General features: G+C 43.2%; 4 protein-coding genes across 12 annotated transcripts; 2 read left to right on the top strand and 2 right to left on the bottom strand.

Moving 5' to 3' along the window:
- Positions 1-1,091: 1,091 nt before the first annotated feature.
- Positions 1,092-12,674, bottom strand: twnk (twinkle mtDNA helicase). Of its 3 annotated transcripts, none has more exons than XM_041850550.1 (5): positions 12,616-12,674; positions 6,970-8,360; positions 6,492-6,732; positions 6,149-6,398; positions 1,092-2,527 (listed from the first exon to the last, which is right to left on the bottom strand). In XM_041850550.1, the coding sequence occupies exons 2-5, from the start codon at positions 8,333-8,335 to the stop codon at positions 2,153-2,155; spliced, it is 2,232 nt and encodes a 743-aa protein (XP_041706484.1). In that variant the 5' UTR covers positions 8,336-8,360; positions 12,616-12,674; the 3' UTR covers positions 1,092-2,152. The 3 variants fall into 3 exon arrangements, with proteins under 3 accessions (XP_041706484.1, XP_041706643.1, XP_041706559.1); XM_041850709.1 differs by having other exon boundaries at positions 12,626-12,646; XM_041850625.2 differs by lacking the exon at positions 12,616-12,674 and adding an exon at positions 12,445-12,586.
- A 214-nt stretch (positions 12,675-12,888) lies between these two features.
- On the top strand, positions 12,889-14,326 carry mrpl43 (mitochondrial ribosomal protein L43). Its single transcript, XM_041850426.1, has 3 exons — positions 12,889-13,132; positions 13,332-13,438; positions 13,805-14,326. The coding sequence occupies exons 1-3, from the start codon at positions 13,002-13,004 to the stop codon at positions 14,041-14,043; spliced, it is 477 nt and encodes a 158-aa protein (XP_041706360.1). The 5' UTR covers positions 12,889-13,001; the 3' UTR covers positions 14,044-14,326.
- Positions 14,327-16,532: 2,206 nt separating this feature from the next.
- sema4gb (sema domain, immunoglobulin domain (Ig), transmembrane domain (TM) and short cytoplasmic domain, (semaphorin) 4Gb) lies at positions 16,533-64,107 on the bottom strand. 4 transcript variants are annotated; one of them, XM_041850184.2, is made up of 17 exons: positions 63,884-64,106; positions 54,163-54,309; positions 52,553-52,829; positions 35,893-36,041; positions 35,324-35,386; positions 34,959-35,057; positions 34,707-34,800; positions 34,453-34,566; positions 30,253-30,407; positions 28,162-28,337; positions 25,988-26,126; positions 25,489-25,711; positions 25,228-25,343; positions 24,963-25,117; positions 24,336-24,397; positions 21,716-23,860; positions 16,533-16,958 (listed from the first exon to the last, which is right to left on the bottom strand). In XM_041850184.2, exons 3-16 carry the CDS (start codon positions 52,683-52,685, stop codon positions 22,836-22,838), a joined length of 2,703 nt encoding a protein of 900 aa, XP_041706118.1. In that variant the 5' UTR covers positions 52,686-52,829; positions 54,163-54,309; positions 63,884-64,106; the 3' UTR covers positions 16,533-16,958; positions 21,716-22,835. The 4 variants fall into 4 exon arrangements, with proteins under 4 accessions (XP_041706118.1, XP_041706253.1, XP_041706007.1 ...); XM_041850319.2 differs by lacking the exon at positions 54,163-54,309 and having other exon boundaries at positions 21,716-23,857; positions 63,884-64,107; XM_041850073.2 differs by lacking the exon at positions 54,163-54,309.
- Positions 64,108-65,563: 1,456 nt separating this feature from the next.
- On the top strand, positions 65,564-78,329 carry LOC121540789 (transmembrane protein 180). Of its 4 annotated transcripts, none has more exons than XM_041849992.2 (11): positions 65,564-65,640; positions 65,764-65,845; positions 66,570-66,665; positions 67,496-67,540; positions 70,247-70,505; positions 70,695-70,774; positions 70,981-71,430; positions 71,821-72,038; positions 72,388-72,559; positions 76,413-76,606; positions 76,799-78,329. In XM_041849992.2, the coding sequence occupies exons 5-11, from the start codon at positions 70,338-70,340 to the stop codon at positions 77,047-77,049; spliced, it is 1,533 nt and encodes a 510-aa protein (XP_041705926.1). In that variant the 5' UTR covers positions 65,564-65,640; positions 65,764-65,845; positions 66,570-66,665; positions 67,496-67,540; positions 70,247-70,337; the 3' UTR covers positions 77,050-78,329. The 4 variants fall into 4 exon arrangements, with proteins under 4 accessions (XP_041705926.1, XP_041705995.1, XP_045065801.1 ...); XM_041850061.2 differs by having other exon boundaries at positions 66,543-66,665; XM_045209866.1 differs by having other exon boundaries at positions 65,585-65,845.
- Positions 78,330-103,012: the final 24,683 nt, after the last annotated feature.

The following is a 103,012-nucleotide window of genomic DNA, read 5'->3' as shown; positions in this document are numbered from 1 at the left end:
ACAAGGGGTACCGGTACAGAGTCATGTTGTCTACGGCAATGACTCAGTGTGTGTGTTTTTGACCATGTGTGCGTAGAAGCATGTGTATGTGACATCATATGAATTCAGTTGTGTTTGTGTACGTTTCCTACCCCTCGGAGCCGATGCTGGCAAGTGATGGAGCTGCCATCCCCATCCAGGAACGCCCAGAGAGCACAAAGGGCCTCTGTCAACCACGCTTTTAACGCCAATGTCCCGCACCCACACTGTCAGCAAGACACCCAGACACAGACCCACAACCACACAGCCTGGAATCATTATGGAATGTTCTGTTACTGTAGCCTACGTCGACAGCAGTAAAGCATTCACATGAACACGGCACATTCAGAAAAACCTCAGAACTGAGGGGGGAAATTATGGAATGAAAAACCTAGCACCAAATCTGTCCAGAAACTGTCTCCCCTGCTGCTGTCTCAGCAAAGCTGTGTTTCACACACTAAAATCACTCCCATCTCCATTGCTTGTGTTTTGCATTGAGTGGATGATATCCTGTTGGTTTTCCCTCCTTCTCAAGCCAAGTACAGCATGCAACTCCCTGGCTAGACTACAAGAACACAATACCATTTTGGGGGGATGATTCGCTGTGCTTAGAACAATATTTTAGTTCCAGCAGCAACCCAGAGAGCCCAGGGGGACTACAGGCCATGTGTTTAAACTGTGTGTCTTGCCAGCCAGGAGCTTCCCAGGACTGCTCTGTGTAGGGAACACCCATAATGGATCTGACAGACTCCACAGTCTTATCAATCAATTGAGTGTTCTTTAGTGAGTATCTAATGTAGAAACAATTGGTCTGTGTAGAGGTCGGTTTAAAAATGTAATGATTTTATGACATTGGGACACAGTACATCAGGGGTTCGGACAATGTTTCAGTAGGGGCCACAAACCTGATGATTTTCATCCTAACACTAGTATTACATAAACGTACTAAGCTGTAGGTTAGCTACATAGGCCTACTGAACATAAATCACTCATGAGTATGTATGGCAACTCACAGCAGAAACTATTTTGATTAATCACAAACACCACCTAGTGATCAGAATTGGAGATGCAGATGTTTTGACAAAAGCGCTTGACGTTTTAATGAGGCAAACAAGCAGCAGCACTATATCTGTGTTCATCAACACTGTAAAATGTCAGTAGAGGGTAAAGTGGTAACATTCACATTCTGCAACAATGCAGGTACAGTGATGGTGCTTATCCTTGTGGAATACTGTACCTCAGAAGTCCTAGCTCCTGTTATGACAGTATACTGTTACCATATAACAATACATATAATAACATGGACAGTCAAGGATATAGATTAACAGAATTTAGCTTAACGGAATTTCACCATCTTGGAATGGGGAAAAGCAGACATAACAGTACTAGTAGAAATGTAAAAACTGTCAGAAAACATTTTGGTGAGTCAACTATCTTTCAACTATTATTTTAAAGTAGCTGCCCAGTGAAAATCTATTTTAAAAGTTAATATTCTGTTAACTCCTATGCAAATAATGTTGTTGACTTGTCCGATACTCATATTTGTGGCCAAAGCATAAATTGAAGAAAATAAACTTGCTTGCCATTTCCTCATAGAACATGATGTCATCTCCCTGAGGCGGATGAGCTGGCCGATCAGCGGTTTAGAGGAGGATGAGCTGGCCAATCAGTGGTCTACTTGCATGAATACTTTAGGACCATTATACACCCACACCATTCTGTTGTTGGGTTACACCCACACCATTCCAACACAAAAAAGCTGCTTTTTTAAACATACTTAATTGAAAAAATTTGGAAGGAAAACTATTTCACTCATATTTCACAGTATTAATAATCATTTCATATAAATTTGGAAACACTGGGTAGTTACTTCAAGTGCCAATACTGTACTCTTCAATGGTCATTCATTGCCAACATCCATATTATACTAACGTTATTTTACATAGCTCTTTTCTCCTTTAGATAACAGCTTTCTGTGACATAAGTAAGCACATTTTCCAATCAGGTGACAAATCATCAATATTAAACAATACATTTTCCTTCATTTTATGATACTGAGACCCAATACCTTTTTCTGTCACATTATACACTGAGACAATGTTCTTTGCTTAGATCAATGAGTGAAGTCTTCTCTCTATGGCTGTTTCTTTCCCTCTCCCTCTGGTGTGCCCTTCCCTGCTGCAGGACTCTTAACAGCTCTGGGCGTTTTGGTAGCTTTGGGTGGCCTCTCCAACTTCACTAGTTTCTCCTTCTTAACCGTTGTCTCCTCCTTCTTTAGAGTTTCTCCTAATGTCTCCTCATTATCTGACCCCTCCCCCTTGACCTTTCTCAGCTTGAGCTTGCCCTTGACCGGGGCAGAGAAAGTGAGCGAGGCCTTGTTGAACTCCAGAGGGAAGATGCCCACGTCTCCGTCGAAACGGTTCTTGGCCACCTGGAGGGACCTCCGGCCGGGGCATGTCACCAGCTTCTTCTCCTGCAGGATGAGCACGTTATCCGCCTCCTGGCTGGCCTGGTAGACAGGAATTTCAAAGGTTACTAGTACCAACACAAATACAGTGCCTTGCAAAAGTATTAATCCCCCTTGGCATTTTTCCTATTTTGTTGCATTACAACCTGTAATTTAAATTGATTTTTATTTGGATTTCATGTAATGGACATACACAAAATTGTCCAAATTGGTGAAGTGAAATGAATAAAATATCTTGTTTAAAAAAATTAATAACGGAAAAGTGGTGCGTGCATATGTATTCACCCCCTTTGCTATGAAGCCCCTAAATAAGATATGGTGCAACCAATTACCTTCAGAAGTCACATAATTAGTTAAATAAAGTTCACCTGTGTGCAATCTCAGTGTCACATGACCCCAGTATATACAGTGGGGAGAACAAGTATTTGATACACTGCCGATTTTGCAGGTTTTCCTACTTACAAAGCATGTAGAGGTCTGTAATTTTTATCATAGGTACACTTCAACTGTGAGAGACAGAATCTATAACAAAAATCCACAAAATCACATTGTATGATTTTTAAGTAATTAATTTGCATTTTATTGCATGACATAAGTATTTGATACATCAGAAAAGCAGAACTTAATATTTGGTACAGAAACCTTTGTTTGCAATTACAGAGATCATACGTTTCCTGTAGGTCTTGACCAGGTTTGCATACACTGCAGCAGGGATTTTGGCCCACTCCTCCATACAGACCTTCTCCAGATCCTTCAGGTTTCGGGGCTGTCGCTGGGAAAAACTGACTTTCAGCTCCCTCCAAAGATTTTCTATTGGGTTCAGGTCTGGAGACTGGCTAGGCCACTCCAGGACCTTGAGATGCTTCTTACGGAGCCACTCCTTAGTTGCCCTGGCTGTGTGTTTAGGGTCGTTGTCATATTGGAAGACCCAGCCACGTCCCATCTTCAATGCTCTTACTGAGGGAATGAGGTTGTTGGCCAAGATCTCGCGATACATGGCCCCATCCATCCTCCCCTCAATATGGTGCAGTCGTCCTGTCCCCTTTGCAGAAAAGCATCCCCAAAGAATTGTTTACACCTCCATGCTTCACGGTTGGGATGGTGTTCTTAGGGTTGTACTCATCCTTCTTCTTCCTCCAAACACGGCGAGTGGAGTTTAGACCAAAAAGCTCAATTTTTGTCTCATCAGAAAACATGACCTTCTCCCATTCTTCCTCTGGATCATCCAGATGGTCATTGGCAAACTTCAGACGGGCCTGGACATGCGCTGGCTTGAGCAGGGGGACCTTGCGTGCGCTGCAGGATTTTAATCCATGACGGCGTAGTGTGTTACTAATGGTTTTCTTTGAGACTGTGGTCCCAGCTCTCTTCAGGTCATTGACCAGGTCCTGCCGTGTAGTTCTGGGCTGATCCCTCACCTTCCTCATGATCATTGATGCCCCACGAGGTGAGATCTTGCATGGAGCCCCAGACCGAGGATGATTGACCGTCATCTTGAACTTCTTCCATTTTCTAATAATTGCGCCAACAGTTGTTGCCTTCTCACCAAGCTGCTTGCCTATTGTCCTGTAGCCCATCCCAGCCTTGTGCAGGTCTACAATTCTATCCCCGATGTCCTTACACAGCGCACATAGATTCCGTCTCTCACAGTTGAAGTGTACCTATGATAAAAATTACAGACCTCTACATGCTTTGTAAGTAGGAAAACCTGCAAAATCGGCAGTGTATCAAATACTTGTTCTCCCCACTGTATATATATATATATATATATATATATATATATATATATATATATATATACACATATACACATATACATACACACACACACACACCTGTTCTGAAAAGCCCCAGAGTCTGCAACACCACTAAGCAAGGGGCACCACCAAGCAAGCGGCACCATGAAGACCAAGGAGCTCTCCAAACAGGTCATGGACAAAGTTGTGGAGAAGTACAGATCAGGGTTGTGCTATAAAAAGATATTCGAAACTTTTAACATCCCACGGAGCACCATTAAATCCATTATTAAAAAATTGAAAGAATATGGCACCACAACAAACCTGCCAAGAGAGGGCCGCCCACCAAAACGCACAGACCAGGCAAGGAAGGCATTAATCAGAGAGGCAACAAAGAGACCAAAGATAACCCTGAAGGAGCTGCAAAGCTCCACAGCGGAGATTGAAGTATCTGTCCATAGGACCACTTTAAGCCGTACACTCCATAGAGCTGGGCTTTACGGAAGAGTGGCCAGAAAAAAGACATTGCTTAAAGAAGAAAATAAGCACTTTGGTGTTCGCCAAAAGGCATGTGGGAGGCTCCCCAAACATATGGAAGAAGGTACTCTGGTCCGATGAGACGAAAATTGAGCTTTTTGGCCATCAAGGAAAACGCTATGTCTGGCGCAAACTCAACACCTCTCATCACCCCGAGAACACATGTTTTTAAATCGTCAGGGACTGGGAAACTGGTCAGAATTGAAGGAATGATGGATGGCGCTAAATACAGGGAAATTCTTGAGGGAAACCAGTTTCAGTCTTCCAGAGATTTGAGACTGGGACGGAGGTTCACCTTCCAGCAGGACAATGACCCTCAGCATACTGCTAAAGCAACACTCGAGTGGTTTAAAGGGAAACATTTAAATGTCTTGGAATGGCCTAGTCAAAGCCCAGACCTCAATCCAATTGAGAATCTGTGGCATGACTTAAAGATTGCTGTACACCAGCGGAACCCATCTAACTTGAAGGCTAGATGTGCCAAGCTAATAGAGACATACCCCAAGAGACTTGCAGCTGTAATTGCTGCAAAAGGTGGCTCTACAAAGTATTGACTTTGGGGCGGGGGTGAATAGTTATGCACGCTCAAGTTGTTTTTTTGTCTTATTTCTTGTTTATTTCACACGAAAAAATATTTTGCATCTTCAAAGTGGTAGGCATGTTGTGTAAATCAAATGATACAAACCCCCCAAAAAATCACTGTAGGTTAAAAATAAATCAGTGACAACGTGTGTTATGGTGAATCTCTGATTGAAAAAGAATTTGGGGGGCCTCCCAAGTGGTGCATCGCAGGGTTCGATCCCAGGCTGTATCACAACCAGCCGTTATTGGGAGTTCCATAGGGCGGCGCACAATTGGCCCAGCGTCGTCCGGGTTAGGGGAGGGTTTGGCCGGGGGGGGCTTTACTTGGCTCATGGTGCTCTAGCAACTCCTTTTGGCGGGCCGGGCGCCTGCAGGCTGACCTCGGTCGTCAGTTGAACAGCGTTTCCTCCGACACATTGGTACGGCTGACTTCCGGGTTAAGCGGTCGGGTGTTAAGAAGCGCGGTTTGGCGGGTCATGTTTTGGAGGACGCATGACTCGACCTTCGCCTCCCGAGCCCATTGGGGAGTTGCAACGATGAAACAAGATCGAAATTGGCTGGTAAATCTAATTTAAAATAAATAAAATGTGGGTCTGTGAAACTTATAGACATACAGTACATGGAACTGTTTTTGATAATGTTGTCACAAGCACCCCCTATCAATCAAACATAGAGATGCACCCAACACCAAGACAGGTGTAATAAAAGCACTCAATGCTTTAAAGAGGCAAACAAGGAAGCAGCGTTATATTTATCTGTCTACATTTATATTGACATGATTCAGTATTAGATGTAACCCTCTACTCACCTTGGCCGTTCCAAAGATGGACGCTGTCTGTAGTTCTCTGTCATCCTCCTCTTTCCTGGGGTGGATGATCAGAGTGACGTGACAGCTGCTGTTGGTGGCAAACTTCCTGAAAGCTCCGATAATGTGGTCCTGGACGGCAAACTTGTCTACAGAGAGGTTCTCCTGGCCCATCATGAACTGCAGGTTGTCAATGATCACGTGACTGATGTCGTAAAGGTAGACAGCATGTTGCATGGTGTCCAGCACAGCTCTGCAGAGGGAGAGAGGAGGGAGTTATTTACAATTCAAGCTTTACAGTACACCTATTGATTGACATATCACTCAACACTTTCAGAGGACTCACTTGATGTTCTGCTGCCCATGGAAGGTCATGAAATAGAGGGGCAGGTCCTCGAACCTGTCGGCCCACGAGTCGTACTGGTCCAGGTTCTCCTCCAGCCTCTGCATGGCGAACTGGGTCAGCATGATCTTGGCTAGGCGCACGTTGTTGATCTCAAAGCTGCCCCACAGCGTGTTGACGCCCTGCATGCAAAGGTCCAGGGCAAACTCACTGATGAAGGTGGTCTTGCCGCTGCCCGTGGGTCCTGGAGGGGAGAACAAAAAGGGAGGAGAGGTACGTTAAAGTTAGAGCCACTATCAACATAGCCAGTTAGATCATTTGCTTTTGATTTGACTTACACAGCCAAGCAATACTCACTCAGTCTAGTCTCAGGTTAAAATCAACCCCCATTTGAAGCATATTCTACCATAGCTAGCTATATACCTCCGTGTAGAACAACATGATCAAATGACAATATATGTCATCCTACTATACGCTATACCTGTGAAGACTGTCAGTTCCCCTTTGCGATGACCCTTCATGATCCTGTTGAGCTCTGGAAACCTGGTCCACTTCACCCCAGCCACCTGTTCAGTGTTGGCCAGCTCCCCGTAGACATCCTCCCTGAGCTGCCTGAAGGACACAATGGACTTGTGGGCGGCGGGTATGGAGGCTTTGACGATACGGGCCAGGTTCCTGCCCTGGAACAGGGCCTCCACAGGACAGGGCTGGAACTCCCCCGGGCGCACTAGGGAGCAGCGCTTAAGACCCAGCTTCCTGGAGAAGATCTTGGAGGCCTCCCAGGAGCGCATGTCCCCTCCCAGCCACAGGGTGACCCGCTTGAACTGCTCCAGGTAGGGCAGGAGGGCTGGGGGCAGAGTATTAACACCCCGGGGCAGAGCCACGCTGGGCAGGCCTGTGGCCTGGCTCACTGCCAGGGTGTCTACCTCCTGGCCTGTCAGCACCACCTCGGAGTCCATGCGTCCCACCAGAGGCAGCCCAAACAGGTTGTGGTAGGAGCCAGCCTTGGGCACCATGGCCTCGGTATAAGCTACCGTCCCGCTCTCCATGCTCTGGGCAGATAGCAGCTTGATGCCCCGCAGGCTGGAGTCCCTTCCACTGAACCAGGGGAACACCAGGCTCTTGGTGGGCTTGAATAACCTCACCGCAAACTTTTTGAGCGTGGCGTTGGAGATCTTGCCGATCTGGAACATGGTTTTGACTAGCTGCGCCTCCTCGTCAGGGAGGTCTGAGAAGGGCACGGCACTGGACCAGATCCTCTGCACCTCCCTGAGCTCCTGCTCCTTCTCCTCCCGCTCCTCCAGGCTCTCGGGGTAGCCCAGCAGCACGTGAGGGCTGAGGGAGGCCTGGCCCTCCTTCTGCATCACCTCCAGGCAGTCCTGCAGGTCCTCCCAGCTCCCCTCCACCAGGGTCTCCTTGCACAGAAATTGGCCTGTGGTTTTGTCAATGAACATTGTAAAGCTCTCCTTCCCTGTATCCGCAGGGACACACACAGCCGAGTCCAGGAAAATGCTGGGGGCGTGCAAGCAGCTGTAGCCATCATGGAATGGGATGTCTTTAGAGCGCAGATATTGTTTGATATCGGTCACTGTAATAGGGTCGACAGGAAAGTCTAGAATAGACTTGGTATCCTTTTTGTAGCTCCTGGTACAACTGATTGGCAATGACATCCCCCATAGTTGTCCCGGAGGATAGTATGGAGGAATAGCAAATCTTGGAGTGCGTGGCTTGGTTAGGATTCTGACTAGGGAGGAAGAGAGGCCTCTTTGGGGAGGCAGCCTTGGGGTGCTGCGGGCTGCCACCTGCAAAAGACAGGTGGTCCCTTTCAGGAACCAGCTCATCCACATTTGTTACCTGTTCAAGACATTGGACCTGAAACATACAAAAGAAGGATTACACAACCAGCAAGGAAAAACATAGCTACGCTAATCAGTTAGCTAGCAAGCTACTAGCTACATACTCTACATCAAGGGTCCCAACTACATTCAGCCGCGGGCCAATTTTTTTCTTGAGCGTATATTCAGGGCCGGAACTAGGGTTTCCGTTAGCCGGCAATTGCCGGGCTTTGCCCCCCCCCCCCAAAAAAAGCAGATAGTTAAAACTGTTGCTGGCCAAAATGACCGGGAGAAAAAAATCCCATGGCAAAATAATGCTTTTTATTCATTGATGGAAATACCAGTTGATGTAAATACATTTGACCTTCATGCTTAAAGGTCTATAGGTTCATTTGCATTATTTAATGGAATTAAATTGGCCTGTGTGTATTTTCATAAGTCATCATTTATCCATCACACACACACAAACACGCCTTTCACAACCATAAGACCACTAAAAATGTAATTATTTTATCAAAATAGTTGAACCTGCTTTTATATATATATATATATATATACAGTGGGGGGAAAAAGTATTTAGTCAGCCACCAATTGTGCAAGTTCTCCCACTTAAAAAGATGAGAGAGGCCTGCAATTTTCATCATAGGTACACGTCAACTATGACAGACAAAATGAGGAAAAAAAATCCAGAAAATCACATTGTAGGATTTTTAATGAATTTATTTGCTAATTATGGTGGAAAATAAGTATTTGGTCAATAACAAAAGTTTCTCAATACTTTGTTATATACCCTTTGTTGGCAATGACACAGGTCAAACGTTTTCTGTAAGTCTTCACAAGGTTTTCACACACTGTTGCTGGTATTTTGGCCCATTCCTCCATGCAGATCTCCTCTAGAGCAGTGATGTTTTGGGGCTGTCGCTTGGCAACACAGACTTTCAACTCTCTCCAAAGATTTTCTATGGGGTTGAGATCTGGAGACTGGCTAGGCCACTCCAGGACCTTGAAATGCTTCTTACGAAGCCAATCCTTCGTTGCCCGGCGGTGTGTTTGGGATCATTGTCATGCTGAAAGACCCAGCCACGTTTAATCTTCAATGCCCTTGCTGATGGAAGGAGGTTTTCACTCAAAATCTCACGATACATGGCCCCATTCATTCTTTCCTTTACACGGATCAGTCGTCCTGGTCCCTTTGCAGAAAAACAGCCCCAAAGCATGCCGTTTCCACTCCCATGCTTCACAGTAGGTATGGTGTTCTTTGGATGCAACTCAGCATTCTTTGTCCTCCAAACACGACGAGTTGAGTTTTTACCAAAAAGTTCTATTTTGGTTTCATCTGACCATATGACATTCTCCCAATCCTCTTCTGGATCATCCAAATGCACTCTAGCAAACTTCAGACGGGCCTGGACATGTACTGGCTTAAGCAGGGGGACACGTCTGCCACTGCAGGATTTGAGTCCCTGGCGGCGTAGTGTGTTACTGATGGTAGGCTTTGTTACTTTGGTCCCAGCTCTCTGCAGGTCATTCACTAGGTCCCCCCGTGTGGTTCTGGGATTTTTGCTCACCGTTCTTGTGATCATTTTGACCCCACGGGGTGAGATCTTGCGTGGAGCCCCAGATCAAGGGAGATTATCAGTGGTCTTGTATGTCTTCCATTTCCTAATAATTGCTCCCACAGTTGATTTCTTCAAACCAAGCTGCTTACCTATTGCAGATTCAGTCTTCCCAGCCTGGTGCAGGTCTACAATTTTGTTTCTTGTGTCCTTTGACAGCTCTTTGGTCTTGGCCATAGTGGAGTTTGGAGTGTGACTGTTTGAGGTTGTGGACAGGTGTCTTTTATACTGATAACAAGTTCAAACAGGTGCCATTAATACAGGTAACGAGTGGAGGACAGAGGAGCCTCTTAAAGAAGAAGTTACAGGTCTGTGAGAGCCAGAAATCTTGCTTGTTAGTAGGTGACCAAATACTTATTTTCCACCATAATTTGCAAATAAATTCATTAAAAATCCTACAATGTGATTTTCTGGAAAAAAAAATCTCAATTTGTCTGTCATAGTTGACATGTACCTATGATGAAAATTACAGGCCTCTCTCATCTTTTTAAGTGGGAGAACTTGCACAATTGGTGGCTGACTAAATACTTTTTTCCCCACTGTATATATATATATATATATATATATATATATATATATATATATATATATAAAAATCACTGATTTGGCTTTCAAGTATGTCTATGAAAATGCCATTTTTTGTTACAAATTTAACTAGAACCATGCATAATGCACATTCACTAATAATGACTAACTTCTTGTAGCAGGCATTAATTAGGCTATAGAAAATTAACACGGGTCTCATCAACCATCTCTCAAGCCCACGTGCTAGTGATTAGCCAGCTAATCTTTATATTTCAAGTTTAGCCAACTTGGATCTATTTGCTAGCTAACAAAGTTGAACAGTTGAATTAATAATAATAATAATAATAATAATAATAATAATAATAATATTGAATTGTTATGAACACACCCCTCTGTTTGTCTCCAACTGTTTGAAAAGCATGTTAGCCTGTCCACTTCAGCAGTCCCGTTCTGTGAGCTTGTGTGGCCTACCATTTTGCGGTTGAGACGTTGTTGCTCCTAGATATTTCCACTTAACTATAACAGCACTTACAGTTGACTGGGGCAGCTCTAGCAGGACAGAAATTTGACAAACTGACTTGTTGGAATGGTGGCATCCTATGACGGTGCCTTGTTGAAAGTCACTGAGCTCTTCAGTAAGGCCATTCTACTGACAATGTTTGTCTATGGAGATTGCATGGCTGTGTGCTCGATTTCATACACCTGTCAGCAACGGGTGTGGCTGAAATAGCCAAATCCACTAATTTGAAGGTGTGTCCACATACTTTTGTATATTTAGTGTATCTCAAATGGCTGGTAAATCTAAATCGTCCAGGTCACGTTGTCCGGCGCCACATTTTCCTAATGGAAACCCTGGCCAGACAATAATTATAAAAAATGTGTACCATGCAAATTGACCACAAGAAGCCCAAACAAATATAGTTAGCTAGTATTTGACAAAAATACAATCATTTCAAACCTTGATTACATTGGTTTTCGATTCCATAGCTATGTCTCTCTATTTATGCTGGAAATACTTGGTAACAGATTTCCTAAATTAAAATCTTTTTGATCTGATTTCCTGGGGATTTTAGTATTTTATGTTGCCTTAGACCGAGTGGCGCAGTGGTCTAAGGCACTGCATCGCAGTGCTAGCTGTGCCATTAGAGATCCTGGTTCGAATCCAGGCTCTGTCGTAGCCGGCCGTGACCGGGAGACCCATGGGCGGCGCACAATTGGCCCAGCGTCGTCCAGGGTAGGGGAGGGAATGGCCGGCAGGGATGTAGCTCAGTTGGTAGAGCATGGCGTTTGCAACGCCAGGGTTGTGGGTTCGATTCCCATGGGGGTATAAAAAATGATGTATGCACTCACTAACTGTAAGTCGCTCTGGATAAGAGCGTCTGCTAAATGACTAAAATGTAAATGTAATGTTATTTATTTTGCCCAGAAAACTTGAGGGGCCAAATAAAATCACTTGCGGGCCGCCAATTGGGGAACCATGCTGTACATTAACCACTAGATCAGGTATAGGCAACTCTGTTCCTGGAGTTCCGTGCAGGATTTTGTTTCAACTAGGCACCACACCTGACCAACTGAGACAATTTATCAGTTCAATGACTGCCTAAATGTAACACACCTGGTCTTCCAGGTCGGTTAAAACAATAACATGTGGCACACCAAGGTTGCCTACCCCTGCACTAGATGCTGGTTGTTGTTAACCAGCTAACTACCGGTTTCCACTGGCTATATCATAAAACATTCATGAAAAAAAAGAGTAGCTTTCTGGTCTTCATTTAAGGTTAGCAGTGTGGTTAAGTTAAAATCACATGTTAATAAGATAAATTGTATAAATAGGCGTGGTTTACGACTTAGTGGCTGTGGTAAAATCATGCTCACTAAATGTTTACAGGGGTGTCAAACTCAAGACAACCAGGTGAGGGGAGTTCGTAACTAATCAGTTACCTTAATTAATCAATCAAGTACAAGGGAGTAGCGACATACCGCAGACACTCGGCTCTCCATGGAACGAGTTTGACACGTGATTTAAGAGGTCAAAAAAAGGGACGCAGAAGTGGACAAAAACGAGGTTTCGGTAGCGTTAACCTTATAGTGATATGCATCCCCGCATTCATGCTTACAAACTAAACTAAAATGTTAACGATAAACACCAACCTTTTCTTACATTTCTTCTCGCATGCACACTTTTGCGGGCTTTTGTTGCGTTATAAAAATACGTCCGTGTGAAACATAGCCATCAATCCTGTACTGTATCGCATACACAAATCATACAAAGAGAACACTTTGATTGTACGTTTGTGATTGATAAATCAATTTATATTAATATTTGATTATTTTTTCATTGAAAATTCAACTCAAATGTATCACAACATGTATAAATGAATTGAACATGTATTGATTCCTGTGTTTGTGTTTCCGTCCGGACTTTTCACTTGACGGACTGCATGTTCTTCATGCCCGTCAAATTGTCCTTTAGATACCCAGTCCATGGAAATTAAACATAAAACATTTACATTTCTATAGATGATCTATATTGCAAAATGACATCTAGAGGCACCCCGAGTCGGTTCCTACAAAGTGTTCTGCAAAACGGGGTGGGTCGATATGTCTGTCAACTGAAGCGCATTTCCCTCATCTTCTCCAAGAATGGACAGAGCTCTCTGGGAGCCAGGTTAGTGTCATAAAGCTATCTAGCCTATGGGCCAATGTGGTTAGCTACCATTTATTATCCAGTGTGCTTTCTATGCCTGTGATATGTGGTTGTCCCACCTAGCTATCTTAAGATGAACGCATTAACTGTAAGTCGCTCTGGATAAGAGCATCTGCTAAATGACTAAAAAATAAATGATTATCAACTAATCCTTTCTTAGGGAATTCATCGAAGAAGGAGTGGTGGATTTTGCCATAAAGAACCCTGGAACCGTTGTCTACGTTTCTCCTCAGTCCTGCAGGATCCCTAAAATTGTTGCAGAATACTGTAAGTGTGAATTGCATTATGTTTTGAATGGATAAATGTGTTGTTCAAGTCGATGTATTAAATATTGTTCCACCATATCATAATTCACTGCTACAGTAATATGAGCTCGTCACATTTTTGTGGATGCATTAAACAAAATTTACGGTAGGTGACGCTAGAGCCAAACCGTTGCTCATGATGTTCTCTGTCAGTGAGTATGATCCAGGATCATCGCGCAGTGAAAACCAATGCCGTAGTGTATAATTTTGTATTCATTTTGACATTACATTGTTTGTGATTATTGCAGTTTGGATATTCACGTTATGCAGATCATGTTTTATCAAAACATCTCGAGGAATCGTTAAATTCCCTTGTGTTTTCCTGCAGTAAACGGCAATGTGAAGGAGGAAGCCATCACAAGCAAGACGTCTCAACAGATCGCAGAGCTAATAACCAAACTGACCAACCAGTCTGGCCTAGATATCATCCGTATCCGCAAGCCCATTCACACAGACAGCCCCAGCATCCAGGGCCAATGGCATCCCTTCACCAACCGACCCCCGTCCATTGGACCAATCGGACCCCAGAAACAGCAGGCCAACGAAAGACTTTGTGAAACCTCATAATATGGACAGTATTTTTGTCTGTTGTTGTCCACTCTCCACAGAACTGTCCAGAGCAACTCCATGGCAGATAAGCTATTGTGTTTCTGAAACACCTGAATCACCAGATATCTGTTATAGCATATCTGCCCATCTCATTTGAATGAATTTTGCACAGTTGTGTCAGAGGCTTGTCAACTGGTATTAGTGGAGCGCATACAGAACAGTTTGTGTGTCCAAACCAGTATTTCAAACTGCTCACTGCAGCTGCGCTTTACGAATAGAATAAAGTGGTCAATGTTTTTGACTCAAGTGACTAATTTGTGCTCATTTGGAAGGGGTAATTTAAGAACCTGTGAGGCTGGATATTTATGTGGATGATCATTTGAACTGTTCAAGCGTTTGAATCAGTCGACTGAATTCTCTGTAAGATAAAGCAAAATAATTACAAATGACTGCGACAGACAATCCAGACACATTGTAGAGATATGTTTATTTTTTATGGTATGTAGCAAATGTACTCATTTACATCAACAGCAGTGTTTTAAGTTGCCATTACTTACACCACAGTTCAGACAGAATCTCAACTCTCACAACAAAATGTCTGCCAATCACCAAAACCATCTGAACAGTGTGGAACGACCCAGAACCATATATGGCTCTTGAACATCTCTATCAGCTGCCCATCATTAAGAGAACAGTGAGCAGTGAATGTCACCAACGACTTTACTGTAAGCATGTCTTGTATGAACTCAGTGTTGACTGTCTGCCGATAACAACATAGCTTCAGAGTGGGTGGTGCTGTAAAAGATGTGGTCAGATAGGATTTCTGGTTGAACTTGATGGATGGGTTACAGGCACGTCACAGGAAAGGAAATAGTATAATCCAAAGGTTGATTGTGTAAAATGCGAAGGGTGCGTGAGTCATGAGTGTGGAGGGGAAGAGGAAGTGCACCTGTGACTGCAGAGCGATTAGTACTACGGTCATGTGGTCATGTGTTAGCAATTTGTTTGGTGACCAATGAGAATGGCATTATGTTTTCCGGCTGTGTAGTCAGCATTATAGATTCATAGTTTCAACAACTCAAATGTAAAATTGTGCCGCCATTCTGTTACGTTTTTTACGGTTACCTGTCAGAATGTAGGGTGGATTTAAAACAGGAGATGCTGTTAACCTTAATAGAATCCACTTAACTTCATACTAGCGAAGTTATTTATGTTGGGGAAAATGATATATAATCAACATAGTCTGTTATTCTAAGAACATCTACTGAACAGACTGCTGGTTTTTATATTGATTGGAGTAGGGTTGCCACTAGTATTAACATAGCTAATTATTTATCACACCGATTACAGGCAGCAGAGACTGACCAAAGTAGAGTTCTCACATCACATTTTGTTTCCCCAATGAGACCTGTCAGGGCTTGACCGACACTACGGGTGTAAAAGCTCTAAATAAAGATTGCTGTTGCTTAGTTACAGCCCAAGTCGCGGCACTCAGACTTGCCTTTTTTCCCCACCAGTCTTTCAGCCTGTGCTGTACCCCCGTACCCTGTCATAATCATATGTGTGAGTTACTCACTATGATATTTTGAGCAGTCTGTGGAGAATACAGGGTCGTGTTCATTAGGTTCCAAAACCAAATAAAACATACTGAAATAGGGAGGGAAAAAAGCACTCAGTTTCAACATGTTTTGCATAATGCTGTACTGTACTGACTTCCCCCTTGGGCGTTGACACACAGGATTATTCCCAGTCGATCTGACTTTGATGCAAAATAGTGTTTTTTATCCTTTACGGGTAGTTGCACAAAACAGTGACAATAACATATGAGAAAAATAAATATGTGACATTACTTTTGTCATAAATATAATCATTTCTCCTCAAGTGCTCTGATGCCCAAATAATTACACATGACATGGCCGACTACAGGGCTGATAAAATACTAAGTAGATTGTGAAGTAGTAGTCATATCTACATCGAACCAGAAAACAACACATAACATGGATGTAACACATTGATGTAACACTTTACAAGGGTATACTGAATCTCCTTATGTACAGAGCCAGAAAAGTCCTCGCAAGAGGTATAATGCAAATGAATCATTTAGTCATTGTTCACTCAAATGTATTCTGTAGGTGATGTGGAGTTAAAGGCCCAGTGCAGTCAAAAATGTGATTTTCCTGTGTTTTATAAATAATGTATTTCCACACTATGAGGTTGGAATAATACTGTGATATTGTGAAATTGAAGATAATTCCGTTTTAGTGTAAGAGCTGTTTGAAAAGCCCGCCTGAGATTTCAGCCTATTTTGGTGGGATGGAGTTTTGGCCTGCCTGGTGACATCATAGTTAATAGACCAATAAGAAAGAGTTCCAAACCTCTCTGCCAATAACAGCTAGTTTTCAATTTTCCCCTCCCAACTTAGACCACTCCCAGACAGTCATAGCAAAATTCTTTCTTGAGAAATTGCCCTTTGCTAAGAAGCAATTTTGTTTATTTTTGACCATTTTGACTGAAAACAATCACAGTAAGGTACTTCATTGTTACCTAGAAATGATTTGATATTGAGATAAAAATGGCTGCACAGGGCCTTTAATGTCTAAACCTCCATTTGGATGTTGTCATGTCTGTACAGTATGACGTGAGCGAGTATGTTTGTTGAAATGAGTGTTCCACAATGTTTATGGTGGCATACAGTATATACTGGAGGTGCGTATTTGAGTGTAGCAGCCAGCATGTTTGCCATTTGACCATAAGTAGTAAGTACACTACAATATCCATAACCGTATCCTAGTTCCCTGCCCTTGGAGATTGCACATGCTGATTGTCCTTCTGAGCAGTCACTGGCTCAGATCATCAGGGTTCCTCACACACTCCTTCTTCCATCCAGCTTCTCCATCTCTTCTGAGATCAACGTGATCTGGCTCCTTGCATATCTAAAGACAGATTCAATATAAAACAGCAGACATAAAGACTTAATACGGCAGTAATACACTCTACATATACAGTATGTCTGTTTTTTTTTTGTTTAAAATGAACTTCTCTCTGTTAAAACTTTAAACATAACGTGACAGCATCAGTGAATCACCTCTAATGAGAAATGACATGCCCTACAGTTTAAATGCCCAGTTTGTCATAAATGTCCAGTTTGTTCTTTCAACTTTAAATGTTCTATTCATAGGCTGAATGAACATGCTCAACTACCCTCATTTGTATGATTGTACTTTCGATACATAATTATTTATTTTACATGAAAAGATAATAAGATAAGCAAAACACATTCATCAGGCTTGCTTAACCCCTGCTGTAGACAAGCTTTAGTACAACATTAATATAATGGTCATGTGACATTGCGTTTCTTACACTTCTACCGAGAAACCTTGTGAAAACTGCATGTGTAATGAAACACGTCATAGTGCATAAATATTCTAATCAACCAGGTTCTGCTCGGCTATTATAATGACCAATGGGGAGATGGCACATCTCTGTTATAGCCCAGCACTAAAACACCTGATTCAACATAAATCATTGCCAAGCCCTTGATTAGTTGAATAGGGTGTTTTCATTAGTGCTGGGCGAGAACAAAAACATGCACACCCTGTGGGTCCTTTCAGGCCTAGGGAACAGGATTGAGGAACACTGCAGTAGCCCCTTTCCAAAGACAAGGTCACGGACACTGTTTAAAGGCCAGGCTTAATTGATTGGGGTGCTATCATGGAGGTTTGTGAACTCAGCAGGGTCCTCTAGGGCAGGGTTTCCCAAACTCGGTCCTGGGCCCCCCCTGGGTGCACGTTTTGGTTTTTGCCCTAGCACTACACAGCTGATTCAAATTATCAGAGCTTGATGATGAGTTGGTTATTTGAATCAGTTGTGTAATGCTAGGTCAAAAACCAAAATGTGCACCCAGGGGGGGAACCCAGGACCAAGTGTGGGAAACCCTGCCCTAGGGGAGAGGGGGAATGAGAGAAGAAGAGGGCAGGACGGGATTATGATACTGTAGCGTGGAGGGGACAGGGAATGGAAAAGGGAGGATATACCGATAGAGAGAAAGAGAGGGAGGGAATAAAGGTATGGGGAGAGAGGGTAAAGAGGAGAAGGAGGAAACCTGCTGGTGGTGCAAAGCAGCTTCTGCCAGCCCCCTTCCCACACACAAATACAGACACACATATCACACTCCCTCCCTCTCCTACTCTATCAGCTCACTTCATCACTGACCAGGACACACAGGTCAAATGTTTCCCTGTGCCGCTCGGCCGCGTTCGATAGATTCCACAAAAAAAGGACAACAAGCCTTCACTTGGTGTCTCTATGGAGTCCAGCCCATGAGCGATGCCAAGCGCCGCTGTTACTGTCAGCAACACAGTGACAGATACACAAATCGGCGAGCTGTGCTGCGAGCCACCAGGGAAGCAGCCGGGCAAGAGCTGATTCAACACTTTACTGTGGTGAGGAGAGGCCTCTATTTAACACGGCAAGCCTTGACAGGTTTAGAGAGTACCGACTGACTGGCTGCCGTGAGATACGTTTCAGTCATCTTGTTCCTATGCTGGATGCATATTCCACCGTACGGCACCATATTCCCTATATAGTGCACTGCTTTTGGCCAGAGCCTTTTTATATCCCTATAGTGCACTAAAAGTAGTGCACTATATAGAGAAGGATGCCATTTCAGACACAGCCACTACTTGCTTTGGTCAGAGTGGACTCTCAAGGAAATGAAGTAGTGGAGTAGGTCCCCGGTCGTCTCTAGCGTCATATGTTGTTTTTGCGTTGACACTGATGTCACGTAAACATTGAGAGAGCGTTGCGGGTTAGGTAACAGTAATGCAGGTCTTTTTTTGTGCGAAGGTCCTATAGCTCGTCTGGCATGTAGCCACCAGCTTGTGACAGCAAAGGACACACAGCACCAACAACAACCTGGGCTGGAATCTGGACTGGACTGTTTATATAATATAATATAATATGCCATTTAGCAGACGCTTTTATCCAAAGCGACTTACAGTCATGCGTGCGTAATTTTTTATTTTTTTTGTGTATGGGTGGTCCCGGGGATCGAACCCACTACCTTGGCGTTACAAGCGCCGTGCTCTACCAGTTGAGCTACAGAGGACCACAAACAACCTGTTTCTTTTATACTGTTTTTTACACTGTGTATCCATATACTGTATTCTTCACATAACTCATTTTAATACATCTACTACTGTATATATCATTCTTAGTATATATTTCTGGTGTACAGAGCCTTCAGAAAGTATTCACACTCCTTGAATTTTTCCACATTTTGATGTGTTACAGCCTGAATTTAAAATGGATTACATTGAGATTTTGTGTCACTGACCTACACACAATAACCCATAATGTCAAAGTGTAATTATGTTTTTAGAAATTTTTAGAAATTCATTAAAAATGAAAAGCTGAAATGTCTTGAGTCAATAAGTATTCAACCCCTTTGTTATGGCAAGACTCACTCTGTGTGCAATAATAGTGTTTAACATCATTTTTTAATGACTACCTCATCTCTGTACCCCACAGTCGAGCAGTGAATTTCAAACACAGATTCAACCACCAAGACCAGAGAGGTTCTCCAATGCCTCTCAAAGAAGTGACCTATTGGTAGATAAATAAAGCAGACATTGAATATCCCTTTGAGCATGGTGAAGTTATTCATTAGACTTTGGATGGTTTATCAATATACCCAGTCACTACAAAGATACAGGCGTCCTTCCTAACTCAGTTGCCGGAGAGGAAGGAAACCACTCAGGGATTTCACCATGAAGCCAATGGTTACTTTAAAACAGTTACAGAGTTTAATGGCTGTGATAGGATAAAATTGAGGATGGATCAACAACATTGTAGTTACTCCACAATACTAACCTAAATGACAGAGTGAAAAGAAGGAAGCCTGAATACAAAGCGTTATGTTTGGGGCAAATCCAACACAACACATCACTAAGTACCACTCTTCATATTTTCAAGCATGGTGGTGGCTGCATCATGTTATGGATATGCTTATCATCGGCAAGGACTACGGAGTTTTTAGGATAAAAATAAACGGAATAGAGCTAAGCACAGGCAAAAGCCTAGAGGATAACCTGGTTCAGTCTGCTTTCCAACAGACACTGGGAGACAAATTCACCTTTCAGCAGGAAAATAACCTAAAACACAAGGCCAAATATACACAGGAGTTGCTTACCAAGACGAGATTGAATGTTCCTGAGTGGCCTAGTTACAGTTTTGACTTAAATGATCTTGAAAAATCTATGGCAAGTCTAATCTATGGCTGTCTAGCAATGATCAACAACCAATTTGACAGAGGTTGAAGAATTGTAAAAAGAATCATGGACAAATATTGTACAATCAATCAATCAATCAATCAATCAATTTTATTTTATATAGCCCTTCTTACATCAGCTAATATCTCGAAGTGCTGTACAGAAACCCAGCCTAAAACCCCAAACAGCTAGTAATGCAGGTGTAGAAGCACGGTGGCTAGGAAAAACTCCCTAGAAAGGCGAAAACCTAGGAAGAAACCTAGAGAGGAACCAGGCTATGAGGGGTGGCCAGTCCTCTTCTGGCTGTGCCGGGTGAAGATTATAACAGAACCATGCCAAGATGTTCAAAAATGTTCATAAGTGACAAGCATGGTCAAATAATAATCAGGAATAAATCTCAGTTGGCTTTTCATAGCCGATCATTAAGAGTTGAAAACAGCAGGTCTGGGACAGGTAGGGGTTCCATAACCGCAGGCAGAACAGTTGAAACTGGAATAGCAGCAAGGCCAGGCGGACTGGGGACAGCAAGGAGTCACCACGGCCGGTAGTCCCGACGTATGGTCCTAGGGCTCAGGTCTCTCAGTTGGCTTTTCATAGCCGATCATTAAGAGTTGAAAACAGCAGGTCTGGGACAGGTAGGGGTTTCGTAACCGCAGGCAGAACAGTTGAAACTGGAATAGCAGCAAGGCCAGGTGTGCAAAGTTCTTAGAGACTTACCCAGAAAGACTCACAGCTGTAATCGCTGCCAAATGTGATTATAACATGTATTGACTCAGGGGTGTGAATACTTATGTAAATAAGATATTTCTGTATTTCATTTTCAATACATTTGCAAAAATTTCAGAAAACATGTTTTCACTTTGTCATTATGAGGTATTGTGTATATTGGTGAGAAAAAAATCGATTTAATCAATTTTGAATTCAGGCTGTAACACAAAATGTGGAATAAGTCAAGGGGTATGAATAGTTTCTGAAGGCACCGTATATACAAATAGATTGCATTTGGATTACTGATACACTGTTATTTCGGTTGTTATCTGGATTTGTTCTGACATTCGTGATTTCTCGTTTCTAGTTTTCGATTATTATGTGTACTTTTTTGACATTTGTACTGCACTGTTAGGAGCTAGTAACACAAGTATTTCGCTGCACCCGCTATAACATCTGCTAAACTGCTAAACTTTGTACATCAATATGTCTACCTCTCTGCCCTTCATCTTTTATGGAGAGGAAAATTAAAGCTGATGTTTTCTTTTTGTTGCACCAAATTTGACAGAAGCTATTTGGTGGTGGTGGTGGTGGTGGTGGTGGACTTTGACTTTGAAAAAAGGTTCAAATGACATAGTGACAATGTACATGTTCATAGTAATTGTGAAGTATTTCAACAACACCTGCAGGACACAGCTTTCTCTCAGTCTTACCTTTGCCTTCTGGTCTCCTGTTGGGCTCACACATCTTTGACAATCAGATCTATCATCATCATCATCACTCAGTTTCTCTGATCAATCTGACCAGAGATTAGTCATTAATGATGACTAGTGTCTTGATGTCTTCATTCTTCGTAATGATGTCGTCATTCTTTAATGATAGTCTTCATCCTGGCCAAGCTTAGATGAAACCTGCCGTCTATCCATGCTGATTTTTTTACCCCTTTGACACAGTCAGACGCTAACAACACAAAGATGCTAAAAAGTTCCATTTCAATTTGGTTTCGCCGCAACCATTTCAACGGGCATTATTTCAACAGGTTGCTACTGATGGCTGCCACAGCGATATTATTGCTATTTACATAAGAACAAAAGAAAACGAAGATAAGTGTGTGGTATTAAATTATGACTGAAATGTATTATTTGTCCAACCATATTTGCTCTCTTATGAGGTTCTGTAGTCCTGGGTCTTTAAGAGCCATCATAGACGTGTATGGCACTAAACTACAGTATCCATTGTTCTCTGAATTCAATAGTTTTGACGATGGTCTATAATGTTCATACAGGCTTTGATAGTTCCTCACACTCTTACATCCATCACCATCTCACTTCATGGTCATTAGTCATATGACCTGGGCTCTCATTGTCCCGTGTCCCACAATGCACCACAGTGCTCGCTGTGTGTCAGCTGACCAGACCAGCACTGACCCTACTTCCCCAAAAGGGTAAGGATCTGAGGTAGGATTGTAACTAACTTGTGTATGTATCATGTATGTGACCTTAAGTCCTTGAAAGTCCATCAAAGGGTCCATGTAATAGTACAATGTGTGTCCAAAATGGTTACCATGACTATATCAATGACTGCTCCAGTTTGGTAAAAGTCAGAAAGTCCTCTTTACTCCAATGTTCAGTAGTGAAATTACGTGGGCCACTTGTCTCGAGTCACAGGAAGCTGCACATTGGGTTTTAGGTATGGATACTCTCACAGGTTGCTTTGACACTGGGTAAACAGCAGCAGTATATTACAAAAGTTAGACCTCCCTGCCTCTTGGGGGCGCACTGGGGTTGTTGGGTTAAACCAATAAACAGATCAATGGGAAAGTGAGGTGGGGGGCTAGACGGAGCTCTCGTCTGGCAGCTGGGGGTCCATTTGTGTGTGCTTCCTCTTCTCTAGGATGCGGTTGAGCTCTTCGGTGAACGAGTGGTAGAGGGGAGACGTGCTCCCCTCGGGGTCTGCCGTCTGCCTCAGCAGCACGTAGTTGTTGCCGTTCATCTTGCGAAGGACACTGGGTAACGTCGCTGACATCCCGTTGGCGTACTCTGACGATGCGTACTCCGCGGAGGGCAGGGGTGGCGGCATTGGGAGAGGCGGGGCAGGAGGGGGCAGCAACTTCCCCGGAGACCCTCCCCCGGGCACAATCTGAAGGAAGCCGTCGCCCATGTCGTCCACGTTGGATACCGACAGGGAGCGGTGTCCGCGCTTGCTGTCCTGCCTGCCATTGCAGTGGATGGACATGGTCTTGAGCTCCAGATGGGAGTGGGAGCTCCTCTTTCTCTCGGCTGCGGCCCCCGACTCGGGCAGCCCCTCCTGGGAGTACTTGCGGCCCTGGTTGGGCCCTCGGGTGCAGAAGCTGACGTAGAGCAGCACTATGGTCAACACCAGGCACAGCCCACCCAGTACAGCCACCAGGGAGATATACATGGCCTCCATGTGCCTGTAGGTCTGGAACTCGGGTCCAGAGGGGAGGGGAGCAGGCGGGGAGGGCAGGGGCTGCTCGGTGGGACCGCTGGGGGGAAGAGAAGGGCTTGGTGGGGCGGTAGTGGCGGTGGTTGATAAAGTGTTCGTCATGACTGTTGGCCCCACAGGGAAGGGCAAGTCAGGGTGCACCCTCACCGTGTACAGCCTCACTGGCACCCACATGTCATTCTCCACGGCGTAGCAGCGGTAGTCTCCACTCTGGTCGGCCCGGGCGCCTATGAGGAGCAGACCGTCGGTGCCCACGCGGTGGCCTGAGTCGAGGTCATAGCCCTGGAGCTCATGGCCATCCAGTGTCCAGTGCGGCGTGGCCAAGTTGGAGTGCAGCTCGCACTGGAGGAGGACGTCGTCCCCAGACATCACCGTACGCCTGCGGTGGACTACTGAGAGAGAGAGAGAGAGAGAGAGAGAGAGAGAGAGAGAGATGAATACAGAAACAGATGTAAAGAAACGGCAGGTCATATTATCAACGCAGAGGTGAGTAACAGGACATCTTAACCTTTCAGCATCACTTCTCATCTTTATTCGTAGTAAGCTTCTGTAAGCAGACAGAACCCTGCAATGCAGACAGCTCGATTATCTGCCCTCTAATTTAATGTAGGAGGACCTGATTAAAGTGAGTGGAGCAGCCTGGGGGAGTAGTAACAGCTCTGCACACCTAATGAAATCCCTTAATGGCCTTTAAATGGTTTGGGTTTGTGGGCAAAAGAGCCACATGTCGGAATATATTAATGCCGTGATATCCCTTAAAATAGAACTTGTGTGTGTGTGAGTGCGTGTTCGTGTGAATGTACGGTGCCTATGTTTGAGAGCGACGGGCACACACGTGGTGTGTGTGTGTGTGTGTTCAGTACATACCAGCTCCTGTGCTGTTGTCACAGCCTCTGTTCCCTTTCTGTATATCCTGGGTGAGATTGGAGCTGAATAGGAGCCAGAAGAATGTCAGTTCTCATTTATGCTTTCAGGGCAGTAGGCACCCACACATACTGTACACACAGACAAACTAGCCATAGAGAAACGGTATAACATTTGAACAAGAGTAATTTCATATTACTCATTGAAGTACACAGAAAATAGGACATTGGGTTGTGTATTTATGTAATCAAACAATCCACCCATTTAGTAGAAGTACCTCATGGTGTGTTCAGCTAAAGTCAATAAAAGAATGTAAACAACAAAATCGAATGTTCAGAGCATAGCCTATTAAAATATGATAGCAGTTGATCTGCAAGGTTTCTTTGAATTGTAATGAAACTCTCTCTTAAACTAATGCGGTGCTCAAAGCACATAAACAAATCCACAGGAAAACCACAGAAGAGTCTGATGCGTCTGCAGCAGTAATGGAGATTAAAATGTCTGACGCTCACTCATGCAGAGTAGATCAGCCCAGACACAAAACAGTCCCCAGGCTCACTCACTAGTATCCCACTAGCGTGTGTGCGTGTGTGTGTGTGTGTGTGTGCGCGTGTTTGTGCCTGCCCTCACCTGTTTGTGCATGAGGAAATTTCCACACACAGCACCCCGTCCCAGCCACAGAAGGGGTCCCGGGCAAACACACAGTCGAAACAGGACGTGTAGCGCTGGCAGGAGGACAAGGGGACCTGGAGCACTGCAGAGTTGGAGCCCACATAGACACTTCCCTGTTGGAGGAGAGCTCATGTTTCATGACTATTTGGTAACAATGTACCTACAACTGGCAGTTACAATGCTTTAAAACGTGTTATTAGCATGTATGAGCAATTTATAGTACCTGTGCCTGGGAGATGACCACGCTGTCTACAGGCTGAGGGTCCTCAAACAGCTGCAGCTCCTCTATGATGTGCATTTGACCTCCGACCTCCACAGCCCTGTGCAGCCAGCCCTCATCTGCAAGGAAAAACACAGACATATAATGTTCATCCAACGTTTATATAATGTTCATATAACATTGATATAACTCTCATATAACATTCATATGAAATTCTTCCAAGAAAACATATGTATTATGCATTATATACCTAGCCAGACTCACCAGTTCCCAAGAAGAGCACGGTGTAGACGTGTCCGTCCAGGGCTGCCACCCGGTGCACGGCCATCTTGACGTAATTGACACTTCTCTTGAAAATTAGGGGGCGCCCTCCTATGGGGTGGACCTGTGTGGACATCAGGGGGTGGCGCCTCGCAAAGGTCAAAACCTTGTCTGGGAGGTCACGGGACGAGTTGATGCCCTGGGACCGGTGTATGTTTGTGATACACTGGAGGGAGGGAGGGCAGTGAGAGAGAGGGAAAGAGAGAGCAGTCAATACAGATCAGAAGCATTAAGGGGCTTCCTCTTCTACACCAGCATATTAAAGAACTAGTCAGGTGACGGCCAAGTCTAAGTACTGCTTTCACCTATTCAGTCTTTAGATGAAGGAAAGAAGACGAGGAAAGGAGGACACTGTGTAGAGAGTATTGAGATTGATCCAAGGTGGTAAGAAACAGGGGAAAGGGGAGGGAGAGGTGATTGAGGGGTATTCCTAGAGGTTTACCGAGCCAGGTCTTGGTACTGGAACCTTCCCTCTATATTCCCTCCATTTGGAATCCTGCACCTCCATGTAAGGCCCCTCGAAGGCCCTCTGAATATCTGTGAAGGAGTACTGGCACACCGCAGACACCTTGATATTTTTCCTGGGAGAGAAAAAATGCCCCAAGACACAGAAGAAAAGTCAGAGATTAATAATTCAACGTTATATAAAACATTGAAGCTTGTTCTTGAAAGTAACTGCCACCGGCCACCCAGAACAAATTTCAGACATATCAGTGATCCGCTCACCGAGAGGGAAAATGTCAATAGACTTGGTTAGGTTTTAGTAGATAATTCACTGAAAGCTGTGGTGGGTGGGAAGCAGTGGTGTAAAGTACTTAAGTAAAAATAAAGGATCTTTACTTTTACTCAAGTATGACAATTTGGTACTTTTTCTACCACTGGTGGGAAGGAGAGTGGGGGTTTGGTTTTGGGTAACAGTTCTATCCTTCCTTTGTCTTCAACAGGGATATGGGGAGTCACTGACAGGGGTAAGCTCTTGTCTTATAGCAGGAGTAAGCTTATGCTTTATTCGTAATCAATGTGCAGTTGAGTTATGTACTCGCAACTGTGTTGGCATAATTCTTACTACCTGTGACTACACGCTTGGGTGAAAGACTGACTGGATGACTGTATTTAAAATGATACCCTATTTCCTATAGTACCCTATTTCCACTAGAGACAAATAGTCTGGTCAAGGTAAGGTGTAATTTGGGACACACTCGCTAAGCCACATGACATGGCTCTGTTGGGGAGTACCTAGGAAAGAAAGAGTAGTTTTGTCCTGTGTATGGCCACAAAGTGTGCTAGTGGATAGGAATCAGGTGAAATAACTGTCAAATGCTCCTAGCCTGCAGGTATGATTAACCTGTGTGAGTCACTATAAAGCCTATTGTGTGTCCTCCTTAGCCCGCACAACCAACCCAGTGAAGAAAATGACATTGGACTTCTTCTGGTATCTGCCCAGAGTAATACATTGTTGCCCAAGGGCTTACTCACGCTTACTCACTCAGGTCACACACATGGTGATGGGTGTAACTCACAAAGGTGCACTTTAGCTTTACATAAATGGGGGAGGGTGAGAGAGAGAGAGAGACAGAGTGAGAGAGAGAGAGAGAGAGAGAGAGAGAGAGAGAGAGAGAGAGAGAGAGAGAGAGAGAGAGAGAGAGAGAGAGAGAGAGAGAGAGAGAGAGAGAGAGAGAGAGAGACAGAGAGACAGAGTAAGGGAGAGAGAGACAGAGTAAGTGAGAGAGAGACAGTAAGTGAGAGAGAGATAGAGATAGAGAGAGAGAGAGAGAGAGAGAGAGAGAGAGAGAGAGAGAGAGAGAGAGAATTCTATATTTTTCTGTTTTTACCCTCCATCGGATTCTCAGAACCGCGGTGACCGCTTGATTTTCCATATGAGCACATAGCACACACATACACACACACACACACACACACACACACACACACACAGTCTTGCGCAGCTAACCTTGTGGGGACATACAATTCAGTCCCATTCAAAATCCTATTTTCCCTAACCCCTAACCCCAAACCTAATCCGTACCCGTACCCTAACCCTAACCTTAACCCAGAAACCTAATCTTAACCCTAACCCTAAACCCAACCCTAGCTCCTAACCCTAACCCTAACACTAACCCTATCTCATAACCCTAACCCTAAACCTAATTCTAACCCTAACACTAATTCTAACCTTAACCCTAAACCCCCTAGAAATAGCATTTGACCTTGTGGGGACCAACAAAATGTCCCCAGTTGGTCAACTTTTTCTTGGACTTCTGGTCCCCACAAGTAGAGTTAAACACGACCACACACACACACACACACACACACACACACACACACACACACCACTGCTGCCTGCTACTCTATCTTCGCCTGACAGGGTCATTGATATGCTCCTACTGCAGCCTGCAGCCCCAATGTCAGCCTCTCTCATTCCCCATCATTAACTATCAGCCTACCATCTACACTCCAATAACCACAACAAACTACTATTTACTTACACTAGTCAACAGACCACAAATCTCTGCATACAAAGTGGTGAGTGCATGACCACACAACAATATAGAGCCAGTTGACAATTAGCCAGTAGTGGTATGGTAGACAACAACTCCCATTGCTCCATTCTCTTACCATTCCAGGCCAAAGATCCCGTAGAAGACGGTGCTGTGTACGTCTGGGCCCTCCAGGACGAAGACGCTACGCAGCACGTTCAGGTGGAGCTCATAGTCAGGAACGGAGCACACCAGTCTAGCCTTCAGGAAGGATGTCCACTTCCTCTGCAAGGTCCTCTGGCCGCCCCAGTCACCCTGGAAGGGAGGGCGGAGAAAGGGAGAGATGGACCGGTCATCAGTCACACACACAGATACACACTCATACAGTACCACACACACACATACACACATACACACACACACACACCCACAGGTTTACTACAAACTCATACACATACTGTATACACACACGGAGACAGACACACAGACCCACACGCACCCCCCTGCACGCACACACACGCACTTACTCACAACCCCTCCACACACACTAGAAGCAGTTCTGAGTACCATTGAATGAGAATGTTCAGTTGAGGCTCACAGTATGCCTACTTGAACACATTTAATCTAATTGCATTTCGGGCAGCAGCAGCAGAGGAGGAGGCGCTCGGAGGTGATGTCACTGAGAAGAAGCCTGAATAGGGTGATTTAGCACACCTCATTTAGAGCAGAGACTTCTCCTCTCTTTGTATGGCAGGGTTTTAATACACTCATCGCTCTTCATTTCTGTCTTTCATAGACCTCTATCATCTCTCTAACCAGCCTCAGTACTGTATCTGCCGCAAAATACTGTAGTCACAGTAAACAAAGTAACCAAAACAAACACAAAACAGCACTCATACATAAAAAGGGCTGTTTCATCGAGAACAATAGCTTTGTTCTCAATACAAAAAGAGAAGATTAAGCAGAGAAATACACCAGCACTGAAGGTTAATCTTCTCCCTAGTGAATTAGACCCCTGGTGAGAGCTGGCAACCAGCTCTGGACAGAGAGGCAAGATGGCCGCCATTCAAAATTAGGTACAAGCAGCCGGTATAGAAGACTAAAGATATTTGGGTTGTGATGATGTTGGTTGTGGTGATGTTGCTGACAGCCTGTCAGGTGAATTGTAATGCACACGCTCTGTGGCTAATCATGTTGTCACTTCATAATATCTGTTAACAGACACAAGGACCCCCGCCCAGCATAGCACCCTAAGGATATGCCTGCTGTGTCTGCGGATCTGTTGCCGCTGCAACTGTCATCATCATGGATGACTGCCACTGTGCCACTGGGGCGAGTCTGTGCCCCCCCGCCCCCCAGATTGACATCTGCATGGGCTGTTGTGGCCCAGTTATGACTGGATCCATCACATTCTACCCCTCCACCACCACCATTACCACAAAGTGGGCACAGGCAGCAGACTTGACCCCATTCCCAGAAAGCTGCATTTTTTAAAGAGCCGGACTGCAAGCATGAAATATGGAGATTACAGTTACACCAGGCACAGCCAAAGAGAGAAGAGGAGGTGGAGGTGGAGGAGTGAAACAACTGTTTTCTGTATCTCCAGGAGTGGTTTCTGGGCACAGTGTCTGACAGAGAGACGCTGATCTCCAGTAAAATTAGGTAGGAGGGAGAGAGTGGGAGGAGGGAGCGAGAGGAGAGAGAGCGAGAGCGAGAGGGAGAGAGAGAGAGAGAGAGAGAAAGTGGGGAGAGAAAGACAGTGTCTACCATTGCAGTGGGGGTTGGGTGGGCTTCTACCCTGCCTGGAAACAGTGGCCCACTGTGAAGCCCCTCAGAAGACGCGAGGAGGACAATAATCAACCTGAAGTTCACTCAGTGGGTGAGAGCACAACGTGAATGAAAAACACAGACAACTACAAGAAAAAGCACGCTACAGAACTGAAAACAAGAAGTACAGTAAATTAATCCAATATAAGGTTGCCAACCCTCCAGGTTTGGCCTGGAGTTTTGATGAGAAGGGAAGCTCTTCTGGGAGAAAGCCTGTGTACAAGAAAAGTCTAGTGGAGGCTGGTGGAGGGCGAAATCGGAGGACGGGCTCATAGTAATGGCTGGTTTCCTTGTGTTTGATACGTTTCATTTATTCCATTCCAGACATTGAGCTCGTCCTCCGATTTCTCCCTGCACTTGGGCAACCCCTAATGACATAACACATGTCCCCCTCCAGGCCTACCTTGCAGACGCGGGCCACCCGTGCCACCCTGGTCTGGCTGGGGTAGGCCATCTGCTCCTGGCTCCTCTCGGTGAAGAAGAAATAGATCTTGTCGTCATCACCCACCAAGCTGTTGACACTCTCCTTCAGCAGCACTGAGCCCACAAAGTCCGCCTCTGCTCATACAATAGCAAAACATCATCATTCTGTGTATATTCTGTACAACTCCTGACAAAGCACATACTATGGAGAGATTAATGTTATTGTCAGATAATGTAGGCTGAAAGCAAGGATGACCACAGTATATAAATTCAAGAATGCTAAGGTGAAGGCAGATCTTGTATTATGAAGGAATGAATATTAAATTGCCTATGTTTTCAACCAGTACTTAGTACCTGACCTGGTTTGAATACTATTTACTGTATTTGAATTACTTTTAAAATACATTTAGAAACAATTACAGTACATGACCAAAAGTATGTGGACACCTGCTCGTCGAACATCTCATTTCATAATTATGGGCATTAATATTATTAATGCCCATATTCAAACCAGGTCAGGTACTAAGTACTGGTTGAAAACATAGGCAATTTGAAAAAGCCAAACCTTGACCCGGAAAATATAAAAAACTATCGGCCTATATCGAATCTTCCATTCCTCTCAAAAATTTTAGAAAAAGCTGTTGCGCAGCAACTCACTGCCTTTCTGAAGACAAACAATGTATACGAAATGCTTCAGTCTGGTTTTAGACCCCATCATAGCACTGAGACTGCACTTGTGAAGGTGGTAAATGACCTTTTAATGGCGTCAGACCGAGGCTCTGCATCTGTCTTTGTGCTACTAGACCTTAGTGCTGCCTTTGACACCATCGATCACCACATTCTTTTGGAGAGACTGGAAACCCAAATTGGTCTACACGGACAAGTTCTGGCCTGGTTTAGATCTTACCTGTCGGAAAGATATCAGTTTGTCTCTGTGAATGGTCTGTCCTCCGACAAATCAACTGTACATTTCGGTGTTCCTCAAGGTTCCGTTTTAGGACCACTATTGTTTTCACTATATATTTTACCTCTTGGGGATGTTATTCGAAAACATAATGTTAACTTTCACTGCTATGCGGATGACACACAGCTGTACATTTCAATGAAACATGGTGAAGCCCCAAAATTGCCCTCGCTAGAAGCCTGTGTTTCAGACATAAGGAAGTGGATGGCTGAAAACTTTCTACTTTTAAACTCGGACAAAACAGAGATGCTTGTTCTAGGTCCCAAGAAACAAAGAGATCTTCTGTTAAATCTGACAATTCATCTTGATGGTTGTAAAGTCGTCTCAAATAAAACTGTGAAGGACCTCGGCGTTACTCTTGACCCTGATCTCTCTTTTTGACGAACATATCAAGACTGTTTCAAGGACAGCTTTTTTCCATCTACGTAACATTGCAAAAATCAGAAATTTTCTGTCCAAAAATGATGCAGAAAAATTAATCCATGCATTTGTTACTTCTAGGTTAGACTACTGCAATGCTCTACTTTCCGGCTACCCGGATAAAGCACTAAATAAACTTCAGTTAGTGCTAAATACGGCTGCTAGAATCCTGACTAGAACCAAGAAATTTGAACATATTACTCCAGTGCTAGCTTCCCTACACTGGCTTCCTGTTAAGGCAAGGGCTGATTTCAAGGTTTTACTGTTAACCTATAAAGCGTTACATGGGCTTGCTCCTACCTATCTTTCCGAGTTGGTCCTGCCGTACATACCAATACGTACGCTACGGTCACAAGACGCAGGCCTCCTAATTGTCCCTAGAATTTCTAAGCAAACAGCGGGAGGCAGGGCTTTCTCCTATAGATCTCCATTTTTATGGAACAGTCTGCCTACCCATGTGAGAGACGCAGACTCCGTCTCAACCTTTAAGTCTTTACTGAAGACTTATCTCTTCAGTAGGTCATATGATTGAGTGTAGTCTGGCCCAGGAGTGTGAAGGTGAACGGAAAGGCTCTGGAGCAACGAACAGCACTTGCTGTCTCTGCCGGGCCGGTTCCCCTCTCTCCACTGGGGTTCTCTGCCTCTAACCCTGTTACAGGGGCTGAGTCACTGGCTTGCTGGTGCTCTTTCATGCCGTCCCTAGGAGGGGTGCGTCACTTGAGTGGGGTTGAGTTACTGACGTGATCTTCCTGTCTGGGTTGGCGCCCCCCCTTGGTTTGTGCTGTGGTGGAGACCTCTGTGGGCTATACTCGGCCTTGTCTCAGGATTGTAAGTTGGTGGTTGAGGATATCCCTCTAGTGGTGCGGGGGCTGTGCTTTGGCAGAGTGGGTGGGGTTATATCCTTCCTGTTTGGCCCTGTCCGGGGTTTCTTCGGATGGGGCCACAGTGTCTCCGGACCGCTCCTGTCTCAGCCTCCAGTATTTATGCTGCAGTAGTTTATGTGTCGGGGGGCTGGGGTTAGTTGGTTATACCTGGAGTACTTCTCCTGTCTTATCCAGTGTCCTGTGTGAATTTAAGTATGCTCTCTCTAATTCTCTCGTTCTCTCTTCTCTCTGAGAACCTGAGCCCTAGGACCATACGTCAGGACTACCGGGCATGCTGACACCTTGCTGTCCCCAGTCCGCCTGGCCTTGCTGCTATTCCAGTTTCAACTGTTCTGCCTGCGGTTACGAAACCCCCTACCTGTCCCAGACCTGCTGTTTTCAACTCTTAATGATCGGCTATGAAAAGCCAACTGAGAGACCTGAGCCCTAGGACCATACGTCGGGACTACCGGCCGTGGTGACTCCTTGCTGTCCCCAGTCCGCCTGGCCTTGCTGCTATTCCAGTTTCAACTGTTCTGCCTGCGGTTATGGAACCCCTACCTGTCCCAGACCTGCTGTTTTCAACTCTTAATGATCGGCTATGAAAAGCCAACTGAGATTTATTCCTGATTATTATTTGACCATGCTTGTCACTTATGAACATTTTTGAACATCTTGGTATGGTTCTGTTATAATCTCCACCCGGCACAGCCAGAAGAGGACTGGCCACCCCTCATAGCCTGGTTCCTCTCTAGGTTTCTTCCTAGGTTTTGGCCTTTCTAGGGAGTTTTTCCTAGCCACCGTGCTTCTACACCTGCATTACTAGCTGTTTGGGGTTTTAGGCTGGGTTTCTGTACAGCACTTCGAGATATTAGCTGATGTACGAAGGGCTATATAAAATAAAATTGATTGATTGATTGATAATATGTAGTTGGTCCCCCTCTTTGCTGATATAACAGCCTCCACTCTTCTGGGAAGGCTTTCCACTAGATGTTGGAACATTGCTGCGGGGACTTGCTTCCATTCAGCCACAAGAGCAATAGTGAGGTCGGGCACTGATGTTGGGCGATTAGGCCTGGCTTGCAGTCAGCGTTCCAATTCATCCCAAAGGTGTTTGATGGGTTTGAGGTCAGGGCTCTGTGCAGGCCAGTCATGGTCTTCCACACAATCTCGACAAACCATTTCTGTATGGACCTTTTTTTGTGCACGGGGGCATTGTGATGCTGAAACAGGAAAGGGCCTTCCCCAAACTGTAGTGAGTGTTGCAACCGAGGACAGATGATTTTTACGCGCTACGCGCTTCAGCACTCGCCGGTTCCATTCTGTGAGCTTGTGTGGCCTACCACTTCGCGGCTGAGCCATTGTTGCTCCTAGACGTTTCCACTTCACAATAACAGCAGTTACAGTTGACCAGGGCAGCTGTAGGAGGGCAGAAATTTAACAAACTGACTTGTTGGAAAGGTGGCATCCTATGACGGTTCCACGTTGAAAGTCACTGAGCTCTTTAGTAAGGCCATTCTACTAATATGTTTCTATGGAGATTGCGTGGCTGTGTGCTCTATTTTATACACCTGTCAGCAACGGGTGTGGCTGAAATAGCTGAATTCACTAATTGGAAGGGGTGTCCACATACCTTTGTATATATAGTGTATTTAGACAAAGTTTCTTGAATTATTTTCACAAGTAGTTGAATATTGCCAGAATGTATTTGGAAATTGGCATCTATTTACAACCATGTCTATTTTAAGTTGTTGTTTTTCGGCTGTGTATTTGAAAATACCCTCAGGTCTGCTTAGTACCGTATAGTTGTAGTATTATGAATCAAAATGACAGTTTTGGTATTGGTATTCCAAAATTGCATAGCCGTAGGGATCAAGCCACAAAATGTGACCAATGTGTATAAGATAAGGCATGGGTCATAATCGGTCCTTACCCAGCAGCCACCTGGTCGGGGCCTCCTCTGTCCTCAGAGTGGGGAAGGGGAAGTTCCGACGAACGTCCGGAGAGCTGCGGAACTCATACTGGGAGGCTGAGAACATCTCACCATCTGACAGACCACAGAGAGAGATATGGAGGGATCAGAGAGCGAGAACACAGAATAAGGAATAGAAGAGTGTCTCTCAATCCATTCTTACTGCTTGGTTAGGGAAAAATAGTGCACCCCAGGGGGTAGATTAAGGTTCTTACCAACAAGGAGGCCGGTGTAGCCCTTGGCTGGGTCGTAGGGACACCGGTCCCTGCCCTCCTCGAAGCCAGAGGAGAAACTGAAGCGCTCCACATCCTGATAGAGGAGAAGAAGAGAGAGGGTCAATAACTACACTATGGGAATATAAATCACACCATCACCATAACAAAGCAGATAACACAGCATGCTAATGGGCAGTGCGTTGGAAGACAGAATGTAAACCGGGAAGTTCCCAGCAACAGAACAGCTCTTACTATGTAAGCACAGAGGGGCCTGAAGGCGTGTGTGCCACAGACGTACAGGTGAGTCTCATTGTACCTCTGTAGGAAGCGGATGTGATTGTAACACTCTGTCTGTAGGAGAGACAAAACAGGACGGTTATACATCGATATAGCATCAACCTAGTCCTGAAGACATAGGTTAACACATTCACTTGACTCCTGCTTGATAAGGACTACATTATTACATTATAATAACAACATCACATCATTGTTATACTAGATTGGGCAATCTAATAAGGAGAGAGAGAGAAAGAGAGAGAGAGATACAGAGATACAGACACAGAGAGAGAGAGATATGTGTGTGTTGAGCAGTGTGAGCTACACGCAATGGGTTGCACCTGATTGTTTTTTCCTTTGTTGAGACACTGCTTCTTCTGCTCGGCCGAAGCTTCCCAGTCAATCTGTAAGGGGGAGTAGAATGACCTCTCATGTCACCCAAAGAGGTAGTGGGAGGATGGGCAGTGTAACATGCCAACATTTAAATACTCCAGTGAATACTCAATTTCAATACTCCAGTGAATACTCCCATTTTAATACTCCAGTGAATTCTCAATTTTAATACTCCAGTGAATACTCCATTTTAATAATTAAGTTACTCCCATCAACTATATTGTGTTTTAATCTATTCTGTTGGCCCGTGAGTAAACTTGCCCCATGCATTTAATCCAATGCCCACACATAAAAAAATTAACGTACAATAGGATTTACTAAATCCCCTTAAGGCTATTATTAGCCTGTCCTCTTTAAAAGTTGTGAAAGAGAAAAAGATTTCTGAAAGAGGGTTAGTTTTGCAAATTGCAACATAACGGTCATGTGATATGATGTGCTGTACCAGCTAACCAGTTACAAATCCAATACAATTTAATTGCCGATCTAAACTTAAGCAAGATAGCATCCTTGCACTCACCGTGAGGTTGCCAGGCGTGGAGATGTTGGTGGTGTCCAGGGCATAGAGAGCCCCCCTGGCCCCCACGTACAGCACCCCATTGTCCTCCTCCAGTAGAAGTGTGCTGTAGTTCTGAGATGGACTGCTGAAACGCTGGCAACCCAACAGGCCTGAAAACAAACACACAAACTTACTGAGTCTTTGGGGTCGATTTAACTGAACCTGCATTGTGGTATTTCTACAGTTTTCCCATGGTCAAATAAAGTCACAGAATGGTGTTGGTACTGAAAAAAACTAGAATTACTATTACTACTGCCAAGTACTAAACCCACAATTTGATGCTTCCACTTTTCAGAATAAGAAAATATAGCGCAATGACAAAACATCCCCCAAATATTACTATGTTGGGTCTGGTGGAATTCCAGTCTTAGGTATGCTGTAAGTCTTGCCTCATAGAATGAAACTGTCTGTACTTAAAGTTGTACTTAAAGTTATATAGTTGGAATGTTCAACTATGCACATACTTCCTCTTTCCAATGGTCTCGGTGCCCCTATAGCAGGTTGTGTTTTCGACCGATTCATAATTTTTTCCGGTAGCTTAACTACAGTGCATTCGGAAAGTATTCAGACCTCTTGACTTTTTCCACATTTTGTTTACGACACAGCCTTATTCTGAAATTGATTAAATAGTTTTTTTTCCCCCCTCATCAATCTACACACAATACCCCATGATGACAAAGCAAAAACAGTAAAATAAAAAAATTAATGAAATAGTACATTTACATAAGTATTCAGACCATTTACTCAGTACTTTGTTGAAGCACCTTTGGTAGCGATTACAGCCTCAAAGCTTCTTGGGTAGGACGCTACCAGCTTGGCACACCTTCACTGCAGATCCTCTCAAGCTCTGTCTGGTTGGATGGGGAGCGTCGCTGCACAGCTATTTTCAGGTCTCTCCAGAGATGTTCGATTGAGTTCAAGTCCGGGCTCGGGCTGGGCCACTCAAGGACATTCAGAAACTTGTCCCGAAGCCACTCCTGCGTTGTCTTGGCTGTGTGCTTAGGGTCGTTGTCCTGTTGGAAGGTGAACCTTCGTCCCAGTCTGAGGTCCTGAGCGCTCTGGAGCAGGTTTTCATCAAGGATCTTTCTTTCTGTACTGCTCTATTAATCTTTCCCTCGATCCTGACTAGTCTCCCAGTCCCTGTCGCTGAAAAACATCCCCACAGCATGACACTGCCACCACCATGCTTCACCGTAGGGATGGTGCCAGGTTTCCTCAAGACGTGACGCTTGGCATTCAGGCCAAAGAGTTCAATATTGGTTTCATCAGACCAGAGAATCTTGTTTCTCATGGTCTGAGAGTCCTTCAGGTGCCTTTTGGCAAACTCCAATCGTTCTGTCATGTGCCTTTTACTAAGGAGTAGCTTCCGTCTGGCCATTCTACCATAAAGATTGGTGGAGTGCTGCAGAGATGGTTGTCCTTCTGGAAGGTTCTCCCATCTCTACAGAGGAACTCTGGAGCTCTGTCAGAGTGACCTTCGGGTTCTTGGTCACCTCCCTTCTCCCCCGATGACTCAGTTTGGCCGGGCGGCCAGCTCTAGGAAAAGTCTTGGTGGTTCCAAACTTTTTCCATTTAAGAATGATGGAGGACACTGCGTTCTTGGGGACCTTCAATGCTGCAGAAATGTTTTGGTACCCTTCCCCAGATCTGTGCCTGGACACAATCCTGTCTCGGAGCTCTACGGACAATTCCTTCAACCTCATGGCTTGGTTTTTGCTTTGACATGCACTGTCAACTGTGGAACCTTATATAGACAGGTGTGTGCCTTTCCAAATCATGTCCAATTAAGTTGTAGAAACATCTCAAGGATGATCAATGGAAACAGGATGCACCTGAGCTCAATTTCGAGTCTCATAGCAAAGCTTCTAAATAATTATGTAAATAAGGTATTTCTGTTTTTTATTTGTAATACATTTGCAAAGATTTCTAAAAACCTGTTTTCACTTTGTCATTATAGGGTATTGTGTGTAGATTGATGAGGAAAATGTTTTATTTAATCAATTTTAGAATAAGGCTGTAACGTAACAAAATGTGGAAAAAGTCAACAGGTCTGAATACTTTCTGAATGCACTGTATCTATCAGAAGTAAATGAGAAGTGCACCAGATTGACTGTGACAAGCGTGCATCCGTCCCCAGTAAATCAATAGGCGGGACATCATGAATATGAGTTATCTTATTACTGCGAGCAGCCTGGGACATACTCCCATCAATTCACCAAAGTAAAGGGGGGAGGAAGAGGAGAGGAGAAGAGGAACAGAGGTGGAGAAGGAGGAGGAAAGGAAAAAGAGGGGGAGGAGGATAGAGGAAGGAGGAAGAGAGAAAAGAGGAGGATGTGTGCTAAATTATTATACCCATCTACGCCATGCTGACTCATATTCCTCAGTGCATTTTCCATTGTTCCTCCCTCCTTCTGTCCACCCCTCCCACTTATTCTCACCATCTCTGTCCGCCTCTATCTCATTCTTAATCTCTATTTTTTCATACTGGCCCCCCGTGGGAATCAAACCCACAACCCTGCCGTTGCAAACGCCATGCTCTACCAACTGAGCTACATCCCTGCCGGCCATTCCCTCCCCTACCCTGGACGACGCTGGGCCAATTGTGCGCTGCCCCATGGGTCTCCCGGTCGCGGCCGGCTACGACAGAGCCTGGATTCGAACCAGGATCTCTAGTGGCCTTAGACCACTGCGCCACTCGGGAGTCTATCCCATATTCCTCACTTTTTTTTACAGCACTAAATAAGATCACATCTTAAATACAGCAGCCTAGATGAAAACAATGACTTATTTTTCACCACTTCATAGAAACAGAGCAGCTTGCCCCCATATCAGAGGTTCCAGACTACTGATAAAATATTTAGTTTGACCCGTTTCCATGAATTAAGGTCAAAACACAAAGGAATGAAAGAAATGTGTAACCTTGTGTTGTTTGTCTGCTGTATTTGTTCAAGGGATATGAAGCTCAGACGCTGTACAATATGCAGTGATTGAGATAACCCTAATGAACCCTTCTTGTGCACCCCCTCCCCCAATAGCACATGCACACACACACACACAAACACACACACACACACTGCCCTAATTGTGGCATTTGTACGCTTATATGATTTGACAGCACTGGGGCACATCTCCTGCTGAATGCCCTTAAAATGCCCTCCCCCAATACCCCATCTCAAACACAAGCATCACTTCTACTACCCCACGATATTAAGACTTACAACTTAGAAACATGCAATGGTTTTGAGCAGGTGCTATAAATTAAATTGTTCAGCAAAAGGAAGACTCATCGATCGATGCTCCCTTGTGGTTAAAAAAGCATTCATGATATTACCCTGAAGAAGGCACTGTGATTCTGAAATATTGGTGGTTTACCCAATGAATTACTGGGAGCTTATATATGATGGCGACGACAGACATGGTCGCCCTGTTTCTAGCTCCTATCCAACGAAAATAACAGGTATATTTGATCATCGATCACTTACCAGCATTTCGACCACAAATTCGATTTCCCTGAATTTGATCATTTGTTTGAACTCCCTGAGGCAGTTCCATTCATCCCAGGGGCTGCTCCAAGACGCCGCCGGAGAAGAGGAAGTGGGCTAGGTAGTAAGGGTGCTAGGAGTGCTGCAGCACCCCCTGATAAATCGAAATAAAAAATACAAAAAAATTGGCGACAGCACCCACAACCCAAAACATCTTCCCGCGGCCATGGCTCCTAGTCAGACTCAGGAGGCGTGCATAACATCCACCGCTTCCAAGTATATTACTCGTTAACATTCAGTCCCTGGACAATAAAGTAGCCGATCTCAGGGCGAGGATCTCTTTCCAGAGAGACATCAGGCACTGTAACATACTCTGTTTTACGGAATCACGGCTCTCTCCGGATATATTGTCCCTGTTCATTCAGCCAGCGTGGTTCTCCGTCCATCGTGCGGACAGGAAGAAAGAACTACTCGTTGTGTGATTGTGGTAACGTACAGGAACTCAAGTCCTTTTGTTCTCCCAATCTGGAATATCTCACCATCAAATGCCGACCGCATTACCTCCCAATATATCCCCGAAGACCCTCATGAACTTCTACAGATGCATCATTGAGAGCATCCTGTTGGGATGTATCACTGCCTGGTACGGCAATTGCACCATCCGCAACCGCAGGGCTCTCCAGAGGGTGGCGCGGTCAGCCCAACGCATGCTGTCAATTAACTTCTGGGCCACATCCTGACTGATGGCAGCCCATTCTTGCATAATCAATGCTTGGAGTTTGTCAGAATTTGTGGGTTTTTGTTTGTCCACCCGCCTCTTGAGGATTGACCACAAGTTCTCAATGGGATTAAGGTCTGGGGAGTTTCCTGGCCATGGACCCAAAATGTTGATGTTTTGTTCCCCAAGCCACTTAGTTATCACTTTTGCCTTATGACAAGGTGCTCCATCATGCTGGAAAAGGCATTGTTCGTCACCAACCTTGGATGGTTGGGAGAAGTTACTCTCGGAGGATGTGTTGGTACCATTCTTTATTCATGGCTGTGTTCTTAGGCAAAATTGTGAGTGAGCCCACTCCCTTGGCTGAGAAGCAACCCCACACATGAAGGGTCTCAGGATGCTTTACTGTTGGCATGACACAGGACTGTTGGTAGCGCTCACCTTGTCTTCTCCGGACAAGGTGTTTTCCGGATGCCCCAAACAATCGGAAAGGGGATTCATCAGAGAAAATGACTTTACCCCAGTCCTCAGCAGTCCAATCCCTGTACCTTTTGGAGAATATCAGTCTGTCCCTAATGTTTTTCCTGGAGAGAAGTGGCTTCCTCGCTGCCCTTCTTGACACCAGGCCATCCTCCAAAAGTCTTCACCTCACTGTGCGTGCAGATGCACTCACACCTGCCTGCTGCCATTCCTGAGCAAGCTCTGCTCTGGTGGTGCCCCGATCCCGCAGCTGAATCAACTTTAGGAGACGGTCCGGGCGCATGCTGGACTTTCTTGGGCGCCCTGAAGCCTTCTTCACAACAATTGAACCTCTCTCCTTGAAATTCTTGATAATCCGATAAATGGTTGATCTTACTAGCAGCAATATCCTTGCCTGTGAAGCCCTTTTTGTGCAAAGCAATGATGACGGCACGTGTTTCCTTGCAGGTAACCATGGTTAACAGAGTAAGAACAATGATTTCAAGCACCACCCTCCTTTTAAAGCTTCCAGTCTGTTATTCTAACTCAATCAGCATGACAGAGTGATCTCCAGCCTTGTCCTCGCCAACACTCTCACCTGTGTTAACGAGAGAATCACTGACATGATGTCAGCTGATCCTTTTGTGGCAGGGCTGAAATGCAGTGGAAATGTTTTTGGGGGATTAAGTTCATTTTCATGGCAAAGAGGGACTTTGCAATTAATTGCAATTAATCTGATCCTTCTTCATAACATTCTGGAGTATATGCAAATTGCCATCATAAAAACTGAGGCAGCAGACTTTGTGAAAATTAATATTTGTGTCATTCTCAAAACTTTTGACCACGACTGTACACACAATATCCCATAATGACAAAGAGAAAGCAGGTTTTTTGAAATCTTTGCAAATGTATAAAACAAAAATAAAAATAAAAACCTTATTTACATAAGTATTCAGACCCTTTGCTATGAGACTCGAAATTGAGCTCAGGTGCATCCTGTTTCCATTGATCATCCTTGACATGTTTCTACAACTTGATTGGACATGATTTGGAAAGGCACACACCTGTCTATATAAGGTCCCACAGTTGACAGTGCATGTCAGAGCAAAAACTAAGCCATGAGGTCGAAGGAATTGTCCGTAGAGCTCCAAGACAGGATTGTGTCATGGCACAGATCTGGGGAAGGGTACCAAAACATTCCTGCAGCATTGAAAGTCCCCAAGAACACAGTGGCCTCCATTATTCTTAAATGGAAGAAGTTTGGAACCACCAAGACTCTTCCTAGAGCTGGCCGCCCAGCCAAACTGAGCAATCGGGGGAGAAGGGCCTTGGTCAGGGAGGTGACCAAGAATCCAATGGTCACTCTGACGGAGCTCCAGAGTTCCTCTGTGGAGCTGGGAGAACTATCCAGAAGGACAACCATCTCTGCAGCACTCCACCAATCAGGCCTTTATGGTAGAGTGGCCAGATGGAAGCCACTCCTCAGTAAAAGGCACATGACAGCCAGCTTGGAGTTTGCCAAAAGGCACCTGAAGGACTCTCAGTCCATGAGAAACAAGATTCTCTGGTCTGATGAAACCAAGATTGAACTCTTTGGCCTGAATGCCAAGCATCACGTCTGGAGGAAACCTGGTACCATCCCTACGGTGAAGCATGGTGGTGGCAGCATCATGCTGTGGGGATGTTTTTCAGCGGCAGGGACTGGGAGACTAGTCAGGATTGAGGGAAAGATGAACGGAGCAAAGTACATAGAGATCCTTGATGAAAACCTGCTCCAGAGTACTCAGGACCTCAGACTGGGGCAAAGGTTCACCTTCCAACAGGAGAACGACCCTAAGCACACAGCCAAGACAACGCAGGAGTGGCTTCGGGACAAGTCTCTGAATGTCCTTGAGTGGCCCATCCAGACCCTGGACTTGAACCCGATCGAACATCTCTGGAGAGACCTGAAAATAGCTGTGCAGCGATGCTCCCCATCCAACCTGACAGAGCTTGAGAGGATCTGCAGAGAAGAATGGGAGAAACTCCCCAAATACAGCTGTGCCAAGCTTGTAGCGTCATACCCAATAAGACTCAAGGCTGTAATCGCTGCCAAAGGTGCTTCAACAAAGTACTGAGTAAAGAGTCTGAATACTTATGTAAATGTGATATTTCAGTATTACATTTTTTTTATAAATTTGCACACAAAAAATAAACATGTTTTTGCTTTGTCATTATGGGGGGTTGTGTGTAGATTGATGAGGGGGGAAAAAACAATTTAATCAAATTCAGAATAAGGCTGTAACGTAACAAAATGTGGAAAAAGTCAAGGGGTCTGAATACTTTCTGAATGCACTGTATATACTGTATTCTAGTCAAGGCTCACATACTGTCTATACATACCATTATAGTGGCTTGCAAAAGTATTCACCCCCTTGGCATTTTTCCTATTTTGTTGCCTTACAACCTGGAATTAAAATGTTTTGTATCATTTGATTTACACAACATGCCTACCACTTTGAAGATGCAAAATATTTTTTATTGTTAAACAAACAAGAAATAAGACAAAAAAACAGAAAACTTGAGCGTGCATAACTATTCACCCCCCCAAAGTCAATACTTTGTAGAGCCACCTTTTGCAGCAATTACAGCTGCAAGTCTCTTGGGGTATGTCTTTATAAGCTTGGCACATCTAGCAACTGGGATTTTTGCCCATTCTTCAAGGCAAAACTGCTCCAGCTCCTTTAAGTGCTTCAAGTGTGGTCCTCTGTAGCTCAATTGGTAGAACATGGCGCTTGTAACGCCAGGGTAGTGGGTTCGATCCCTGGGACCACCCATACGTAAAAATATATGCATGCATGACTGTAATTCACTTTGGATAAAAGCATCTGCTAAATGGCATATTATTATTTATATTATAAGTTGGATGGGTTCCGCTGGTGTACAGCAATCTTTAAGTCATAACACAGATTCTCCATTGGATTGAGGTCTGGGCTTTGACTAGGCCATTCCAATACATTTAAATGTTTCCCCTTAAACCACTCAAGTGTTGCTTTAGCAGTATGCTTAGGGTCATTGTCCTGCTGGAAGGTGAACCTCCGTCCCAGTCTCAAATCTCTGGAAGACTGAAACAGGTTTCCCTAGAGAATTTCCCTATATTTAGCGCCATCCATCATTCCTTCAATTCTGACCAGTTTCCCAGTCCCTGACGATTAAAAACATTCCCACAGCATGATGCTGCCACCAACATGCTTCACTGTGGGGATGGTGGTCTCGGGTGATGAGAGGTGTTGGGTTTGTGCCAGACATAGCGTTTTCCTTGATGGCCAAAAAGCTAAATTTTAGTATCATCTGACCAGAGTACCTTCTTCCATATGTTTGGGGAGTCTCCAACATGCCTTTTGGTAAACAACAAACATATTTGCTTACTTTTTTCTGGCCACTCTTCGGTAAAGCCCAGCTCTGTGGAGTGTACGGCTTAAAGTGGTATTATGGACAGATACTCCAATCTCAGCTGTGGAGCTTTACAGCTCCTTCAGGGTTATCTTTGGTCTCTTTGTTGCCTCTCTGATTAATGCCCTCCTTGCCTGGTCCGTGAGTTTTGGTGGGCGGCCCTCTCTTGGCAGGTTTGTTGTGGTGCCATATTCTTTCAATTTTTTAAATAATGGATTTAATGGTGCTCCGTGGGATGTTCAAAGTTTCGGATATTTGTTTATAACCCAACCCTGATCTGTACTTCTCCACAACTTTGTCCCTGACCTGTTTGGAGAGCTCCTTGGTCTTCATGGTGCCGCTTGCTTGGTGGTGCCCATTGCTTAGTGGTGTTGCAGACTCTGGGGCCTTTCAGAACAGGTGTATATATACTGAGATCATGTGACAGATCATGTGACACTTAGATTGCACACAGGTGGACTTTATTTAACTAATTATGTGACTTCTGAAGGTAATTGGTTGCACCAGATCTTATTTAGGGGCTTCATAGCAAAGGGGGTGAATAAATATGCACGCATCACTTTTCCATTATAAAAAAAAACAGTTATTTTTTTCATTTCACTTCACCAATTTGGACAATTTTGTGTATGTCCATTACATGAAATCCAAATAAAAATCCATTTAAATTACAGCTTGTAATGCAACAAAATAGGAAAAACGCCAAGGGGGATGAATACTTTTGCAAGGCACTGTATATACATATATATACACACATATATATATATATATATATATACAGTGGGGGAAAAAAGTATTTAGTCAGCCACCAATTGTGCAAGTTCTCCCACTTAAAAAGATGAGAGAGGCCTGTAATTTTCATCATAGGTACACGTCAACTATGACAGACAAAATGAGAAAAAAAATCCAGAAAATCACATTGTAGGATTTTTTATGAATTTATTTGCAAATTATGGTGGAAAATAAGTATTTGGTCAATAACAAAAGTTTCTCAATACTTTGTTATATACCCTTTGTTGGCAATGACACAGGTCAAACGTTTTCTGTAAGTCTTCACAAGGTTTTCACACACTGTTGCTGGTATTTTGGCCCATTCCTCCATGCAGATCTCCTCTAGAACAGTGATCTTTTGGGGCTGTCGCTGGGCAACACGGACTTTCAACTCCCTCCAAAGATTTTCTATGGGATTGAGATCTGGAGACTGGCTAGGCCACTCCAGGACCTTGAAATGCTTCTTACGAAGCCACTCCTTCGTTGCCCGGGAGGTGTGTTTGGGATCATTGTCATGCTGAAAGACCCAGCCACGTTTCATCTTCAATGCCCTTGCTGATGGAAGGAGGTTTTCACTCAAAATCTCACGATACATGTCCCCATTCATTCTTTCCTTTACACGGATCAGTCGTCCTGGTCCCTTTGCAGAAAAACACCCCCAAAGCATGATGTTTCCACCCCCATGCTTCACAGTAGGTATGGTGTTCTTTGGATGCAACTCAGCATTCTTTGTCATCCAAACACGACGAGTTGAGTTTTTACCAAAAAGTTATATTTTGGTTTCATCTGACCATATGACATTCTCCCAATCCTCTTCTGGATCATCCAAATGCACTCTAGCAAACTTCAGATGGGCCTGGACATGTACTGGCTTAAGCAGGGGGACACGTCTGGCACTGCAGGATTTGAGTCCCTGGCGGCGTAGTGTGTTTCTGATGGTAGGCTTTGTTACTTTGGTCCCAGCTCTCTGCAGGTCATTCACTAGGTCCCCCTGTGTGGTTCTGGGATTTTTGCTCACTGTTCTTGTGATCATTTTGACCCCACGGGGTGAGGTCTTGCGTGGAGCCCCAGATCGAGGGAGATTATCAAATGGTATGTCTTCCATTTCCTAATAATTGCTCCCACAGTTGATTTCTTCAAACCAAGCTGCTTACCTATTGCAGATTCAGTCTTCCCAGCCTGGTGCAGGTCAACAATTTTGTTTCTGGTGTCCTTTGACAGCTCTTTGGTCTTGGCCATAGTGGAGTTTGGAGTGTGACTGTTTGAGGTTGTGGACAGGTGTCTTTTATACTGATAACAGGTTCAAACAGGTGCCATTAATACAGGTAACGAGTGGAGGACAGAGGAGCCTCTTAAAGAAGAAGTTACAGGTCTGTGAGAGCCAGAAATCTTGCTTGTTTGTAGGTGACCAAATACTTATTTTCCACCATAATTTGCAAATAAATTCATTAAAAATCCTACAATGTGATTTTCTGGAGAAAAAAATTCTCAATTTGTCTGTCATAGTTGACGTGTACCTATGATGAAAATTACAGGCCTCTCTCATCTTTTTAAGTGGGAGAACTTGCACAATTGGTGGCTGACTAAATACTTTTTTCCCCCACTGTATATATATATATATATATATATATATATATATAATTTTATTTTTTTCAAACTTGGACATTGCTCGTTCTGATATTTCTTTATTTCGATTTGTGTGTATTGTTAGGTATTACTGCACTGCTGGAGCTGGAAACATAAGCATTTTGCTGCAACTGTGATAACATCTGCAAAATATGTATATGTGACCAATCAAATTTGATTTGATTTATCTTATCTTTATTTTTATAGCCCATGTGGTTAATTTAAATCATGTTTTGACTCTTTGATATTCTATAAGGATTGAAAAATTGTTTCAATAAAACACACTAAGGTGAGACCACACTGTGACAATCCTTATAATACACACAATCCTGCCAGTCAGATTTATTGGGTTCTTCTAATAAGGTTAATAATGTTATCAAATGCATTACTGTAGTTTCTGACAAAAGAAGTAGAGAATATCCTTCAATACATTTCTGAGGACAGGTGCACAATTCGCATAATTCAACCACCCTCGCAGACCGCAATGGCTAAAATGACAACAAATTGGGATTGCCAGTTACTACAACAAATACTACATGTTGTCACTTGTCACTGGTAAAGTCACTTCATTATGCTGTCAAACCTGTTTGAAAACCTCCTCCCCACACAAACAGTCTCTCAGGGATACAATAGTGATAGTACAAGTAGCACCCATGACTATCTTCCAGTAACCCTCCATACAACCAGACTGAGTCAGGAGGGCACCAGGCAGGCAGAGAGATAGTCAGACAGGCAGGCAGAGAGACAGGCTGAGCCATGAGTGAGCCATGAGCATCTCTTATCCACTGACCAACTCAAAGGTCAGGACATACTGGAGGTTATGCAGGAAGGTGGGGGTGGGGCAGTCACGACACAGCAGGGCACATACAAACAGAACAACACACACAGACAAGCATACGTGCGCACACACACAAAGATACACAGACAGACACAGGCAGACAGACAGACAGACAGACACAAACACACACTCACACTCTCTATCACTCTCCCTTTCTCAAAACCCAACTTTAACCCCACAATAACATTATGTTTTGCCCAAGATTATTTTATTTTGCACAGTTATGCTAACACAATGACAGCCCGTGGCAATGTAAAAACAAATCACATTTTTCATTTCTTCTATGACTAATCCAAGTGTGTGCACAAGAATAGCCTTGGATTCTTCATTTTTAAAATAGGCCGACCATGATGACGATGATCTGGATGACGCAAAATGGCCGCCGCCCAAGGCAGTTGGGGCGAAGTGTCCTTGATGTCTGTCAGAAGCCTGACCTATGAGCTGCTCCGAAGGCAACGTTCTAAGGCCAAACAAGCACATAAGTAGGGATGTGACGATTATTGAATTTTGGGTAAGAATGAATTGTCATGCACATTTTTATTGTAATTTTTTATTTTGGGAGCTTGTAATGTATGATAATGAAAATGAGCTATGACATACCTAATGAATACAACACAGCTTTGGTGACACCCCTGTCTCAAAAACAAATGTTTTTGACTCCATGGAACATTTGGAATTTAAGCTTCTCCTTCTGACCGTGCCTTTTTGATCGTAAAATTATTACCCTCTTCATGTTAAAATGAAAAACTTATATTGGGTAAATCTACTTGAAAATAAAGTTGAATCTTACAATGAATGTATTAAAACGATTATGACGATTTTCTTTTTTTGTTCAGTTATTGCTCATAATTGTTGGTTATACATTTACATTTTAGTCATTTAGCAGACGCTTTTATCCAAAGCGACTTACGGTAAGTGCATTCATCTTAAGATAGCTAGGTGAGACAAACATATATCACAGTCATAGTAGGTACATTTTTCTCAATACAGAAGAATACGATTATATATACATAAGTATTAGGACAGCCCAGCTTCCTCCCAACTACGGAAAAAACAAGAATCTATTAGGCAGACAGAGAGTACAGGATAGACAGAGACCAAGAGAGAGAGACAGGGAGAGAGGGAAAGACGGAGAGAAGGAAAGGAGAGAGAGAGAGAGAGAGAGAGAGAGAGAGAGAGAGAGAGAGAGAGAGAGAGAGAGAGAGAGAGAGAGAGAGAGAGAGAGAGAGAGAGAGAGAGAGAGAGAGAGAGAGATAGAAAGAGAAAAAGAGAAAGAGAGAGACATATACTGGCTTACGGTCCCTGTTCTAAACCCACAGTACAAGCTGCACCCTGTGCTCCATTAACAAATCGATGAGGAGAGTCAACAAAGCGACGGAGCATGCCAGCTGAGTCTGAGCCGATGGGGCGGTTTCTTCTATTTACCATTGTCGTGCAGCGATGATAGGAGGATCTGATGGTGGCTGTCGCTGTGACCTCTAACCCCTGTCCCTAGTGCCGCACGTTGAATGCACCTTGTGTGTACACTGAACACACACACTTTGCACCTATACTATTTCACCTGGCTCACAGAGCAAAAGTAGGGACAGCTTTCTCAGCATCAGAAGAGGTCTGAGGGTGCATTTGTGTTTATGTATGTTTATGTATGTGAAGAGTTTATGTCCCTACAGGTGCTTTCATGGATAGAAGAGCAAAGGATGTGTTTGTGTTTGTGTTGTGTTGTGTGTGTGTGTGTCTGTCTGTTTTCCTCTCCTTGGGGTCCGTCCAAAAGCACAGTAAATCCAGTGTGTGTCTGTGTGGATTGAGGGAGGATAGAGCTGTTCTGTGTGTGATTGCCCTTGTGACTCAATGCGCACGCCTGATCCTCTCTGGCTGACTAAGACAGGCACATGACACACACACACACATGGGTACATGTGCTGGGGGGACAACACATGACTTAACCACTGTTGAAACTGGTGAGAACTGTCAGCTGTTGCTAAGTTGATCAATGTTATTATATAAGCCAATGGTCTACCAATATCAGACAAGGCAAACCGTAGGAGTGCTAGCCTTCTGGTCATAACAGTCATAGATTTCTGAATAGAACATGATTGGACTACATTTCACCCAAATGTACATCTTGAGAAGCAAGACTATAAAGTACTGACTTCTTTTAAAATGAAGTTTGACAAAATTAAATGATCAAGAGTACATTTCCTGTATCCTATTTTCTCTATCTAAAAATATCTAAAAATCGATTATTTCAACCAAGGATCGGCATAGCTGCCTCACCACTAGTGGCTTCATTTCCTTAAATGAATCATCAGGATAGAACAGCCCACACACTGTCAACATAAACAAGTGTGTTCTCTCTATCACGAGTGGTCTGTCATATTTACCATCATACTTGTGATGTTTGGCAGTACTGTGGTTTTGGCCTTATGCAGCTCTCGTGGTTGTCTGTCACAATGTAACCCTTTCTATTTATCTTTATCAGCCTGACTGTGTTTTTCCGAATACATTTTTTTTTACCATGAGTGTTTTGAAAGATGATATTACAATGAAAGCAGTGCTCGCACAGCAATAACAAAAAGCAGATATATTATCTTATGATGGTAGCAAAGACTCTTACAGTTAGTGCATACAGTATACAACTCCTATCCTGGTGCTAGTTCAGGTATCTAGGCAGAGTCTGTCTCTGCTAAGATCCTGTCACAACCACCAAGCCCAGGGAACACCAGAGAAAGAAATCGATCAGAGCATCACTGGATAACTCACCAGGGTTTAGATGTCCAATTCCTCTCTATTGTCACCAGAGGAGTGTCACATTAAAAGAAGCCATTTTCTGCAAACACTGACTGGTGAGAACAAATTGTGAGATGCTGCATCCAACAAGAAGAACGAAAGGCAGAGAGATAGACTCTAGGGGCTGAGAGAGACAAAACACTTGTTTTCAGATTGAGCCCATGTCAACTCATTAGTGATTTACTGAGTAACCTGTCCTTTTTTCTGTTCACCTAGACACAACAACTGACTTGACTAAATATATGTGAATTACAGGTCATTATTGCCAATTATTAACCTTACAATCGCAAGCCCTGAACATAGCTACATGCCTCAGGAGTGGTATGCTAGTCTACATAAAATCTCCCCTTTTCAACTGAAGAAACTGCAATATTCTAAACCAATGACTAAATAATACATAGAAATCCACTACTATCAAGACCTCCGCTGCACTCTCTCCTCATAGCAACAGTAGACAGATCTTACACATGCATCAATATTGCATGCATGGTTCCATTATTTCAGGTCTGGTTGGCACCAGCAGAGAGAGTGGGAGACAATCCCTTAGGTTCCTCCCTTGAGTTCAGACCAGAGTCAAGCATTCATCTAACCACAGAGAGACACACTCACACACACACACACACACACACACACACACACACAAACATGCACGCATACACATTTTTTAAATTACAGTATGTCAGATATGCCATTTCTTAGCGAGCTTATAAATCCTTGCTCCGTTTTATTGCGAGTCAATGTACACCTACTCCTACAGACCAACTGTAAAACAAAGCAAATTAATGATCGCCCTCTCACCCCACCCACAGAGATGAATATAGCTGTGCTCTCAGACTACCAATGGTGGTCATACAGTACCACCACCAGCACCACCCACATAAAATAGTCCCCCTTTTCATACACATTACGGCCATTTTTCTCTATGAGGTGCTACTCTCTACACTCTACACTTCATTCTGCACTGGGGCATGTTTCGCCTAAGGTAAAGTGACTGGGGGTGCATGCATGTGCAGATTTGAGATCATACATGCATGCACACAAGCACGCACACACACACACACACACACACACACACACACACACACACACACGCACACGCACACACACACACACAGCCCATGGGAGTCTGAATGTAGGTCACGGGTTTCCTTCTACAAGGACAAGGAGAAAAATAGAAAAATGTGATAAACCGACTCTGTACCACACACGTCTATAATAAAATAGTGTACCAAATTAGCAATAGAGGCTTTCTGAACAAAATAACATGATTCTTACTAAGACCATAGGAACTTACTAAGACTTACATATCAAATTATCTGGAATCCATTTCCCTGAATGGGTAGAGGGAAGAAATATTCAACCCATTCTTTTGGGTGGTTTTATGTCCCCTTTAACCCCCCTAAAAGTCCTGTCAATCTTATCTCTAACCATCTCTTTCCACTGTAATAGCCTGGTTTTGTGACTGCATCACAGTCCAGGCAGTCGATACACCCGGCTCTCTTCACTCCCCTCCTCTGTTAATAATATTCCTCCTCTCGAGACAGGAGTAGAGAGGAGTGGAGAGGAGAGAGCAGCCAGGTACAGAATAGTCACCTGAAGAGCCTGCCAGGGCTGGGTAATCCCTTTGCTACAGTAGCTTGCTGGGTGATCAGTGGATAGATTCTGCTGGTTGATCAGTGGATAGATTCTGCTGCAGTGGATAGAGAAAGAGAGGCTGAGCTGATATGGGAGGGAAAGAGATGCTGATGCGTGTAAATGATGTACCCTCACCCCTTCTTTGTAAAATCCCCTATTCAGTACTATTTCATTTTCTACACAGGCACTGGTCAGGGCTCCACCATAGAGGGGTCATATTCTATGGGAGCTTCTGTCTATTCTCTAGTGTTTCATTAGAGCTGCACAGTGAACTAAGTGAACTAGGACTTGACTTGAGAGAGATGATTAATAACTCCCTGGAAGTAGGGGCTGGCTGTCTTTAGGGCCAATTCCAAAACTGTGCCACTTGTTTAAAGTCAGTTGTATTGAATCAGGACACCAAGTGTGATACTAGTATACAGTAGATGTCCTATAAGTAGAGCCAGGAGTTTTTCCAGGCCATGTGATCTGACCAGGAAAAATTCCTAGGCCTCAGCCTATAGCTAGGTCCCAGAGTTTTCCCTAGGTCAGGTGCAGTCTCGTTGACAGGACAACCTTCTGGGTCAAACTAGTATAAACTCTTAGAAATAAAGAACCTAAAAGGGATCCTCGGCTGACCCCATATGATAACCCTTTGAAGAACCCTCTTTTGTTCCTGGTAGAACCATTTTGGTTCCAGGTAGAACCCCTTTAGGTTCCATATAGAACCCTTTCTGTAGAGGGTTCTACATTGAACCCAAAAGTGTTTTACCTGGAACCAAAAGGGGTTCAACCTGGAGCCAAAAAAAGGTTTTCCTATGGGGACAGCCGAAGAACCCTTTTAGAACCCTTTTTCTAAGAGTGTACATCAGAGCTGGAGCCTTGGTCTGATCTTACCTTGGGAGAACACTGTGGTCCTGGGGGTGACGTCCATGTCAAGGACGGGGCCGAAGGGGAACCCCCACACCCCTGACAGGCTACAGAGGAGCAGCAGCAGCAGGGGGGGCAGCAGTGTGACGTGGCCCTCCATGTTTGACAGGCTGACCCGGGTGCTGGTGGAGCCCTGTTTTCTGTCACACACCTTGTTGCTTACACACACAAGAATGATATCCTGCTCTGTTGGGCTCAGCAGTGGTGGCTTCTAGGTCATCCTCGGTCTGTAGGAAGGCTCACTCTACACAGAAGAAAAACAGATGTTATCCCTCATAGAGATCCATAAGGATGTAGTGCAACTTGCAACTATAGATGCCATTGTTTAGATGAGTGTGTGTGTACGTGTGTGTGTGTTGATTTCCTGGGCCAGGTTGAATTTGTGCATAATCACACTGCGTCACCCCACATTAGCTTAGGAACAATTAGTACAAGACGTGTTACATAAAATACCAATTAAAAAAGTTGATGATGAAGAAGTATTGTTGTTTTCTCTAATATTCTGGCACATCGCTCCACTTCTCCACTTCTCCACTTCCTAATTAGCAGTGTGCGTCAGGGGGCTAGGCTAGGCGGGGTAGGCTATCTGATGACTAATCTAGTGATTAGGCCCGATGCCATCAGCACAGTCTCCGCCTGGTGTCCCGCACTCACGCGCTCTGTCACTGATCAGAGGCCTCTGCCCTCCCGAGTGGCGCAGTGGTCTAAGGCACTGCATCGCAGTGCTAGCTGTGCCACTAGAGATCCTGGTTCAAGTCCAGGCTCTGTCGCAGCCCGCCGCGACCGGGAGACCCATGGGGCAGCACACAATTGGCCCAGCGTCGTCCAGGTTAGGGGAGGGTTTGGCTGGCAGGGATATTCTTGTCCCATCGTGCACTAGTGACTCCTGTGGCGGGCCGGGCACAGTGCACGCTGACACGGTCGCCAGGTGTACGGCTGGCTTCCGGGTTAAGCGGCCATTGTGTCAAGAAGCAGTGCGGCTTGGTTGGGTTGTGTTTCGGAGGACGCACAGCTCTCGACCTTCGCCTCTCCCGTGTCCGTACGGGAGTTGCAGCGATGGGACAAGACTGTAACTACCAATTGGGGAGAAAAAGGGGTAAAAATAATAATATATATTTTTAAATGCCTCTGCCATGAATCCTGTTCTCCTCTCCTCCGCACAGTGACACAGGATAATTCCCATAGCCTTGATCTCCCCGGCTGCATCTCTGATAATGTTTCACAGTAGAAGACATGATGTGGCTAATGAACTCTGTAGTAGTTGAAAGGGCACTCAAACCTCTCTATAGGATCCCACACGGAGAGAGAAAAGAGAGAGGGAGGCAACTCTTTCTGGAAGGTTGAGTCTGTTGTATGTCTGTGTGTTTCTCAACTCCAGTCCTTTTGTAGGTAGGCTACCTCCAAGGTATACCTAATTCAAACAGGCTTGATGATTAGTTGAGGAGTTGAATGAGGTGTCCTGGTGCTAGGCTGGAACACAAATGAGCAACCTTGGGGATATCTGAGGATCAGAGTTGAGAAGCACTACTGCACACGCACACACACACACACACACACAGCCTACAGTGTAAACACACCAGGGTCTCACCCATCTGCCACTATTGTGTTGATAGTGTTGTTTGTGGAAGGTGGCCCGGCGATGACTGCCTATCTGTTGTCACCGTGACGACAACATGGAAACTGCATATGGAAAGGTAAAGACATCTGCCTGAGCTGTATCACACCTGGATCATAACACACACGAACAAAGGGGTCGAACAAAACAGCACGAGCAGGATGTCCCCTGAAACGCTTTGGAAAACAGTTCAAATCTGGCCAAAACATATTTTCACGTCTATTTTTAGCTCAAATATATTACATGTATTCATTGTTGACATGGAATGAAACTATTTTTAAGGGTTTTATCTGGGACAGAAGAAGTACTGGGTTGAGTGTTACTTTTTCAGCACTACTGCTGTAGGCTACTTCCCCTGAGCGTTTCTGACCAGTTTCTGACAAACTGACCTCAGTTGCCTCCCTGTTCAGAAAGCCCAGTTATATTGATTGATGGCCTACAGAATGTGCAAAGATATAAAATGGAGTTATAGTCTCTCTGGATATGGCCATCTGTCAGGCAAGACATAATAATATGCGAGATTTGATCCAGTCTGACATTTCTACAGATGGCCAAGTGATACGCTCCAATTGTCTCTTCTCTTCCTCGCTTTACTTTAGCTATGAGAAGAAAATCTCACCAAAATTCTAATTGAAAGCAAGTCTAAGAAGCGGTAGATCTGTTCTATGTGCGCTATTTCCATACTTCCCCTTCTTACGTTTCGTTTTTGAATTTACTTTCGGTTTTGTACACCAGCTTCAAACAGTTGAAAATACAATGTTTTTGGTTATGGTCAATATATTTCAGAGCGGTTTAGATGGTACTATGAATCTCTACACAATGACTGCTTGTTTTCTCACATAAACTGAAATTAGGCACAATAATATAATTTTAGCTACCAGGAAATGGTGGAGCAATTTCTGCATATTGCACCTTTAAGTCTTTCAAGTGATTGGTTTAGACCTACTTTTTCTGTCCCACATAGCAGGGGGGAAAGAGTTCTGCCTTTACTGCTGTCGGATACTTGTTTGGCAAGCATGAAATAAATACCTATAATTGAAGAGATTAATCAAATGAATGAGGATGGATGAATGAAATCACCCTGCTCTAAGCAGAGACCATATCCACTCGGAGACAGCAAGGCAAAGTAGCATGAAAATGGGATTGTGTTTCCAATAATCTGTCATTCTATTCTGGATAAGTCTAAAGAACTGTATACAGAATTATTGAGATGTCTATGTCAATCTTATTTGGGTATCAAGCATATCCTTTGAACCGGATGACAATTTAACATGTGACAGCATTGTTAATATGCCTCTATTACTATGTTGTGAGAATGTTGTGCCAATGTCTTTAGCCTTATCTGACACATTGCACCCAATAACAAACTACATTGGCACAACATTGTCACAACATTACCACAACATAGTAATTAGAGGCATATTAACAATGCTGTCACATTGATAGAGATACGAAAAAATAAATAAAAAAATGCCAATCCATATTAGGGCATTCATTTCCTTCTTAGCGATGGAAAAGTAGCTACGCTCTTTCATTTTAACACTGATGGCAAAGTACTGAACAATTGGTTGGTGATACACAAACATGAAGAGGATGGCACTGGATGCCCATGTGTTACAGGAGTGGGTCGCAGTTCCGGAGCGACCCACTAGGTGTCATCCTCCGACAACCTTAGGCACCTCCTCACTCACAGTCGGGACTAATTATCTGCATATTGGTGTCACCTGTGGCTATCTGATTCACCTGTGTATTTATGCCCTCACTTCCCTGTGTTCCCTTGCTCAGTTTTCTCTGCTAGTTCCTTGATGTCAAGCAGTACGTATCAATGTCGGATCACGTGACTGTCACGACTTCTGCCGAGGCTGCCTCCCCTCCTTGTTCGTGCAGGTTTCGGTGTTCGTTGTCACCGGCTTACTAGCTACTGCCGATCCCATTCTCATCACTCCACCTGTCATGTCTTGTCTTGTCAATCACACACACCTGGTGCTCATTCCCCTAATTAGTATGTGTATAAGTGTTCCCTCTGTTCCCCTTGTCTTTGTGAGTGATTGTTTCTTTGTGAGAGCAAGTAGCTCGGTTGAGCTACTCTTCCATTTGTTATTGCCATGGTGGAATATTTCCCTTGTGATAGTTTCGTTTTGACGCTTGGTGCGTTTTATTTATGTAAACGGAATAAACTCTGGACTTTGGTGTTTTACCTCCTGCGCCTGACTCCTTCATTCACACCTCATCACAGTGACAGAGTTACAGGTACTCGAGAAGTGTTCTCCCTGTGTCATTGTGTTTTTCCAGTCAGAGTTAGTATTTCGTATTGTTTGCTGTCAGCCTGTTTTTTGGAGACCTATGTGCTCCTCATTTGTTTTCGTGTATAGTCCGTTGTTTTGTATCCTGGTTTTTGGACCACAAGTAAAGATCCTTGTTTCACCATCCTTGCCTACTGTCTATCCTGCACCGCACCAGGGTCACACCTCACACCAACCCTTACACCCATGATGTTGATGTTATTTAAACCATCCCCCCACCCCCCCAGCAATGTAGCCTATGGCCAGGAAAATGTTCCCTATAAACTTGAATGCTATATGTTCTCACAACCTGGTCTCAGAGCATTTCATATAAATCTGTATGTAGATCCGAGACACTCCATTTAGTATGATACTTAGTATGTTACTTAAGTATGATGTGCATTAATTTGTGGATGTCCATCATCCATTTCGTCTGATATGTTCTGAATTACAATCCGTATGATATTTTACGAATTTGCTAAAATGTACAATATGTTACGAATTTGCTAAACATATGATATATTACGAGTTCCAATTTGTAGCTAATGTTAGCTAGGCTAGGGGTTGGGTTTAGGGTTAGGGTAAAGTGTTAAGGTTAGGGGAAGGGTTAGCTAACATGCTTAGTAATTTCAAAGTAACTAAAAAGTAAGTAGTTGAAAAGTAGCTAATTATCTAAAACACTAAAGTTGTTCGTGATGAGATTCGAACACGCAACCTTTGGGTTGCTAGACGTTCACGTTATACGACCACCAATTCATCCCGACCAACCACCCTCCTTTCGATTTTGCCTTAAGCTGAAACCACACGCCGTCAACAACTTCAAAATTTGAGTGCAAGAGTAGAGAGCGTCAACTCACATACACTGCGTAGCGTATGCCAACTTAATTGTCATGAAAATCGATAATAAACAGTTGTATTTGTTCTGTTCGCGATGTAGCCCTTGTGAATTATTGTTGTGTGTTCCTTTTGACTCCCCTTATATATCCTACGGGAGCCAACGTACCGGCCTCCTGTAATGTTAGCTCATGAAGGTGAGGAGAGTTGTAGCTAATACACACTAGCAGTTTATGAAGAATTTAGCTACTCTTGTTCTTTCTACATAACAGTATTCTCTCTTGAACGGAGTTCCTCGAGTTTCACACTTTTTAACTATACATGTCACAATTCCAGACGTAACAATGCACAGTCTATTTTCTGGCAATTTATCTGCTCACTTTACCAGCATTACTTTGCGTAGATGCAAGAAAAATAGACTTGGTATTGGTATTTATTAGGATCGCCATTAGCCGCTGCAAAAGCATCAGCTACTCTTCCTGGGGTCCACATGAAACATAACATAATACATAGTACAGAACATTATTAGTCAAGGACTGAAACACATCAATTTAAAACGTCACACAGCCTACATACAGTGAGGGAAAAAAGTATTTGATCCCCTGCTGATTTTGTAAGTTTGCCCACTGACAAAGAAATGATCAGTCTATGATTTTAATGGTAGGTTTATTTGAACAGTGAGAGACAGAATAACAACAACAAAATCCAGAAAAACGCATTTCAAAAATATTATAAATTGATTTGCATTTTAATGAGGGAAATAAGTATTTGACCCCCTCTCAATCAGAAAGATTTCTGGCTCCCAGGTGTCTTTTATACAGGTAACGAGCTGAGATTAGGAGCACACTCTTAAAGGGAGTGCTCCTAATCTCAGTTTATTACCTGTATAAAAGACACCTGTCCACAGAAGCAATCAATCAGATTCCAAACTCTCCACCATGGCCAAGACCAAAGAGCTCTCCAAGGATGTCAGGGACAAGATTGTAGACCTACACAAGGCTGGAATGGGCTACAAGACCATCGCCAAGCAGCTTGGTGAGAAGGTGACAACAGTTGCGATTATTCGCAAATGGAAGAAACACAAACTGTCAATCTCCCTCGGCCTGGGGCTCCATGCAAGATCTCACCTCGTGGAGTTGCAATGATCATGAGAACGGTGAGGAATCAGCCCAGAACTACACGGGAGGATCTTGTCAATGATCTCAAGGCAGCTGGGACCATAGTCACCAAGAAAATAATTGGTAACACACTACGCCGTGAAGGACTGAAATCCTGGAGTGCCCGCAAGGTCCCCCTGCTCAAGAAAGCACATATACAGGGCCGTCTGAAGTTTGCCAATGAACATCTGAATGATTCAGAGGAGAACTGGGTGAAAGTGTTGTTGTCAGATGAGACCAAAATTGAGCTCTTTGGCATCAACTCAACTCGCCATGTTTGGAGGAGGAGGAATGCTGCATATGACCCCAAGAACACCATCCCCACCGTCAAACATGGAGGTGGAAACATTATGCTTTGGGGGTGTTTTTCTGCTAAGGGGACAGGACAACTTCACCGCATCAAAGGGACGATGGATGGGGCCATGTACCATCAAAATCAGTAGGGGATCAAATACTTTTTCCCCTCACTGTATCAGTACATCCACGCAATATCTAGGTCTAATACATAGTACAGTGCAAATTACAATACAAGATATACAGTTGAAGTCGGAAGTTTACATACACTTAGGTTGGAGTCATTAAAACTTGTTTTTCAAACACTCCACTAATTTCTTTTTAGCTAACTATAGTTTTGGCAAGTCGGTTAGGACATCTACTTTGTGCATGACACAAGTAATTTTTCCAGCAATTGTTTACAGACAGATTATTTCACTTATAATTCACTGTATCACAATTCCAGTGGGTCAGAAGTTTACATACACTAAGTTGACTGTGCCTTTAAACAGCTTGGAAAATTCCAGAAAATGATGTCATGGCTTTAGAAGCTTCTGATAGGCTAATTAACATAATTTGAGTCAATTGCAGGTGTACCTGTGGATGTATTTCAAGGCCTGCCTTCAAACTCAGTGCCTCTTTGCTTGACATCATGGGGAAATCAAAAGAAATCAGCCAAGACCTCAGAAAATACATTGTAGACCTCCACAAGTCTAGTTCATCCTTGGGAGCAATTTCCAAACGCCTGAAGGTACCACGTTCATCTGTACAAACAATAGTACGCAAGTATAAACACCATGGGACCACGCAGCCGTCATACCGCTCAGGAAGGAGAAGCGTTCTGTCTCCTAGAGATGAATGTACTTTGGTGCGAAAAGTGCAAATCAATCCCTGAACAACAGCAAAGGACCTTGTGAAGATGCTGGAGGAAACAGGTACAAAAGTATCTATATCCACAGTAAAACGAGTCCTATATTGACATAACCTGAAAGGCCTCTCAGCAAGGAAGAAGCCACTGCTCCAAAACCGCCATAAAAAAGCCAGACTACGGTTTGCAACTGCACATGGGGACAAAGATCGTATTTTTGGAGAAATGTCCTCTGGTCTGATGAAACAAAAATAGAACTGTTTGGCCATAATGACCATTGTTATGTTAGGAGGAAAAAGGGGGGCGCTTGCAAGCCGAAGAACACTATCCCAACCGTGATGCACGGGGGTGGCAGCATCATGCTGTGGGGGTGCTTTGCTGGTTTTATTGCTAGCTTGAGTTACCTGGGGTGGCAGAGAGTTCCATGTAGTCATGGCTCTATTTAATACTGTGCATTTCCCAGCCTCTGTTCTGGACCTGGGGAAGAGACCTCTGGTTGCATGTCTTGTTTTGTACCGATGAGTGTCCGAACTGTGTGCCAACTGCTTGAACAGACAGTTCGGTACCTTCAACACATCAATCCCTCGCACAAAGACCAATAGTGATGCAGTCAATCTCTCCTCCACTTTGAGCCAGGAGAGACTGACATGCATGTTACTGACACTTTCCCTCCGTGTACATCAAAGTGTGATACTGTACGTGCTGCTTTGTTCTGGACCAACTGCAATTTACCTATGTCCTTCTTTGCCGCACATGACCATACAGCTGGGCAGTAGTCCAGGTGCGACAAACCTAGTCAACTGACTGGTCAACTGGTCCTATCATGGACAGACCTCTTCCCATTTTAGCAACCATTAAGTCTATATGTTTTGACCATGACAGCTTGCTATCTACGGTTTCAACCAGTAATTTAGTCTCCTGAACTTGCTCAATACCCACATTATTCAATAATAGATCTAAATAAGGTTTAGCATTGAGCGAGTGATTTGTCCCAAAAAGTATGCTTTTCGGGTTTTTTTTATATTTAGCACCAGCCCATTGCTAGTTACCCATTCTAAAACTGACTGGAGCTCTATGTTAAGTGTCTCAGTTATTTATTTTACTGTTACAGCCGACGTGTATACTGTTGAGTCGTCAGCGTGCATAGACACACAGGCTTAATTTAAGGTCAGTGGAAGGTCATTTGTGAAAACAATAATGGCCCTAGCCGGCTGCCCTGCGGTACACCACACTCAACTGAATTTGCATGCGAGAGGCTTCCATTAATGAAAACCCTCTGTTCTATTAGATAGGTAACTCTCAATCCATAATAAAGCAGAGAATGCAAATCCATAACACCTACGTTTTTTTCAGTAATAGGTTATAATCAATTACAGTGGGGGAAAAAAGTATTTAGTCAGCCACCAATTGTGCAAGTTCTCCCACTTAAAAAGATGAGAGAGGCCTGTAATTTTCATCATAGGTACACGTCAACTATGACAGACAAAATGAGAAAAAAATTCCAGAAAATCACATTGTAGGATTTTTAATGAATTTATTTGCAAATTATGGTGGAAAATAAGTATTTGGTCAATAACAAAAGTTTCTCAATACTTTGTTATATACCCTTTGTTGGCAATGACACAGGTCAAACGTTTTCTGTAAGTCTTCACAAGGTTTTCACACACTGTTGCTGGTATTTTGGCCCATTCCTCCATGCAGATCTCCTCTAGAGCAGTGATGTTTTGGGGCTGTCGCTGGGCAACATTCAACTCCCTCCATAGATTTTCTATGGGGTTGAGATCTGGAGACTGGCTAGGCCACTCCAGGACCTTGAAATGCTTCTTACGAAGCCACTCCTTCGTTGCCCGGGCGGTGTGTTTGGGATCATTGTCATGCTGAAAGACCCAGCCACGTTTCATCTTCAATGCCCTTGCTGATGGAAGGAGGTTTTCACTCAAAATCTCACGATACATGGCCCCATTCATTCTTTCCTTTACATGGATCAGTCGTCCTGGTCTCTTTGCAGAAAAACAGCCCCAAAGCATGATGTTTCCACCCCCATGCTTCACAGTAGGTATGGTGTTCTTTGGATGCAACTCAGCATTCTTTGTCATCCAAACACGACGAGTTTAGTTTTTACCAAAAAGTTATATTTTGGTTTCATCTGACCATATGACATTCTCCCAATCCTCTTCTGGATCATCCAAATGCACTCTAGCAAACTTCAGAAGGGCCTGGACATGTACTGGCTTAAGCAGGGGGACATGTCTGGCACTGCAGGATTTGAGTCCCTGGCGGCGTAGTGTGTTACTGATGGTAGGCTTTGTTACTTTGGTCCCAGCTCTCTGCAGGTCATTCACTAGGTCCCCCCTGTGTGGTTCTGGGATTTTTGCTCACCGTTCTTGTGATCATTTTGACCCCCACAGGGTGAGATCTTGCGTGGAGCCCCCAGATCGAGGGAGATTATCAGTGGTCTTGTATGTCTTCCATTTCCTAATAATTGCTCCCACGGTTGATTTCTTCAAACCAAGCTGCTTACCTATTGCAGATTCAGTCTTCCCAGCCTGGTGCAGGTCTACAATTTTGTTTCTGGTGTCCTTTGACAGCTCTTTGGTCTTGGCCATAGTGGAGTTTGGAGTGTGACTGTTTGAGGTTGTGGACAGGTGTATTTTATACTGATAACAAGTTCAAACAGGTACCATTAATACAGGTAACGAGTGGAGGACAGAGGAGCCTCTTAAAGAAGAAGTTACAGGTCTGTGAGAGCCAGAAATCTTGCTTGTTTGTATGTGACCAAATACTTATTTTCCACCATAATTTGCAAATAAATTCATTAAAAATCCTACAATGTGATTTTCTGGATTTTTTTTCTCATTTTGTCTGTCATAGTTAACGTGTACCTATGATGAAAATTACAGGCCTCTCTCATCTTTTTAAGTGGGAGAACTTGCACAATTGGTGGCTGACTAAATATTTTTTTCCCCCACTGTACATCAAAAGCTGCACTGAAGTCTAACAAAACAGCTCCCACAATCTTCTCACTATCAATTTCTTTCAGCCATCATCAGTCATTTGTGTCTGTGCCGAGCATGTTGAGTTCCCTTCCCTCTAAGCATGCTGAAAGTCTGTTGTTAATTAGTTTTCTGTAAAATAACTTTGTATTTGATCAAACACCATTTTTCCCATAAGTTTGCTAAGCACTTGTAACAAGCTGATTGGTCGGCTGTTTGAACCATTAAAAGGTGACCTGCTATTCTTGGGTAGCGGAATGACCTTTGCCTCCCTCCATGTCTGAGGGCACACACCCTCTTCTAGGCTTCAATTGATGATAGAGAGTCTGCTAAATGACTAAAATGTACATGAAAATTATGTGGCAAACAGGAGTCACAATGTATTCTGCTACCAACCTCAGCAATTTACCATCCAGGTTGACGGTACCAGGTGTTTTGTCCTTATTTATAGATAGCAACACTTTTTTCACCTCTTCCACACCCACTTTGTGGAACTCAAAACTACAGTATCTTTCATTATTTGGACCATTATGCATGAATATAAAGGCTCAGCATTTGTTGTTTGCATGCTTTCTAATTTGAAGTTGATGCTCGCAGTCCATCTGTTTTCGCTCATTCACTACCGTGCATTCTAATTCCAGCGTGTACATGCTCGTTCACGAGCATCAAAAATATGCTTTTTGTTTGATTTGGGCATTAACCTTCTGTCTTATGTAACCATATCAAACATAACATATCATACTAATTTGAGTGTCCCGGATTTACATTGACTATGTTAGGTCTAGTCTATGAGACCAGGCTGGTTCTCAATATCATAGCAATTTTGTAGGCTACATTTTTTGTATTATTACCGAGATCAGACAAAACCATATGCTTAATGTGCATTCCAGCGCCCCAATGTACACATTCCAACATAACTTCTGACGATTCTTCCACGCGCGCAGGTGTTGTCCCATGTTATCACACATTTTCAGATATTAATAATAACCGTGCGATGTGCTCCGTCTAAAATAAATTATCCTAGCCGAGTACACCACCGATGCAATACACATTTCCACAATGTAACCTGTCTGACGAACACTGCAGCATTTTAAAGAACACCTCGCAGAGCGCATTCTCAGTCACCTTCACCTGCCTGTAATTTGTCTCATACCTCTCACACCCCATTCAAGGCTGAATAGGTAAACTGAACGAAATACAATATAGAGCAGTAGACTACGGTAGAGTAGTGTACAGTACAGTAAGCCTACTGTAGTTACAATGTTGTTAATCTTACCTTGCAAATGTTCTACGAAACTAGGGAATTCTCTTCTGAATAATAATTATTTGTTGAGTCCCCGCGTGGTAGAGTGGTGCGTAGTCCCGCGCGCAGATGCCAGCCTCTGCTCTGTCAAAACCAGCGTATTCTGCATGCACATGTGTATTCTAGACCGTACACCGGTGTCGCTCGCACTCTCTCTCTCTCTCTCAAAACATGCGCAAATGGTTTCAAATCAGAATTTGAATCCCCTTTTGCCATTGTAAACAATTCTCTCTATGCTCATATCCTTGCTACTTCTGACATGATAACATGCAACTAATTGGTCAAACTTAATGTGTGTGCCTGATTTGGAAAGCCTACAGCATATATAATTCTAATAGCCTCCTTCGATTAAACTATATTCAAATCCATATAATAAATGTTATTATCCCTCATATAAATTCATGTGTGTGTGTGATTGATTTCTGACAGGTTAAATAGATTTTACACAGGTTATGCTGGAAATTGCATCAGGCGCTCTTAGTCATGTTTTCACAGTTTACATGTTTCATTCATTTCTTTATCATGATAAAGATGCACACATATCGACTGAGCGCCACCTATTGGGGGACCATGGGAGTTGAAGTGAGAGGGACTGTATGTATCAGGGACACTCTTTTCACGCCACTTCGATGCAGCTATGACTGGAAGAGATTTTCGTAGCAAGTTTGGAGAGAAAAGTCTACGAAAAAGTCACTTCCGGTTGTAGCTGAATCGAAGTGGTGTGAAAAGAGTGTTTCTCCTATGTATCAAGCTCTCAGAGTAAGAGTGTAGATCAGGTCCCCTGTAGCTCAGTTGGTAGAGCATGGCGCTTGCAACGCCAGGGTTGTGGGTTTGTTTCCCACGGGGGGCCAGTATGAAAAATGTATGCACTCACTAACTGTAAGTCGCTCTGGATAAGAGCATCTGCTAAAATGTAGATCTAGGATCAGGTCCCCATCCATGAAATCTTATTCATTCTGATCAAACCGCAAAATAATAAATCAGCTCTCCTACTCTGATAAGCTTGAGACTTAAGATCCCAGAGGCAATTACCTGTTTTTGGAGGCTATACAATTAAAATAGATAGGTTTTCAGGAAGTAAATGAATGTCACACAAGACCCAGATAGAGACAGAAAAGCCCAAATAGCTCCCTTTTCAGGGATTCACCTCATACTGAGACATACAGTAGCATTTTATAGCCTACAACAATACAATAAAACACTCCTAATAAAAAAAGCCAAACAATGGCATGGGCCCTGGGGTGATCTAGCGGTCTAAGCTGCTGCCTCTAGAATCACATGTACTGTGTACAGCTGCAAGCATGGCTCTCCCCCTTCCTTTCATCTCTACCTCTTTATCTCTATCCAATCTAATAAAACATACAAAAAATAAATTCTTTTTTTAAAAACCCACAAAGGTTACAGGGTGACATGATCTGAAAACATCTCATTGTATCCCAAGTTTTTCTTCCTCCAGTCCATAGTCCATCTTTAGTTCCCATCTCTCTGGACTATGTTACAGTTTAATCTCAACTGGGGGAATTCCTAGTTCCTCCTCCAAGCAATCCCCTTTGTATTTGTATGGGAACCAAGGGCCGGGCAGCCAGTCAGCTGTTTCTCTATTCTCAGAACTGCTTTGTATATTTGTATTGATTCAGAGGCTCCCTCCCACCCCTTCCCTTCATAATTGGAAGTGACTGCTTGGCTCAACATGTAGAAAGACAGACACAGAGACACATATGGCACAGAGGGTATGTAGAGAGCTCGTCCTACACTAATGCTAGTATGTATCAGAAAGCCTTGCAATAATCGAAGTCAAACTGAAGACAGAACATAGTTTTCTTTGGATGAAAGTAGGCTTTTTCATTCAACAGGGATCTGTTGTACAACATGGTAACAGTGACAATGTCAACCGGGGACCAGTGTAACTTCAATGTCAGTGAGAAATGTAAAGGGGTAAGTTAGTGATTCTCTCTATTGTATTATTATGGCAATGCTGTTCAAGATTGTTGTACTAGTCTCCCTAACAGTTGCTTGTGACTGATCTCTATCTAATTTTATTCAGTGAAATAAAACCTTAGTAAAGTGGATCGTTTTGATCATTTATTGTGGTTTATCCCCATACTTGTACTGCTAGAGAGAAAGAGAGAGAGAGAGAGAGAGAGAGAGAGAGAGAGAGAGAGAGAGAGAGAGAGAGAGAGAGAGAGAGAGATTAAACAGTTGTGACTTAAATCAGACTCAATGAAAGACAAAGATCAATTATTCACTTTACACTGGTCCACAACATGCATATCACGACAGGCTATAGCCTACCTACGGTATGTGTTGTACGTGTCTTATTCCATGTAGGGCCTACACACTCAAGTGCCCACCCTGGGCCTCATCTGACTCACACAGACTGTCTGATCACACATGTCTGTATGCCATGACTCAGAGAGTGGCCTAGAGATAACCCTGACTCATTCATTCTCATGTGGGTAGCTCAGTTGGTAGAGCATGGCGCTTGCAACGCCAGGGTTGTGGATATTTTTTTTTAATGTATGCACTCACTAACTGTAAGGCGCTCTGGATAAGAGTGTCTGCTAAATGACTAAAATGTAAAATGTTTTCTCTGCAAATCTATCATGAAATACCGTGGCTACTCTTTTTCCAGTTAATGGACATTTCACTGTCATTCCAGCTGGGGATTTTGGAGGGTTTTGAACCAGCCCTAGCGCTGTACTTTCAATGGACTCTCACAGGGCATAAGCACCAAGATGTGCTGTCAAAGATAGAGGTATGTATGGTTTTAAATGTTGTCAGTGCTATGTCATTTCTTATTAAGATGTCTACCAAATAAAACAACAATTCATTATGAAAACATTTGCTTCTGGCCTTTCTGGTGTACTACTTTCTGGTCTACTAATAAAATGTAATTTTGGAAAACAACAAGCCTACCTGATGCTGCAAATGAGCGTTTGGCCATGAGAACTGAATTCCATAGATGGTAGTTGCTCAGATAGACATCTATGGACTCAGTTCTTCTTGCCTGGCAGCTACAAACAGCAACCCATCACCTATCAAGGACAACAGAGAAAAGGAAAGAATCATTATGTTTATTTGACATTGGTAAGATATTGCAACAATGTTTTTTTGTTTTTTGTTTTTTTTGGGGGGGTCAGCTTTAATATTGCAAATAGATTGTAACTTCCATCAATGTAATTGCATCACTTCCAATCCCCCATATGTTTTTTTTTCTTGCAAATATATACATATACACATACATACATATCCTTTTAAAAAATATATTTCCCTTTATTACTTTCCAACCCCACCACCCCTTCCCTAATTGGAGTAAACTAGTGAACAACAACGCTTAGGTCTCTACTTCCAGCTTATACATACTATATACATTTTATGGACACAGTCAATTTTACAATTTGTACGTCGCTCTTATCCAGAGCGACGTACAAATAGTTTAAACAGTGCAGAAGAGAACCTCCCCCAACAGTTTTTCTCCTCAAGACCAGTATGTAGTTTATTTTATGCATGCTACGTTAGGTTAGCGTGGGTCAAACAAAAAAAACTCAAATGATTGGTTGACAAATAGTGCCTCCCACATTGCAGGTGATGGCTTCAAGTTGCAGCTGGTGAGGAGCAACTGCAGAAAATGTAAGTCGACTGCAGTCGAAACTTCATGACCTTTGATCACATGGTTGTTCTAAAGTTCATGCAGTTGACCTGTAGGCGCAAGTTGGACAATTTTTATACCCATAATGCAATAAACGTTGAAAGGCGGTGGTCACCGACTTGATAAAAGTGATCCACTCCAACGACCCCAATGATAGATGGCACTAGTGGCCAAAATGCCTTATTAGCGTGGGTAGAGCCATTGAGGGCTTCTACCATCCTCATTTTTTAAATTTAATTGTATTTAATTTAAGTTAATCTTAATTTAATCAACTGGGTGGGACTTTCAACTTCATTGGCTGATTCCTCCTGGTGACCCTGTTGGAGTAATGTCCAAATGGGTCATCAGGAGGGATCAGCCAATCGTGAAGAAGAAACTTGACAACTTCAAAATGGCGATTGCCTCAATGGCGCTGCCCATGCTGTCAAATACACTTAATAGCACAAATACAAAGATGAGTCCTCTATCTATCTCTATGGTGGGGAAACCCTTCTGAAATCCGATTCGTGATCAGCCCAGTGGGCGTGGCTGATAAACGGTTGATGTGACGTATACTAATGTAAACTGTGGCTTGCTAGCAGCTGCCTGTTGTAATTGTATTGATTAGCAAGGTTTCCCACTCGTTTCAGAGGCTTCATTCAATGATGATGGTAAGTACATGTTCTTTGTGGTTAGGCGCTTGGTCTAACCACAGGTCTAGCTACTTAACTCGTTGGTTACTGGTTAGCCTAGCTACCAGCTATCAACCCTACACTCGTCAGCGGATGCAGCTAGCTACTGTAACCTGTGGAAGGACTGGACAAATGTCTCTAATACGGGGCAGCAACCGTATTGTTTAGCTAACTAGCTATATGTGTACAGATATCTCACTAACTAGATTTAAATAATTTAGATAGGTACTAACTAGCTACCAACCCAATGTCTTGACTGGCTGATAATCACGACCTACTGTCTCTGCCAAGAAGCCTCTCCAGTCTCTATAGGCAGGTGAGAGCTGCCCTGGCATCCATTAGAACTAGGTTCTACCCTATTTAGAGGTGCACTGAACTATACTGTACACAAACTACTCTGCTACCTGTTCACAGAAGATTAGATAAGTTGAGTCGAGTGGGATGTGAATCACATTTTGAGATGTGATACAGTACAATGCAGCGAAGTCGTTCTGCTCCACCACATGGATCTGATGAGATCAGACACAGCTGGCACTTGCTGTACTTGTATTTGTTGACATTTAGTCTAACCAGAACTCTGTGTGCAGTTTCTCTAGTGAGAACTGAAGAAAATGTAATTGTTTAGAATTTGTTTTTGCAAGTTGACTGATTTCACTGTTTTCTGTCAAATGGCATAGTGGTAGAACAGGGCCATGGCTTGTGTGGTGTAGCAACTAACAGGCAGATGTGGAGCTAGAAGCCAGAGCCTAGGCTATATATTTTTCCCATTGGATGCCACGTGTGAGACTTGTGCCTGAAGGGAGAGTCATGCTGGATAATTGTGGGGAATAACTGCCTCTAGGCTTCACTTTACAGTTGGCAAAACTACAGCAGTAAACCACCAGGCCACAAAAGGAGGATATGGAAAAACATTATTCTTAGGCTGCAAAGCTAAATGCAATGCTCCACCCAGTTAACAAATAGCAGATGAGCTAATTATTTGCTGAAGTGATTCAACATAACATAACAATATTGAAGTAAGGCAACTTTCCTTAATTGACATTTGACAGAGGACAAAGCAAGGCTACACCTTAGTTTGCCTCAGGCAAAAAGAGGGCCTACCTACAAAACCAACCATAGAACAAATAAGGACCAAAAGCTAGAATATGAGCATGAAGAGATTTGGTGCCTTTTAAATTGTGTCTCTCTTCCTGTGTGAAAGAGGCCAGCCAATGGCTTTTATGAGAATGGTGTAGTTAGTATCTTGAGACGGACCCCATAATCACAGTGATCAGAGGATAGGATTACACCCTCCCCTGTCATCCAGCTTTGCCAGGCCAGAGGAGACACAGGATAAACGAATGCTGTCCTAAATGGCACCCTGTTCTCTATATAGCACACTACTTTTGACCAGGGCCCATAGGGCTTTGATCAAAAGTAGTGCACTATGTAGAGAATAGGGTGCCATTTGGGACACAGTCTAAGGCTCAGTTACTGCTCACAATAACTTCACTCTCACCTAATGAATAGAGTATGGGGTCACCATGGAAACAGCCTGCTCCCCCCCCACCTGCTTACACAGCCCTGCGATCCAGACTGTGTTTATAATGCATTGAATGGCCCTCAGTGTGTGAAATTACTCTGATCTCTGTCATGGAAACTTCCCTGTTCAGACATGGCCCATTGTCTGTTTTTTGTGTGTGTAAGTAGGCTATGTGTTACTCTTGTTCCTTCATGTCTATTTTCTCAAGCTGTCTCTTCTCCCACTCTGTAGGGCAACCTAACCCACCTCATACTTTACACCACAGGTGGTTGGTGGCACCTTAATTGGGGAGGACGGACTCGTGGTAATGGCTGGAGCAGAATAGTCGAATGGTATCAAACACATGGTTTCCAGGTGTTAGATGCCATTCCATTCGCTCCGTTCCAGCCATTATTATGGGCCGTCCTCCCCTCAGCAGCCTCCACTGCTTCACACATCCACATTTAGTCTGCCCTCCAAATGGTTATTGACATGTTTGTTGTTTGCTCTGGCAGGAGTGGGTACGGTGGTGCCCCTAGCCCCCGGCTGGTCTGTGGGATGACTGTATGAGCGTGTTGTGGCGGCGGGGAACGGAGCAGCTGAGTGATGAGAATGGGTAGGAGGCTAGCTGTCTCCGCTGGTGTCTCCACTGCAGTCCTCTACGGCTCCCTGGCCCTGTTTGGCTCCATCTTGCACAACGTCTTCCTGCTCTACTACGTGGAGACCTTTGTCTCCGTTTACAAGATCGACAAGCTCTCCTTCTGGGTGGGAGAGGTGAGTGACAGTTCCTGCTTTCCATGGGTTATTATAATAGCTGTAGTTTGGAAGCTTTCTGCTTTAGACGGTGTGACAATGACAACGGTGTTGGCTTAAGCAGAAAGACTGATACCCTGGTTTTTTTCTGGGTTAGGGTGTTTAACCCTAGTCTGTTATACTAACTCCTCCCTCTCTCTGCCCACACAGGCAGTGTTCCTGATATGGAACAGCTTGAACGACCCTCTCTTTGGCTGGCTGAGTGACCGCTCCTTCCTCAGCTCGTCACAGTAACACCTCGTTTTCTTTCCTCTCTTTCGCAAATCAATGGTGCCTCTCTCGCTCCCTCCCTATTTTTAACTCTTTGTCTCTCTCTTTCTCTCACTCTCCCTCTCTCTATCTTGAAAGCACGGTTGAACACCACAGTTAGTGAAAAGTGGGAGAAGTTTATCTTTGCCGTTGCATTAACCTTTTTTCCCTCTCCCCTCGATTGTAGGTTTGGCTCCCAGATCTCCAGCCCAGAGGTTGTACTAAAGCGGTTGGCGGCCCTCTCCCGGAATGGCCCTCTGTTCGCCCTCTCTTTCCTGGCCTTCTGGGTGTCGTGGGCGCGGCCGGGCATCCAGTTCCTGGTGTGTCTGTGCCTGTACGACGGCTTCCTCACCGTGGTGGACCTCAACCACAACGCCCTGCTGGCCGACCTGGCCGTGTCGGCCGACGACCGCACACGCCTCAACTTCCACTGCTCGCTGTTCAGCGCCCTGGGCTCGCTCTCCGTCTTCCTGTCCTACAGCGTCTGGGACAAGGGCGACTTCTACTCGTTCCGGCTCTTCTGCGTGACGCTGGCCGCCGTCTCGGCACTGGGCTTCGCCGCCGTGTCGCGCCTGTTGAAGAGCCGCTTTGAGAAAGAGGCACGTCTGAGGCAGGACGAGGCGCTGGCGCTCAAAGAGTAGGTGACATAATCATTCATCGTGTATGCCCTTGAGAAACACTCGGTTTACATTATGCACTGACAAGCAAGTGGTACCAGAACAACACCCATTGTTTGTGGGTTTGCTTCCAACAACTCACTTTATGGCTTCAATTCAAGCCTTTCATCTTTCTACCCTGTGGTGTCTATGCCAGCCTTGGCCAGGGAGGGATATTGCTTGCTAATGGGATTTTTAAAGAGACTGTAGTGGAATTGTGAGCTAATAACATTGATGCACATTCTGCACACACTCATACAGTCTATCTGGCAGGGAGATGAACGTAACACTTGCTCAGGTTACAGACTCAATCCCCTCGGTAGTGTGTGTTGTTACACTGATTGTCCTTTCACTAATCCCCCCCCTCTCAGGTTGAGTATTGGCCAGAGCCCTCTGACCCAGCAGGAGAAGCCAGTCACTCTAGGAGAGTATCTAAGGCAGCTCTCCAAGCACAGAAACTTTATGTGGTTCGCCTCTATGAACCTGGTCCAGGTGTTTCACTGCCACTTCAACAGCAACTTCTTCCCTCTGTTTCTGGAGCACCTCCTCTCTGACAGCATCTCTGCCTCCACTGGCTCCATTCTGCTGGGTAAGACGCAAGAGTACTACTGCTGGTTTTGCTTCATGACCAGGGAAAGGCGTCATTCATGGAATGGGCTTAGTTTCATAGCCTGGTCCCAGATCGATTTGTGCTGTCTTGCCTATTCCACATTTGGTCTGACAATGACCATAGGAGTTGGCAAAACTGCACAAACAGATCTGGGCCCAGGCTATTAGTTTTGGTCTGTTTTTCTTTTTGGGAAGATTAGTTCTTAGAATGTGAGGAAATTATTATTATAATTACTATTATTATCAATAATTAATATTATTATTATTTGTCTACATACATTAACAAATGTATTTTCAGTCCACTAACACTTGCTCTCAATTCCTGACAGGGATCTCTTACATAGCGCCCCACCTGAACAACCTGTATTTCCTGACCCTGTGTCAGCGCTACGGGGTCTACACGGTCATCCGCTGGCTGTTCCTGGTCAAGTTAGCCCTCAGTGTGGCCATGCTGCTGGCCGGGGCCGACCAGGTCTCCCTGCTGTGCATCTTCATCGCCAGGTACTGACACACACATTTTAGAGATCAAGGTCATGTACTCAAGTAATATAAGTTATTTTCATATCAAGGACCCAGTGTGATGTGTTTTTCCAATACTTGCCAAAGCTGAGCAAAGTTTTGTGTGGCTCTGTTTGCATTGGGTCTCGCTTGGTGTTGTGTGTCAGGCAAAACAACCAATCCCTTTATCAATATGGGGCTGGCCATTGGCTGGGCTCAGCCTACCACTTGTCCTCTTGGCACAGTGCCATTGTTATCATAGAGTACAGAACAGCGCCGGAAGAAGATGGCTGCCGTTTTACAGCCCTCTAACCAATTGTACTATTATGTGTGTTTTTCCGCGTTATTTGTAATTTATTTTGTACATAATGTTTCTGCCATCGTCTCTTATAACCAAAGAGAGCTTCTGGATATCAGGACAGCGATTACTCACCTCGCGTTGGACGAACACTTTTTCTTCAACGAGGCGTTTGCGAAGGATATTCTACAGACTCCCGACAAGGCCCAGATCCCCGTCATTCGCGTGAGGAAGAGACGGAGATATCGTGGACGCAGATCCGGGTGCCTTGTAAGGATCCGACGGCGAACGAGTAAACTGCCTCTCCCATCAATCCTATTAGCCAACGTTCAAGCTTTGGAGAATAAAATGGACGATTTAAGATTACGGTTATCCTACCAACGGGACATTAAAAACTGTAATATCTTATGTTTCACGGAGTCGTGGCTGAACGACGACAATGATAACATTCAGCTAGCAGGCTATACGCTACATCGGCAGGACAGAACGGCAGACTCGGGTAAGACGAGGGGTGGCGGTCTCTGTATATTTGTAAACAACAGCTGGTGCACAAAATCAAATACTAAGGAAGTCTCAAGGTTTTGCTCGCCTGAGGTAGAGTATCTTATGATAAGCTGTAGACCACACTATTTACCAAGAGAGTTTTCATCTATATTTTTCATAGCTGTCTATTTACCACCACAAACCAATGCTGGCATTAAGATTGCACTGAATGAGTTGTACAAGGCCATTAATCAACAGGAAAACGCTCATCCAGATGCAGCGCTCCTAGTAGCAGGGGACTTTAATGCAGGGAAACTTAAATCCGTTCTACCTAATTTCTACCAGCATGTTAAATGTGCAACCAGAGGGGAAAAAACTCTAGACCACCTTTACTCCACACACAGAGACGCATACAAAGCTCTCCCTCGCCCTCCATTTGGCAAATCTGACCATAACTCTATCCTCCTGATTCCTGCTTATAAGCAAAAACTGAAGCAGGAAGCACCAGTGATTCGGCTAATAAAAAGTGGTCAGATGACGCAGATGCTAAGCTACAGGACTGTTTTGCTAGCACAGACTGGAACATGTTCCGGGATTCTTCAGACAGCATTGAGGAGTACACCACATCAGTCACTGGCTTCATCAATAAGTGCATCGATGATGTCGTCCCCACAGTGACCGTACGTACATACCCCAACCAGAAGCCATGGATTACAGGAAACATCCGCACTGAGCTAAAGGGTAGAGCTGCCGCTTTCAAGGAACGGGACTCTAACCCGGACGCTTATAAGAAATCCCGCTATGACCTCCGACGAACCATCAAACAGGCAAAGAGTCAATACAGGTCTAAGATTGAATCATACTACACTGGCTCTGACGCTCGTCGGATGTGGCAGGGCTTGAAAACTATTACAGACTACAAAGGGAAGCACAGCCGCGAGCTGCCCAGTGACACAAGCCTACCAGACGAGCTAAACCACTTCTATGCTCGCTCGAGGCAAGCAACACTGAAGCATGCATGATAGCACCAGCTGTTCCGGACGACTATGTGATCACGCTCTCTGTAGCCGATGTGAGTAAGACTTTTAAGCAGGTCAACATTCACAAGGCCGCAGGGCCAGACGGATTACCAGGACGTGTACTCCGAGCATGTGCTGACCAACTGGCAAGTGTCTTCACTGACATTTTCAACATGTCCCTGACTGAGTCTGTAATACCAACATGTTTCAAGCAGACCACCATAGTCCCCGTGCCCAAGAACTCTAAGATAACCTGCCTAAATGACTACCGACCTGTGGCACTGACGTCTGTAGCCATGAAGTGCTTTGAAAGACTGGTCATGGCTCACATCAACAGCATAATCCCAGAAACCCTAGACCCACTCCAATTTGCATACCGCCCCAACAGATCCACAGATGATGCAATCTCTATCGCACTCCACACTGCCCTTTCCCACCTGGACAAGAGGAACACCTACGTGAGAATGCTATTCATTGACTACAGCTCAGCATTCAACACCATAGTGCCCTCAAAGCTCATCACTAAGCTAAGGATCCTGGGACTAAACACCTCCCTCTGCAACTGGATCCTGGACTTCCTGACGGGCCGCCCCCAGGTGGTAAGGGTAGGTAACAACACATCTGCCACACTGATCCTCAACACGGGGGCCCCTCAGGGGTGCGTGCTCAGTCCCCTCCTGTACTCTCTGTTCACCCATGACTGCATGGCCAGGCACGACTCCAACACCATCATTAAGTTTGCCGACGACACAACAGTGGTAGGCCTGATCACCGACAACGATGAGACAGCCTATAGGGAGGAGGTCAGAGATCTGGCCGTGTGGTGCCAGGACAACAACCTCTCCCTCAACGTGACCAAGACAAAGGAGATGATTGTGGACTACAGGAAAAAAAAAGAGGACTGAGCACGCCCCCATTCTCATCGACGGGGCTGTAGTGGAACAGGTTGAGAGCTTCAAGTTCCTTGGTGTCCACATCACCAACGAACTATCATGGTCCAAACACACCAAGACAGTCGTGAAGAGGGCACGACAAAGCCTATTCCCCCTCAGGAGACTAAAAAGATTTGGCATGGGTCCTCAGATCCTCAAAAAATTCTACAGCTGCACCATCGAGAGCATCCTGACTGGTTGCATCACCGCCTGGTATGGCAACTGCTTGGCCTCTGACCGCAAGGCACTACAGAGGGTAGTGCGTACGGCCCAGTACATCACAGGGGCAAAGCTCCCTGCCATCCAGGACCTCTATACCAGGCGGTGTCAGAGGAAGGCCCTCAAAATTGTCAAAGACTCCAGTCACCCTAGTCATAGACTGTTCTCTCTGCTACCGCACGGCAAGCGGTACCGGAGTGCCAAGTCTAGGTCCAAAAGACTTCTCAACAGCTTCTACCCCCAAGCCATAAGACTCCTGAACAGCTAATCATGGCTACCCGGACTATTTGCACTGCCCCCCCACCCCATACTTTTTACGCTGCTGCTACTCTGTTAAGTATTTATGCATAGTCACTTTAACTCTACCCACATGTACATATTACCTCAACTACCTCAACTAGCCGGTGCCCCCGCACATTGACTATGCAACGGTACCCCCCTGTATATATAGCCTCCCTACTGTCACTTTATTCTATTGTATATATAGCCTCCCTACTGTCACTTTATTTTTACTTCTGCTCTTTTTTTCTCAACACTTTTTTGTTGTTGTTTTATTCTTACTTTTTTGTTTAAAATAAATGCACTGTTGGTTAAGGGCTGTAAGTAAGCATTTCACTGTAATGTCTGCACCTGTTGTATTCGGCGCATGTGACCAATAAAATTTGATTTGATTTGATTTGATCATAGAGCACAATGAGATAAAGTCAGAGTGGGGGAGAGGCTTTGCTCTATTGGTTTTGGACTTCATATAAATGCCTTGACCAGTTTTTTTTTTTTTTCCCCTTACTTTTAAACTCCCGCTCAGGAAAATCTGATGTATAATCCACATCATTGTATATTAGCAGTTGGAAACAGTGTTGACAACTCTTCAGTAACAACTCTGAAATATCCTTCTCCCCCCTCAGTAACCGAGTGTTTACGGAGGGCACCTGCAAGCTGTTGAACCTGGTCATCACGGACCTGGTGGACGAGGACTTTGTGGTGAACCGGCGCCAGCAGGCGGCATCAGCGCTGCTCTTCGGCATGGTGGCCCTGGTAACCAAGCCAGGCCAGACCTTCGCCCCTCTCATCGGCACCTGGCTGCTGTGTGTCTACACAGGTATACTGTATATGGACAGGGGGGCGAAAGCACAAAAGTCTGTTTTGATGAAAGCTCCTTGAAGATGGAAGAGATGCAGAAATCAGTCACTGTGAATGAACTAGAATCAAACCAATTTCACTAACCTTACTCTAGGCGGATTCCCACACATTCATGCCTGTTATTTATTCTAATCTGCCTATCTCTTTCCAGGCTACGATATCTTTGAGAGAAACGCCGTACAGGACTCTGCGGCAGCGCCCCCCGTCTCGGGCCAAGCGGTCTCCACTGTTCCATTGCGCCAGGGCTGTTTCTACCTGCTGGTGTTTGTGCCCATCTCCTGCGCCCTGCTGCAGCTAATGGCCTGGTCCCGCTTCACCCTCCACGGCCGCAGACTGCAGGGCGTCAAGGCCCAGAGGCAGGGAGCCCAGCACAGCCACCTCATGGACGTCAAGGCCATCTGATATGAGGCCAGCTCGTCCGCACCTTCACTCAACTGCATGATCCTATACCACAGTCTGCCATTGGGGTCAGCAGCGAGGAACATAGACTGGAGAACTGATGACTGATGAAATCCCACTGTCTAGTCAGGGACAAAAATATTTTTGGGGTGTGAAACTTGCCTTATTTTGATATTAAGAGGACAAAGACTATATTTATGTATGAACTGATGACCAAATGATACAGCAGAGTCAATCAAAGAATAAGAAGCTCATGCCCCTCTCTGGGGTAGGGAAAAGGTGAAGCCTCCCATTTATCCAGCGAGTAGACGATCATCCTAGGTTGAGGCGCAGCTTGGAATGCATTTCCATCCCCAAAGGAACACAAATTGTCACCAACCTTGCTATTACAGTGTGGTTAACCAAAGCGAGAGGCTGCATAGCTAGGTAATTACTCATCTTTCTGATGTGTGTAGAGAAATATTAAGTACTAAAAACGTGTGTGCACATGAGCATAACATCTAGACGTTGCTCTTAAAATTGCAATAAGGTTTGTGACCATCACCATGCTATTGTGTCTTCATTAAGTACTTCTAGTACTAATCTGCATTTTCAAAAGTGAAAAATATTTTTACATTTTATTTTACTTTGACTAGAGACTACTTCTACTAAAATAACTGCCAACTCCAAAATGTTTTCTCGCGCATTATGTTTTAACCTGATATGTGAAAGCATTTCAGTGGCTATAACAAAACAAGGCCCTTCACATCCTCTGTTTACATTTGTACCCCAGGTCAGGAAATAAATGCATTTTTATAGACCATGAAGAGGATTGAGAAACAGATTTGACTGAACATGAAACTGTTGTGCCATGATGACCCGATATATGATAATCATGGAGAAGAATACATTCCATACTTTTTCAAAGTTAGTTTTAATACTGCTGCTACATGCTGTTCTACATGAATTGTCTTGAGTGTTAAGGAGTCTGAGATTCCATCATATCAATTGATTTATCTAAACAAAACTATTCTTGTAATTTGTCAAATATTGAAGACACCTTCATGGAAGTGTTTTAGAGTGACTCAGGAATTGCCGTTTCAGCACAATATGATTTGAGTTCATTGGCCAGAAGGAAAGCATAGGTTATATCTTACAAGACAGCCTTACAGCAGAGATGCCTGTATTTGCCAGTTTTGTTACAAAATACTGTACAATGTTTGTCTGGTTGTACCACTGCTCAGTGTAGCATCTGCCATTTTCCGACCATCTTTGTGACTTATTAAAGTGATCCCACTACTTGAGAGCTTGTGGAATGTATCTTGTTGCCCACTTTCACAGATCTGTTTTCTGCTCTGTCAGGACAAGTCCAGCTCACAGCCTTGCACCAAACCCAGAAGCTCATGTCTGTCTCCGGTCTACCTTAATTTCCTCAACTGGGACAGGTGAAGTGTCTCACCTCAGGCCTGTTGTGGAACGCTGTTAATTACAAAATAAGGAATGTTACCACATTACATTATACATTTTTTTAACCAGGCAAAACATAGGTGCTCTCACTGCACAGCATACACAATGATAATGTGTGTGACAGATATCCATAAACATGGTTTCTGCTGATATTTGTTGCCTACTTATGTGGATATTAATTGTGTATTTTGCTCAGATTAGCAGAGGGTTCCATGCTAAATTAGTAGACAGTTTAATGTAGCATTCCATGCTGACTGCAGGAATGTCCATCAGAGCTGTTGCCAGAGAATGTAATGTACATTTCTCTACCATTCCGCCTCAACATCATTTTAAAGAATTTGGCAGTACATCCAACCAGCATCACAACAGCAGACCACGTGTAACCACGCCAGCCCAGGACCTCCACATCTAGCTTCTTCACCTGCAGGATCGTCTGAGACCAGCCACCTGGACAGCTAATGAAAGGGGGTTTTCACAACCAAATAATTTCTGCACAAACTGTCAGAAACCGTCTCAGGGAAGCTCATCTGCGTGCTCAACGTCCTCACCAGGGTCTTGACCTGACTGCTGTTAGGCGGCGTAACCGACTTCAGTGGGCAAATGCTTCCCTTCGATGTCCATTGGCACGCTGGAGAAGTGTGCTCTTCTCGGATGAATCAAGGTTTCAACTGTACTGGGCAAATCCATAAATTAGAGCCTAATTTATTTATTTCAATTGACTGATTTCCTTATATGAACTGTAACTCAGTCAAATCTTTGAAATTGTTACATGTTGCGTTTATATTTTTGTTCAGAGTAAATATGTGCTGCACGGAATCATGTTCAGACAGGTAGAGAAATAAATTCCTCCATAATCTCTGTCACTATTAAAAGTTATTATGCTAAACATTCCAAGATCTAATGGGGATAATTCTACTTTGCATGAGATAAAATGACCCAGTTGTTGTTAATTTCATTTTACATTTGTTGATGATCACAAGTTTACTGGAGAACGGAGACCAAGTAGAGACTTTCGGACAAGGTGGATAATTGTATAATATGAGGCAGTTTATTCAGAGGTAAAGATATCTGTAAATAGCGTGCACGGACCCGTTCGTCAACCTCGTAGGGAGATATCTGAGAGCGCGCCTCTAAACATTGTGTGCTGACATTTTATACAATAAAATAAAGTAGGTTGATTCTAGTAGTTCTGATCTTCTGATTGGTCCTGATGAGTTGGTCGAGGTCACTTCCATTGCATTGGCTCTGAGTCGGGTTGTCTGTCTTCAGATGTTCAGCCTAAAAGAAGGGGGTTTTTGTGTGTGTGTGCTTAACAATGATATGTGTGTGTATGTGTGTGTATGTGTGTGTATGTGTGTGTGTGTGTATGTGTGTGTGTGTGTATGTGTGTGTATGTGTGTGTGTGTGTGTATGTGTGTATGTGTGTATGTGTGTATGTTTAACAATGATGATGTGTGTGTGTGTGTGTATGTGTGTGTGTGTGGGGGGGTGTGTGTGTGTATGTCCTCAGAGCAATAACTCGTGAGTTTGGGTGAACTGAGAGACCTATGGCGTGGGTGTTGTCCATAGCCACCTGCTGATAAGGCCGACAAGATAGAAGTCTTTGTGCATTGTATTAAATACGAAGCCCCAACACAAGATGGGTCATGCACATGATTTTAGTCAGACCAAGGTATAACATAATATATTTACTACGACACATTATCCTTTTTTCTCTTTGGAACTGAAGCTGGATTTCAATGACATGGTGGATTTCAGAACCTCTGACAGCCTCTAATGCACGGCGAAATCAGCACAAGAGTGCCACCTGCCGTTTCGCAAGTGAAAATTAAAGTGCGCATGCGTACCCATCATGCACCTCGCGTGAAATAATGTTTGTTTTCTACTGTAATATATTAAAACAGGAATATATTTTTACTATCCTAATGTTATGCAATCCATTGAAATAAATGACATGTGAAATGTCTTTATTCTTTTGGAACTTTTGTGAGTGTAATGTATTGTGTAATGTATGTATTTATTGTTTATTTTACTTTTGTTTATTATCTATTTCACTTGCTTTGGCAAAGTAAACATATGTTTCCCATGCCAATAAAGCCCCTTGAATTGAAATTGTATTGGTGCATTTACCATTTAGTTTTGGGTTTCATGTTGCACGTATTACCTTCTGCAGCATTACTACTCTATTACTACTATAATTATTTTCAGTCGCTATCACATTTATACACGTCATCTAGAGTAGGCCTACTTATTGTATATTACAAGTGATGAACTTGATTTCTTTCATATCACCATGTTTTTATTATCAGTTAATTACAGAAATATATACATTAATGATTGACAGTAGGCTATTTCCTCCTCTTTTGAATAAGTCCTTTTGATAGCTTGTCTTCATAATTCAGTTTAGCGCCGATGATTTTGAATACATATTTTTTTCCCCATGACATATCCTAGTACGAAAAAAAAAAACAGAAGCACAAAAGACAGACAATTATCAGCATCAATCAATTCAACCCATTGCCAAAATTAAGTCTTCCCAAATAGAAGAGACTGTTTGAGGGTGGTGCGGTCAATCTAACGCATCACAAGGGGCACACTGCCTGCCCTCCAGGACATCTTCAGCACCCGGTGTCACAGGAAGTCCAAGAAGATCATCAAATTCCTCAGCCACCCGAGCCACGTCCGGTTCACCCGCTACCATCTATGAAATAACACATATGGAATCATATAGTAACCAAAAAAGTGATACACAAATGAAAATATATTTTATATTTGAGATTCTTCAAAGTAGCCACCCTTTGCCTTGATGACAGCGTTGCACACTCTTGGCATTCTCTCAACCAGCTTCATGAAATCCCCGGGACCACCCATACGTAAAAATGTATGCACACATGGCTGTAAGTCGCTTTGGACTTTAGCTGAACTGGGGTGTTATACTAGGTTCACATTAAATGTACCTTAAATGGAAGCATACAGTTTTTGCTGGAAGAATAAGTGCTTCTCTTTGGGGTAGCCTTAACAGTTTTTTGCCACTAGGATCTGCTATTGAGTGCCAAGAACGACCACATGAACTGCTTTCATGTGTTGTGTTCTTGTTAAGTTGGGGGTCTGGTTCTGCATTGAATTACAGCAACTACTTTTTAATGAGTCCCTACATGTGCCTACATGTCACAACAACAACCCTAACAAAAGCATTGACCGGTTTTGTGTGCAGTAAGTGCTTTTTGTTGGGGTAGCTGTTAATGGCCACTCGACTACAAGCATTTTGTGTTGCTTTTCTGAACAGGGGTTTTATCATAGCCTCACATTAAAGTTACCTTAAATGGAAGCATACATTTTTTGCTGGATGAATAAGTGCTTCTCTTTGGGGTAGCCTTAACTGTGTTTTGCCACGAGGCTCTGCTCTTGAGATCCAAAAACGACCACATGAACTGCTTTCAAGTGTTAGGGTTAGGGTTAGGGTTAGGTTAACAACTGTGGCCTGTTCTCTACCAAACCAGTAAGCAGTCTTTACCAGAGCTCTACGACTGTGGCCTGTTGTCTGCCAAACCAGTAAGTAGTCTTTACCAGAGATCTCCAACTGTGGCCTTTTCCCTACCAAACCTGTCACAATTGGTACCCTAACACTAGCATTGACTTGTCTACATAATTCAGTAAGTGCTACTTGTTGGGGTAGTTTGACGTGACTTATGCAACATCTCCTGATAATACTATCCTTCTTCTTTTGATTGAAACACACTCATTACTTCAAACAGAAGCGTTATTTGAATCCATAGCGCATAAGTGCTTCTCTTTGCGGTAGTCGTAACTGTTTTACTTAGAGGTCATTTCCTTAGCTCTCTGCTTTCCAGAACATGCTGAATTCTACTTCAACTTGAGCACCTTTCTTTTATCAGGCCACAGAAAGTGCTATTAAGTTGGGGTCTGATTCTGCATTGAATTACAGCAACTACTTTTTAATGTGTCCCTACATGTCACAACAGCAACCGTAACAAAAGCATTGACCGGTTTTGTGTGCAGTAAGTGCTTTTTGTTGGGGTAGCTGTTAATAGCCACTCGACTACAAGCATTTTGTGTTGCTTTTCTGAACAAGTGTTTTATACTAGCTTCACATTACAGTTACCTTAAATGGAAGCATACATTTTTTGCTGGATGAATAAGTGCTTCTCTTTGGGGTAGCCTTAACTGTGTTTTGCCACTAAGCTTGCTTTTATGTGTTGTGTGCTTTGTTTGTACCTAATCACACACTTATTTTTCATATCAACAATTAGCTGACCATGTGGAATACGACTCATCAACCTTGAGCACCTCAGTCGTAAGCTGCATACTCACATTAGCATGAAGACCAATACTTATTTCACAATAGGTGTGGAAGGGGCTTGGCCGCAAATGGCACAGCTATCAGTTGGTGTCCAATAATATTTAAAATGAGCACGTCCCAGGATAGAAAATCACTTTAGTTGGACTCCTTGGAGGACTGCCAACTCAATAAAGGGGTTCAGAGTATTCAAGGAGTAAGCAGTAAGCAGTCTTTACCAGATCTCTACGACTGTGGCCTGTTGTCTACCAAACCAGTAAGTAGTCTTTACCAGAGATCTCCAACTGTGGCCTTTTCCCTACCAAACCTGTCACAATTGGTACCCTAACACTAGCATTGACTTGTCTACATAATTCAGTAAGTGCTACTTGTTGGGGTAGTTTGCCGTGACTTATGCAACATCTCCTGATAATACTATCCTTCTTCTTTTGATTGAAACACACTCATTATTTCAAACAGAAGCGTTATTTGAATCCATAGCGCATAAGTGCTTCTCTTTGCAGTAGTCGTAACTGTTTTACTTAGAGGTCATTTCCTTAGCTCTCTGCTTTCCAGAACATGCTGAATTCTACTTCAACTTGAGCACCTTTCTTTTATCAGGCCACAGAAAGTGCTATTAAGTTGGGGTCTGATTCTGCATTGAATTACAGCATCTACTTTTTAATGTGTCCCTACATGTCACAACAGCAACCGTAACAAAAGCATTGACCGGTTTTGTGTGCAGTAAGTGCTTTTTGTTGGAGTAGCTGTTAATAGCCACTCGACTAAAGCATTTTGTGTTGCTTTTCTGAACAAGGGTTTTATACTAGCTTCACATTACAGTTACCTTAAATGGAAGCATACATTTTTTGCTGGAAGAATAAGTGCTTCTCTTTGGGGTAGCCTTAACTGTGTTTTGCCACTAAGCTCGCTTTTTATGTGTTGTGTGCTTTGTTTGTACCTAATCACACACTTCTTTTTCATATCAACAATTAGCTGACAATGTGGAATACGACTCATCAACCTTGAGCACCTCAGTCGTAAGCTGCATACTCACATTAGCATGAAGACCAATACTTATTTCACAATAGGTGTGGAAGGGGCTTGGCCGCAAATGGTACAGCTATCAGTTGGTGTCCAAGAATATTTAAAATGAGCATGTCCCAGGATAGAAAATCACTTTAGTTGGACTCCTTGGAGGACTGCCAACTCAATAAAGGGGAGAAAATTCAAGGAGTAAGCAGTAAGCAGTCTTTACCAGATCTCTACGACTGTGGCCTGTTGTCTACCAAACCAGTAAGTAGTCTTTACCAGAGATCTCCAACTGTGGCCTTTTCCCTACCAAACCTGTCACAATTGGTACCCTAACACTAGCATTGACTTGTCTACATAATTCAGTAAGTGCTACTTGTTGGGGTAGTTTGCCGTGACTTATGCAACATCTCCTGATAATACTATCCTTCTTCTTTTGATTGAAACACACTCATTATTTCAAACAGAAGCGTTATTTGAATCCATAGCGCATAAGTGCTTCTCTTTGCAGTAGTCCTAACAGTTTTACTTAGAGGTCATTTCCTTAGCTCTCTGCTTTCCAGAACATGCTGAATTCTACTTCAACTTGAGCACCTTTCTTTTATCAGGCCACAGAAAGTGCTATTAAGTTGGGGTCTGATTCTGCATTGAATTACAGCAACTACTTTTTAATGTGTCCCTACATGTCACAACAGCAACCTTTTTTTGTGCAATAGGTTTTTGTTGGAGTAGCTGTTAATAGCCACTCGACTACAAGCATTTTGTGTTGCTTTTCTGAACAAGGGTTTTATACTAGCTTCATATTAAAGTTACCTTAAATGGAAGCATACATTTTTTGCTGGATGAATAAGTGCTTCTCTTTGGGGTAGCCTTAACTGTGTTTTGCCACTAGGATCTGCTCTTGAGTGTCAAGAAGGACCACATATGCTGCTTTCATTAGTTGTGTGCATTGTTTTTACCTAATCACACACTTATTTTTCATATCAACAATTAGCTGACAATGTGGAATACAACTCATCAACCTTGAGCACCTCAGTCGTAAGCTGCATACTTACATTAGCATGAAGACCAATACTTATATCACAATATGTGTGGAAGGGGCTTGGCCGCAAATGGCACAGCTATCAGTTGGTGTCCAAGAATATTTAAAATGAGCACGTCCCAGGATAGAACATCACTTTAGTTGGACTCCTTGGAGGACTGCCAACTCAATAAAGGGGATTCAAGGAGTAAGCAGTAAGCAGTCTTTACCAGAGCTCTACGACTGTGGCCTGTTGTCTGCCAAACCATAAGTAGTCTTTACCAGAGATCTCCAACGGTGGCCTTTTACCTACCAAACCTGTCACAATTGGTACCCTAACACTAGCATTGACTTGTCTACATAATGCAGTAAGTGCTACTTGTTGGGGTAGTTTGACGTGACTTATGCAACATCTCCTGATAATACTATCCTTCTTCTTTTGATTGAAACACACTCATTATTTCAAACAGAAGCGTTATTTGAATCCATAGCGCATAAGTGCTTCTCTTTGCGGTAGTCGTAACTGTTTTACTTAGAGGTCATTTCCTTAGCTCTCTGCTTTCCAGAACATGCTGAATTCTACTTCAACTTGAGCACCTTTCTTTTATCAGGCCACAGAAAGTGCTATTAAGTTGGGGTCTGATTCTGCATTGAATTACAGCAACTACTTTTTAATGTGTCCCTACATGTCACAACAGCAACCGTAACAAAAGCATTGACCGGTTTTGTGTGCAGTAAGTGCTTTTTGTTGGAGTAGCTGTTAATGGCCACTCGACTACAAGCATTTTGTGTTGCTTTTCTGAACAAGGGTTTTCTCCTAGCTTCACATTACAGTTACCTTAAATGGAAGCATACATTTTTTGCTGGAAGAATAAGTGCTTCTCTTTGGGGTAGCCTTAACTGTGTTTTGCCACTAGGCTCTGCTCTTGAGTGCCAAGAATGACCACATATGCTGCTTTTATGTGTTGTGTGCATTGTTTCTCCCTAATCACACACTTCTTTTTCATATCAACAATTAGCTGACAATGTGGAATACGACTCATCAACCTTGAGCACCTCAGTCGTAAGCTGCATACTCACATTAGCATGAAGACCAATACTTATTTCACAATAGGTGTGGAAGGGGCTTGGCTGCAAATGGTACAGCTATCAGTTGGTGTCCAATAATATTTAAAATGAGCATGTCCCAGGATAGAAAATCACTTTAGTTGGACTCCTTGGAGGACTGCCAACTCAATAAAGGGGATTCAAGGAGTAAGCAGTAAGCAGTCTTTGCCAGAGCTCTACGACTGTGGCCTGTTGTCTGCCAAACCAGTAAGTAGTCTTTACCAGAGATCTCCATCTGTGGCCTTTTCCCTACCAAACCTGTCACACTTGGTACCCTAACACTAGCATTGACTTGTCTACATAATTCAGTAAGTGCTACTTGTTGGGGTAGTTTGACGTGACTTATGCAACATCTCCTGATAATACTATCCTTCTTCTTTTGATTGAAACACACTCATTATTTCAAACAGAGGCGTTATTTGAATCCATAGAGCATAAGTGCTTCTCTTTGCGGTAGTCGTAACTGTTTTACTTAGAGGTCATTTCCTTAGCTCTCTGCTTTCCAGAACATGCTGAATTCTACTTCAACTTGAGCACCTTTCATTTATCAGGCCACAGAAAGTGCTATTAAGTTGGGGTCCGATTCTGCATTGAATTACAGCAACTACTTTTTAATGTGTCCCTACATGTCACAACAGCAACCTTTTTTGCTGCAAGAGCTTTTTGTTGGGGTAGCTGTTAATAGCCACTCGACTAAAGCATTTTGTGTTGCTTTTCTGAACAAGGGGTTTTATACTAGCTTCACATTACAGTTACCTTAAATGGAAGCATACATTTTTTGCTGGAAGAATAAGTGCTTCTCTTTGGGGTAGCCTTAACTGTGTTTTGCCACTAGGCTCTGCTCTTGAGTGCCAAGAATGACCACATATGCTGCTTTTATGTGTTGTGTGCATTGTTTTCTACCCTAATCACACACTTCTTTTTCATATCAACAATTAGCTGACAATGTGGAATACGACTCATCAACCTTGAGCACCTCAGTCGTAAGCTGCATACTCACATTAGCATGAAGACCAATACTTATTTCACAATAGGTGTGGAAGGGGCTTGGCCGCAAATGGCACAGCTATCAGTTGGTGTCCAATAATATTTAAAATGAGCACGTCCCAGGATAGAAAATCACTTTAGTTGGACTCCTTGGAGGACTGCCAACTCAATAAAGGGGTTCCAGTAAAGATAGGATTCAAGGAGTAAGCAGTAAGCAGTCTTTACCAGATCTCTACGACTGTGGCCTGTTGTCTGCCAAACCAGTAAGTAGTCTTTACCAGAGATCTCCAACTGTGGCCTTTTCCCTACCAAACCTGTCACAATTGGTACCCTAACACTAGCATTGACTTGTCTACATAATTCAGTAAGTGCTACTTGTTGGGGTAGTTTGATGTGACTTATGCAACATCTCCTGATAATACTATCCTTCTTCTTTTGATTGAAACACACTCATTACTTCAAACAGAAGTGTTATTTGAATCCACAGCGCATAAGTGCTTCTCTTTGCAGTAGTCGTAACTGTTTTACTTAGAGGTCATTTCCTTAGCTCTCTGCTTTCCAGAACATGCTGAATTCTACTTCAACTTGAGCACCTTTCTTTTATCAGGCCACAGAAAGTGCTATTAAGTTGGGGTCTGATTCTGCATTGAATTACAGCATCTACTTTTTAATGTGTCCCTACATGTCACAACAGCAACCGTAACAAAAGCATTGACCGGTTTTGTGTGCAGTAAGTGCTTTTTGTTGGAGTAGCTGTTAATGGCCACTCGACTACAAGCATTTTGTGTTGCTTTTCTGAACAAGGGTTTTATACTAGCTTCACATTAAAGTTACCTTAAATGGAAGCATACATTTTTTGCTGGAAGAATAAGTGCTTCTCTTTGGGGTAGCCTTAACTGTGTTTTGCCACTAAGCTGCTTTTATGTGTTGTGTGCTTTGTTTGTACCTAATCACACACTTATTTTTCATATCAACAATTAGCTGACAATGTGGAATACGACTCATCAACCTTGAGCACCTCAGTCGTAAGCTGCATACTCACATTAGCATGAAGACCAATACTTATTTCACAATAGGTGTGGAAGGGGCTTGGCCGCAAATGGTACAGCTATCAGTTGGTGTCCAAGAATATTTAAAATGAGCATGTCCCAGGATAGAAAATCACTTTAGTTGGACTCCTTGGAGGACTGCCAACTCAATAAAGGGGATTCAAGGAGTAAGCAGTAAGCAGTCTTTACCAGATCTCTACGACTGTGGCCTGTTGTCTGCCAAACCAGTAAGTAGTCTTTACCAGAGATCTCCAACGGTGGCCTTTTACATACCAAACCTGTCACAATTGGTACCCTAACACTAGCATTGACTTGTCTACATAATTCAGTAAGTGCTACTTGTTGGGGTAGTTTGCAGTGACTTATGCAACATCTCCTGATAATACTATCCTTCTTCTTTTGATTGAAACACACTCATTATTTCAAACAGAAGCGTTATTTGAATCCATAGCGCATAAGTGCTTCTCTTTGCAGTAGTCCTAACAGTTTTACTTAGAGGTCATTTCCTTAGCTCTCTGCTTTCCAGAACATGCTGAATTCTACTTCAACTTGAGCACCTTTCTTTTATCAGGCCACAGAAAGTGCTATTAAGTTGGGGTCTGATTCTGCATTGAATTACAGCAACTACTTTTTAATGTGTCCCTACATGTCACAACAGCAACCGTAACAAAAGCATTGACCGGTTTTGTGTGCAGTAAGTGCTTTTTGTTGGGGTAGCTGTTAATAGCCACAAGCATTTTGTGTTGCTTTTCTGAACAAGTGTTTTATACTAGCTTCACATTACAGTTACCTTAAATGGAAGCATACATTTTTTGCTAGAAGAATAAGTGCTTCTCTTTGTGGTAGCCTTAACTGTGTTTTGCCACTAGGCTCTGCTCTTGAGTGCCAAGAATGACCACATAAGCTGCTTTTATGTGTTGTGTGCTTTGTTTCTCCCTAATCACACACATATTTTTCATATCAACAATTAGCTGACAATGTGGAATACGACTCATCAACCTTGAGCACCTCAGTCGTAAGCTGCATACTCACATTAGCATGAAGACCAATACTTATTTCACAATAGGTGTGGAAGGGGCTTGGCCGCAAATGGCACAGCTATCAGTTGGTGTCCAATAATATTTAAAATGAGCACGTCCCAGGATAGAAAATCACTTTAGTTGGACTCCTTGGAGGACTGCCAACTCAATAAAGGGGTTCCAGTAAAGATAGGATTCAAGGAGTAAGCAGTAAGCAGTCTTTACCAGATCTCTACGACTGTGGCCTGTTGTCTACCAAACCAGTAAGTAGTCTTTACCAGAGATCTCCAACTGTGGCCTTTTCCCTACCAAACCTGTCACAATTGGTACCCTAACACTAGCATTGACTTGTCTACATAATTCAGTAAGTGCTACTTGTTGGGGTAGTTTGCCGTGACTTATGCAACATCTCCTGATAATACTATCCTTCTTCTTTTGATTGAAACACACTCATTATTTCAAACAGAAGCGTTATTTGAATCCATAGCGCATAAGTGCTTCTCTTTGCAGTAGTCCTAACAGTTTTACTTAGAGGTCATTTCCTTAGCTCTCTGCTTTCCAGAACATGCTGAATTCTACTTCAACTTGAGCACCTTTCTTTTATCAGGCCACAGAAAGTGCTATTAAGTTGGGGTCTGATTCTGCATTGAATTACAGCATCTACTTTTTAATGTGTCCCTACATGTCACAACAGCAACCGTAACAAAAGCATTGACCGGTTTTGTGTGCAGTAAGTGCTTTTTGTTGGGGTAGCTGTTAATAGCCACAAGCATTTTGTGTTGCTGAACAAGGGTTTTATACTAGCTTCACATTACAGTTACCTTAAATTGAAGCATACATTTTTTGCTGGATGAATAAGTGCTTCTGTTTGGGGTAGTTTTTAACTGTGTTTTGCCACTAAGCTGCTTTTATGTGTTGTGTGCTTTGTTTGTACCTAATCACACACTTCTTTTTCATATCAACAATTAGCTGACAATGTGGAATACGACTCATCAACCTTGAGCACCTCAGTCGTAAGCTGCATACTCACATTAGCATGAAGACCAATACTTATTTCACAATAGGTGTGGAAGGGGCTTGGCTGCAAATGGTACAGCTATCAGTTGGTGTCCAAGAATATTTAAAATGAGCATGTCCCAGGATAGAAAATCACTTTAGTTGGACTCCTTGGAGGACTGCCAACTCAATAAAGGGGATTCAAGGAGTAAGCAGTAAGCAGTCTTTACCAGATCTCTACGACTGTGGCCTGTTGTCTACCAAACCAGTAAGTAGTCTTTACCAGAGATCTCCAACTGTGGCCTTTTCCCTACCAAACCTGTCACAATTGGTACCCTAACACTAGCATTGACTTGTCTACATAATTCAGTAAGTGCTACTTGTTGGGGTAGTTTGCCGTGACTTATGCAACATCTCCTGATAATACTATCCTTCTTCTTTTGATTGAAACACACTCATTATTTCAAACAGAAGCGTTATTTGAATCCATAGCGCATAAGTGCTTCTCTTTGCGGTAGTCGTAACTGTTTTACTTAGAGGTCATTTCCTTAGCTCTCTGCTTTCCAGAACATGCTGAATTCTACTTCAACTTGAGCACCTTTCTTTTATCAGGCCACAGAAAGTGCTATTAAGTTGGGGTCTGATTCTGCATTGAATTACAGCATCTACTTTTTAATGTGTCCCTACATGTCACAACAGCAACCTTTTTTGTGAAATTAGTTTTTGTTGGAGTAGCTGTTAATAGCCACTCGACTAAAGCATTTTGTGTTGCTTTTCTGAACAAGTGTTTTCTCCTAGCTTCACATTAAAGTTACCTTAAATGGAAGCATACATTTTTTGCTGGAAGAATAAGTGCTTCTCTTTGGGGTAGCCTTAACTGTGTTTTGCCACTAGGCTCTGCTCTTGAGTGCCAAGAAGGACCACATATGCTGCTTTCATTAGTTGTGTGCATTGTTTTTACCTAATCACACACTTATTTTTCATATCAACAATTAGCTGACAATGTGGAATACGACTCATCAACCTTGAGCACCTCAGTCGTAAGCTGCATACTCACATTAGCATGAAGACCAATACTAAATTCACAATAGGTGTGGAAGGGGCTTGGCCGCAAATGGCACAGCTATCAGTTGGTGTCCAATAATATTTAAAATGAGCACGTCCCAGGATAGAAAATCACTTTAGTTGGACTCCTTGGAGGACTGCCAACTCAATAAAGGGGAAATTCAAGGAGTAAGCAGTAAGCAGTCTTTACCAGATCTCTACGACTGTGGCCTGTTGTCTACCAAACCATAAGTAGTCTTTACCAGAGATCTCCAACGGTGGCCTTTTACCTACCAAACCTGTCACAATTGGTACCCTAACACTAGCATTGACTTGTCTACATAATGCAGTAAGTGCTACTTGTTGGGGTAGTTTGACGTGACTTATGCAACATCTCCTGATAATACTATCCTTCTTCTTTTGATTGAAACACACTCATTATTTCAAACAGAAGCGTTATTTGAATCCATAGCACATAAGTGCTTCTCTTTGCGGTAGTCGTAACTGTTTTACTTAGAGGTCATTTCCTTAGCTCTCTGCTTTCCAGAACATGCTGAATTCTACTTCAACTTGAGCACCTTTCTTTTATCAGGCCACAGAAAGTGCTATTAAGTTGGGGTCTGATTCTGCATTGAATTACAGCAACTACTTTTTAATGTGTCCCTACATGTCACAACAGCAACCGTAACAAATGCATTGACCGGTATTGTGCAGTAAGTGCTTTTTGTTGGGGTAGCTGTTAATAGCCACAAGCATTTTGTGTTGCTGAACTGGGGTTTTATACTAGCTTCACATTAAATGTACCTTAAATTGAAGCATACATTTTTTGCTGGATGAATAAGTGCTTCTGTTTGGGGTAGTTTTTAACTGTGTTTTGCCACTAAGCTGCTTTTATGTGTTGTGTGCTTTGTTTGTACCTAATCACACACTTCTTTTTCATATCAACAATTAGCTGACAATGTGGAATACGACTCATCAACCTTGAGCACCTCAGTCGTAAGCTGCATACTCACATTAGCATGAAGACCAATACTTATTTCACAATAGGTGTGGAAGGGGCTTGGCCGCAAATGGCACAGCTATCAGTTGGTGTCCAATAATATTTAAAATGAGCACGTCCCAGGATAGAAAATCACTTTAGTTGGACTCCTTGGAGGACTGCCAACTCAATAAAGGGGATTCAAGGAGTAAGCAGTAAGCAGTCTTTACCAGATCTCTACGACTGTGGCCTGTTGTCTACCAAACCAGTAAGTAGTCTTTACCAGAGATCTCCAACTGTGGCCTTTTCCCTACCAAACCTGTCACAATTGGTACCCTAACACTAGCATTGACTTGTCTACATAATTCAGTAAGTGCTACTTGTTGGGGTAGTTTGCCGTGACTTATGCAACATCTCCTGATAATACTATCCTTCTTCTTTTGATTGAAACACACTCATTATTTCAAACAGAAGCGTTATTTGAATCCATAGCACAGAAGTGCTTCTCTTTGCAGTAGTCCTAACAGTTTTACTTAGAGGTCATTTCCTTAGCTCTCTGCTTTCCAGAACATGCTGAATTCTACTTCAACTTGAGCACCTTTCTTTTATCAGGCCACAGAAAGTGCTATTAAGTTGGGGTCTGATTCTGCATTGAATTACAGCATCTACTTTTTAATGTGTCCCTACATGTCACAACAGCAACCGTAACAAAAGCATTGACCGGTTTTGTGTGCAGTAAGTGCTTTTTGTTGGGGTAGCTGTTAATAGCCACAAGCATTTTGTGTTGCTTTTCTGAACAAGGGTTTTATACTAGCTTCACATTACAGTTACCTTAAATGGAAGCATACATTTTTTGCTGGAAGAATAAGTGCTTCTCTTTGTGGTAGCCTTAACTGTGTTTTGCCACTAGGCTCTGCTCTTGAGTGCCAAGAATGACCACATATGCTGCTTTTATGTGTTGTGTGCATTGTTTCTCCCTAATCACACACTTCTTTTTCATATCAACAATTAGCTGACAATGTGGAATACGACTCATCAACCTTGAGCACCTCAGTCGTAAGCTGCATACTCACATTAGCATGAAGACCAATACTTATTTCACAATAGGTGTGGAAGGGGCTTGGCTGCAAATGGCACAGCTATCAGTTGGTGTCCAATAATATTTAAAATGAGCACGTCCCATGATAGAAAATCACTTTAGTTGGACTCCTTGGAGGACTGCCAACTCAATAAAGGGGTTCCAGTAAAGATAGGATTCAAGGAGTAAGCAGTAAGCAGTCTTTACCAGATCTCTACGACTGTGGCCTGTTGTCTACCAAACCAGTAAGTAGTCTTTACCAGAGATCTCCAACTGTGGCCTTTTCCCTACCAAACCTGTCACAATTGGTACCCTAACACTAGCATTGACTTGTCTACATAATTCAGTAAGTGCTACTTGTTGGGGTAGTTTGCCGTGACTTATGCAACATCTCCTGATAATACTATCCTTCTTCTTTTGATTGAAACACACTCATTATTTCAAACAGAAGCGTTATTTGAATCCATAGCGCATAAGTGCTTCTCTTTGCAGTAGTCCTAACAGTTTTACTTAGAGGTCATTTCCTTAGCTCTCTGCTTTCCAGAACATGCTGAATTCTACTTCAACTTGAGCACCTTTCTTTTATCAGGCCACAGAAAGTGCTATTAAGTTGGGGTCTGATTCTGCATTGAATTACAGCATCTACTTTTTAATGTGTCCCTACATGTCACAACAGCAACCGTAACAAAAGCATTGACCGGTTTTGTGTGCAGTAAGTGCTTTTTGTTGGGGTAGCTGTTAATAGCCACTCGACTACAAGCATTTTGTGTTGCTTTTCTGAACAAGTGTTTTCTCCTAGCTTCACATTACAGTTACCTTAAATGGAAGCATACATTTTTTGCTGGAAGAATAAGTGCTTCTCTTTGGGGTAGCCTTAACTGTGTTTTGCCACTAGAAACTAGCTGCTTTTATGTGTTGTGTGCATTGTTTCTACCTAATCACACACTTCTTTTTCATATCAACAATTAGCTGACAATGTGGAATACGACTCATCAACCTTGAGCACCTCAGTCGTAAGCTGCATACTCACATTAGCATGAAGACCAATACTTATTTCACAATAGGTGTGGAAGGGGCTTGGCTGCAAATGGTACAGCTATCAGTTGGTGTCCAAGAATATTTAAAATGAGCATGTCCCAGGATAGAAAATCACTTTAGTTGGACTCCTTGGAGGACTGCCAACTCAATAAAGGGGATTCAAGGAGTAAGCAGTAAGCAGTCTTTGCCAGAGCTCTACGACTGTGGCCTGTTGTCTGCCAAACCATAAGTAGTCTTTACCAGAGATCTCCAACGGTGGCCTTTTACCTACCAAACCTGTCACAATTGGTACCCTAACACTAGCATTGACTTGTCTACATAATTCAGTAAGTGCTACTTGTTGGGGTAGTTTGACGTGACTTATGCAACATCTCCTGATAATACTATCCTTCTTCTTTTGATTGAAACACACTCATTATTTCAAACAGAAGCGTTATTTGAATCCATAGCGCATAAGTGCTTCTCTTTGCAGTAGTCCTAACAGTTTTACTTAGAGGTCATTTCCTTAGCTCTCTGCTTTCCAGAACATGCTGAATTCTACTTCAACTTGAGCACCTTTCTTTTATCAGGCCACAGAAAGTGCTATTAAGTTGGGGTCTGATTCTGCATTGAATTACAGCATCTACTTTTTAATGTGTCCCTACATGTCACAACAGCAACCGTAACAAAAGCATTGACCGGTTTTGTGTGCAGTAAGTGCTTTTTGTTGGGGTAGCTGTTAATAGCCACTCGACTACAAGCATTTTGTGTTGCTTTTCTGAACAAGTGTTTTATACTAGCTTCACATTACAGTTACCTTAAATGGAAGCATACATTTTTTGCTGGAAGAATAAGTGCTTCTCTTTGTGGTAGCCTTAACTGTGTTTTGCCACTAGGCTCTGCTCTTGAGTGCCAAGAATGACCACATATGCTGCTTTTATGTGTTGTGTGCTTTGTTTGTACCTAATCACACACTTCTTTTTCATATCAACAATTAGCTGACAATGTGGAATACGACTCATCAACCTTGAGCACCTCAGTCGTAAGCTGCATACTCACATTAGCATGAAGACCAATACTTATTTCACAATAGGTGTGGAAGGGGCTTGGCCGCAAATGGCACAGCTATCAGTTGGTGTCCAATAATATTTAAAATGAGCACGTCCCATGATAGAAAATCACTTTAGTTGGACTCCTTGGAGGACTGCCAACTCAATAAAGGGGTTCCAGTAAAGATAGGATTCAAGGAGTAAGCAGTAAGCAGTATTTACCAGATCTCTACGACTGTGGCCTGTTGTCTACCAAACCAGTAAGTAGTCTTTACCAGAGATCTCCAACTGTGGCCTTTTCCCTACCAAACCTGTCACAATTGGTACCCTAACACTAGCATTGACTTGTCTACATAATTCAGTAAGTGCTACTTGTTGGGGTAGTTTGCCGTGACTTATGCAACATCTCCTGATAATACTATCCTTCTTCTTTTGATTGAAACACACTCATTATTTCAAACAGAAGCGTTATTTGAATCCATAGCGCATAAGTGCTTCTCTTTGCAGTAGTCCTAACAGTTTTACTTAGAGGTCATTTCCTTAGCTCTCTGCTTTCCAGAACATGCTGAATTCTACTTCAACTTGAGCACCTTTCTTTTATCAGGCCACAGAAAGTGCTATTAAGTTGGGGTCTGATTCTGCATTGAATTACAGCATCTACTTTTTAATGTGTCCCTACATGTCACAACAGCAACCGTAACAAAAGCATTGACCGGTTTTGTGTGCAGTAAGTGCTTTTTGTTGGAGTAGCTGTTAATGGCCACTCGACTACAAGCATTTTGTGTTGCTTTTCTGAACAAGTGTTTTATACTAGCTTCACATTACAGTTACCTTAAATGGAAGCATACATTTTTTGCTGGAAGAATAAGTGCTTCTCTTTGGGGTAGCCTTTAACTGTGTTTTGCCACTAAGCTGCTCTTTTATGTGTTGTGTGCTTTGTTTGTACCTAATCACACACTTCTTTTTCATATCAACAATTAGCTGACAATGTGGAATACGACTCATCAACCTTGAGCACCTCAGTCGTAAGCTGCATACTCACATTAGCATGAAGACCAATACTTATTTCACAATAGGTGTGGAAGGGGCTTGGCCGCAAATGGTACAGCTATCAGTTGGTGTCCAAGAATATTTAAAATGAGCATGTCCCAGGATAGAAAATCACTTTAGTTGGACTCCTTGGAGGACTGCCAACTCAATAAAGGGGATTCAAGGAGTAAGCAGTAAGCAGTCTTTGCCAGAGCTCTACGACTGTGGCCTGTTGTCTGCCAAACCAGTAAGTAGTCTTTACCAGAGATTTCCATCTGTGGCCTTTTCCCTACCAAACCTGTCACACTTGGTACCCTAACACTAGCATTGACTTGTCTACATAATTCAGTAAGTGCTACTTGTTGGGGTAGTTTGACGTGACTTATGCAACATCTCCTGATAATACTATCCTTCTTCTTTTGATTGAAACACACTCATTATTTCAAACAGAAGCGTTATTTGAATCCATAGCGCATAAGTGCTTCTCTTTGCGGTAGTCGTAACTGTTTTACTTAGAGGTCATTTCCTTAGCTATCTGCTTTCCAGAACATGCTGAATTCTACTTCAACTTGAGCACCTTTCTTTTATCAGGCCACAGAAAGTGCTATTAAGTTGGGGTCTGATTCTGCATTGAATTACAGCAACTACTTTTTAATGTGTCCCTACATGTCACAACAGCAGACCGTTTTTTTGTGCAGTTGTTTTTGTTGGGGTAGCTGTTAATAGCCACTCGACTACAAGCATTTTGTGTTGCTTTTCTGAACAAGTGTTTTATACTAGCTTCATATTACAGTTACCTTAAATGGAAGCATACATTTTTTGCTGGAAGAATAAGTGCTTCTCTTTGGGGTAGCCTTAACTGTGTTTTGCCACTAGGCTCTGCTCTTGAGTGCCAAGAATGACCACATATGCTGCTTTTATGTGTTGTGTGCATTGTTTCTACCTAATCACACACTTATTTTTCATATCAACAATTAGCTGACAATGTGGAATACGACTCATCAACCTTGAGCACCTCAGTCGTAAGCTGCATACTCACATTAGCATGAAGACCAATACTTATTTCACAATAGGTGTGGAAGGGGCTTGGCCGCAAATGGCACAGCTATCAGTTGGTGTCCAAGAATATTTAAAATGAGCACGTCCCAGGATAGAAAATCACTTTAGTTGGACTCCTTGGAGGACTGCCAACTCAATAAAGGGGATTCAAGGAGTAAGCAGTAAGCAGTATTTACCAGAGCTCTACGACTGTGGCCTGTTGTCTGCCAAACCAGTAAGTAGTCTTTACCAGAGATCTCCAACGGTGGCCTTTTACCTACCAAACCTGTCACAATTGGTACCCTAACACTAGCATTGACTTGTCTACATAATTCAGTAAGTGCTACTTGTTGGGGTAGTTTGCAGTGACTTATGCAACATCTCCTGATAATACTATCCTTCTTCTTTTGATTGAAACACACTCATTATTTCAAACAGAAGCGTTATTTGAATCCATAGCGCATAAGTGCTTCTCTTTGCAGTAGTCCTAACAGTTTTACTTAGAGGTCATTTCCTTAGCTCTCTGCTTTCCAGAACATGCTGAATTCTACTTCAACTTGAGCACCTTTCTTTTATCAGGCCACAGAAAGTGCTATTAAGTTGGGGTCTGATTCTGCATTGAATTACAGCAACTACTTTTTAATGTGTCCCTACATGTCACAACAGCAACCGTAACAAAAGCATTGACCGGTTTTGTGTGCAGTAAGTGCTTTTTGTTGGAGTAGCTGTTAATGGCCACTCGACTACAAGCATTTTGTGTTGCTTTTCTGAACAAGTGTTTTCTCCTAGCTTCACATTACAGTTACCTTAAATGGAAGCATACATTTTTTGCTGGAAGAATAAGTGCTTCTCTTTGGGGTAGCCTTAACTGTGTTTTGCCACTAAGCTGCTCTTTTATGTGTTGTGTGCTTTGTTTGTACCCTAATCACACACTTCTTTTTCATATCAACAATTAGCTGACAATGTGGAATACGACTCATCAACCTTGAGCACCTCAGTCGTAAGCTGCATACTCACATTAGCATGAAGACCAATACTAAATTCACAATAGGTGTGGAAGGGGCTTGGCTGCAAATGGCACAGCTATCAGTTGGTGTCCAAGAATATTTAAAATGAGCACGTCCCAGGATAGAAAATCACTTTAGTTGGACTCCTTGGAGGACTGCCAACTCAATAAAGGGGATTCAAGGAGTAAGCAGTAAGCAGTCTTTACCAGAGCTCTACGACTGTGGCCTGTTGTCTGCCAAACCAGTAAGTAGTCTTTACCAGAGATTTCCATCTGTGGCCTTTTCCCTACCAAACCTGTCACACTTGGTACCCTAACACTAGCATTGACTTGTCTACATAATTCAGTAAGTGCTACTTGTTGGGGTAGTTTGACGTGACTTATGCAACATCTCCTGATAATACTATCCTTCTTCTTTTGATTGAAACACACTCATTATTTCAAACAGAAGCGTTATTTGAATCCATAGCGCATAAGTGCTTCTCTTTGCGGTAGTCGTAACTGTTTTACTTAGAGGTCATTTCCTTAGCTCTCTGCTTTCCAGAACATGCTGAATTCTACTTCAACTTGAGCACCTTTCATTTATCAGGCCACAGAAAGTGCTATTAAGTTGGGGTCCGATTCTGCATTGAATTACAGCAACTACTTTTTAATGTGTCCCTACATGTCACAACAGCAACCTTTTTGTTGGGGTAGTTGTTAATAGCCACAAGCATTTTGTGTTGCTGAACTGAACAAGGGTTTTCTCCTAGCTTCACATTACAGTTACCTTAAATGGAAGCATACATTTTTTGCTGGAAGAATAAGTGCTTCTCTTTGGGGTAGCCTTAACTGTGTTTTGCCACTAGGCTCTGCTCTTGAGTGCCAAGAACGACCACATAAGCTGCTTTTATGTGTTGTGTGCTTTGTTTGTACCTAATCACACACTTCTTTTTCATATCAACAATTAGCTGACCATGTGGAATACGACTCATCAACCTTGAGCACCTCAGTCGTAAGCTGCATACTCACATTAGCATGAAGACCAATACTTATTTCACAATAGGTGTGGAAGGGGCTTGGCCGCAAATGGCACAGCTATCAGTTGGTGTCCAATAATATTTAAAATGAGCACGTCCCAGGATAGAAAATCACTTTAGTTGGACTCCTTGGAGGACTGCCAACTCAATAAAGGGTGAATTCAAGGAGTAAGCAGTAAGCAGTCTTTACCAGATCTCTACGACTGTGGCCTGTTGTCTACCAAACCAGTAAGTAGTCTTTACCAGAGATCTCCAACTGTGGCCTTTTCCCTACCAAACCTGTCACAATTGGTACCCTAACACTAGCATTGACTTGTCTACATAATTCAGTAAGTGCTACTTGTTGGGGTATTTTGCCGTGACTTATGCAACATCTCCTGATAATACTATCCTTCTTCTTTTGATTGAAACACACTCATTATTTCAAACAGAAGCGTTATTTGAATCCATAGCACAGAAGTGCTTCTCTTTGCAGTAGTCCTAACAGTTTTACTTAGAGGTCATTTCCTTAGCTCTCTGCTTTCCAGAACATGCTGAATTCTACTTCAACTTGAGCACCTTTCTTTTATCAGGCCACAGAAAGTGCTATTAAGTTGGGGTCTGATTCTGCATTGAATTACAGCATCTACTTTTTAATGTGTCCCTACATGTCACAACAGCAACCGTAACAAAAGCATTGACCGGTTTTGTGTGCAGTAAGTGCTTTTTGTTGGAGTAGCTGTTAATGGCCACTCGACTACAAGCATTTTGTGTTGCTTTTCTGAACAAGTGTTTTCTCCTAGCTTCACATTACAGTTACCTTAAATGGAAGCATACATTTTTTGCTGGAAGAATAAGTGCTTCTCTTTGGGGTAGCCTTAACTGTGTTTTGCCACTAGGCTCTGCTCTTGAGTGCCAAGAACGACCACATAAGCTGCTTTTATGTGTTGTGTGCTTTGTTTGTACCTAATCACACACTTATTTTTCATATCAACAATTAGCTGACCATGTGGAATACGACTCATCAACCTTGAGCACCTCAGTCGTAAGCTGCATACTCACATTAGCATGAAGACCAATACTTATTTCACAATAGGTGTGGAAGGGGCTTGGCCGCAAATGGCACAGCTATCAGTTGGTGTCCAATAATATTTAAAATGAGCACGTCCCAGGATAGAAAATCACTTTAGTTGGACTCCTTGGAGGACTGCCAACTCAATAAAGGGGTTCCAGTAAAGATAGGATTCAAGGAGTAAGCAGTAAGCAGTCTTTACCAGATCTCTACGACTGTGGCCTGTTGTCTACCAAACCAGTAAGTAGTCTTTACCAGAGATCTCCAACTGTGGCCTTTTCCCTACCAAACCTGTCACAATTGGTACCCTAACACTAGCATTGACTTGTCTACATAATTCAGTAAGTGCTACTTGTTGGGGTAGTTTGCCGTGACTTATGCAACATCTCCTGATAATACTATCCTTCTTCTTTTGATTGAAACACACTCATTATTTCAAACAGAAGCGTTATTTGAATCCATAGCGCATAAGTGCTTCTCTTTGCAGTAGTCCTAACAGTTTTACTTAGAGGTCATTTCCTTAGCTCTCTGCTTTCCAGAACATGCTGAATTCTACTTCAACTTGAGCACCTTTCTTTTATCAGGCCACAGAAAGTGCTATTAAGTTGGGGTCTGATTCTGCATTGAATTACAGCATCTACTTTTTAATGTGTCCCTACATGTCACAACAGCAACCGTAACAAAAGCATTGACCGGTTTTGTGTGCAGTAAGTGCTTTTTGTTGGGGTAGCTGTTAATAGCCACTCGACTACAAGCATTTTGTGTTGCTTTTCTGAACAAGGGTTTTATACTAGCTTCACATTACAGTTACCTTAAATGGAAGCATACATTTTTTGCTGGAAGAATAAGTGCTTCTCTTTGGGGTAGCCTTAACTGTGTTTTGCCACTAAGCTGCTTTTTATGTGTTGTGTGCTTTGTTTGTACCTAATCACACACTTCTTTTTCATATCAACAATTAGCTGACAATGTGGAATACGACTCATCAACCTTGAGCACCTCAGTCGTAAGCTGCATACTCACATTAGCATGAAGACCAATACTTATTTCACAATAGGTGTGGAAGGGGCTTGGCCGCAAATGGTACAGCTATCAGTTGGTGTCCAAGAATATTTAAAATGAGCATGTCCCAGGATAGAAAATCACTTTAGTTGGACTCCTTGGAGGACTGCCAACTCAATAAAGGGTTGTTCAGAAAGTATTCAAGGAGTAAGCAGTAAGCAGTCTTTGCCAGAGCTCTACGACTGTGGCCTGTTGTCTGCCAAACCAGTAAGTAGTCTTTACCAGAGATTTCCATCTGTGGCCTTTTCCCTACCAAACCTGTCACACTTGGTACCCTAACACTAGCATTGACTTGTCTACATAATTCAGTAAGTGCTACTTGTTGGGGTAGTTTGACGTGACTTATGCAACATCTCCTGATAATACTATCCTTCTTCTTTTGATTGAAACACACTCATTATTTCAAACAGAAGCGTTATTTGAATCCATAGCGCATAAGTGCTTCTCTTTGCAGTAGTCCTAACAGTTTTACTTAGAGGTCATTTCCTTAGCTCTCTGCTTTCCAGAACATGCTGAATTCTACTTCAACTTGAGCACCTTTCTTTTATCAGGCCACAGAAAGTGCTATTAAGTTGGGGTCTGATTCTGCATTGAATTACAGCATCTACTTTTTAATGTGTCCCTACATGTCACAACAGCAACCTTTTTGTTGGAGTAGCTGTTAATAGCCACTCGACTACAAGCATTTTGTGTTGCTTTTCTGAACAAGGGTTTTCTCCTAGCTTCACATTACAGTTACCTTAAATGGAAGCATACATTTTTTGCTGGAAGAATAAGTGCTTCTCTTTGGGGTAGCCTTAACTGTGTTTTGCCACTAGGCTCTGCTCTTGAGTGCCAAGAATGACCACATATGCTGCTTTTATGTGTTGTGTGCATTGTTTTCTCCTAATCACACACTTATTTTTCATATCAACAATTAGCTGACCATGTGGAATACGACTCATCAACCTTGAGCACCTCAGTCGTAAGCTGCATACTCACATTAGCATGAAGACCAATACTTATTTCACAATAGGTGTGGAAGGGGCTTGGCCGCAAATGGCACAGCTATCAGTTGGTGTCCAATAATATTTAAAATGAGCACGTCCCAGGATAGAAAATCACTTTAGTTGGACTCCTTGGAGGACTGCCAACTCAATAAAGGGGTTCAGAATTCAAGGAGTAAGCAGTAAGCAGTCTTTACCAGATCTCTACGACTGTGGCCTGTTGTCTGCCAAACCAGTAAGTAGTCTTTACCAGAGATCTCCAACTGTGGCCTTTTCCCTACCAAACCTGTCACAATTGGTACCCTAACACTAGCATTGACTTGTCTACATAATTCAGTAAGTGCTACTTGTTGGGGTAGTTTGCCGTGACTTATGCAACATCTCCTGATAATACTATCCTTCTTCTTTTGATTGAAACACACTCATTATTTCAAACAGAAGCGTTATTTGAATCCATAGCGCATAAGTGCTTCTCTTTGCAGTAGTCCTAACAGTTTTACTTAGAGGTCATTTCCTTAGCTCTCTGCTTTCCAGAACATGCTGAATTCTACTTCAACTTGAGCACCTTTCTTTTATCAGGCCACAGAAAGTGCTATTAAGTTGGGGTCTGATTCTGCATTGAATTACAGCATCTACTTTTTAATGTGTCCCTACATG

Source organism: Coregonus clupeaformis, chromosome 1 (assembly GCF_020615455.1).
Source record: "Coregonus clupeaformis isolate EN_2021a chromosome 1, ASM2061545v1, whole genome shotgun sequence".
In the NCBI taxonomy this organism is placed as follows: domain Eukaryota; kingdom Metazoa; phylum Chordata; class Actinopteri; order Salmoniformes; family Salmonidae; genus Coregonus; species Coregonus clupeaformis.
This window is presented reverse-complemented; position numbering and strand designations above follow the sequence as displayed.

What these genes read in the sequence shown, in the direction of transcription:
- mrpl43 (XM_041850426.1), top strand. Translation starts at nt 13,002, where the DNA reads ATGACATCTAGAGGCACCCCGAGTCGGTTCCTACAAAGTGTTCTGCAA. An exon ending in CAGAGCTCTCTGGGAGCCAG is followed by an intron (nt 13,133 to 13,331) that starts GTTAGTGTCATA and finishes ATCCTTTCTTAG; the next exon opens with GGAATTCATCGAAGAAGGAG. An exon ending in TAAAATTGTTGCAGAATACT is followed by an intron (nt 13,439 to 13,804) that starts GTAAGTGTGAAT and finishes GTTTTCCTGCAG; the next exon opens with TAAACGGCAATGTGAAGGAG.
- twnk (XM_041850550.1), bottom strand. Translation starts at nt 8,335, where the DNA reads ATGTGGATGAGCTGGTTCCTGAAAGGGACCACCTGTCTTTTGCAGGTG. An exon ending in CATGGGCAGCAGAACATCAA is followed by an intron (nt 6,399 to 6,491) that starts GTGAGTCCTCTG and finishes CTCCCTCTGCAG; the next exon opens with AGCTGTGCTGGACACCATGC. An exon ending in CCATCTTTGGAACGGCCAAG is followed by an intron (nt 2,528 to 6,148) that starts GTGAGTAGAGGG and finishes CCTGTCTACCAG; the next exon opens with GCCAGCCAGGAGGCGGATAA.
- sema4gb (XM_041850184.2), bottom strand. Translation starts at nt 52,685, where the DNA reads ATGGAGGGCCACGTCACACTGCTGCCCCCCCTGCTGCTGCTGCTCCTC. An exon ending in CCCGACCAGGTGGCTGCTGG is followed by an intron (nt 30,408 to 34,452) that starts GTAAGGACCGAT and finishes TTGTATGAGCAG; the next exon opens with AGGCGGACTTTGTGGGCTCA. An exon ending in TGGTCATCTCCCAGGCACAG is followed by an intron (nt 25,118 to 25,227) that starts GTACTATAAATT and finishes CTCCTCCAACAG; the next exon opens with GGAAGTGTCTATGTGGGCTC.
- LOC121540789 (XM_041849992.2), top strand. Translation starts at nt 70,338, where the DNA reads ATGAGAATGGGTAGGAGGCTAGCTGTCTCCGCTGGTGTCTCCACTGCA. An exon ending in TCTCCTTCTGGGTGGGAGAG is followed by an intron (nt 70,506 to 70,694) that starts GTGAGTGACAGT and finishes CTGCCCACACAG; the next exon opens with GCAGTGTTCCTGATATGGAA. An exon ending in GCTGCTGTGTGTCTACACAG is followed by an intron (nt 76,607 to 76,798) that starts GTATACTGTATA and finishes ATCTCTTTCCAG; the next exon opens with GCTACGATATCTTTGAGAGA.